At 32.4% G+C, this 125,984-nt stretch overlaps 3 protein-coding genes across 13 annotated transcripts in view; all 3 read right to left on the bottom strand.

The window, feature by feature from the left end:
- Positions 1–7,862: 7,862 nt before the first annotated feature.
- On the bottom strand, positions 7,863–14,172 carry LOC143201542 (uncharacterized). Its single transcript, XM_076412667.1, has 2 exons — positions 13,937–14,172; positions 7,863–7,902 (listed from the first exon to the last, which is right to left on the bottom strand). Exons 1-2 carry the CDS (start codon positions 14,170–14,172, stop codon positions 7,893–7,895), a joined length of 246 nt encoding a protein of 81 aa, XP_076268782.1. The 3' UTR covers positions 7,863–7,892.
- A 21,698-nt stretch (positions 14,173–35,870) lies between these two features.
- On the bottom strand, positions 35,871–115,191 carry enc (R3H domain containing protein encore). 11 transcript variants are annotated; one of them, XR_013006773.1, is made up of 21 exons: positions 67,031–67,172; positions 64,582–64,631; positions 60,755–60,870; positions 53,291–53,520; positions 50,936–51,094; positions 50,673–50,878; positions 50,399–50,540; positions 49,339–49,548; positions 49,135–49,285; positions 48,945–49,073; positions 48,740–48,893; positions 48,447–48,688; positions 45,310–45,474; positions 42,436–42,744; positions 42,170–42,365; positions 41,353–41,556; positions 41,099–41,293; positions 39,293–39,552; positions 37,686–37,830; positions 37,450–37,627; positions 35,871–37,392 (listed from the first exon to the last, which is right to left on the bottom strand). XR_013006773.1 is itself a non-coding variant. In XM_076411223.1 (21 exons), exons 3-21 carry the CDS (start codon positions 60,833–60,835, stop codon positions 37,353–37,355), a joined length of 3,306 nt encoding a protein of 1,101 aa, XP_076267338.1. In that variant the 5' UTR covers positions 60,836–60,870; positions 64,582–64,631; positions 115,050–115,191; the 3' UTR covers positions 35,871–37,352. The 11 variants fall into 11 exon arrangements, 9 of the variants coding, with proteins under 9 accessions (XP_076267338.1, XP_076267339.1, XP_076267340.1 ...); XR_013006774.1 differs by having other exon boundaries at positions 49,348–49,548; XM_076411223.1 differs by lacking the exon at positions 67,031–67,172 and adding an exon at positions 115,050–115,191 and having other exon boundaries at positions 37,540–37,627.
- Positions 115,192–116,007: 816 nt separating this feature from the next.
- Positions 116,008–125,984, bottom strand: part of LOC143200705 (uncharacterized) — a 14,355-nt gene continuing 4,378 nt past the window's right edge. Inside the window, exons 3-4 of the mRNA XM_076411309.1 lie at positions 123,877–124,007; positions 116,008–116,406 (exon numbers count right to left, since the gene is read on the bottom strand). Coding sequence (XP_076267424.1) covers positions 116,115–116,406; positions 123,877–124,007 — 423 coding nt within the window. The 3' untranslated portion in view covers positions 116,008–116,114. The remainder of the gene's footprint in view (positions 116,407–123,876; positions 124,008–125,984) is intronic.

The following is a 125,984-nucleotide window of genomic DNA, read 5'->3' as shown; positions in this document are numbered from 1 at the left end:
TCATAGTACAGTTGGGGAAAAAGTAACTCAGTTTTTTTCATGTTTATCAAAACGAATTTATTTATATTAGTTTCATATAAAAATAAATGTTATATGTTTAATCCTTGCCTTTGGCCACTATTCTGATACAACCGTCATTACAGAACTTAATAGTTATCTGGGGTATTAATTACTGGGGATTTATATCTTTGTAGTGACCTTGAGGCATGTCCAATTTGACATTTTAGAATAACGGCCTACAAAATACCCAGAAGTATTATCACAGATGTTGAACACGTGCGTGTTGCCAGCAGCGCGGACCAACGAATATCTGGCAACCCCGAGATGTGTATCTAGAATATTACTCAAGCGTACTTTCGATCGTTCAGTTACTGACCATCGTTTACTTCAGACGCGCCACCATCGACTGCCCAAGTCCCGCCTTCAGGTAAATCCAGCGCCGCTCCCTATTATCTACTGTATTTTCGATATTTTTATCTACCAATAAATAACGGTCACAAATTGTAAACAACCATAACTGTTTCATTTAGTTTTACCCCCATTCACCGAGGCGCGAGAGGAAGGAAGATCAATAATCTCCTTTTTTCTGACACGTTAATTTTTCCCCAACCACATATTTTCTCATTTACTCTTTTTGATTATTGTTGCTTATCAATATTTCACTTACTGCACTTTCGCTTTTATTATTTGGATTGTATCGTCCTAATATTCTGGATGTTACTGATAATTCTCCTTCGGATGGTGGCTGAAACAACAAAGAACTTATGTTTAAGCTAATTATATATAGAAGATAGACAAAATAATATGAACACCAACATAGTACATAGTACATTGTTGGATGACAATACTGTTCTGTGACAACAAAAGAGTTAAAATAAGTGATCGTTGATGATAAGTGATCGTCCTAACATGAAAGGACTGAGATTTCGAAACCCTTTATAACGGAAACCAACGCTAAGCTGCGAAAGAAATGGTGCAACGATCATAAAATCTGGATATTTGATGAATGAAGAATGTGATGTGGCCGATGAATCATCGTTTACATTGTTTCCTACAAACAGCAGAGTTTATATATGGAGGGCCCCAAAAAAAATCTACAATACTGATTCCACCTTTCTTGCAGTTAAACATGTGTGAGGTTGGGAGGCAATATCGCGGTATTAAGTTGGTTCTCTTATTAACATCACTAGCTGGATTACTGAAAATTAATATCTCAACATCCTTAATGATTAATAAACCTAAATATATCTGCCTAGATATATAGTACCTAGATATCATCAAATATTTTCTCTAGCTAACACAATCGACAGACGTTAATTGAAAACATGCATTTGCGGCACGCATTACTTTTTTTAATTAATCAAAAGAAAAAAGCCAGTGAAAGTCGTCGTTTGCTGGTAGAAACTTACGGTGAGCGTGCTCTAACCTTAAAAACACGTGAGAAACACGTGCTCTAACCTTAAAAACACGCGTGGTTTCGAAAATTCAAAAGTGTTAATTTGGATGTGAAAGACAAAGACCGACAAACTTTGAAGATGCGGAGTAATGGAAGAGTTATTGGATGAAGGCCCATCCCAAACTCAAAAACAATTGGCAAAAGCGTTAAATGTGGCCCAAGAAACGATTACGAGCAATGGGGAAAATCCAAAAGATGGGAAGGGGATAACATCAATTCAATGACAGGCAAATGGAAAATCGAAAAACCGTCTGTGAAATGATGCTTCAAAGATATGATCAAAGTCATTTCCGAATCGAATAGTGACGGGTGATGAATAGTGAATTAATTTTGAAAACTTTAAGCGCAAGAAATCATCATCTAGCAAAGCGCGCTGATCGACCCCAAGGTCAAATCGTTTAGGTCGCAAGACAATGCTTTGTGTTTGCTGGGATCAGAGTGGCGTGAAGCGTGAAACAGTCAATAGTGATCTCTACGGACAATAAAAGATCAATTTGAACCAAGCATTGATCGAAAAACCTCCAGTTATATATCATCCACGTCTAATCATGCAAAACCGGCCAAGAAAGCGTTGAAAGTACTTGAACAGGATTTAATGTCACACCCACGGTACTCTACAAATCTTACCCCTTCCGACTATCAACTTTTCGCATCAATGGAACACGCGCTTGTAGAGCAGCACTTCGCGAATTTCGAAGTTAAAAAATGGGTCGACGAATGATTTTACTCAAAGGACAAACAGTTATTATGGGATGTCATCCATAAATTGCTTGAAAGATGAGCAAGATGTATTGAATCAAATTATTAACCATTTGAATAAATACACTTTCCCATTTTCTTGAAAATCATGTAGAATTTTTTTTGCGAAAAAAAACCGGTAATAACTTTCCGGTACACCTAGTATTTTGTATATGTCAGATGTTCATATTATTTTATCCATCCCCTGTATATCTCCCATAACATTTACTGTTATTTACGAAATAGACAATTATTCAAATATATTAATGTTTAAATTAATAATAATTAAATAATAATTAATAATTAACTAGATATTTAAGAATTATTAATATGACAATATCTGTAATAATGTAGAGAAGAAACAAAAAAATCCCTGGGCTATTAGGTTATTTAAAATGAACCCTTGTTAAGCAGAAAGCTGGATGTGTTACAATAACAATTTTACGGTACCTGATCGCCCATTCCGGTTATAATTGGCGTATTCCAATAAGCTGCTAATCTGGCCACAGGTTCCAAAGCAAACAGACAAGCCGGGCCGACAAAAGCAATCACGTCGGATAGAAAATGCATATCAGCCGCTAATCCTGGCGCAAGGACACCGCTGCAGGAAGGATAACTGAAAATAATATAACGGATAAACGAATGGCAAGGAAATATATATATATATATATATATATATATATATATATATATATATATATATATATAGTCTATTCAAAGTTTATTTGTATATGCGTCATTAATATGTTTAATATATTGGCTGCCGTAATTTTTAGTTTCGTTTTAGAACCAAACAATATTTTGCTTCTCATTTTATTCTATTTAAAAAAAGATACAATGCTGTCTGATTAGTTCGAACACGTAAACGAATGAGTGTGTCAAAGTCGTCCGGTTGTCAGACGTATGTAAAATTATTCAAAATATTACTGTAGGTTATAAACCGGCAAACGTTATTTTAGCGCTCTGATTATTCTGATAAATTTTAAATCGCTCCGTAATATATAATATCACTTAGTTTGAAAATGCCAATAACAAAAGATAATAAGGATCACAAACTGAATGCGGCTTTATCAAATTAATTTGACCATCTTGATATTGGCTCTATTCGAGATCAAATATACGAAATAGATAAGAACAGTGAGTACACAAACTATTTTATCGATATAAACATAATTTAATAAAACTATTTCAGAGAAAATTGTTAGTCTGAAAAGTATACATAAAAGAGTTACATACAGCTTTTTGAAGGATGTAAGACAGGTAAATATAAATTAAATGTTTCATTGCGTTTATTGCAATTAACTTTTTTCAGAAATAAGCCTGAAAAAAGATATACAGTAGATCGATGGCTGAGCAATATGGTCACATAATATTACGACTTCCTCCAGTGACTCGGAAAGTGAAAGTGACTGAGGGAAACTTTCAGGATATGTGATAATGTTGTACAATGCTGGAAATTCCTGACACAGAGAGATGAGAGTGGAAACAACTAAAAGTTTGCACATAATTAATATAATATAACTGTAAAAAATGGTATTGTAAAGAGTGAAAAATTTGTGTGCACATAACGACAAATTACAAACATAATATGATTGTAATTGTTCAGAATATACATGAGCATTTGTTTAAAATGTGTCACGAGATAAAAAATAGAAACTGTTTTAGATATGGTAAATTAATTACATAGAATTCAGTGATTAATTTTATCAAGAATGATGTACACAGATAGTAGCAGAGGAAATAAAAAATACAGTGATATCAAGATGACTTGATAAGTAAACACACCGTCGAAGGAAACAAGAACTAAACGTAAAAAGGTAAATATGCTCTCGAGTGAAAGTAAAATACATTACTTTGACATATAATTTTTAATTAAGTGGATTAGGCCTACAGGGGGATACCACTACTCAAAAATATGTGTCATGTAATAAAACAACTCTAAGCTACAAACTATTATACCTGTATTCTTAATTGTAGTTTTAAGTTCTTCGATAATATATGCATTAGTTGTACTGTAATGTTAAAATAAATTATATTTGATAACAGTATTTTTGTTTCATTATTTTATAAAATATAATATAATATAAAAGTCAAACTGAACTAAAACTCAGAGTTGATGCGGCAACATTGCGACGATTGGACATCACATTTTTCGATATACTACATGTATTTTTAAAATTTTATAATAATGGTTTGTGTAAACTAGTAATTTATAGCATTCCGGCAATTAACTATACTTTTCATGAGTAATAATAATCATTACACTTTTTTTAAATTTGTTCTATTGCATTAGCTGACAACATTACGAAATGTTTTTGATTGGTTTTCAGGCAAAAATAATAGTTTTCTGTAGTGTATTTTGGCCGGCAATGAAAAGTGGATCTACTGCAATAATCACAAGCTCAAAGATCCAAGAGAGCAATCGACATCGAAGCGGAATATTCATAATCAAAGTCTCACTGTGGACATAGTGGGATTAACACTGTATGTGTATTGTGAATGCTAAAACTGTGAAAAAGCACAATTAAGGTACTTATTTATATGTATTGTTAAAATAAACATAAACAATTAATTAAATATATATAAATTACAGATGAAGAGATTGAAAAAGAAAAGAAAAGCTCACAAGCACTTTCGAGATTATCGGTAGTAAACATATAAGACTGACATATAGGGACTGACATCTTCATTATTATGAATTGCTTTTTGTTCTGGCCTAAAACCAGGCTGTGGAATGCATGACGCATTCCTGATTGCGGAGACTTGACCTGGAATGACAAGTTGGACCGGGTTATGTGGGACTGCCTCTGGTCTTACCAATACACTAAACTAGAACCGCAAAGTTGACCCCTGTGTTTGCTACTGCTACTGCAGTAATTTTGCGGATATGACACCCGCTAACCGGGCAGTCGTTATAGGGCACGAGGACCCGGCGAAAGAACACACGACTGGGTGCTGTCGTATGGGGGCAAAAGTTATGACTGCAGCGACGGATGGGGTTCTTGCAGCCAGGCCAAAAAAAGCAGATTGGCGGTGACGTGGTGCTAAGCGCCCAGCATGTCGACCAGCTCACGTGCGCGTTTTTAGAAGAACTTGAGCTGAGTTGTTATTTGTGGAAGAATTGAGATATAATGTGCTTGATGTCTGGAGTGTCGCTTTCTCTATGAATTTGATTATTTCTGACAAACTAGAGAGCGTTTAAAATTCTCCTGGAGAGCTTATTTTGGAAAACTTCAAGCCTTTTCACCTGATTGGGTATAACAAACTTGAAGAAGACATTGAATCCATAGAGGAGAACAGACCGGATTAACATCTAGTAAAATAAGCATTTTACAGATAGTGGAGCATTGCATTACATTTGGCGGAGATGGGTATGATAACCATTATTTCAGCCATTTTAAGACGCTAGAAAAATTATTCATTCGTGTTGTGTTAAATACAAATGCTAGTAATTTTATGTTTTTCTCTGGTAGTTCTTTTAAAAGTTTTCTGGTTATTAAATCATACCTCGGAGCATTTTCACAATTTATTTCTGCCATCATTGTTTGTTTCATTTCTCTAACTCTATTTTTTTATGTTGAAGGTCCATTTGAAATGACGAATTTAGGAAGCTGGTAATTTTATTTTTTTTGGTCTTTGGATAGCTTAGACGGGAAAGGCTAAGATACAGGTTTTATTCAGTGATTTGAGAAGATATTACATTTCTAATTATTGCCTTTAACTCTAATCTTTGTCATTTTTTAATAGATGAGATATGGATATGCTGCTGAGACCTTTTGAGCTCTCTTTTTGTTTTCCATGACGAATCATCTGTAGCTTCAGTTGGCGTCGGATTTTCCAAGTATTATTTAATTCCTTGGTAACTGACAGCAGCTGATAGCTAGAATCTCAGCATTCTATTTATATTTAGAGGATACGGAGTGATAATGAGTAAAAGGAAAATGTAAATCATAAAGATGGAAGCGCTAGAAGATATAAATATTCCAATTGAGAATGTAAAAATAGATTAAGTAAGGCATAATATGGGTATGGAAATCGAATGTAATGGAAGCTGGAAAAAAAGACACAACTTCGTGAGAAGTATAAGAGTTTATCAGGAGATACTGCAGAAAATAAGAAATACCCCGGCTAAAGCAAGAAAACTGAACAGAGACAGAAAAAATGAAAAGAATTACAAACTATGTAGCCTATAACAGATCAATTGAAAAGTCCCCGGCCTACCATAGTAAAACTCATTTTTTGGCAAAATTTTTTTTATTCAACATAATTCCCAACCCTCCAACTTTTCAATACTATTTTCCATGCGCATCCCAAATACAGACACCATAACCTTGCCAGCCGACTGTTGCGCTTTCCCACGCTTTGGAGCGGGTTCATCGTGTGCAGTCGACTCGGATGACTGTCGATTGAATTATCAATTTGTCGTTGTTTTGGTTTAAAGTGAGTTCGCGCGGCACCCACTTTGCACAGAGCTTTCTCACACCCAAATAGTCGTGAATGATATGATATACACGCTCAGTTGATATCTTTAGAGTGTCTGCTATTTCATTCAATTTCAATTTACGGTTATTTAAAATCGTTTTTGTCGGTAACAACCTATTTTAGGCGTCCACTGCGTTCAATCCTTGATGGTTGATTTTCCTGGGGCAGTGTCGGGAAACTCGGCATCAAGCCAAGTTTTTCTTCAAATTACAGTCATGTACATGAACAAAATACAGTCCCTACAAAAAGCAATATTTTATCGCGAAATTTTTTTTATCCATTTTTTTCACAATAACAAAAGTTGCTTCACTCAAAATGCTATAATTCACAAACTATTGGTCCGACAGCTATCAAATTTATATACGCGTCTTTTGAGGGCTAACTAAAAACATATGGACTTAATTCTAGTAGCGCCATCTATGTGACAGGAAGGAGACTTTTCAATTGACCTGTTAACACATATATGGTAATATGAATAATCTTATAATATAAACTAGTGATTGCCTTGTGGTCGAAATTCGACCATTATTCATACCTTATTCTCACAGTATTTTCAATATAAGATCAGAAACGAATTTGATCTAATATTAATTAAATTTATAAATGCCTGTCTGAATATTATACTAGTATATAAGTATTAATAAGCGTAAATTACTATGCCACTAAACATCATATTAAAATACCATAAGATTCTCAGTAACCTCAGAACATACAAATATATGTATACAGGATCGTTCTTTATTCTTTTATGTTATAAACATAAATATGGAATAATAAATGAAGTAATACATATTTGTATATTAAAACAGAAGATATATGACAAAAAAATTGAAATCGATATTTGAGAGTGTATATTAAAACAATAACAAACATAATTAGGTAATTTATTTTTTATAATTTAGAAATATATATTAAAGCAATGTATTTACAATCATTATATTAACTATTAATTTTCTACAACTTAGATCTATAAAGTAAACAATCAAAATAATTGATTTCAAAATTTCAAAGAATTAAATGTCATATCTTATTATATTATTCATTAAACACCTTAATATTTATAAAACCTTTAAAATGTACTGATAATAATTAATAATTTCTTCTATTTGCTCTATGTGTTCCATCTATGTAAATTATGTAGTTAGTGTCCTTTTAAATCCTGCATATTTTCAGTACTTCATTTATATATTCATATAGTCCTTAAGAAATGCATTTACTAATGAAACCTGAAATTAAACAGAAGTAAATACCACTAAATTTACAGTAAAATCTTAACAACCTTTAGAAATACCTTCTGTAGAATGATGTACTATGTCTGTGTATGTATTCTAATGTATGTAAGTCTGTCTAATGTATATAATAATTAATATAAGTATACACATTAATATGTTTTATCAAATATATATATATATATATATATATATATATATATATATATATATATATATATGTTATATGTGACCATGCTAATCTTAATCATTCTTTATCTAAACTTGCCATAACTCCTTAATAATTCTAACAATATGGGAATAACCGAAAATAACATAAAACACTGCTTAAAATTAATTAACTTTATTTAATAATGTTTTTATCACCCACATTCCATTTTAATAAGATTTGACATATAAAAAACCAACATTCATTTAATTTGAACGAACATTATCCTTTATTTTATTTTATAAACTTAAAAAGGTCTTTATCCCCAGCGAGATTCTATGCCAGGAGGGTATTGTCGGCGAACTAAACTCTTAACCCGCATGGCTTCCCACTGAATTTGATTGTATATTTTGTGTCACCGACCTGACGCCTTTTCCAGGTTTCTTGATTTAGGCATTTTATGTTTTAATGGAATATATTTATTTGTAGCGCATATTACACAAAAATATTAGGCCTAAAAGTCATTCTTCCATATAAGCTTTAACCGTGTCAAATTTTACGTCTCAAATCCTCAAAAACGGAGACAACATTTTCGCTAAGCCATTTGATATATAGATAACATACGTCACAAATACCTAATGATAATATAATGTTATATTTATGAACAAGCAAAAGTAAAATAACGTTAGATGACAAAAACTAATTAAAATTATAGAAAAAATCGTAAAGCGATATATTCTTTTTGGTTTATCGTATAGTTGATATTAAAAGAAAATTCATCGCATATAGATTGGGTTTAGGGTCCCCAAACATATTTCTGCTAAAGTATCTGAGTGATATTTCAGTTCCCTGAGGAGTTGTAGAGAATAAATTTCAAAATCAATCCGGTCAGATAACCGCATAGCAATATAATTTCAATGAGCATTCCTTTATTTAAGCATATATCGTGTTTTTGATTTCTCAGGGGATGATACAAGATACGGTTTCCTCGAAAGGTTTTGTTCAATTTGTTTGACGTCTGTCTCCGGCGTTGATATCTTATTATTCTTCAACTATTTCGAAATACGGCGTCGTCGATAAAAAATCCATAGAAATGTATTTTAATAAATATTTTATTTCACCATACATACACGGTTTACTACTGTATGCTAATAGTTAGATTACTCTAAGTCTGTCTAATAATATTGTTTGCGTTTGATTTATTATTGATTTATTTTACTGAATATATATTTTACTTGCTCTAAGCTGACGAAAGACTACCATGTATCCTGAGGTAATAGATAACAATACTGAACAAAACTATAAGAATTAACTTAACATAATATAGTTATAATTAAATTAATTTCGAAATTGACAACGTAACGATAGAACAAGTAAATTTATTAGTATATCCGGGAAGAGAAAAATAAAATAACAGTTTTATCTTACGGAAAGAAGAGACATCTACTCACACTTTTACTATTCAGATAGTTTAAAAAACAGATAGCCGGATAGTCAGGACGGTATTGCATAACATGTCCCTCCTAATGAAATCGTTATTCCATCTGAACAGCTTGTAGTTGTTATAAAAATTATTTTTTAGCATAGACTGCACCTTTGTGCACCAGTTTGCTTTTAAAGGTCGTCCAAATGTAATTTGTTGTAAAACAGTTGTTGGAATGTTACAACCACACAGTCATTATGACAACTATCGCTATGTAACCAACTCTGATGAACTGGCAGAATAAGCAGGTTTATTTCGCTGTTACCTGCGATATTAAAATTATTTGAGAAACTACTGTTAAAAAGTATTAAACCATTTAGAGAGGTACCAGATTTCCAGTTTAGATTTCAAAATCATCACTCGACAATCGACCAAGTGCACAGAGTGACAGTAACGGTTGTTGAAAAAGCACTCGAAGAAAAGAAATACTGCCCTGATATATTCCTGGACGTCTCATAAAATTTTGACCGAGTATGGCATTTGGGATTAATATACGAAATGAGCAAATTGCTACCGCGGAATTATTCTCGACTGCTAGAATCATATATTTTCGAAAGAAAATTTAGAGTTTCGCATGAACAATTGCCGACGATACAGTTATCATCGCTAGAGATGTACTTCTGTCTGACGCTTCAGAAAAAGTAACAACTAGCAGTGAACAAATGGACTTGAGACTGGAAAATACAACTTAATAGCTCCAAATCAGTTCAAGTTAATTTTGTGTTGCGGTGAAATGACAAAAACCTGATTATATAACCTGACAGATACATCGGAAGTAGAAACATCATGTTAGACAAAAAGCAGAGAAGATTAAACTCAAAGTCAAGCAACTGTACTGTTTATTTGGAAGATACTCTCAACTTGACCTAAAATTGAAGAGATTGATTTATTAGTCAATTATAAAGCCAATTTGAACCTATGGGATGCAAATAGGGGGTTTCACTAAGTCATCAAACTAACTAATAATCCAGCGCATCAAAAACAAATTTCTACGGTTAATTACCAATGCTTATCGCTACGTAACCAACGAAGAGCTGCACGATGAACTCGAAATCAAGTGGATACACGAAATGATTCAAGATTTTGCCTTAAAACATTAATTAAATTTGCTAAATCACAGCAACGTGGAAGCAATACAGCTATTGGACAACACGCAGGAAATCAGAATATTGAAACGAACCAAACTACAGAAGCATATTTAGTGTATAAATGTATTCTTAACTTTAGCTTAAGTAGATTAGTTTTATTTTAATTTGGGAAATACATACTGATGTATTAATCTCTTACTCGTCTTGCTTATGCATTAATACAGGTACAACAAAACAATAGTAATAAATTAATTTGTAAATAAAGATTGTTCTAAGCATATTATTATGTAAAAAGTAATTAATTTAAAAAATGTAACCAACCAAGAACTAAACGACGAATTCGATATCACAGCAACGTAGAAGCCACGAGCAGGAAATCCAAAGATTGAAGGGAACCAAACGAAAAATGCCTATTAATGCACACTACACTACGCTCTTCCTACTATTATATTGATGCAAGTACAACAGCAAAATAGTAATCGGTTAATTATAATTGTAAGATAAGTGACTTAAAGAAATCTTAGATTAAGTATGCTTACAATAATCTTAATTTATAAAATAATATATATTACTATACCCTGTTTACTTTACCCTGTTTACAATATCATGTTTATGAACTTAGCGAAAAACTTAATACTATATAATTGAATTTTTGTTATTATTTACTCTGGTATTTTAAACTTTTATATTTTTAAATTTAATCAATATCCTTTTTTCTTTGAATTGGAATATTCAAAATAATGAGAAAACAATCCATTGTCATATTCAGAGTAAACACCTGTTACATCGGTTTTCTCTCACTCTCTCTCTCTCTCTCTCAACCGGCCTGAATGTGAATGGGACCAAAATTGAAAAAGTGAAGCCACGAGAAAATTATACCCTACAAGCTGATGATAAAATAGTCCAATTGATTGTGGACGCCCTTTGAATATTTAGGTTTACACCGAACCACACGTACTGAACGGTTTATGTAGTTATTTGTCGGGGTCATCAGGACACGTTTGTAACTAAATAATTTCGCACTGATTGAAAATTAGACGCCTTTATGATGAATAAGTTTCGACATTTGATAGACCTCTTGCAATGTAATTGGAATATATCTACGGCTTAGACAACCAAATAAACACACCTACTGGTATAAATATTAATTAATTAATTAAAACTGTTTTTATATATGATTTTTTTTTTGTGTTCGGGAAAAATTAATTACGTATTTCACGATATTTTATCTATTTATTTCTTTTATCTATTTATTCATTTGTGTATCAAGATTTGAAATGAATGTTGTAAAGAATATTCGCAATTATAAAATAGTTTGTAGAGTTTTAGTTACTCATTTGATGAACTTTTTCTGCCCATGTGGAATAAAATAGAAAGTAGAAAGCAGTAGAAAAAAAGCCGTAGAATACAAATTTACAGAAAAGTTCATAATAATTAAATTATAAATAAATTTGCTACAATTTTAAAGATTAAATAGTGGAATAAATAAGTAAAGAACGATACAATTTCATTTGAAAATGTAAGTAAAAAATTATTCTTTATCAAACAAAGCCTTTTAGGAACATAAAGAAACTTTCGATTACTGAAGTCATTCCTCACTGACAGACATTTTATTGAGAAACAGGGTGACGAATACGCTGGGATAAATCCAATATATTCGGGTGTTCCGCAGGGCAGTGTTCTTGGCCCATTGTTTGGCCCATCTATTGTATACTGACACATATAGCTACTACAGCACAAACACAACTGTTGTAACACGAGGATACAATATCAGCCACAAGAAACCTCCAACTTCATCTTCACAAAGTCGAATCAGGATTGAAAAAGTGGTGTATCAAAGCAAATGAGATGAAATCTACCCATGTGACATTCACCTTTTGTAGAAGAATTTGTCCATCAGTAAAAATGAATAATTATAAACTCCCGCACGCAGACAACGTTAATTATCTGGGAAATCATTTTGATCGACATTTTATGTGGAAGAAACATATAGTGACAAATTGTAAGCAGCTTGAACTTAAACTAAACCAAATGTATTGGCTGATATGGCGTAACTCTAAACTATCGATAGACAACAAGATGTTGCTGTATAAGTTAATACGTTAAGGCTGTTAGTGCAACCTAATGTACTCGCTAAACAGTTAAATATGAGCGATGACAGTGAAGTCCGTAGGCTCAAACGCAACGAGCATACAAACTGATTAATAGACATCTAGAGTGAAATATAATAATTTCTAGAATAAGTTAAGTTAGAATAGTCAGAAATAGTTAGGTAGTTAAGAATAGTCTTTAGCGTCACTTACTGAAGCGATCTTCCACATGTCAGCATAGTTTTATTATATAACGGAAATCATATAATAATACTTATTGCCCACGGGCAGATTGTTAAAGTTCTAAGAGATTAATAAATAAATAAATAAATAAATAAATAAATATATATATATATATATATATATATATATATATATATATATATATATTAGGTGAAAAATATGTACAAAAGATAAAAATTATATCAATACATAAATTAAATAATGAAGTTATGTACATAAAGTGAAACAACTACATAATTTACCTAGATGAAATACATGGGATAAATAGTCAATATATATATATATATATATATATATATATAGAAATTATGAATTGAAACATTTTAAGTTGCTGGTAAATATTATGTTGGTTAATGAATGGTTAATGAATTAAAAACTGTGACAATTTTTCATTTGAACCTTTCATTAGTTATTTTATTAATAGACCTAAGTTTTGAGAAGCTAATAATTCATTTAATGATTATAAATACATTACTTTAAAATAATTTCTATATTGTTAAAAATAAAGTGCCTAATATTGTTCGTAATTATTTCAAGATATCAATTTAATACTGCATGTTTAAGTTTATAACTTATAACGAAATATTACATAATTTTCCTCATGATACTTTTGTTAGTGTTCAATAATGTACTAAATTAAACTTATTAACATTTTGTTGTTTATTAAAACAATGCAAATATAATTTCCATAATTATATGCCACTTAAAAACGGTTAGTGATTGTTAGTTCTAGAGATAGTTCGCATATATTTTAATATACAACATTTGCTACTGTAATTAGTATTATATATCAAATATATTTCTGATATTATATTGAAAATATTGTCAAAATAAGTTTTAGAATTATTAGAAATATTATTTTTAAATTATATCTGTATTATGAAGTATATAAAATATAACAGGAAGACATAATATATAACAGGAATAAATTTGGGTCGAATGACTAACTAATTAAAAATAATTATTGTAGCTAGCTTACCTTTTCTGTACTTTTAACAGTTTGATCTTGTGCTGAGCCAAGAAACGCTCGTTGATCTCCTCCAAAGCCATATCAACTGCGGGTCCGCATCTTTCTAAGTCGAACGGATAGTTTAAGTTCGACGCCATCAGAACGCCAACGTTATAGTAGCGAAAGTCCTCGTCAAGTTTCAGACCGATTACCGAGGCCCATTGGTATAATGTGCTTAAAACTAGTTGAATTATCAGATACTTCATGCCGGCATAGGTATATCAGATTATCTATAAAGTACAATAAAATTTCCATTAAAATATGGTTTAATAGTAATTCTTAGATCTATTATACAGCATTCAACATATTTTAGCAGTTAAGAATAATTAAAACGGCGAGCTTCGTTGGCTCAGTAGTTAAGGTAACTTCTACTGTTGCAATAGTCGCGGTTTCGAATCCTGTTGGGTCGTTGTATACTTTATGTTTGTAAAGTGGATAATCCGACGAGGAATAAACATAGCAATCACGCCAGTAACTAAGCTGGGTAAGACTGGATCTCTTCTGGTATGGTTTCTAAGTTGGTTAACTGGCCAGTCGGTAGGATTAATTCCGAGGTCCATGGTTCAGAAACCATGTTAAACTGTAATTTCAATTTACGGTCATTAAAAAAATTTTTGTGGATTTTTTAAATGTTTTCGTCGGTAACAACCTCTCTTGGGCATCCACCACGTTGACCGTCTTCGGTGCTCATTTCACTACGTCTGAACTTAGCATACCAATCCTTAATGGACGCGGCATCTGTAATTTTTCCCTTTAAAAAGTAATATTTTTTCAACACGCAAAATTACTTTTTTTCCATTTTTTTCACAATAACCAAAATTGTTTCACACAAAATGCTATAATTCACAAACTAATGATCTGACAGCTGTTAAATTTATACACGCACCTTTTGAGGGATACATATGGATTTAATTCTAGTAGCGCCAACTATACCGGTATTTTCAATATACAAATTAAAGCTCAATTTTATCAGTAATTCATTAAAAGTAGTTGAACAAAACGTTAATTATGTTATATGAATAAATTCGTTTTGAAATCCATGAAAAAAAGACCAAATTACTTTTTCTCTTTTTTTGAATTTTTCATTTTCATTTGAGTTCATGACTTGAACATCTCTCAAAAGTGAATTCATATTTAATTATAAATTATCAATATTATTAATTGATTATATATTATTTTATTCATGATAGTTAATCGGAAATCTGCCATAAAAATGTTTAAATATGAGAAGACAAGTGGAAAACGATTAAGAGCAAACCGCATGGTCGTAGAGATTCGTGTTTAACAGACCATACACAAACTCATTTTGATAGATTTATGGAACTGCCACGTATTTTCTAAGATTTCAATGAAATGATACTGCTGTAGGATGTTCTTGCATTGGTATTTATTAAACTTTATTTCACTTACTACTCTAAATTAATAAATTACTTATTTTCCCTTGCCTTTCTAATATTCAAATATCACGTCATCATTTCAGGCTATTAAAACTTTACTGCTTATTTATATTATTTAACATTTATCGGTAGAAATAACATGCAATGTCCAACAATGAAAATGTTTCAAGCTGCTATAGCCAATAATTCATATTTTCGTTAGCTTTATTCAACACAAGTGACACAAACACAAGTGACATACAGTCTATTCAAAGCTATTTTGTAAATACGTTATCTAAATTTGTGACGTCAAAACCTCGCAATGTTGCCGCATCAACTCAACCGAGTTTTAGTTCAGTTGGGCTTTGTTATTCAATAAAATTCTAATGTAAATAAATTAATTGAACAAAAATGTTAATAAATATAATTTATTTTAACATTATAGTACAAAACAGTTTATGGGTTAGAGTTATAACCTTTTATCACTATTGCTTTCAAGAATTGTGCATACATCTGACAATTAGACGACTTTGACAGGCTCATTCGTTTACGTGTTCGGATTAATCAGACAGCATTGTATCTCTTTTTAACTAGAATAAAATGAGAAGAAAAATATTGTCTGATTCTGTCATTAAACATCTTGATAACGTATATACAAAAGAACTTTGAAGGGACTATATATTGCTATCAGACAATTCATTGCAAATATATTATATTACAAAGATGTTTTCCTATTAATACATTATATGATATATAGTCTGGTGCAATTTCAATAGCACCTTCTGGTAGGGGATAACAAGCTTTGGCGTATCAGCAATACCTCGCTTTTCTTTCACTCTTACTAAAAAGATACGAACATACAAACAAAATCTAACAGATTGCTGATTGGATACTGTCCATTCATTCCCTCCTCCTAATAGATCGAACTGATCGAACAACTTATTAATTATATTAGAGGAAGATATGGTGTTTTCTTCCATTTTCAATAGAAAATCTGTTTAAGTTATTTGATATCCTGCAAAAAATTGGCTTTTATTATATTACACTTTTTATGTCTCTGATTATTAATTACGTTTCAGAATTATTCCTAAAAAGGCTGCTGGAGTGGAAAATATTTCAACTGGATTGATCTGTCACGAAAAGCAATCATCATGTTGACATACATATATAATGCTTGTTTGAGACTGAAGTACGTTCAGAGATATTTCTCAGAAGCTTTTGACCAGGTGACATACTATACTGTATCTGTTCTACATTAATATTCTGCATGTTGTGTAAAAAACAAAAATCTAAGTACATCACTTGTTATGGGGTGCAAATACGATACTAAGACATCAAATCAACAGTAACCCAACGCTGTCCAAGAAAAGTTCTTCAGTTAATTACTAATACTTATTGTTACCTAAAGAATGCAGAATTTCTTGACAATCTCAAAATCAAATGAATCTACGAAGACTACTAAAGCACACCAACGTGGAAGTAACATAGCTGCTGGGCAACGCGCAGAAATTCAGAACATTGAAGCAAACCAAATCACACGAACTTATATCATGTAAAAGTCTTAATCATAGCTTCGGGTGTTAATGCTATTACAGTATGCTTTAAGTAAAATAAACCATCTGTCAGGGCAAATAAATGTATTGCAAATCCAAAGTGCAAAACTTACTAAAATAAACAAAAATGAACCAGTAGATAACTATAACTCAAAAAAACACCGATGAGGAAGAAGAACTAATTTTTAGAGAAACACAATAGTTTCTACCAAAAATAAAAAATAGAAAAAATATAGAAACGTAAAGTTAGCACCTCCCTAGAAGCACTCTTTAACTGCGAAATTACAAAAAAAATTGAAATAAATGAATAAAAACTATTGCCACTAAATATAAGCAATGTCCAAAATTACAACACCATCAAAGAGGCATTAAAAGTTATAAATGGGAAATGCAAATAAACTTTTGTGATTGTTGAGACAACTAATAAACAACACTTAAAATACATCCATAAAAATAAGGCCACCAGACGCATCAAGGTTATGGTTAGAAACTTAGATCCCGCAACAACTGCAGAGGAAATAGTTAAAGAAATTAAAGAAGAAAAATCATAAAATCGAAGATGAAACACAGAAATATAAAAATGCTATGACTGAGGATAAAGTAACTCACATATTTTTACTGTTATATATGTTAACATTCACTAAATCAGAAGACATCAAAATAACAAATGAAATACAACATGAAATTTAAAATAGAAGCATTAAAGAATAACAAACTTATTCCACAATGCAAAAGATGACAAAGATATGGACACACTAAGTCATAACTATTGCAATAGAACCGCAATCCCAAACCATACAAAAAGATATTCAGGTTAAATGTGCAAATTTAGTAACAATAAAGAACAATAGTAATAAATTCATTAATAAATTAATATAGAAATTAAAGTATTTAATATAAGATTTAATTAAAAAATTACTTTCTAATTATACTCACTAATTAATATTCAAAAATATTTTGTAATTTAACACAGTAAATATTAATAAAAATAAGCACAATCCTTTAGATTCAGGACAATAAACACATGGGACTGCATATTTTAGCTACAGTACATTAACCAATCTATTTGCACTATATGCGACAGTAAGCAATAGAAAGATTGCCGATAACATCGAAATTAACGAACTCGAAAATAAAGCATAAAAACTCGCGCATCTCCAGTCATTATTGCCGTATAATTCAATTTAAATAATGATCTCCGAAGAGTCGTTTGCATCCTTCATCGCAATTTGAAACAAGAACCATCTAAATTCATACGACCTGTCTGATTTTTACGAGAAATGACATTCACGAATGCTAAACGAACGTTAACAATCCACGTCTGCTTTTTTATATTCGCGATTATGTTTTAACAATATCCTTATGTTTTGTCTGGAGGCTTTCAGTTGTGAAAGTCCTTCGATTAATTGTCAATTAAATTGCGAGTCTTACTTAATTTCTTATTGTTTTGTTTATTTCCATTTGGTCATCCACATTAATTACAGAATGTAACAAGCCAACAAATAACGGTTTTAAAAAATATTTAAAGAAATTGACCTAAATATTCAGAATGTATGTTACAAGAGATATACATAATATTTACTAATTTTATTCATTCCATGGATTCATAGACTTTCGTTGTTTCCCATTCGGTTTCGTCCCATTCTTGTACCAAAATTTCCAGTAACTGCTTCAATACTGATAATTTTGCTGGCCAAGGAGGAAGAGACGATATTCCGATAATCCTCAGATCAAGAATTATTTTGGCGGTGTATGTGAGCGTTTTATTACCTATGAATAGGGCAGTATTTGGCAGCAATATGCTAGTTATAGCAAGAAATTGATCAGTGCAAATGTCGAGATATTCATTTGTAGTAGTCTGGTCAATGTTATGAATGAGAGCACTAGCTGAGTAGCACAATTCTTCACAGTTTAGTGTTGGATTTCATTACAAAGAGTTTCGCAATTGCAACAATATTACCGCAATTAATTTTATGTTGTCTAACCTCTATCCTTTTCAATATTCATTAGTCTCTGTCAGTTAATAGTCTCTGTCAGCTTTCGCCCACTATTCTTCTTTGCCAATAATATAATGATAAGTATTCAAAAACTGAAGATTGTTTCGCAAGAAGTGTACTTTCTAGTTCGACTTTCTAGTAGACTCATCAAACAATCAAGTGTTTTACATTTTATAGTTATTGTGTTATGATTTATATATGGTTTATATTTAGGGGCTTTAGTCACAATTTCTTGAAATGATATTCAAGCATTCTTTTATTATGTACTCTTCGTTGCTTCGACGTTAATAACAGTTCAGAGAAGAAGTAAGATACATTCAGAAATGGCAGTAACCCTATTTGTGTTATAATATAAATATTCAAAACAATCATCGTATTTTTGGAGCTTAGTAAAATGTTATGCAAAGTATTCTTGTAAAATGTCAAACTTACCTACTTACTTACTTTTTCTTACAGGTCATTAAGTTTTGGATTATTATTGATCAATTGATTGAAACTGTAAATGCCTTGTGTTGACCAGGAAGGGTGATGTGTGTATGACAAAATGTGCCATTACATCAAAAATTTATGACGCCAGTACGTAGCAATTTAACTTTTCGTTTACAAGGTTTGCCGGCTTAAAGCCTTTAATTATTTTAACTAATGTTTTAAAGAATTTTGCAAACATCTGACAACAATGTCGACTAATACCAACATAAATTTAATTTTTTAGACTAATTCGGTTACACGTGTTGATCTGTCAGATATCATTCTGTCTCTTTTTAAGTAGGAGAGCTTAACAAGTAATTTTTTTTATTAATTACATTTTACATCAGATAACCTTAGTACAATATTCATTTACAATTAATTTATTACTACTGTCCTATTTTATTATTGCACTAATATACAAGCAAGGTGAGTACGGGATTAATACATCAGTATGTATTTCCCAAAATTGGTAAAAAAAATTGCTTACAGTTTAAAACTAATTTTGTATTTCTACGAACTGCATTCAGCAGTATATTCGACGTCATTTATGACATACATTGGCTGTTTCCTTTCTGTAGTAGTAATAGGTAACGAAGCATAAGCATTTCCATTTTGTAATAAGGCATTTTCAACAATGTTCTTGACAATGCTTATTAAATAATCTATTAATCAATGGAAAAAAAGCCAAAAATAATAGCGTCTTCTCCTATGTAACAATAAATGTATTAAATAATTAATTAAATTGATTAGAACATATGTATTCGAATAGAAAATAAAATGCATATCATACTGCTATAAATTATGAGCATTAATTTTAAAAAATAAAGTTATCATTATTGAGTTAAAAACCTCTATTTATATAAGAATTTGAAGGATTCAGTGCATCAATATTCCTAGATTGTGATAGTTTTAACAATGATTAAAAACTCCTACTGAAAGAATATAGTTGATCGCAATTATTAAAATTGCATTAAGTTGATATTGAGTGATTTAAAACGTGGCATATCAAAGCAAATGAGACAAAATTTACCCATGTGACATTTACTCGTTGTAGAAGAACATATCCCTCAGTAGAATTGAATAATCATGAACTTCCGTAAGCAGACAACGTTAAATATCTGGGAAAGCATTTCGATAGACTATTGGGATGGAAAATATATATAGTTAGAAAACGCAAAAAGCTTGGGCTTAAACTAAACCATATGTATTGGCTGATAGGGCGTAAATCTAAAATTATCATTAGATGATAAGGTTTTGGTGTATAAGTCAATACTTAAGCCCATTTGAACCTGGTATTGATCTGTGGGGTACTACTAGCAAATCTAACATAGATATCTTCCAGAAGTTCCAGAATAAAGTGTTGCGAGTCATCGTCGATGCCCCATATTACCTGTCCAACAAACTGATTCAGCGTGATATCCTCATAGAACCCATAACGAGTGTTATTCGGAGTATTAGTGCGAAGTGCTCTGAAAGTCTATTAGCATCCTAATGCACTCGCCGTTACAGTTAAACAGCGCAATCAGTTAAATGTGCGCGATAACAGTGAAGTGCGTAGGCTCAAACGCCAACTGCCATTCGAAATGATTAATAGACACATAGAGTGAAATGTAACAATCTCTAGAATAAGCTAGAATAATTTTTAGAATAAGTTAGGATAAACTTTAAAATAAGTTAGAATAGTCTCTAGAATAAGATTTATATTATAAGTTGTACAGTATCTACATGTCAGGATAGTCAGGATATATAGGATAGTATTGCCCACAAGCAGATTGTCGACGTTCTAGGAGATTAATAAAAAAAAGTTGATATTACAAATGAGTTGCAAATATTATTTACTACAAATACTTATAGAATATGTGAAAGCCGGTTAAATTTTAATTAATTATACGACATATTTAATATCAGAAACTCGATTAAGTAATACTAGCTGTCAATTATAACAATTCATCATCACTCTCACGGATTCTAAAAGGAATGGTGGGTTGCTTTTAAAGAGGCCAAAAATAAATTTTTAGACAAACATAATCAAACTTTAGTTTACTTAGAAATTGACGCAAACTGGTTCCATTGAGCTTTTATAAGTATTACTAGAGATGCGCTTTAAAACCATCTATAAATAAAAATTCAAAAACTTTTTCACCAATCTTATATTATATATATTATATCCACTAGCTACCGATTCGAATTCAAATGACTATATTTTATTACAAATGTTAGATTATTATTGCCGTGTTTATTATTATTCATAGCGTGGCTTAACGTCTTATAACCCAAAAAATAACATTTACTACGGATAAGGTATATGTTTTTCTTCGATATTTCGGTAAGCTCCTCCACAAGCGAACGTTTCATGTTTATATGGTCTACCATAAAGCTCTACCAGTTATTTGCTGGCCGTAAACCGTATGGGATATATGTTCGTAAATATATTCTCCCATTTTGTTTGCTGCGGTACACATTTCATTAAATTCATGGTATTTTGTCGTTTGCTTTGCTACTGCAAACACATAATCTAAATTTTACAATACATAAAGAAATAATAAAAATTATTCAAGCATATTCTTATACTATGTTATTATAACATGTATGTGTTCTATATATAGCCTATTCAAAGTTTTCTTTGTATATGCGTCATTAATATATTTAAATATATTGCCTGCTGCAATTTGTAAATTCGTTTCAGAATCAGACAATATATTCCTTCTCATTTTATTCTAGTTAAAAAGAGACATAATAATGTCTGATTAGTTCGAACGTGAGTCTAAACTAGCCTGTCAAAGTGGCCCGGTTGTCAAACGTACGCAAAATTATTCAAAATGTTATAATTACGGCTTATAAACCGGCAAAGGTTGTTTTAATAAATTTAAAATCGCCGCGGTTTTTTTTTAATATTTTTAAATTTTTTTTTAAATATCCAGCTGCACTGGATGTTAATACGGGCACAGTCTGTACTGGATGTTAGTTGAATGAAAAATTTTTATTCCTGGTGCAGAAAGAGTGTTTTCCTTTAAGTCCAGTGGTGAATACCATGGGGAAATGTACCGTAACTTTGATTTTGAAGTGGTTTGAAAATCAACTTTTAAAGAAGTTGGAGGAACCATCAGTTATTGTTATGGACAATTCATCATATCTTATAATTATTAATATGGTCACATAGTATTACGACTTCCTCCTTATCACTGTATGTTCAATCCAATCGAGTTAATATTGAGTGTAGCAAAGACTTTTTATAATAGACGATATTGCATCAAGAACTGCTTGAATATGTGGAAGCATTTTCGACCATTACATCTTCGGTTTGGATGAATCCGTTAAGATATACACAGGAAGTAACTGATAAATGGTGGAATCGTGAACATGTTTTAAACAGATTTGAAAATTAACAGTTTAGTGATTGAATTGGACAGTGATTCGAAAAGTGAAAGTGACTAAAGGAAACTTTTAGGATATGCGATAATGCTGGATATTCCTGAGATAAAGTTTATTGATAAATTATAAAGGGCTTGAGAAGATATAATTTAGACGTTTTATTTTTTAAGCGAATTTATTTATAAACATTTCAAACAATAATCAATGCCTTATGTGCCGTTTTCATCCATGACCTTTTGTCTTTATTCTGGTTAAACCCCTTGTCATTCACAACATGTTGTCATTGTAGAACTTTGGGCAATAAAATTATGCAAGTTATATCCTCAAGCTTCTGTTGAAGTCACTTTTATACTACTGAGAAGCCGAAAGAAATGATAATCTGATGGAGCAATGTCCGAACTATACGGTGGATGCGTTAAACCTCCTGCAAATATTTTTAAATTTTTACTGCGTCACTAAAGATATGTTATAATGCTGCATTAATTAAGATAAGTTTTTTAATTCGCTCTCTTGGTAGATTTTCCAACACCCAGTCCTGTCCAGTTTTTAATTAATAGCCTGGAGCATTCTTTGGGTTGATATTCGTTTTTATAAGGGTTTTTATAAGGTTGTGCTTTGAAGAAATGCTTCTATTTTTGTTCATTGTCATTCTCTCTACATGATATGAACACTCATATCTCTTTAGGAAATAGATTTACACATAAAATACCATCCTAATGCATCGAACAGAGAGACCTCTGTGTCCCAATTGTGAGCAACCAACATCAGTCTCCCATGTTTTAACGAAATGCAGAAACTTATTAATTATCAGTAGAAGTCATGGCTTGTCTGATTTATAGAGATTGATTGAATTCTTGCCTTAACACCTGCCAAAACTTTTTGATTTCATCAGAAAAATCTGTCTTAATTTGAAAATATAGTAATGAACATCCAATAGTATCAATCAATCAATAATTGCCATAATTTTTGTTTTCCTTGTCTTCCATTTCGATGCCATTTTTTTCATAACTTTCGATATTCAGCTACCATTTCCTTAAGTTGTTCGAGTTATTGTGCTCTGAATTTTTGCGATATTATTCCAAGCAGGATATCATTGCTGAACATATATAAGTTTCTCTGCTTCTAAATGGAATTAGTTGATAGTTTTATGTGACACAGTTCAATTCTTCAGAAAATACTTCCCAGTCTGTTCGCTCATTTGTTCATATTGAACTTATTACTGGTGAATAATCCGAGTTTAGGTCAAAAATGTCTTCAATTGTGATATAATCTGATGCTGTTCTTCTTGCTATGAAGAAATCTAATAGCTCTGAGGATATATTTGGATCAGTCGGTCAATAACTTAAGTCATTATCTGTAGTTCACTCTAGACCTCCAATAATGTGTTTAAAATTATTTATGATTACTTAAAATACTTCATATTATATTACGATAATAAATTGGATAATAGCATTAAAATACCATCAAATATTAAACGAACAAAAATTAATGCTTATATTACGTATTATATGGCTAATATATGTCGACATACTCAAAGCCTGAAAACAACATAAGTTGATTTACTTGATTGATGTAGGCTCGTATATAACGCTTGAAAATTATACCCAAAAACGTATTCCCTTAAACTTATCTCCTCTCAGCCCTGTTAATGAATCATCTTATTTAATATTGAGCTTACATTCTATTTATATAGTTAAAATTATGTATTTCATAGGTTTGGTTCTAACTATATTAATGAATTTGATTTAAATGTTTAAAAGGTAATTATAATTAATTTGACGTTGTTAATTTTGATTATTTTCACTGTAAATTATTTATATTTTCCCAATATTATAAATGAATATCTGGTTGAAATTATAGTAGGGCATTTACTATAATGAACGTTTAATTAAGATCTATAAGTTTTGGGGGACTAAGTTTTTTATTTTAAACCTAAATACACGTAATTTCGAGTATAACGCACCTGTTAGCATGAAGAAGGCTTTTAATATTTCAACAACATTTCAACCCAACCTCACCTGTTATCAAAATCGAAATATTGTCCATGAATGTCCTCAATATTTTTACATCTTTCTAGTAATATAGCCACACCATGTATACTTTAATTTATTTAGTTTTAGCAGATTTGTTTAGTAATACAAGACATCTTAGTATATTCACATATCCACATACGCTATAGCATCAGGTCATTTTATTTTTCAGCTACTGTTTCCTTAATTTATTTGGGACAATTAATAATTTTAGTGTGCTCTTAATTTCTGGCGCATTACTGCAAGCAGCTAAGACGCTATTTTCTGTTTCTAAATTTAATTCTTTATTATATTTTCACCCCAGATTGGAATATGATGAGTTAGTTGAAAAGCTGTTTTACCGGCGATAAAAGTTGTTTTAAAACGACTACTAAAAGTAATTATAAATGTGTGCTTCAAATAGATGTAGTTGTTTTAGTTGCGCTGGGCTGTTTACAAATATACAAGCAGGATTTTTACATTATTTTAATATTTTTGTGTTATAATTAGACATTCAAACATTATCTATGTTATCTACTATAACTAAGAGGTCAATTGAAAAATTCCCCGGCTTGATATATAGATGACGCTACTAGAATTAAATCCATATGTTTTTAGTTAGCCCTAACCCTCAAAAGACGCGTGTATAAATTTGACAGCTGTCGGATCATTCGTTTGTGAATTATAGCATTTTGAGTGAAGCAACTTTTGTTATTGTGAAAAAAAATTGATAAAAAAGAAGTTCGCGTGTTGTAAAATATTGCTTTTTGAAGGGAAAAATACAGTTGAAGCAAAAACTTGGCTTGATGCTGAGTTTCTGGACCCTTCCCCAGGAAAATCCACCATCAAGGATTGGTATGCTAAGTTTAGACGTGGTGAAGTGAACACCGAAGACGGTGAACGCAATGAACGCCCAAAACAGGTTGTTACTGACGAAAACATTTAAAAAATCCACAAAATGATTTTGAATGACCGTAAATTGAAATTGAATGAAATAGCAGACACTCTAAAGATATCAACTGAACTTGTACATCATATCATTCACGAATATTTGGGTATGAGAAAGCTGTGTGCAAAATGGGTTCCGCGCCATTTTTGCCACTTTTCACCAAAAACAACGACAAGTTGATGATTCAGAGTAGTGGTTGAAGATGATCAAGCGTAATAAACCGAGTTTTGCGTCGATATGTGACAATGGATGAAACCTGGCTCCACCATTTCACTTGGAAGTCCAAACGACAGTCATCCGAATGGACAGCACACGATGAACCCGCTCCAAAGCGTGAGAAAACACAACTGTCGGCTGGCGAGTTTATGGCGTCTGTATTTTGGGATGCACATGGAATAATTTTCACTGACTACCTTGAAAAAGGAAGGACCATCAACAGCGACTATTACATAACGCTTTTGGACCGTTTGAAGGACGAAATCGCCGATAAACGGTGGCATTTGAAGAAAAAGGAAATGCTGCTTCACCAAGACTATTTCCTATTCTCAGATCTCAAAAGGGTGATCACCGAAACTGAAGCCTACTTTGAAGCAAAGTATCACCCTTGAAGCGAATTATGTTGAATAAAAAAAACTAATTTTGCCAAAAAAAATTATTTAAAAATTATTATTATTAAAAGTATTTTACTATGGTAGGCCGGGGACTATGGTAGGTTTTAGTTTTATGACGTGCATGTAGCTACCTTATATTCCTACAACATTGAAATACTAATTAGACAGAAGGAAATGAACTTTTAACGCTACTAAACCTTCACATATTCTCAAAATACATAGAAAAATATTAACTAAATACAGACCTTCAACAAGTTCAATCAAATCCCATCATCAGTTTACAAGAACGTTTAATATTACGTTCTGGATCCTCATTCAGTTCTTTTAGATTTACTTTTTATATTAATAAATAATGTAAAGTGTAAACTAATCATCGTTTAAGTAAATAAATCATTAATTTATTAACAAATAACTATTACAATAATAAACAAACACAAATTATTTTCCAAATTATATATTCTACAGTTAATAAATGACAAGATATTAATAGTCAGAACAAAACATAAGTTGATTTGCTTGATTCATGTAAATTTCGTAATTTAACGCTCGAGAATTCTTCTTAAAAACTTCCCTTTAACAGGTCTTTCGGCGTCTTAAATAAATCAGTTCAAGATTTATTTCTAACGAGATATATTCTACATATTTATAAAATCGTTATAATTTCACCGAAATCTTACTACCAATTTTTTAAACTAAGCATTAGATTTCATTATTATCGTATATTTTTATAGGGAATAACATATATATTGGATAACTATTAAACTAATAAAAATAATTAAATGTAAATAGGACACTTACTCTCGAAATCAATGTCAATGAAGTCCGTGGATGGGTGAACTGCTGATGAGAGTGAAAACACAACTAACCCTGAAAGGAAACAACCAGTTGCTGCTGCGGGTCCACGTGAAACCCTAGCAAGGCTGCGCCTTAGCTTTATTTCAGGATAATACACGTTTCGTTTTGATTCTCTTTTTGTATATAAACAGAGATATTTCGTGAACTGAATTATTCGCGGACTTAATTGATATTAAAGGAATAATCAATTATGTGTTTAGACTTTTTTACTCTTTCTTAATTAAATTTAAGGTCGTATATCTTTAGTAATATATATATTCAGACGTTATATTAAACTGCGTTTGAAAGATAACAGCTTGTAGGATATTCTAGAGATAAATTAGCGTCATTCAAAAATGAGATTTTAGATGCTCATTTAAATTAATCGGGTCTATAATTTATATCTATAGTCTATTCGAAACAGCAGTGAACCCACCTGATTTCAATTGATGACGTCAAAACGTCTTAATGTTGCCACATCAACTCTTAGTTTTAGTTCAGTTTGACATATAACAAAATTCTAATATAAATGAAGTAATGAAACAAAAATGTTATCTAATATAATTTATTTTAACATTATAGTACATCTAGCGCATATATTATCGAAGAATTTAATAAAAACAATGAATTATACAGCCACAATAATTTATAGGTTAGAGTTGTTTTATTATATTTACATTTAAATGTTTGTCATACCAGTATAGGTAGAGTTCTGGGCGCGTTTTTATGTAGTGGTATCCCGGAAGGCCTAATCCACCTAATTAACAATTGTATATCTGGGTAATGTATGTTATTCTACTTTCATTAGAAAGCATATATTCCTTTTACGTTTAGTTCTTGTTTCATTGGATGCAATATTTATAAAGTCATTCTCCTTAGTTTGCTCTGTTACTACCTGTATACATCTTTCTCGATAAACTACTATATCTGCAAAAATAGTTATATCAAAATTATAGTTATAGCAAAATAGTTAGTATAATTTATCTCCTTATACATTTTAACCAAACGTTCATGTATAACAGGTCAATTGAAAAGTCCGGCCTATCATACCAAACACATTTTTTGGCAAAATTTGGTTTTTTTATTCAACATAATTGCCTTCAAGGGTAATACACTGATTATAGCGACCCTCCAACTTTTTGATACCATTTTTGAAGTACGATTTGTCCTTTGCTTCAAAATAGGCCTCAGTTTCGGCGATCACCTCTTCATTGGACGAAAATGTCTTCCCAGCGAGCATTCTTTTGGGATTTGAGAACAGCAATTAGTCGCTGGGGGCAGATCCGGAGAATACGGTGGACGAGAAAGCAATTCGAAGCTCAATTCATGGATTTTTGCCATCGTTTTCACTGACTTCGGTCCAATAACGCTATGTAATAGTCGCTAATAATTCAATAATAATTCAAGATAGTCAATGAAAATGATTCCATGCGTATTCCTAAATACAGACGCCATAACCTTGACATCCGACTGTTGCGTTTTCCCACGCTTTGGAGAGGGTTCATCGTGTGCAGTCCACTCAGATGACTGTCGATTGGACTTCGGACTGAAATGATGGAGCCATGTTTCATCCATTGTCACATATCACAGTTAGACTTTTAATTTAGGTTGTGTTAGTCATAACATTTATTAATAATTGATTGCAGACATATAGTTCCTCATGCTGGAAACAGAAATGGTTTTATTCCTGCTGCAGAATTAGGGTTTTCGCCCAGGGTGACAACCATGGAGAAATGAACCATAAGTTTTGCAGTAGTTTGAAAATCAGCGTTTAAAGAACTTGGAGAATCCATCAGTTATTGTTATATACAATTCACCATATCAAAGTACACTGGTGGAGAAAATCTCAACAAGTGCATCAATAAAGGCTGTAATTAAGGAATAGTTTAAAGTAGATAAAATAAGTTTCGAAGAAACCATGTTAAAGAATGAACTATTTCAAATTGTTACTCGGTAAATATAAATGAAATATTTAATTCCATTTTATGTAATTTACTTTTTTAGAAATAAGCCTGAGAAAAGTTACATGGTAGATTGGATGGCTGAACAATATGACCAAGGATTATTACGTCTTTCTCCCTATAACAGCATATTCAATCCAATTGAATGGATTAATATGAGGCGTAGCAGAGAATAATTAGAATTGACATACAGGTCGAGAAGGGTATACAAGCAAGAACTGTCTGAATATGTGAAAAGAAACATTGTCTACAATACCACCTTCGGTTTGGATGAACTCGGTCAGAAATACTGAAGAACAAAATGATAAATCGTGAACAAGTGTTAGATAAATTGGAAATTAAAAACTTAGTTATTCACTTGAATAGCGATTCCTAAAGTGACAGTGATTGAATGAAACTTTTTGTGGGATATTGGATTATCATTTAATGTTAACAATTACCCAGACAGTGATGAGAGTGAAAGCAATTAAAGGTAAGCATATTATTAATATAGGATAACTATAGAAAATCATTTTGTAGAGTGTGAAAGATTTATGTGCATAGATATGTGTGTAATTGTTCAGAATATGCATAAGCATTAGGTTACAATGTTATGAGGATAAAAACTATTTGGTTGAGAAGTCGATGATTAAATCTAGTTTTATCAAGAAAGATGTATAGAGGTAGTAATAGAACAAACTAAGGAAAAGTCAAGTGATTATTAATACAAAATCACTCTACAAGGAAACAAGGACTAGACGTAAAAAGGTAAATATGATCTTTAATGAATGTAAAATACATTACTAGGATATACAATTATTAATTAGGTAGATTTGGTTTGGTTTGGTGCCTCTAGGTGATAACACTATATAAAAAACGAACCTAGATCTCAAATGCAGTGTGAAAAAGTTTAATGTATAACTGTAGTTAAAGTGCTTCGATAATATATGCATTAGATGATCTATAAAGTTACAATAAATTGTATTTTATAACTTTATTTTTGTTTCATTAATTTTATTTGAATTAGAATTTTGTTATATATCAAAGCCAAAACGAACTAAAACTCAGAGTTGATGCGGCAACATCGCAATTTTTTGACGTCGTAAATTTATATGACGTGAGTTCACTGTTTTATTCAACGAGATTATATTATACCAATGATTCTTGGTAAATGCTATTTGAAAGTAAAAAAAAATATAATACATGTAACCTTTGTAGCCTTTAAAACTAACTTTAATAAATCAATAATGTTTTTTACTCCTATAGGAACCATTGTTGTTATTATCAGAATGGTTAACATGTTTTTTGACCTGACAAGTACGGCAAGATAAGTGGTGATGTCAAGTGTTTACGTTGTAAGCTTTCTTTTATGTTGTGTATTCTTTCTTGCGAAATAAAATATTTTAACTAAAGTAAAAGTGTGTGTCAACCTCCATACATATCAAGACTTATGTAGTTCTCGAGGGAAGCTTTGTTGCCTCGACGATGTTGACATTCAGCAATATAATTAAGTGTAGTTCCAGATTTATTGGTACAATGTTCATCTTCTATAATATAATAAATATAATATGAAAAACCTTATATAAACATATTTAATTTTAAAAGGAAAAAATAAAATAAAATTAATACAATTAAAGGATAAATATGATTAAATATAATTTATTAATCAATACAATATATAAACACACAAGCACCCATTTATCTTTGAAAATTTTTGAGTAATATTTATAAATAATATCTATTTCTAGGGGGTCTCAGCCAAACAGTATGAAAACTCTTCTCCCAATTCATCCAATACAAGCAAGGAATGCAATTCAAATCCATATGCATTAAGCCCGTTTGTATAATCTACACATATAAAAAAGGAATATATTTCACATTGTCTTTCAATCATTGTGATTAATATACAATTTCTTCCTTTGAAGTGGGGTAGGAATCCAGAAACTGAAACTTGACTGAACAAGAAGCTGTGATTTATATAACAACACATCCTATACTTTTAACCCCATTTACCCAAGCTTCAGCACTTTTAGCGCTACTTTTGCGTTTTTTGTAAGTGATATTTATTTGTACTTTTAAAAGATCAATTGAAAAATCCCAGGCCTGACATATAGATGGCGCTACCAAAATTAAATCCATATATTTTTTAGTTAGGTTATATAACCCTCAAATGCGTGTATAAATTTGACAGCTGTCGGATCATTAGCTTGTGAATTATAGCATTTTGAGTGAAGCAACTTTTATTATTGTGAAAAAAATTAATAAAAAGGAATTTCGCGTGTTGATAAATTATTGCTTTTTGAAGGAAACAAATACAGTTGAAGCAAAAAGTTGGCTTGATGACGAGTTTCCAAACGTCATTACATAGGGTTATTGGGCCGTTTGAAGGACGAAATCGAAAAAGAAAGTGCTGCTTCACCAAGACAATGCACCGTGCCACAAGTCAGTGAAAACGATGACACAAAATCCATGAATTGGGCTTTGAGTTGCTTCCTCAACCATCGTATTCTCCAGATCTACCCCCCAGCGACTATTTCCTATTCTCAGTTCTCAAAAGAATGCTCGCTGGGAAGAAATTTTCGTCAAATGAAGAGGTGATCGCCGAAATTGAGGCCTATTTTGAAGTAAAGGACATATCGTACTACAAAGATGGTATCGAAAAGTTGGAGGGCCGCTATAATTAGTGTATCACCCTTGAAGGGAATTATGTTAAATACAGAAAACTAATTTTGCCAAAAAAACTCTTTTACTATGGTAGGCTGGGGACTTTTCAATTGACATGTTATTTTCGCAGGATGAACTCTGCCTAAAATATAATGAATTTGGTATAAAACTTAATCCAATTTGCAAAATTAAAAGTGTTATAAAAGCTTTTTGTCAATATTCACACATCTGTGATTTATCTTACTGCCTACTATATTTATAATCAAAGTACAAATAGTACAAGAACAAAATTCTTAAGCTTACAAAACAGACCTCTCACCAGCGCCAGAGTGAAGCCCAAAATGATCGCTCGATCCGCAAATGGCAACGTCGTAAAATCAGGCGGAAACTGCCGAAGTTTACCGAATACCGGATATGATTCTCCAAAATTAGCCATACATATGTCAGATTATAACAATGTCTAAGTCCCCGAGCCCTTCAGAAGGATTGGTTAGATGAGCGTTTAGGTCAGCCGCATTTAGTCCCGACTGTAATATTTCTTCTCTTCCGCGCACCATCTATCGATTTATTGCTTCAGCAGTAGATATCACTTTTCCTGTATTAGTGATCTCAAGAACTCGAATTCCTGCACTTTCTCCGACAGGATGCTGCTGATATTTACAACAGCAGGTGATCCGCCAGTTTCAAATCCCTAGCCATATTGCTCTGCCATACAAACTATAATATAAGAACAGGTCGGGTAAGAAGTTTTTACCATCATACTGAATGCCAAGTATGTTGTTAAAAAAGTTTCATATAACAGGTCAATTGAAAAGTTCCCGACCTGACACATAGATGGCACTACTAGAATCAAATCCATATGTTTTTTAGTTAGCCATAACCCTCAAAAGATGCGTGTATAAATTTGACAACTAGTTTGTAAAGTATAGCATTTTGAGTGAAGCAACTTTTGTTATTGTGAAAAAATGAATAAAAAGAATTTCGCATGTTGATAAAATATAGCTTTTTGAAGGAAAAAATACAACTGAAGTAAAAACTTGGCTTGATTCTAAGTTTCCGGATACTGCATCCTGGAAAATCAAATATCAAGAATTGGTATGCTAAGTTTAGATGTGGTGAAACGAGCACCGAAGACTGTGAATGCAGTGGACGTCCAAAAGAGGTTGTTAGAAACATTTAAAAAATCCACAAAATGATTTTGAATTACCATAAATTGAAATTGAATGAAATAGCAGACACTCTAAATATTTCAACTAAACGTGTACTTCATATCATTCACAAATATTTGGGTATGAGAAAGCTCTGTGCAAAGTAGGTGCCGCGCGAGCTCGCTTTTGACCAAAATCAACGAAGAGTTGATGATTCGGAGCAGTGTTTGAAGATGATCTTCAAGTGCAATATACCCGAGTTTTTGCGTCGATAAGTGACAACGGATGAAATATGGCTCCATCATTTCACTCCGAAGTCCAATCGACAGTCATCCGAGTGGACTGCCCACGATGAACCCGCTCCAAAGCGTGGAAAAACAAAATAGCCGGCTGGCAGGGTTATGGCGTCTGTATTTGGGGATGCGCATCGAGTAATTTTAAATGACTACTTTGAAAAAAAGAAGGACGATCAACAGCGACTATTATATAGCGTTATTGGACCGTTTGAAGGATGAAATCGCCGAAAATCGGCCGCATTTGAAGAAAAAGAAAGTGCTGCTTCACCAAGGCAATCTGGCCCCCAGCGACTATTTCCTGTTCTCAGATCTCAAAAGAATGCTCGCTGGGAAGGAATTTTCGTCGAATGAAGAGGTAATCGCCGAAACTGAGGCCTATTTTGAAACAAAGAACAAATTGTATTACAAAAATTGTATCAAAAGTAGTGTATCACCCTTGAAGGGAATTATGTTGAATAAAAAAAAACTAATTTTGGCAAAAAAATTTTTTGTGTTTTACTATGGTAGGCTACTTTTCAATTGACCTGTTAAATTAATTAAAATCACTACGAAAATTAAGCAGTAATTTTCAATTCTAACAGTTTCAATCTCAATTGACAACTAAATTATATAATATATAATAACTCTCCTTAGTCATGTTGACCAAACAATATAAATGTGGTCAAAAATTCATTCTGAGCCCCATCTTTTCCCAAATGGATGAATTAAATGCGAAATTTCCAGGAAATAAACAGGTTATTTGAATAAATAGCCTACCCTGTTGATAGTTACTGCTATTCGACAAGAGATGACGCTAGATAAAATTTAATAAGATTTCGATTTTTAGGCAACCTCGAATAACTCAGTAGCGACAGCACAATAGGCCATAAAAGTACTCTACAGAGTTAACGCTTCAGTACTTAAAATGAATTACCTGTCTAGTAATTGAAATGTATATGAATTTACAGACTGTCTCTATATTTTTCTGAGCCTAATTATGCGTCATAATTTTCCTTTATCTACTGGTTATGAAAATACTACACTGTTTAATATTCAACAATTTATTTTACTTTTTTGTTATATCTTACATTAGATATGCTTAGAACAATCTTGCTTTATTACTATTATTCTATTATACTTACATGAATAGACAAACAAGAAGAGTACGGTATAAATACGTCTGTATGTATTTCCCAAATTAAAATTAAATAAGAGTACATAAGTTAAAGCTAGGGACAACGCTATATACTGTATTCTGCGATTTGTCCAATATCTGTACCGCTTTTAAGTCTACATATGATTTATAGAGTAACCTTATTTCATGTTTTTCAAGGCGAAATCTTATTTATCGAAATCTCTATATATAACTTTCTGATCTTAGGTCAAGTTGAGAGTATCTTCCTACTAATCAGTACAGTTCCTTGATTTTGAATCTGATCTGATTTGCTTTTTGGCTAACGTGTTGTTCCTGACTATTAACTAACTATTTCTATTCACAAGAAGCGTAGCTTAAACTTAGCTATTTGTCTTAAAATACATTGAACGTCCTCCATAGTCTTTCTGGTAGTTGGTATTAGGTTGACTTAAAAAAAAGGAAAATACCACTACTTGTAACTTCAAATAAACTTTATAAAAAATTAGAATAGAACCTGGGCAATCGTTTAATTGTATTTTTTCCTTCAAAAAGCAATATTTTATCAACACGCGAAATTCCTTTTTATCCATTTTTTTCACAATAACAAAAGTTTCTTCACTCAAAATGAATAGCTGTTAAACACGTGTATACATGCATCTTTTGAGTTCTATGTGTCAGGCCGGGGACTTTTCAATTGACCTCTTATGTACGGCCACGTTTCAGTTTTCTTGTTATCTCTTTATAATTTTTTCGCTCCATTCATAATCTTGTAACAAATTATTTATAGGCACCTTTGCGGACCGTAATATTGCTCTGTACATTGATTCAACTCTCACCGCATATCTATTGGCATCACAATAAGCTATGTTTTGTTTGATTTAAATGTAATAGAAATTAATTGCATATATATGCCTACTTGTTCGTTATTAGAGTTGTAAATTTTCACCAAGACTAATTATTATTTGGCGAATATTTTTTTTTTGTTTAGTTCCACCTTACCATACTGAATACTACTTTTACATCTCATTACAGAACAATGTATCTGATCTACTCCGTTCATTGTTATACCCCGTAACATTAACATTTGGTGGAGTAAATAATTTTTCATTCTTTAGAATCTATCTTTGATTACCTACTATCGTAATCACATTTACATTATTAGTAAAATGGTTTAAATAGATTTGAAACCAACTTCACCGTCTTTGGGTCATCACATATAATATTCTATAGAAAACCTATTTCCTCTCTCCTTGCCATAAAGAACCCAGTAAAGCAAGTTCTCACCACCCTTATTGATTATAACATCTGACATCCACTTAATTCTGTCAAGAGTCAAAAGCTCATTGTTTCCTTACTTCAATGTGATAAGTTGGCTTCTATTGTACTTTACAGTTGACGTGTATTCCCTATGTCCATTAGCTTTTTAAAATTTTTCCTGGACCAAATAAATAAACCATCATGGACAGAAAAACAAGGTTCAGGCGACCCTTACCTTTTTTGCTAATAACCATCCAATATAACCAATAGAAATAACATTGTTCTATATTTAAAGGATTGAAATAAAACAAATAGAGCAGTCAAAAAAAACTTTTATATATAAACAAAAAGATCACAGTATTCATTGAAACACTGATTGTTCTTACATCTTTGTACATAACAGTTGCCAGACAAATGATAAGCAATTCAGGTAGTAGATGGTAAGGAATAACAAAAAAAGGTATATACAGCGTAATTACCATATAAATAAACTTTATCAACAATCTACATTTATTTCGTTAGTTTAATACCCTAGGGGGTATCGAGTCGGACTTAAATGTTTTCCTCTCACTTAATAGGGTAAACAGTTTTCGTTACAAGGCTCCAAAAAATATTTTCTGCAACTAGGATTATTTCAGAAAGGATCACAAAATATAATTTACCGTTTCTACATTACTACGAATCCAAAGTGTGTGAAAATAGGAGACAGAACATTAAAGAAACGAAAGATCAGGTAGAACACCCAGTATACGGTGCAAATCTACACACTCACACGATTTTCAAAGCATTACACAAAAATATTTTCAACATATTTTCATATATTTCGTAATATTATTATCAAAAAAGTGGACACTGTTGGAGGATCAAAACGGATCCTCCTGTAAATAATATTGAAAGAAATAAAGGTAAACTTTTGAGGTTTATACGAGAAATTCGCTATTTAATTTTTCCTTTTCGTATGGCAAAATATTGAAATCAAATCCGATTTGTGCTGTTTAACTTGTATTATAAAAAGAACGCAGGAACTATATTGTGGATCTCAAAGAAGCATTTTGTTTAACACTATATATATATTGTCACATTCCCTCATATTATTAGAGCGTTTATTGTCTATATTTTTATAAGATATCTCATTTTATTATAACCGTCCATTATTACGAATTGGTGACATTAATGTTTCATTATTTTCACTTATTCCAGACAAAATGCCTTTGAAATCAACAAAATCATCGCTTGAAATGTTCTAACCCCGCTACAAAATGCTAAAAAAAACCAAATGTGTAAGCGTCATTTTTTTAGAAGAAAGTTGCAAAAAAGTCTATTGTATCTACATTTGCATTCTCATAGATCACAGTGTATTTTTTATTATTAATAATATTATTGGTTACTTAGAGATTTTAATTTTATTCTACACGTGAAAAATCACTCTAACAATTTTGGTAAAGAGAAATGAGAAACGCATCAGAAAAATCGAAATATCAGATGGCAATATATCGTCATAAAATATATAAAAATCATCGTTTCGTACCAATATTAAGTACAAATTACCACCTAACAAACAATATCATACAAAAACGAGGAAGGGTATAACTTAACATTACAATGAACCTGATTGAGACCGACCGAAAGGTAGGCAACCGAACGAGCGACGTATGATTTAATCGTTGAAAATAGAGAAACGCTCCAAATAATAAATGTCACTACACTCCGAGTAGTCCCAACTGAATATTGCACGTAATCACCCATCCTATAACAACGATGAATGCGACTGTGTTTCCTCAGTAGAAAAACGTTTCTTCTATTTACCGCTTGGTGGCAGCGTTGCTGATTTGTTCCCTCTGAAAATTACCAAGGAAAATATTGACGAATTTGACTTTCTACTCGTATACACTAACATAACACGTGTTTAATGAACGTCCACCTCCTGAAGGTATTTCTTAAGAAAAACCTTACAACGGGTCGACATAGATATTGCATGAACTCACTTGGATTTTCGGTTCTTGTGGGGTCTGGGCTCGCTGTTTTGCGTGTTAATGGGTTTATTTTGATTGTAGATGTTGGGCTGTCCTCTACCTATCGGAATAAGACGAGTTTATTGACCCAATGACTAAACGGAAGATGTTGTACTTACAATGAACAATATAGGGCATAGGGACACCCGGATAGAATGTTGGAAACATGTACCTTTGTCTGTCGAAATGCGTTATATCACTGGCCGGGGTCGGTGATCTGCTGCTTTTCGCGGTATTAGGCGTGGTACCCCGTTCGCTGCTCAACTAAAAAAAAAGAGAAATCCTAAAATCCACCACTCATATTTGTCAGACCAAATGAAACAGGTCAATTCAAAAGTCTCCCGGCCTACCATAGTAAAATACATTTTTTTTGCAAAATTAGTTTTTTTTATTCAACATAATTCCCTTCAAAGGTGATACACTGATTATAGCAACCCTCCAACTTTTCGATAACATTTTTGTAGTACTATTTGTCGTTGGCTTCAAAATAGGCCTCAGATTCGTCGATCACCTCTTCATTCGACGAAAATTTCTTACCAGAGAAAATTTTTTTGAGATCTGAGAACATGAAATAGTCGCTGGGGGCCAGGTCTGGAGAATACGGTGGATGAGGAAGCAATTCGAAGCCTAAATCATGGATTTTTGACAAGGTGCATTGTCTGGGTAAAGCAGCACTTTCTTTTTCTTCAAATGCGGCCGTTTTTCGGCGATTTCGTCCATCAAACGGCCCAATAACAATGTCAATGAGAATTATTCCATGTGCGTCCTAAAATACAGACGCCATAACTTTGCCAGGCGACTGTTGCGTTTCCCACGCTTTGGAGCGGGCTCATCGTATACAGTCCACACGGATAACTGTCGATTGGACTTCGGAGTGAAATGATGGAGCCATGTTTCATCCGTTGTCACGTGTCGATGTCAAACTCGGGTTTATTACTCCTGATCATCTTCAAACACTGCTCCGAATCATTAACTCGTCATTGTTTTTGGTTAAAAGTGAGCTCGCGCGGCATCCACTTTGCACAAAGCTTTCTCATACCCAAATATTCGTAAATGATATGATGCACACGTTCAGTTGATATCTTTAGAGTGTCTGCTATTTCATTAAGTTTCAATTTACGGTTAATTTTATCAACACGCGAAATTCCTTTTTATCCATTTTTTTCACAATAACAAAAGTTGCTTCACTCAAAATGCTATAATTCACAAACTAATGATCTGACAGCTCTCAAATTTATACACGCATCTTTTGAGGATTTAATTCTAGTAGCGCCATCTATGTATCAGGCCGGGGACTTTTCAATTGGCCTGTTATTGGCTTATCGAACGCAAATCCAAGGTATTATTAAATAACAAGATATTACTGCATAAATCTATACTCAAGCCTATTTGGTCATATGGAATCCAACTATGGGGAACTGCTATCAAGTCTAATATATCCATCATATAAAGGTTCTAAAATAAAGTATTGAGTGCCATTGTCGATGCTTTGTAATATGTTTCAAATGAAGTGATACAACGCGATACTGATTTAGAACCAATAACGAGTGTAATCATGTCAACATGTAAAGTACTTCGAAAGAGTCTCAGTGCATATCCCAATGTACTCGTTACTCAGCTAAATATGCGAGGTAACAGTGAAATGCGTAGACTAAAACGTCTAACTGGACATAAAAACTCTTTGTCAGAACAAAATAAGCGCTTTTCACCAAACAAACACACTTACCTGTCGAAAAATCCTCGGCGCTATAGGAAAGCCGGGCTGGTGGAATACGAATTGAGGCGTCGGTGGCGTGCTCGGTGGAGGTGTTCGGTATTGTGCCGGGGGACCACCTGACGTTGGACAAAACCCCGCTATCACCGTCGCTGCGGGTGAATTCGTACCGCCGCTACTTTGACCAGAACCGATAAGAAACGGCCTGGGCTGTTTCGCTGGACCTGCGGCCATCTTCGAAATAGAACCGCGTCGTGGATCAAATTGAGTGCCTAAAATCATGTTGTCTAGGAACTATTTTTGAATGATAGGACTTTTTTTCAATAATCGCTTAATCGAGTTCACTTATTGAGAGCATGATTTAAACTTCAAAACATGAGAGGCGTGGTTTCGAAAATTCAAAAGTGGCGATTTCGATGCGCAAGATAAAGAACGTTCTGGTAGACTGAACAAGTTTGAAAGGTGTCAAATTGAACGAGTTATTATAGGATGAAGGGCGAAGAAATGATTAATATTATCGCGATTAACCGATTACGAGCAATGAAGAAAGTCTAAAAAGTGGGAAGATGAGTGCCATACCAATTGAATGACAGGTAAATGGAAAATCGACAAATGGACTGTGAAATGCTGCTTCAAAGATATGATCGTAAGTCGTTTCTTCTTCATCGAATAGTGGCCGGTGATAAAAAGTGGCTTTATTTTGAAAACCCTAAGCGCAATCGTTTTGTTTGCAAGTCAATGCTCTGTGTTTCGTTAGACCTGAGTAGCGTGGTGTATTACGAACTGCTTATTATTAATTACCGAACCGCTAAGATTGATCGCTACTGATAACAAATAATTTCAATCAATTTGAACCATGAATTGATCGAAAAACGTCTAGAATGGGTTCGAAGACACGATAACGCTGCATTTCATAAAGTAAAACTGGCCAAGGAAGCGTTGAAAGCACTTGGATGAGACATATTGTATGCGCCATACTTTCCAGACCTTGGTCTTTGTTCTCATAGGGCAAACAGTTTTTCTGAGATGGCATCCATAAATTGTCTGAAAGATGAGCATTCAATATATAAATTTGTCCATTTGCTTGAAAACCATGTAGTTTTTTCCCGAAAAAAAAAACGGTAATGATTTTAGGTACACCTGGTCAAATGCAACCCTTACTAAAACAGTTGAATAAAAAATAATAATAGTTTGTCTTACTGATGACTTCAAATATATATCACTCGTCTCAAACTTTATAAAATTCTATAAAGATACAGAGTACCAATAACACTTATGCCATAATAAAAGAAGGTGACGTGTGTTAATACTAGCGCTTGAAATAATTTTTTTAAATGTTCAATCCTTTGAAGAGGTACCACTTGAGCATATATTAGTAAAATTACAAAAAAATCATGGTGTTGTTAACTTGAACAGTCTTTAGATGAGTGAAATTTGACAATTGTAGGAACGAGGTGAAAAAATACACAGCAGCTAAAATACGAAATTGTTTCAATAGTCTTTTTCTTATTTTCACCTACATTATAGAAGAAAAATCACTAGCTGGAATGCTGAGGATATTACTGCAGAACACTTAGATGGAGCTAATCAAATACTTTAAATTAAAATCCCCGAATCTATTGAAAAATTAAATATGAAAAAATAAGATTTGAGTGCTGCATTTTCGATAAAAGTCTAATAATAGCAAATCATGCAATCACCTTCATTACTATCTGAATAATAGACCTGATATTCTGAAATTGATTTATTTTACTAACATATAAAACTAAAAGTTTGTCATTTTTATTATTTACAGAAGATTAGAAAATATTTACGTACATTTAACTGGTACAAAAGTGCGTCCATTTGTTGGGGGCGTCCCTAAACTCATTTGATGCATGCCCTGAGTGAGATGGACAAAGTTATCGGGCGGCCTATTATCAGCTGGAAACGGTGTGGATGGCATCGACGAGTTACAGCTGTTCGGTGTAGGCGTCCCTTGAGGATATAACGGCACATTCTGGATGGGATATGCTAAAAAATAAAAGCGGCCGTTTACTAGAACTTAGGGAGAATAAAAGAGAATAACTCACATGCGGCTTGGTAAAGCGGCAGATTCTGTGAATAAACCAACGGTGGATTCTGGTAGATCACAGAGTTATTGTGCTGGCTAGGAGGGTACATCATTTGCATTGCTTGATTTGGGTAGACGGACAACATCTCGGCATTTTGTGCAGGTTGATTTGGTGCTTGTCCCACATAATTTACAGTGGTGACATAACCAGAAGGAACAAAACCTAAAAACAAAGGTTTATAACGTTCGTTTTGCATCATTACAACTTGCGAAGAATTAAATTTATTTGTAAAGTTATTTCAAAAGTTTCAAAAACACTGTAATATGAAACAGTATACAGAAGCACAGTAAAATATGACATTACCATAGTCCTGGTTGCATAACATTCATAGATTTTAAATAATCAAGTTAATCTTATTTAAATGAATACACTATTTTGATACATAGATACATACAGATAGTATTTTAAAACTGACGACAAACGTTTACAACATTCGTTTTGTATGAATACAAATTGTGAAGAATTAAAATTATATCAAATTATACTTATATCAAAAGTTTTAAAAGCACTGCAATATGAAACGGTATACAGAAACAGCTCACTGTAGAACTTGATAAAGCTGTAGTCCAGGTTGCATAACATTTATAGATTTCAAATATTCAAGTTAATAAATAATGTTATTTAAATGAAAAAAAACTATTTTAATACATAAAAAATATATGCAGGTAGTATTTCTAATCTCAAGAACCTTTACTAGTTTCTTTAATAGTATAATCATGTATGTGTTTCAATCAATTATCAATAGAATGTTTTGAGAGTTAGACTATTCCTATACCTGCTTGATTTGGTGCAGAGAATCTTTGTGGCGGCGTCTGACTAGGAGGTTGCGGACTTGTTGGATAAAAACTAACTGGTTGATTCCAAAATGGCCCAGATGGAGCCGGCTGATATGAGACACTCTGGCCTGCAGGGGCGTTGTTTCCTTCCGGTACGAAGTAAGTGGCACTAATTTCCTGTACATTTGTTTGTTCCTGAAAATGTGATTTTTTATTTAGTTCCAATATTGTTTTAATATAATATATTTTCAATAAAAATATTTACCATTCTATTATCAAACTGTTGCTGTACAGGCATACCATAAGGCGTATAGATGATAAAAGGTTGCTGATATACCGGAAGGCTATTTTCACTTGCGGTGCCGGAGAACTGTTGGAAATGACCGGTTGGTTGCATATTCTGGGGTCCCTCACACGGATTAACCACCTGCATGTACGGACAATTTCTACTGGATGACACCCCAACCGACGAAGAAGTCGATAATGGCGGCGAGAAGGGCAGGCTAGGGCTGGTAGCCGTGTTGGTAAAGTTACTTTTAGATTTAGCGGGTGAAGTTTTATCAGGTAACCGTTTCTACAATAATAAAATAATGTTAAAATGATAAAAATAAAAATAATGTCAAGGTAAAACTTAAAAGGCAATGTAAAACAAATAAATCTATAAAATAAAATCCTGAAATAAAAAGTAAGGAACATAATACCAATATTAAAACAAATTTTTTAAAAGAAAATATTAAGAGCAACGATAACTCATATCACTTCACAAAACATTAAGATATGGAATGGGAACTTAAATGGGCACACCTGTAACAATGATCTCAGTGTACTGCCAAGCCGCTAGAGTGCCGTCGATAAAAATATTACAGATTTCTTTCTTTCAATTTGAAGTATCATATTACAGATTTGTTTTGTTTTATTTGAACTATAAGCTTTAAAATTTTAAAATTCTTTTTAAAATTCAATTCAATTTATTACTTCAGTATATTCTCTACTTAAGTTGTTGAAATAGGTACGATTTTTTTAGAAATCCATTTTTTTATCATTAAATTTTCAGAAATTCCTGTAAAAAAATTTGATTTAAATCTGAAAACTAAAAAAAGTCCTGTTCCAGAATGTGAAGGTTCTAACAAATGCACCGTTTTCCTAAAGGTTCTGCTTTAAGCCAGAAGTGGCTTAATAAACAATGATAAACTTAAGGTGTTCTCTCATGAGTATTTATCTATGCGTTGAAGGGTTTGCTCTTTATATTTTAAACCAGTAGACCATAGACCCAAATGCGGTAAACTACTGCTTAACAAAGATGCAGTTTCTAGTTGCAACTTATATAGTGTAAAAATTAAGTACAATTTTTTTCAAGATTGGGATGCTGCTATAGTATGTGTGTATATAAGTTATATCGAAATAGAACAATATGTTTAATTAAATCAAGTCAATTAATTGTTTAACTTCAGTCAAGCAGGAGCCAGAACATACAACACCAAGGAGAACAAGTGTGTGTAATATCTTTCTATTATTTTGAAACTTTTTATAATTCTTATTTTATAGAATCTAGATGTCAAATACTGTCTGCAGTTAATGTTACTCGACAACTTATGGTACCTCCAGAGGCCCGGCAATTATACAAACAAGTAATTTCTATTTCTAAAGAAGTTAATAGAATACATAGACAAAAAATAGAACTGAGGAAGTAACTCGCCAGTATCACAAACGTTATCGGTACCTGGAATTTATTTTAATTTATATGTATTTGAAGTCATCTCTAGACTTGTTTTATGTATTGCCAAAAGTATGTGCCAAAGCAAATTTAAAGAAAATTCTGGATAATATGTTATGCCAGAAAATTTCACTATTTTTCAAAACTATTACTTGTGTTTAACATCTGGATGAGGGAAATATTAATAAGAAAAGTGATAATTTGGTGTAGTATGTTCTGGCGAATGAAAAAAGTTAATAAGATTGCAAAGGGAAAAAATGAAAAATTTTGCATGACTACATATTATATCGATAGGGTCCAATTAAGTACCTATAAAAAAATAACATAACATAAAAAAGAAAACGAAGTTTCGTAATCAAAATTGCAAAACATAATTACTATTCAATACCACTAAATATTCTATTTTCAAGTATATTTTGGACAAATTATTTTTTAATTTATAGCCTTATATTTTATAATATTTATGGCAATAGTAATGTACAGAAAATAAGTTATAAGTTGTCATATTAGATTTTTTTTTCATGTATTTAGAATAGTATATTATACCACAAGGGCCGAAAGATGAATTTTCAACGAGAGATTTCAACTTTTGGCCCGTGTGGTGTATACGATTTTTTTTTATAGCCGGTCAAAAGTACGTTATTAATTTAACTTTAAATTTTGATGAGCATGTTTTTGATGTCTGTCCCCGACATCAATACACTTCTTCGGCAACGTATCTATTTATTATCAATCGCGCTTCTGCATCAAAATTTCGTACATCTTCCTCGTCAGCTTCATTAGACGATAACGCATTGTTATTTTTTTCTGGATTATTGAATCGAGTGACGAAAAAATAACATTGATGATTATTTTTAAGGTTAGAGGTAGCAACGTTAACGACAGCGGTAAACAATTTGTTGTAGCGACACTATAAATAGTCCCTAGTTACGAGTATAAATACGCATAAGAAATTCTTTCCTCTCGCCGTTATAGAGGGCGCGGGTGAACTTCTCACAGGGAGTAAATGTTTAACTTTCTTCCCTGTTATTAGGAACGGAAGTACGTACTTTCGACCGAGGCATGAAAAATATTTTAAACAAATTTTAACCAGTATTTAAATAAAATAGTTTATTAATTCTAATAATAATAATGTTTTAATTTCCCCCTATAATATTAAATTTCATTATTTATTCGTACTAAATAAACACGCTTTGCGCGACCTCTGGTGACTTGGCAGAGCATAATTTGGTTACAATTTTATACATGGGAGTTCACACTCTTCAGTCTTCAGTCTTCACTTTCACTTCAGCGAAAACATAAAACAAACTATTGTTATTGCTGAAAAATTACTTAAACTTCAGGGTGCTGCTATAGATCCCTTAATATGATTTTTGCTGCTATATGAACTTATAATAAAGCCATAGGTATAATAAATCTACCAACCTCATGTTTCGGTGAAGTTGTAGGCGTTTTCTCCCTATCAGGGCTGCAAGGGCGAGGAGGCCTCTCTGAATTTCGAAACGTTAATTCACAGAGAAATTTGGGATGCGGCTTGTTAGGATCATAGTGGTAGATGGAACCATCGTCGTTTTTGAACGGCTTTCCATTCTGGAAACAGCCAGCACATTATACACAATATTCAGCTCCAAAACATTTTTGGTTATATATTTTACTTCTGTCTCCCTTTCACCAATTATAGTTAATCTAACATAGACTAGATTTTTGCTGTTTAATGTGGATTTCAAACCACGGTTCACGCCGTGCCTAAATGAACATCAGACTCACGATGGGTTTGCTCGCTTTCGTTTCGGAAAATTCAATATTAAAGATGAACCTCGCCCAGGCAGGCCAATTTCTAACTATCTACATAGGACTGGATACCAAAAAAGGCTTGATAGTGGGGTTCCTCATGAATTAATAGTGAAAAATGTAATGCACCAAGTTTTTGTTTTTTTACATATATTAAAGCCTCCTTTTACCAACTATGGGTTTATCTGGACTGGACCTACTATGTAACGTGGGCTCCGAACCCCGGTCTTCGGCATTTAGCCCACAGACTGGCAAGTGACTAACTTAGAAATCATCCCAGAAGACTTCCTCTCTTACTCAGCCTGGTTACTAACGTGACTGGGATCATTTTCCTTGTCGGATTTTACACTCTTGCCTAGGACAATCACAAGCATTAAACAATCACAACATAAATCTAAGACCATGGATTCCCAGTAGGATTCGAACTCGCGGCTATCGCAACAGTAGAAGGACCGTCCTGTTGCCTTTACCACTGCGCCACCAAGCCGACAGTTTTTGTTTTTGAATCGCTGTTAGGACGAAATGACATCTAGTCATTTTAAACCAATGTGTACGAGCGATGAAATGTGGATCACATACAATAACGCTCGAAAAAGATCGTGATGGAATGTCACAAATAGCTGTAAAGCTCGCACTGATGCCGAGGAAGAAGAAGAAGAAGACATTGGCTGATGAATTTTAATGCATTCACCGAATAAACCAGACCTTGCTCCGTGCGACCACCGAACTATTATTTATTCCGTCTCCGCAAAACTGTCTTCAAGGTGTAAAACCGACTTTAAAAGAGGCTTGCGAAAATCACTCGGCAAGTTCTACAACGCCGACATTATAGATTTACCAGAAAAGTGGGCACAATGTCATCAGTCAAAACAGCACATATATTAACAGTTAGTTTTACATGCCTTTAAAAACTATTAAAATAATGGAAATAGTAACCCATTGCTTTCATACACTAGGCAACTAGAGTCAAACAAACCAATTCACGGTTGCCAAATGTCCACAATATTCATCCAAACATTACTAATAAATATAAGTTATAAACCGTAAAGGTTATTTTGGTGCTTTGTTTGTTTTGATAAGTTTTAAATCGCTGCTTATTATTACTATGAATGAAAATGCCAAAGCCCTAGATAGTCAGAGGCAGAAACAGATTAAGGGCGCAAAATCAGTTACTTCGAACATAGTGTACAGGAGGATTGAGAGTGTTAACTACTAAGTTGCTGCGGTTTTTATTAGAAATATTTTCTCTTGGAAGATCCCCTCAAACATTGTTGGGAGTAAAGGATTTAAATGATGTAAAAATAACTTGCGAAGAGATCTAATAGAACTTCCAGATATTCGTTTTCAAAAATCAGAATTTTTAAAAGCCTATAATAATATCAAGGAAGTATTATTGTTTCAATTTGCGTATTACACAAGACATAAATATTCAAAATGGAACATTGGGCCTCTCAAGGTAAGATGAAAAAAATAAATAAATAGCATAATAACACAACTTGGCAGAAAAAGGAAATTGTTAAAATAGCCTTTGATTAGGTTTTGTTAGCCATAATATCTATTAATAATTCATTGTAGATATATTGTTATTCCTGCTGGAAACAGGACGATCATGGAGGAATAAAGGACTAGGATGAACCATCAGTTTTTGCTACAGACAATGTACCATAGTATTCTGATGGAAAATATCATAATAAGTGAATTAACAAAGACTGGCAATACAATGGAATGGCATGCAATACATTTACAAATTAAGTATTGAAGAAATCATCCTATCAAATACCTCATTGCATTTTACATACTTTACTTTTGTAGAAATAGTTCTAAAAAAAGATGCATGGTAGATCAGATGTCTGAACAATATGGCCGCAGGAAATGAGGAAAGAAGCATTGTCTACAATAACACCTTTGCTTGGACAAACTCCATCACACATACAGAACAAAAAATTTATAAATTTTGCAATCATGTTACAAAGATTGGAAATTAATTGCTTAGTTATTACTAATTAATTACTTATTAATTAATTATTATTAACTTGAATAGCGATTCAGAAAGTGACAGTGATATTATGATCAAGTGCTGACAATTACTGAGACAGAGTAATGAGAGTGAAAACAATTAAAGGTAACTATATATGATTAATATAGGATAACTCTGTGCAGAGCTATGTAATTGTTCAGAAAATATATGAGTTTTTGATTAAAATGTATGAAGAGAAAAGGAATATATGGCAAATGATTAGGGAGCATTAAATCTAGTTTAATCAAGAAATATGTCCACAGGTAGTAACAGAAGAAACTAACGAAAAATACAGTGATATCAAAATGACTTGACAAGAAAACACTGGAGCGAAAGAAAACAAGAACTAAGATAAATAAATGGCAATAAAAGTGAAAGGCATTACTTTAGATATACAATTCTGATTAGGTGGATTAGATCCACGAGAAATGATACGTGGCGGGGAAAAAAATTTAATGCAAATATAATAAAACAGAACCCTAACCTACAAACTATTGTGGCTGTATTATTAACTAAGTAGTAAAAGGAGTTTAAGTTCTTCAAAAATATACGCATTATTTTTATTTCATTATTTTATTTAGATTACAATTTTGTTATACGTTAAAGCCAAAATGAACTAAAACTCAAAATTGATTCGGCAACATTTTGACGTCACATATTTAGATGACGTGAGTTCACTGTTTTATTAAACAGGTTATATATATCTAATCATAATAAACAAGTTAATACCTTTGTTGTATGGTATTGATCTCACCTCAGGATTAATGATGATGCTGCCGCGTGGAACGTTGGACATATCGGTTACCGCCCAGACCACAGCGTTACCTCCTCTAGTGCATCGATTTAGACGGTCGTGTTCTTCCTCGATGATGGCGTCTCCGGGCGGATGGGGAGTGGACGTTGGGCTAGGCGTCACCGACTCCGACAGTTGCGACTGAGATTTGTATCCCGAACTAGAGGGACTCAGTCTCCACGACACCGAACTCGCTCCAGAATCTAACGAAACCATCGTTGAGCGGCTGGAGTTCATATCTACTTCAGAAGTACCTTGTTTGGTCAATAGTCTAGCACCCGGGGCGCTGTGAGTGGACATAATACTGTCTCCTCTGGTCAGTATGGACACGTTTCCACCATAGCCGCCGAAACTATAACTCTTAGCTACACAGGGACGCGAGGACTGCTCGGTCTCTTCCGAATGAACCTGAAAGTTTGTCATAATTTTTGTAACAATTTTAGATAAGCCGCATAATACCTTCAAAAGCCTCCGAAGTTGCTTATTCTGGAAATCAGGCGGGTGAAGCCTGTATCTAGGATAATCACTATCGGTGCTCGACCATTGTACGTCAGACCAACCAAATTCATCCGAAGAAACATCATGCATCTAACAGTATAGATAACGCTGATGAACTTCTACATCTCCTTAAACAATATAAAAAACTAACCTCTTGCCTAAATATCCTCCTCCTCGCCTTCTCGTATTCTTCTTCTCTTTCCTCGAAACTTTTACTTCTCCTGCTTTCCAAGCTGTATCCACGCTCGGGACTCTTGAAGCAGTAATCCTCAACACTGCTGGAATCTCTCTTCAGAATCGACCTGCGAACACTTTTGATTTCAGGATCGAGCAGAAATCGAATAGAAAAACGTACAGTTCGTACCTTCGTGGGGGATCATCGTTAAATATTTCTTTTATATGGTGTTTAAATTTGATGTCTGGTATGCGAGTATTCTTCGTTTTGTTAACTATAACGCATTTACCCGACTGTTCTATATTATGATCCATGCCGAAGTAAGCTGCACATCTATGGACCAACATGCGATGATAACTCGACATCGGCGGAAATTTGTAGTGGGTTTGGCTGGAAGATACCGAGAATTAACGGTGTCTTGTTGATGATTAATGATGACTATGAATAGACACCAGAATATTATAACAGGTCAATTGAAAAGTCCCCGGCCTACTATAGTAAAACACATTTTTTGGCAAAATTAGTTTTTTTTATTCAGCATAATTCCCTTCAAGGGTGATACACTAATTATAGCGACCCTCCAACTTTTCGATACCATTTTTGTAGTACGATTTGTTGTTTGCTTCAAATTATGCTGTCTAATACGTCCGAGCACGTAACCGAATTACATTACAAAACTCGTCCAGTTGTCAAAAGTCTGCAAAATTCTTCAAAACATTGGTGAATATGATTACAGGTTATAAACCGGTAAACGTTATTTTGGCGCTTTGCCGAAGTCAATAAATAGTCAGTCAGAAACAGACTACGTCAAAAATTTCGAACAGGAACGAGGTAATGGGGGCCCCTTTTTACCAGTAGAAGTCATTAGAGAGGTAAGTATTGATACTATTAAATATTAAGTTACTGGAGTTTTTTTTGGGAATGTTCAAAAAATATTTATATAATCAAGAAATATTCATTCAATGGCATCATAAATTTGAGTGACGTGAGTTCAGTACTATTTTCAAAATAATATATATTATTTGAATTTGAATATTATTTGAAGTATATGAGTAAAACGATTGTAAAGAAAGAGCCTGTAAACTTTCTAAAGCTATGTATTGTAGTATAATTACTAAAATGATACAGGGGCTCTATTTTGTCAACAAAAATTGTTTAATCTGCTTTCATTAGGTATTAACGCAGTTAAATTATATTTAAAACACCTCAAATTTATAGTTTGTAATTTATGGATACTTACAACTTATCATTAGCAAGATTAACTAGTTCCTCCTCAATTCTCAGCATGAGGGCTCGGTCCTTGGGATTTCTGTTTAGGGTTTCTGGAATAAATTGCTCCAGGTCTACACCAGTAGTGTCTGTGTAACAATCTGAACTACTTTCTGAAATCGAGAAACATTAAGAAGATTATAACATTGTTAGATAAGTCCAGTGTAACTGTTGAGAAAAGTGTTTATATATTATAAGCCTCATTTTAAATATATAAAATGGTATCTAATAATATGGTTATTCACCTCTAGATAAGCAAGAACTATTTCCAGTGCAGCTTTCGAAACTAAGACTACTTTGCGAGGAACTTTGCTGTTTCAGTTTCCCCCTAGATTTGTTAACAAACAACATATTTGGGCTCGTTCTATTATTGTTATTATGGTTGCTGCTAGCTGATTTTTCCTTCAGGCATTTGATGCAGTTCTGATTTTGACATTCGCAGTACTTCTTCCTGTAATCGTTACTTATTAGAAAAATATATTTATAGATATGAGTACAAGTTTATTACCCTCTCGAACTCACGCGTTCACCTGCTTGACTAGATTTATGATTAGGCGACCTGTCACTAGAACCATTCTTCGAGTGGAATTTTGGACTAGGCGGTTGGTCAAGGTCCGTGGGGTGTAATCGCTCGCATGGACTGCTGTTCTCATAATGTGACGAACATCTAGAACCACCAAAATTTAAAATGTTGATTTAATAGATATTGTAGTTAGCTAGTACTAAGCTTACTAGGGTTTTTAATTAAATATTGTTAATGATCTAATATTTATTTTATTTTAACCATAAAGATTGGAATTTCAACTCCCATTAACTGTAATTACATGTTATATATTTATAATTATTTACAATTTGAAGACGTTTTTAAATGCTAGTTGATTTTGTATGGTCTCTGAAATCGATTTCAAATAGTCTTGATCTTGTTTCCTCCTTATTTTTTCTTATTGTTATTCATCATGTGATGGCCTAATCACTTTATGCCATTTAATTTTTCTTAGTCTTCTATTTCTACTTCTTTCTTTTGTTTATAGTTCATTATTATTTCGCACTAAGTTCCTGTTACTTTTGTTTGTTTTAATGTGGTTCTTATTTTTTCTTCTATTCTTAGCCTTTTTTGTCATGGTTTCTGTACATTATTATTGGCCTTGTTAGAGTCTTATAGATTGATATACATATTCTTATTTTTGTTTTTTGATAGAGTTTACTTTCAATAATCACCCTCACCTTCATCTTTATTGTTGCTAATCTATTTTAGTCTTGTAGTCTTCTATTTCTACTTCTTTCTTTTGTTTATAGTTCATTATTATTTCGCACTAAGTTCCTGTTACTTTTGTTTGTTTTAATGTGGTTCTTATTTTTTCTTCTATTCTTAGCCTTTTTTGTCATGGTTTCTGTACATTATTATTGGCCTTGTTAGAGTCTTATAGATTGATATACATATATATATATATATATATATATATATATATATATATATATATATATATATATATATATATATATATCTTGATTGACCACTGTCTTGATATTTTTCCATTTTTTAAAAATATTTCTTGCATGTATCGTTTTTTTATCGCCCTATCTGTAAATTTTATAACTTGAATAAACATCCCTTATAACTTATCAAATACCACATGTCACACGATTCTTACTAATTATCTAAACAACCAGACTGAACTGTTGCATTCGAGTTTATCAATGTTATTAAAATATTATCGCTTATTTGAGGACTACCTAAACGATTGTAGTTTTACGTTCACGTTTGGTCATCATTAGTTATTGATGTAAATATTACATTTATGCACAGGGCGTTTAGATCCCATACCCATAATTTTTGCATTTTTGATTCTCCTGTATAATTTTTGATCAGGCTTTGGTAGTACTTGGAAATATTATATTTTTAAACGTATTTAAGTGCTTATATAAGCTCGAATTTTTGTATTACTTTAATTAATGTATTAAATATAGTAAGAGTGTATCCAAGTGCTGTTATAGGAACAAATCGACAAATAAGTTCTACAGCTTATTTTCTCAAAGCATTTACTGTACATAAGTATACAAAGCTCTAGTGATATGTTCATTCGGATTACAAATTCCTTATACCATTTGAAAATACACTGAGTTGAAGAATAAGTGATTTCTCTTCAAATTACGCTGCCCAACAAAAAAAAATAATGTTAAGTTTTTAGATTCTGTTCTTCGTTTTGTTTTCTGTTGGTGAAATAATTAACGTTTTTTATGATGATTTTTGAGGTACGTTTAAAGCCGAAATATTTTTATTGTTGGGCAGTGTAATCTGAAGGATTCTGCAATTGGTATGAAAATTACAACATCCAAATGCTGGTGCATCCTAGGCGTGGTTTGATGGTTAATATAAATTGAATTTGGATTATCGAGTCACATGAACTAAACACTACCTGATAGAATTTTTCTAACATAAATAAGAATACGTGTTTAGAATTCCATATTCCATTCCAGGAAGATGAAATGCTAAAATGTTAGCAGATTCACAAGGGGAAAAGTTAGTATTTCGTCATTTTAATTCATAATATATGGCTTATTTTTTCTATGGACCACTTAAACCTGAGCTATTTTGATTCATTGTCTATTTGTAAATATATATATTTTTTTTAAATAAAATTAATAACATTAAAATAAATAAATATAATTTAGAATTTTCATATTGTCTTCATTCGTTTATAGTACTTTAATTTATCATAACTTTAAAATGGTACGTGTTACAAAAAAACCGTTCAAGTTTTTATGGTCAGCAGGTACAATTTGACAAAAAACAGTTTTATTCAATGTCATAGAACAACAGAAAATCGTCACACAGTGTAATTAGTTTGACAAATTTTCTTACCTGTTGTTTGGAGAAGATATTTCAGGAGGCGAATCGTCGTTATCCACCCGATCCAGTCCTGCCTCCTCGTCTTCCGCAGGCGACGGGCTCAATACCAACGTTGGAGGTGAGTGTAGATGTCCTCCCGGACTGTGCTGATCGACACTTGACGCATCCGTGGGTTCTCTTGGGGGCGATTGCTCTTCGCGCATAGCATGACTGCGACCAAGCACTTTCAACTTGGAGGTAGACTGTAAAAAACAAACAACTTTATAGATGGCTATATTATGGAAGTCATTTTTGATTTTTTCGTTGCTTTCGACGATTTCTTCGTAATTTCGCGACTATAATCTTATTATAATTAAAAAGGGATACAATGTTGTCTCATATGTTAGAACATGTAACCTAACTATAAAAATGAAATATATACCTAATCATAGAAAAAAAAAATTCATGATATAATTAAAAATTATCGCACAATAACTACTAGAGGTTTTTTAAATAAAGCAAATGCTTTATTTATTACCGAACGGAAATATTTTTTAACAAAAATCGAGAGAGTAATTGAAATATTACTTATTATTTCCATAAAATCAGTGAAAAGTATTTTACTATATATCATTCACAATTTTAATCTTTTTACCCTATTACATTAACAAACTTGAAAAATGTCGTTCCAAAATACTGCTATATTAATATAAAATATATTGTTATTTACATTTACAAATCTACGTAAGTATAAATTGGGTACATTTTTGTCGGACCGAAAATAGCGACTGAAACAGTCGATAGTAAAAAGTAGTCAATTACTAAACAGTCGATAGTCGGTTTCAGTCGATAGTTCCCAACACTAATTAGTATGAACGCTGTGAATAAAATATCTCAAAAAATGATAAATATAAACTCGAATTCACCGAAAAAAAAAACTGCCCTCACCTGCTTCGTGGTGATGAATCAAGATCACCTTGATATCAGTTCTAATCTAAATTGAATTTATGAAATGTATAAAAACAGTAAATCATATCCTGTTAGGATACAGGGTATAAATAGTGTAAAAAATAGCCAAGATAAGAATAGATAAGAATAGGTCTACGGAAATTTTATGCATTGCTTTTTAAAAATCCAATTTTTAAAATCTTGTAATTACGAAATATTTGTTATTTGAATTTGCGTATAAACATAGATATTTCTAAATAGAACATTAGACCACCCTTAGCAAGATGCCAATAAAAATAATATAGACAACAAACACGAAACGCTTTGGTTTGAAAATCAGCTGGTAAAGAACTAGGAGGAACAATCAATTACTGTTATTGACTTCTTACTACTTGACTATTGACATACCATAGGGGAAAATATTGTCTTAATTCTTACACATCTTAATTGATTGACTGACTGATACGATCTCGGAGCAAAACTGAAACGAATTTTCCTAAAACGTCGCATTTAAAGCTTACAGATTAACAGTTTCCAACCCCTCGGAGTCATTAAGAGCGATTGGTAATATAACGAACACTAATTTAAGTAAAAATACTTTGAGAAATTAAAATTCTTTCCTTATAAGTCAAGAAAATATACTGTTTACTTAGCAGACATTTTTATACATATTTCTAGTGTCTTTCTTTTCTTTTTTTCATCGATTCAATGGTTTGGAAATATATGTATATGAATATATAGCATACAGTTGCAACCACTAGGTTAAGCGATTTAAGCGAATGGCTTATTATAACATACTTGAGATTTTATACATGGCTTGAGTGTGACAATTTTTAAGGTTGCTAAATCACAACAACGTGGAAGCAGGATAGCTGGGCAATACGCAGAAAACCAGAAGATTGAAGCGAACCAAACCATACAAACTTGTATAATGTATAAGTGTATTCTTAACTTTAACTTCAGTAGTTTAGTTTTAACTATCTAACTATTATTACTATCCCTTATTATTAATATATCCCGTATTAATCCCTCACTGGCCTTGTGTATTAATGCAAGTACAACAGAACAGTAATAATACATTAATTTGTAAATTAAGATTGTACTAAGTATATCTAATGCAAGATGTAATTGGTAAAAAAAAGTAAGGGCGTTTCACTTTTACAAAAGAAAGTTCTATGTAAGTATAAATTGGGTGCATTTTTGTCGGACCGAAAATAGCGACTGAAACAGTCGATAGTAAAAAGTAGTCAATTACTAAACAGTCGATAGTCGGTTTCAGTCGATAGTTCCCAACACTAATTAGTATGAACGCTGTGAATAAAATATCTCAAAAAATGATAAATATAATTTTTTTATTGATTATTAGTCCAAACCTTTACGACAATTTTAAGCTCGATTTTTAGACCTATCACTGTTGGAAAAATCGATACACAAATAGCCATACCTAAAGAGAATGGACCCGTAAAACGCAACGTTTAATATCCACAATAAAAAACCATTCGGAAATATTGGTAGGCGTTAAAAGACTATTTTCGGAGCTTATTTACCTTTCTGCCCAATCGCTAGAAAGTTTACTTCTAATCCTGGGATAATGTCGAGGTATAATACTGAATCATCCGCGAAAATCTAGTGAATGGTTCGTCTGTATCTAAATATTTTGCTTGGCAAAAAGCGCCTTCGGTTTTACACGCTGGAAAGGTTTCTGGTGGTGTACGAATTTTTTTCCGTGTGACAAATTATAATTAGCTTTTCAAAATAAGTTTTAGTATGCGTTCACGCAATTAATTACTTATATGATAATTAAAATAATTGATTTTGTTTTTAATTTTCTCGATATTTATTTTTTTTAAACACCATCATAAATCGTTCGGAATAGAATTTAGACCTTTTAATTTTGGTTCGTTTATGTTTTTTTAAAGAAGGTTTGAACGGTAATGTAAAGGATAAAGGACTAGGCGGGATTACCTCTTCTTTTTAATTGCGAAATTGGTCGACTTTGCGAATACTTGCAACACAAATAAATATCACGAATGGCAACATTGTTGATGTCTTTTCGTGGGCTGTATTTGGCAGATGCGATATCTTGACATGTCCAAGAGACGTTGGAACTTCATAAGATTTCATTTGTGAAGATGCGACACTCAAAGTGATTACGTTTTTCATGTTCAGTTTTTTTACTGTGTTTTGTGCCGTCGAACCTGAGAGAGTATTCATAGAGTATTCTATTTTTTTATTTTTAATTTCTATTTATTATTTATTAAATCTCCATTTATTATTTTCTATTTGTTGTTCTTTATTTATTTATCTGTCCATTTATTTATTTTATTCTTCTCAATTTTATTATTTCTTCATATCATTGAATTTTTCTCATAATTCTTAAATTACGGTAAATTAAAAATAATACTTTTGTGGTTGCAACTGTAAATATATAATAATATAATCCAGAAACTGACGGCAAAGTGGCCAAGGTAACCGATGTGTAGTTATGATCTATGGATAATTTGAAGCATAAACGCCACTGAAAGTGACTTTTGCTGGCTCTTGGTGGCAGCGTATATAGCGTGTGGCCTTTGACTTGTTCCCTTGTGCACATTGTACGTTCATTATAGCTGGAGCTGGAGAAGTGTGTGCACAATAGCAATATAGTATTGCTTATTTATTTAATTGAAATTTTGGCTTTATTCTAGCGAGAAGTACTAACATCAGTGGCATCTTGCACGTTTGCTTCCCTTAATCTCATTGCACACGCATTATTGTTAGTGTTGGGGTATCAGTTATCGTTATTGTCCGTCATTGTTATTGACTACTATGGACTAACATGATTACCATTGTTAATGATATTATCAATACCATCCATTATAAGTATTAGTCGGTGTATTTATTCATCGATATTATTTATTATTACTATGATCCGCAAGCATAATTAATTACCCGTACTTTAACTGTCCGAATATAACTGTTAGTAGTGTTATATTTAAATATTATCTGATATTAGAAGTATCTGTCGTGATTATCACCGATTGCTGTTATATTTCAAGTATATTTTTTGGTTTTAGTTATTTCTGAAAATTGGTTACTAAAGTATGTTTTAATTATGTTTTGAGAACACTCGACACCTAAACATCAAGATCTCGCACGCTTAGAATTTGATTTATTTATTTTGCCATTTCTTGTGTAAGAAGTTGTTATATCATTTACTTTCATCTCTGTGCTTATTTATTTAAGATATTCAATTATTTTATACTGTTTAATTGAATATTATTGTTATTTTACGTCCTGGGTTTGAAATTGGCCCTATATTTATTTAAAAAGTACATGACATATTACAAATAAGTGTACACTATCGTATAATTCACATAAATCTTATCTAAGCTGGTTTTTGTCTTTTCAATCTCCGGGTAAGTAAGTCCACTGTTGGCGAGCAATCTCACTTGATGTTTTTCACAAACTGTTTAATGTTTTCGCTGACCATTGGTGCCCTTAAGTCTTCTTAACAATTCTCCGAGGAGCTTTGTTTTAATGACAATTTTATATTTAAAGAGAAATTTCGATCATATTGATATTGGCAGGGTAAAGTGGTATGAAAAAGTGTCAGTGTATGTGAATTCACTTGCCAACCAATTAAATATATGTGATACCAGTGAAGTGTGTATGCTAAAATGTTTATAGCAATTAAATTAATTTTATTGAAATATAGTTTATAAGTTTGTACAAGAGATCACTTACTGAAGTGATCTTATACATGTCATTATATAATGTAAATAATTTTTTTTATTAATCTCTTAGAACGTCAACAATCTGCCCGTGGGCAATAAGTATTATTATATGATTTTCGTTATATAATATAACCATCCTGACATATAGAAGATCACTTCAATAAGTGATCTGCTGTACAACCTATAATCTAGATCATATTCTAGATATTATTCTAACTTATTTTAAAGTCCACCGTAACTTATTCTAAAAATTATTCTAACTTATTCTAATGATTACTAAAGCTCACTCTATGTGTCTATTAATCAGTTCGTATGGTAGTTTGAGTTTGAGCCTATGCACTTCACTGTCATCGCGCACATTTAACTATTTGCCGAGTGCATTGGGATGCACTAAATAGTCTTTCAAAGTACTTCGCGCTAACATTCAGAATTATACTCGTTATGGGTCCTAAAGAGATCTGAATCAGTTTGTTCGAATGCAAATATTTTGGAGAGGTCATACCATGTTCCAACCATCGACTAATCATGTTCATCAGTAATATTACTCAACAGTTCGAAAATAAAGCCTTGCACGATATACTATCAGATAGGTTTTTAACATCAGAAGGAAGGTATAAAACAAGAATAAAAGTACAAAACCCAAAAAAGAATTTCATTGCAGATGTGTTGAAAATTCTGCGACTAAAGCTCCGCAAACAAGGTGAAATATAATAAAAAATGCATGATATAGCCATCCACTAGAAAAAAGTCTTTTATAAGTAAGGTGTATAAAAGAAAACGTTTGTCTTTTATACCAGATAGACCGAATAATCATTTTAGTTAATATTTAAATACGAATAAAATTTTTATTTGTTTTCGTCTGATGGGAAAGTTGAATGGGTAAGAGAATTAGAAGATAGAATCAGGATATAAGGTGGTAGAACTAATAATTAATGCTATTATTGATTAAAAGTATTAATATACATATTAAAAGAAAAATTTCCCTATAATAAACTAATCAATAGCTTAATAGTAGTTTTGTATAGTAAAATAATAGTTTTTTGTATTTTAAATCCCTTACATTTCATAATTGGTACAGTCGGTAGAATTCCGGGGAGATCATAAGAATGTTCTCTTTTAAATTCACTCAGTTAACCGGAATAAAATTAATTATCAAGAAAAGACAGAATGACGTTGGAATGGCAATTTTTCCGCACTTACTCGCGGCATCGCTTGATTTAGTCAAGTGGAGCTCGGGCAAAACTATAACAGGTGAGGGTGGGGTCACAAAAAGTCGTTTGAATGTACCCAATGCTTTGAAAAATACTCTTAGTTTGTGAATTCCTGGTACAAGCATCGTAATTTATGGTATAAGGGTACCAAAGGCGGATTGAAGTTGCTGTGAACTAACATATTGTATTGGAACTAAATTGTCCAAAAAGAAGCTAGTACGACCACCAAGGCAGATTGCTAATTTCTCAGCCGTGTGGGAATCTGGAGTCACCAAGACATGGGAAATCATTCCATACAATATGTACCATGAAAATTATCCATATATATTTGGGTAAATGCAGTGCTATTCAGAAGATTATCCAAAAGAAATAATTTTAGTACATCCATAAACAGCCCAGACGGGACAACGACCACGTACATCCCTTTGGTTGTTCTTTAGGAGGGAAGTGTTATATCGCGCGACGTTAGTCCGAAGGAACAAGGTCACGTGTTTGTGTTAGACTGAATGATGTGATGAGTTAGACGCCTAGAGCCTTTTAAACCCTCAGAATCGTTTTGTACTCGCCGTTTAACAGTCGCTATTTTCCGTATAAAATACAATAAAATTAATTTTTTAAAGTATTTTACTTTAAAACATTTTTGTTTTATGTATTTATATAACACGTGTGCTGAAAGAATACGCGTTTCTTTGTTGTTCAAATTTAGCTTTATTTATCAATGTAATCTCCATCAAGAGCCACGCAATCATTCCAGCTCGCTCTAACAAAAAGTGTTATTACTTTTGTAGAACAGTTGTCGTCCATGACGATCGTTTTGATTCCGGAGTGAACTGATGGATCCATGTTTCATCCATCATCTCATATCGACGTAAAACATTCCGGTTTGTTACGTTTAAACCAAACCAAACACTGGTCATAATCAACACGTTCTTGTTTTTGTTCAACAGTGAGCAAATGTGACACACACTTTGAACAGAGCCTTCTCATAGTCAAATGCTCATGCAATACAAAACCAAAACACTCTTGTGATATCTTTACGATGTTAGCTAACTCACGCATCTTCACTTTTCGATCATCCAAAACAATTTTGTGGATTTTTTTAGCGTTTTCTGGTCTTACCACCTCATTAGGACGTCCTCTGCGTTCTGCATCATTGGTCAACAAATAGCAAACGTTCATTTAACACTTTTCAAGTCATTACATTACTTGAACGGTATTTTATCTCACCAACAAGCAGTATATTAAAGCACAAAATTGTTTTTGATCCATTGTTTTGAAAATAACAAAAGTACTTCCACTATTAGCACCATAACTCACAAACTTATGAGTAGAATATCATAACATTTTAACAGTTTTTTTTTAATGATACTAACTGAAAAAAGCAGTGAAAGCAATAAAAATAGCGCCACCTATCCGTTAGGCCCGAGACTTCTCAGGCCATATGTTATAAAGCCTAGCAATTCAATTATAAATCTTTTTTGCGTTTTTAGTCTCTTTATTTTATGGCCATATCTTATAAATCATCAGTAATAAAGGCTTCTTTTCAGTTCGATGAATAATTTATTCAATTATCTTTTCCAATTACGTAAAAGTTGAAAAAGGACCGAGTTTGATACACTTACCCTTCCTCTGGATGGAAGAACTGGACCCTGTTCAATATCATCAGCGTCCATTGTAGTTTTGGACGGAGTACACTGCGGCATGTCCCTGTTAACTCGCTGTATTACTGACGAAAAGCCTGGAATACAAAAAGAAAAGAATTGTAGCACTTAAGAATTACTCAAAAGTCCGTTGACAGAAGAAGAGAGTTTATTGAAAGATGAAGAAGATTAATATATAGAACTATGTAATCGACTGAAAATAGTTGGAACAGTTGATAGTCGCAAAATAGTCGATAGTAAAAAAACTAGCGACTGAAAATAATAATTATTGTTAAAGTAAAATACAGACAGATGTGCGAATTCTTTACTGTACTAATTTTGAGAGAGAAAAGGAGGAAGATAATTCTTTAACTACTTTTATTTAATTTATTAATTTATTTTTCTATTTTTTTACTTTATAAATCGTTCCGAATATTTATGGTACTCAGTAATGGTGATTCCATCTGGTAGATCGATACGAGATCTTTTAATTTTGTGCCGTTTATATTTATTTAAAAAAGGTTTGAACATCAATGTAAATGAACTAGCAGGGATTGCCAATTCTTTTTTTGATTGTAGAATTTGTGACCTTTGCGAATACGTAGCAACATAAATAATTATCATTAACGACAACATTGTTGATGTTTCTTCGGGAATTGTATTTGCCAGATGTGATATCGTAACACGTCCAAAGGACGTTAGAATTTTATAAGAGTTCGTTTGTGAAGACGCCATTTGTAATATCCAGAGTCACTATCTTCTTATTCAGCTCATTTTACTCTATTTTGTATCGCCCAACCTGAGTTTCACCAAATAGTGAGTTTGTTCACAGAGTATTCCAGTTTTCTATTTTTAATTCCATTCAATTTATTATGTTCTGTTTATCTTTTATATTTATTACTCTTCATTTATTGTTATCTATTTATTATTCTCTATTCTTTATCCCCTACATATTTATTTATCCATCCATTTATCGTTCTCTATTTTATTATTTAATTCGAATCGTCGTATATTACCCATGACTTTTAAATTATCGTAAATCAAAGATAATAATTTTACGGTTACAACTGCAAATATAAATTATAACTATTTTTTGTAAATCTCTGAAACGCCAAAGTGGTGAGACAGATTACTGACGTGTAGCTATGATCTATGGATAACTTGAAGCATATATAAACGAATAGAAAGTGGTTTCTGCTGGCTCTTGGTGGCAGCGTATCTAGCGTGTGGTCTTTGGTTTTTCCCTTGTACGCATTGCACGTTCATCACAGCTGGAGCTGGAGAAGTAAATGCACAATAGCAATAGAGTATTGTTTATTTATTTGAGATTTTATCTTGGCCCTAGCGATGCCTACTAACCTTAGTGGCAGGATCTCGCGCGCTATCTCTATTGACCTCATTGCATGTCCATTATTGTTACCGTTATGGCGTAAGCTAGTACCGTGTGCACATGTCATACTTGATCATAGCACAGTTTATCATCTCTATTATCCATTATATGTTGTTTGTTGGTTATATGTGGTAAATAAGGTTTATTGACAATCCGAAGTATACATAAACGCTACCAAAAGGTGGTTCCTGTCGGCTCCTACTTCCTTCTTGTCATCGGAGTCGGGGTTAGGGGAAGTGAGTGCACAAATCCAACTTAGATTTTAGCTTTACCCTAGTAAGTACCACTGACCGTAATAGCAGGATCTCGCGCATCTTTTACCTTGATCTCACATTATTGTTAGTGTTCAGATATAAGCTGGTATGTCGTGCGTTACTTTCCCTTCGTACCGTGTGCACATGTCATACGGTTGTTTGTTGTATGTCAATGATTGTCCGTCAATGTTATTAACTATTGAGGACTAATATTATTATTAACCATCCCGGTTATTGCCTATCATTATCAGTGTTTGTCATTGAGACTTATACTATCCATTATCAGTATTTGTCGGTACATCTATTTATCGATACAATCATTCACCAAAATTATAGTACACCAGCATAATTAATTACTCGTACTGTTAGCTGCCAGTATATAACTGTTAGTGCCTTTATATTTCAATATGACCAAGAATTAGATGTATCCATGGTAATAATAACCAATCTCTGTTATGTTTCAAGTATATTTTTAATTTCACCCTTGTCATTGTAAATTGGTTGCACAGGTACGTATTAATCTCGTTTTCAGTACTGTCGCTCGACCACCTCGACATCAAGATCTGGCTGGTGGTTATATCGTTTATTTTGATCCCTGGTTTATATTTATTTAAGATGTTAAATTGATTTATATTGTTTTATTACATATATAATTTTTATTTTACGCCCTGGGTTTAGAATAAGCGCTACAAGTATTAAATATTAAATAATTTATATAGAGAAATATCAAAACCAATGAATTTAATAATTATGCTAGGTTGTTTACATCGATATTTTTGCATTTTCATCAACAGATATTGCTGATCAAAATACATGAAATAACTTAATATTTATTTTACCTTATAGATGGCACAAAGTCATAAAAGAACTATCGGAAATGCAAAAGATGTCCATACAATTTCAACCAGTAAGTCTCTAAATTTGAGTCATTTTAGTTATTGAAATGTAATATAACGTGGGGCAAAAGTCCCGCTACCATTTAGATTGTCTGTTACTTTGCTCAAAGAAAATATTAGTAAGTTCGGTTTTCATAAAAAGTTTATTTGGTCTTATATTAAGTTTATTTTTCGTCATGATTGAAAAATTATATCGGCTGAATGGTGACCGCGATTCACTATGCAGCTTTCAGCTGTTTTTAAGGCGTTTTTTATAACATCCTGCAACGACTGAGGCTGAATATCTTCAATTTCGTGATGAATATTGTCTTTAAAATGTTGAATCGTTTGCGGCTTATTCACATAAACTTTTGATTTTAAAAAACTCCATAAGAAAAAGTCTGGTGCTGTTAAATCCGGAGATCTGGTTGGGCATTCTAATTCGCCAATGGTGAAATTAGTCGTGGAAAAACGTCATTCAATAATTGAATTGTTGAAAGAGCTGTATGTGCTGTGGTCCCATCTTGCTGAAACCACATGTCGTCTAGTCCTTGCTCTTTCATTTCAGGCACAAGAAAATTTCGAATCATGTCTTTTTAGCGTATAGTAAAGTTTCAGCAGTAATAGTAACTGCAACACCTTGGTCATTTTCAAAAAAATAAGGACCAATGATGTTTCCAGCATAAATAGGACACCATACAGTTGTTTTTAGTGAATGCAATGATGTTTCATGAATTAATTGAGGATTCCCAAAACCCACTGTTCTGTTTATTGGCTAGCCACTAAGAAGAAAATGAGTGGCAATAATAGAACGATTATTTTCAGTAAATATTGTCACTATTTCTGCTCGTTCTTGTGGCGTATATGTATGCATAATAAAATTTGGACGTCTACTCAACACAATGTTTAAACCGAAACTGAGCTAAACGTCACATAACCAAGATGGCGCAAAATCAAAATGGTAGCAGGACTTCTGCCTCAAGCTGCTTGAAATCGAACGAAATTTTGGCATATAAAAAAAACCGCTGCATAACCAGTGACATACCGTATGCACCGGTTATTTTAAGCATCCAAGATACGGAGAAAAAGTTCCGATACCGCATGATTCACCGGTTTGTTGCCGTATGATTTGTTTATGAACGCATTTTATTACCGAAATTATTGTCTGCGTTGGCAAGGAGCTCAAAACGGAACGTTTCGGAGCCAATAGATTTATTAATTCATCAACAACACGTCCGTGCCAGTGGAAATCCCAAACAGTTCGTGTAGCTCTCGGTGAAAAAAACTTACCGATAACGTATCCGAAAGGTCATTTCACTGCGAGCCAGACCGGGTAGGATCTGAAAAAACAACATACCGATAGAGCACGTCCTATTTGCAAATAAATATCGGCAAAATAACGTCGATATCGACGATCTCAAGGGCCGCACGGTCAATTTTTCAGTATATGATAACAGTTCACTTAACAAGTTAAATCAATATAATATTACGCTAATTAGTCTGAGAATACGGCCAACAGAACGGTGTAAATTTAGTTTTAAATTAACCTTGATATCGGCTAATTTTAATCTCCGAACTGTAACAGTTAACTGAGTAGGCTGTGAAAATATTCTGAAGCTATAAAAAAAAACAAAAGATAACAAAATGATTCTAGCTGGAAAATTTGAAAAATATTGATACTTTCACATACTTAAAGCATATACCTTTAACAATATGCTTAAATTAGCTTGAAAATTGGTGTGAGCCTTATCCGAACACTCGTATATCGTACAAGGTAAAACTATAATAGTATGGATATATATATATACCATTTAAAATAAAATGTAAAAAAAAATATTTTTAACAAAAAAAATATGAAATGACTTCAAAAAATAAATAAATACAACCCAAACAGTAATATTAATTTAAATGTTTTGTTGGTAATTTAATTTTTTGTATGCCACAAAATTATATTATTATTTTTGTATTTTTGGCACCGGGTTCAAAGTGATCAGTTGTAGTAGTAAAAATAATATTGTAAAAAGATAAATAGGTTCCGGTAGGTATTAAGCTAAATTGTATGTATATAGTAGAATATAAAATACGTGTAGTAGATAGGTTAAATAAGGTTTTTGTTTAATTTTATTTATTTATTACAACGGTTATTACGTACATTATTCTAAATGTTTCTCTTGTGTCAAAAATTCTAAGTTTGATTATCTTTAAATTTTTAGTGAGTTCCTTATTTATTTCTTGAAGTCGGTTCAATTTTTTGTTACTTTGTTTTTCTCTTTTTAGTGTTAGATATTTACTCAATAAATTACGTACTAGGCCAAATAAATATGCAGCCTGTATGAGGAAAAACAGGAATAAAGAGACAATGATTGAAAATAAGGAGCGCTTCAGGCCCCGGTGTTAGCAACCTAGTCTAGATGATTTAACAAATATTTTAACTGAACAATAACAAAAAGTTATCGTCCCCACGACCTCTATTTGGAAGCTAAACGCTGTAACCATTATACCATAGAATCAGTTGTCTACAATATTTTGACGAGGTCTAATATTTAACGGTAGTTTAGTAAAAAGTATTAGTAAAAAATAAAATAAAATAAAAATAAAATGATAAGTCTTATTTAATTTTTTAAGTTTTTAATCGTAAATTCATCAACAGATATTGCTACATAAATTGCTTGATAAAATTCATACCATCAGTATTAACGACAAAGACGAGTTCAAATAATTAATAATTATAAGTTGAACTGTAGTTTTAATTGCGTTTATGTAAATCCTTTGATCTTTACTTAGAGTAATTATAATTAATTCACTTTAAAAGATTCATTAATTAGTTTAATTCTGATATGAATTAAAATGATTCTGAAGTGAATTTAAATGTAGTTTAATTACGTATATCTCAGTTTGTACCGAACTGATTTATTGGAAATTTGGTGTAAGTCTTAACTGAAGGTTCTTCTATCGTACAAAGTAAAACTATAACAAATTTAGTTTCTACTATTTAAAGAAAATCGAAAATGTAAAAAACAATTGCTGTAATTTGATGAAGAAAAAAAGTAAATCGGTCGAGATATCATGAAAAATGTAGTTTCAAGAAAAATGCGCTTGAAGTTTCGTCTTTAGATATATATATATATATATATATATATATATATATATATATATATATATATATATATATATATTTATATAATAGCTATATATACGAGAATAATTTCAATTTTGAAAAATATTTTTAAAAGCACAGTCTTAAAGAGTTAAGCTTTGAAAATAGTGAAAAAAAATCTCAAATTTCTAGATTAGAATATTCCCTTAAAACACACTTCAAACATCACAAATTATCAAATATCATTTTATACTGTTTTAAGATTAAAAGATAACAGCTTTTAATATCAAAAACATCAATAAATATAAAGAAAATTGGAACCATCAGCATAAATGACAAAGACGAATCAAAATAATTAGTAATTATAAGTTCAGTTTTAGTTTTAATTGCGCTTATGTAATTTCTTTTAACTTTGCTTCTACCAATTAATTGAGTCACTGTAAAAACTTCATTAACTACCTTTAATTGATCCTGAATTGTATTACGAAGTAGTTTAATTATGTATATATATATATATATATATATATATATATATATATATAAGATTTAAAAGATGAACATATAATGTTTATTTAAGAAAAAATAGGGACATAATAACGAAATTATATCAGACGTATAAAACTGAGTGGGTGTCCTACTAACAATACACTGGCGTCATTATTTATTTCGTGTGTTTTTCCTATGGGGACAATGACATTGTCGTGTTATATAATCGTTCCCATGCGTATTACCACCATAACAAACGACGAGACACTTGAAATTATGCGAAGAGCGAACGGGGACGATCTTTTTCCGCGAAGGGCGCGATATTTCCGGTTGATTTTATAAGGAAATCTTGCCTTCGACGCGGATTTACACGTACTGAAACCGATCACTAAAACACGTGACGCCACAATCTGGATGTGGAGAAACGAGCGGGAATTTGCGAAATATACCGCTGCCGCTTTCATTCAATTGGCAAGTGCATGGCCTGTGATAACACCGTTGCCAAATATCCAGCCATTTTGTACGACTAACGTACACACATTCTTGATCGTCCGATAAGTTCGCGAAAATCATGCACTCAGAATTCAATTAGAGGGAACTAAATCAGGATAATTAGCTGGATGAACCTGGCGAAGAATCGGTCTAATTCATTGAATTTAACGATTCTTTTATTGAGCTGTCTGAGTAAGTACGTTATCTTGACAGAATTGTTTTATGTTTCGAATGTGTTTTTGTTTCATTGTTTTCGAAAATATTCTTACGAAAGATGGCGTCGAATTTTTTGTATTACTGTTGACGAGTTGGGAGGTACTTCTGGATTTTATTGAACAATACAGTACACTTCATATTTTTAAAGTGAATTTATTCACATGAATTTCAAACAGTAATCAATAATACCGATGTTCCGTTTTAATCGATTACTCTTTGTTACTTTTCTGGTAAAATCAAACCAAGTAATTCTAAGACTAACTTGAAGCCCGATTTACATTAAGAGAATTTGGCAAAGACTAGAAGAAATACTGGCAGATCTGCTTCAATCAGCATCAACGTGTTAATGTTAGTTTCACTACAATTTGTGAGGTTTCTCTGGGATTTGGCCACGATTTTTGTTCTTTTCACACACTACTGTTATCTTGATATTCTTATCGGCCATAATCATTCAAAAATGGCTCGACTTCACCTCATTTCAGCAGCTATTCACAAATAGAAACTCGACCCATCAAATATATATTGTGTAACCAATGTATTAGCTTGGTTTGTTTATTTTGGTGTCCTTATTTAAATACGAAACAATGAATAAAAAATATTTGAAATATGTAACAAAAAATATTCCCTCAAGATAATATACCTATATTTATACTTATGGAGCACAACTAGCCCAAGGGGCTGATGCGTCTTTAATAATTCAATAAATATATATTTTGGCGTCCAATATTATGTTAATGGTTTAGAATTGATATGTTGGTTTAGCTCTATATTTTTAGGATTTCCGACGATTTTTTCAACGATGGTGGTCGACCACTAGAACGGAGTTCTTTAATATTGAAATAAACAAAAACATTACCGTAACTATAAACCCACCTATACAATTTTTAAGTATATTTTGTATTGCTTCCTTTTCAGAAGTAAAATTCGATTGTGTAAACAAATGATAATATATGATTACAGCTTTCTTCAAAAACTATTACTAGAGATATGCCACTTTAGAGATGTGTTAGAAAAAAACGAGATTGCTTTTTTTCCAGTCCTACATATTTATTCAGGCTATCACTATTTTGTATAACATCTAATTCTGATACATTATTGTTCAATTATTTTGCTTTAGGAACGATTAAAGGTAGATACACTCATAAAAATACACCAACGGTACTGTAGTCTTTTTTAGAGTGATATAATTTTGGATAATTTTAATTAAAACTCATATCGGGTCGACTGATTAAAAATATTAAAGAAAGCATATACTACAGCAAAATTTGAAACTAAAACAAACAAACTTTGACAATAATTACTGAACAAAACTGTAGAAGTCCAATAGCTTCCAATCATCAGTCAAATAAATACATCCTAACAGCCTAACTAACAAAACTATTATCCCAATGTTGTGTCATACTATCCTATTTTGTCAACTATTAATGGATAAAATCAACTCCTCCTACTGCTATCACTATTGCTATGACATCATTAACAGTCTCTCTCAGTTTATTAATTTAATTATTTTTTATAATCACAATACACAATGGGTTCTTCTGCCCAAAATATCGGTATTCATCACAAAATCTATTAAGGTTCTACTGTCATCGTATATGTCCAAGCTACTATAATTTGGACTTAGAGCTCCCTCTCATAATTCTTTCTTAAAATTTTACAACGAAAAAAATATGAATCAATTTTGCGTAAAAATTTATATATTTGTTTAGTTCTATACTTTTTAAAATATTTGTTTGTTGTAGATATTTTTGACAATTATATTATATGAAAAAATCAACATATATGCTGTAATCGTGATGACTGTTTTGCGAGCTATTTGCTTTGCGACTGTCGTAGTTTGTTTACTACCGGCATTTGTTGACGGGTAGGCATTTTATTAAGGTGTTATCGTGTTCTAAGGTTCCTATGGAGAACCTCACCCTGAGCATGTTTATGAAATTTTTCACAAACTGCGTCACCGATCCTCACCTGAAAGGGCCTACCATCCATGTAGGAATCTATCAGGGATATTAGGTCATTCGGTAGACCTAGTTGTTTTGTTTTAAATATTAGACCGTGGTGCCATACTTGGTCGAAAACTTTGGAGACATTTAAGAAGATGGCTCCTGTTTTTCGACCTTTTATCATTGCCTGGTGGATAGTTGCTGCGACGCGGGCAGCTTGATGGAGGAATTCAAACACTTCAAACTATCAAGAACAACATCAGACGTGAAATATAACATTTTTTTGATGCCACTTAACATAACTAAACAAGATTTACATGGTTTCAATTAAAACATACACCCAACAAGTGGTAAGTGTGGATATCCTTCTCAAGGCTTAAGACTTGGAGAATACCACCGAAGCAGAGAGATTGAGAGGGTTCACTGTTGTTAATATCGTCCAGGATCAAATTGATCACCTACCCTAGTGAAAAACAATTGTAGACAGCGTTGTAGATAGTAGAGTAAGCTTTGACTTAACGATGAAGTAAATTATTTAATGCTTTCCATTCGATATGATATCTCTAATAAAATGATACAATTGAAAGTGTTAGTATCAATTTAATAAGTGTCACTAAGCTCCAATGTACTTGTCAGCCAGTTAAATGTAAGTGATAATAATAAAATGCGTAAATAACGTTTAACTACCATTCTGTAATTAATGTACATATATAGCCACAGAACACAATTTTATGTAGATCTGATCGGAGTTGCCACCAAACAAGGGCTGAATTATTTGAAATAATCAGTATTTAGTAGATTTGAAAAGTACAGTAGCTGAAGTTTTATGCCAAAATAAAACAAAAACAAGTGGCAAATGTGGAAACCTCTCGTAAGACCTGGAGAATAATGCTACTGAAACGAAAAAAATCAGAGTTGCTGAGCTACCGAGGGTGAAAATCAGAGAGATATTATACTAATGGAAACAAGACAGTGTCGTAGGTGGTAGAATAAGTTTTGCCTTGACCATTTCTAGCCTTCTATTCGATGTGATATCTTTAACGAAATGATATAGCGCCACATTCCTCTAAGTCTATAACGAGTATAAGTCAAAGTGTTACTGTTAAGTCATTCGAATGAGTGTACACTAACACGTTTATTTAATGGACAGAGATAGATACCTGAGATCACTTAAGTAATCTACATGTAATAAAAAGACGATGCCTTTTATTTTAATTACTATGTGAGATAGATTACAATACAGTAAATAATAAGATTACAATCTTTTTTGCTACATAAGACACAAAGAGGAAATTTGTATACGAAAAATGACGTATATCAACAAAAGAAAAAAAACGTATTAAGGAGTTTAATTTGAATATTGTCGAAATCAACAGCACATAGAGGTTTAGAATAATTACAGAGACAGCATTCATGAGTGATACTAAAATAATAAGGTTTAATAAAATTTAAAAAATTCAAATAATTTGAACCAGTCCAACATCCAGTGCAGTTAACAAATTATAAAAAATAATAACATCAACTGGCAGCAACTGGTTATTCTGAGTTTGTTACAATCAAAATCCTGGATTCGCCTTGTTGTCGTGAACGTATGACAACAGTGCGGCCTGGCTGGATGGATGCCAACGATCGTTTCGGTGACGTAAGAGCGTCGAGACGGACGCTCGAAAAACGACGACGGCAGCAGCGTCAACGCAAATTCCAGTCCAGGTTTCGTTCAGGACGGGTCGCCCACCAATAACGACGCTTACGATCTACGACCGATGACCTGAGTTCTGGGGAACGATTTGTTTTTCGCACCATACTGAATGTCTTCATCGACGTTGTGCAGTAACTGAATGCAGGAATTATATATAAATTCATGAGATGTATTAACATATCTGTAGCGACCGCTACGACCCTTTAGGCCACCACGCATTCATGACCATCATGACGACGAAGTCTCGCTCTCTTTTCTTTGTAACAGTACCACTTCCACAGCGCTACCGTACATCCTCTACCGAACTTAATATCCTGTCATTCTCCCGTCGACCACATGTATCATTTAATTTCGCAATAAACAAGTTTTTATTCAATCAGTGTATTCAACAAACAATCGTATCGACAGACACACATTCAGACCGACCCAGACGAACATTCTTACAATTGGTGACCCCGATGTAATTGAAGTGCCTAGCAGGTAAACCAGCTCAACATAAGCCACTCGACAGGTGATTGACATGTTCATTAAAATAGAGCACGAGGAATGGAACCTAATATCACATAATCGACGTTATCCCACGATACTAGCCTGATGGACGAAAACCACAGAAGCTTGCATCACGAAACGGACATGTAACAAATCGGAACGCCCCAAGAGGAACGACGTCCTGCTACAATTTCGATGGCAGCTGATCCCATAAAACTCCTCGCTCAGGTTGGGATCCCCCGCTCATAGGCAGTCCCTAGGCGATTCATTGCGTAATTGCGGGTGCACTTCAGAGCCTGCACCGCCTAAAAGTACATTCCATGGCAGCTCCACTGGGAGGGGAGTGATGTAGCGACCGCTACGTCCCTTTAGGCCAGTGCTGCCACTTCACACGCAGTGGATGTCCAAATAGGTGGTAACACCAGAAAACATCAAAAAATTCATAAAATCTTCCTGAATTATCGAAAAGTGAAGTTATGTGAGTTAGCTAACATCGTAAAAATATTAAAAGAACATGTTGGTATTATACTGCATGAGCATTCGCCTATGAGAAAGCTTTGTTAAATGTGGTTCGACTCAAAGTGGTTTGTTCATTGCTGACCAAAAACGTGTTGATGGTTCTCTGCATAACCAAATTATGCTTAAATATAACAAACCTGAATTTTTGTATCGATGTGTGACAATGGATGAAACATGGATCTATCACTTCACTCTGGAATCAAAACGATTGTCATCTGAGTAGACCGCAACTGCGACAGGCCTATTTTGAAAGATAAATCGTTCTACAAAAGTGGTATTGAAATATTACAGCGGCGATGGAATGATTGTGTGACTCCTGATAGAGATTACGTTGATGAATAAAGCTAATTTTTTACAAAAAAAAACGAGTTTTCTTTGTCATATCCGGTACTTTTCAGCCCACGTGTTAGCACAGTATAAATATCCTGAAGTATCATCAATGTAGAAGCCAGTTCCACATAAAAGAGTAACCGAATGCCAATTTGTTCAGGTATAAGCCTAAAAATCTTCTTCACCGCCGGGTAATGAAAACAATGTAATAATATGAAAGTGAAACTGAAATTTCGTTATGGAAGAAAATCATTTAATTTATAAAGGAATATTTATTATTGATTTATTAATGACCGAACCAAAGTTTATAAAATCTTTAACGCCTGATGAAGCAGCAGCATGTGTATCCTTTCAAAGTGTTGTTCACGATTTTCTCGGTAATCAAAAATCGCAATTGTTACAAAATTACCAGAAGATTGGAGCCCGAATGCTTCTCAAAATATATTTTTGCCATTCACATCTTGTTCTTTTTCCTACAAAATTGGGACGACCCGAGTGCCGAGCATGGAGAGGATACACAAGGATTTTGGAACTAAGGCATGATGTGCGATTACTGTCGACAATTTGTTACAGAATTACCAGAAGGTTGGAGCCCGAATGCTTCTCAAAATATATTTTTGGCATTAATTTCTTTTTTTCCTACAAAACTTGGGCGACCCGAGCGCCGAGCTTGGAGAGGATACAATAACATACACAAAGATTTTGGAACTAAGGCATGATGTGCGATTACTGTTTGACCCTAATATATCAAACAGATCCAAAGCAGTATAAAAGACCCAGTCAACCTCTGTTCATACCTGTTTTATACTTCTTAATTCAATAAATGGCAGTTAATGGCTAAAAATAGTAAAATACATTTATTGAGTATTTCGAAAAATTGAGCCAATTTTAAAAACGGGCTGCTTATTTAGATTCAGCCCCCTAATTTACCTTATAAACAGTTTTTGGTTGTTCAGGTACAACAGAAAGAACGAACAACACTGTCATATAGCAACAACGCCAAGTACCTGGTGATGAACTTTGATGCATAAGTAGCGTTGGAAGAAGCACATTAAAAATAAAAGAAAATAACTAGAATTGAAATACAGACAAATGTATTGGTTCATTGGAAGAAAATCTCAATTATTCGTATATAATGTTGATGAATGAAAACATAAAAAAAAAATATAAAAAAAGTATCACATAATAACTCCCTTTTTGATATTTTATAAATAATAATTATATGTAGTTGAAAACTCTTAATTAAATTATTAAAATATTAATTGAAAATAATATAGAAAAATGTATATCATTTTATTTTAAAACAGTTCTTTAGTAATATATACTTGATGAACAAAAACACAATACAAACCAGAAAGGTTCATGAGAAAAGAGATTGTTATAACCCAACGGGACGACAGTACCTCGTCAGATGATGTTCGATTGAGCAGACTGTTGAATACATAATATATTAAAGTCATTAATCGACAAATGATAAATTAGATACAAAAAGGTAACATTGATGGAGTTATAAATATAAATATATGTTGAAAAAAGCTACTACACCTGATTCTATTTAAAAAATCATACAAATATATTATTAAAAATATCACACAGTAACTTAATTTTTGATATATTATGAAAAATAATTATATGTAGTTAAAAATTCTAATTAAATCACTAAAAAAATTAATAGAAACTAATACAGAAACATATATATGGTTTTATTTTAAAACAGTTCTTTAGTAATATGGGCTTTATGAATAAAAATCCAATACAAACCAGAAAGGTTCACGAGAAAAGAGACTGTGATAACCCAACGCGCAACAGTGCCCCGTCAGATGATATTTACTCCTGCATCAACTATAAAACTTTCTTAATGAGTAAACTGGCGAATAACTAATACCTAATACGGAAAATAGTACCTCGTCAGATGATGGTTCGTTCAGCAGACTGTTGAATAAATAATATATTAATTTTATTAATCAACAAATGATAAATTAAATACAGAAAGGTAACACTGATGGAGCTACAAAAGTAAATATATGTCGAAAAAAGCTACTACAGCTGATACTATTTAAAAAATCATACAAATATATTATTAAAAGTATCACATCATAACTTAATTTTTGATACATTATGAAAAGTAATTATATGTAGTTAAAAATTCTACAACATATATATCGTTTTAATTAAAAACAGTTCTTTAGTAATATGGACTTTATAAATAAAAACCCAATACAAAACAGGAAGGTTCACGAGAAAAGAGACTGTTATAACTCAACGGACAACAGCACTTCGTCAGATGATGGTCCGTTGAGCAGACTGTTGAATAAATAATATATTAAAATCATTAGTCAACAAATGATAAATTAAATACAAAAAGGTGACACTGATGGAGCTATAAATGTAAATATATGTCGAAAAAAGCTTCTACAGCTGATACTATTTAAAAAATCGTACAAATATATTATTAAAAGTATCATATAATAACTTAATTTTTGATATTTTATAAAAAATTATTATATATAGCTGAAAGTTCTAATTAAATTATTAAAACATTAATTGAAAATAATATAGAAACATATATATCTAACATATATTATTTTAAAACAGTTCTTTAGTAATATGGACTTGATGGACAAAAACGCTATACAAAGCAAAAAGGTACATGAGAAAAGAGATTGTTATAACCCAACGGATCACAGTACCTTGTCAGATGATGCTCGGTTGAGCAGACTTTCGAATAAATAATATATTAAACTCATTAATCAACAATTGATAAATTCGAGTTATAAATGTAAAAATATGTTGAAAAAAAGCTGCTACAGCTGATTCTATTTTAAAAATCATACAAATATATTATTAAAAGTATAACATAACTTAATTTTTGATATATTATGAAAAATAATTATATGTAGTTAAAAATTCTAATTAAATCACTAAAAAATTAATCGAAATTAATATAGAAATATATATATATATCGTTTCATTATAAAATAGATCTTTAGTAATATGGACTTCATGAATAAAAATCCAATACAAACCAGAAACGTTCACGAGAAAAGAGACTGTGATAACCCAACGGGCAACAGTGCCCTGTCAGGTGATATTTACTCCTACATCAACTATAAAACTTTCTTAATGAGTAAACTGATGAATAACTAATACCTTACAATTATCAATTAACAATTGATAAATTAAATAGAAAGGTGACATTGATAAATGTAAATATATGTCGAAAAAGTTATTACAGCTGCTACTAATTAAAAAAACATACAAATATATTATCAAAAGTATCACATAACAACTTAATTTTTGGTATATTATGAAAAGTAATAATATGCACTTAAAAATTCTATAACATATATATCGTTTTATTTTAAAACAGTTCTTTAGTAATATGGACTTTATGAATAAAAACCCAATACAAAACAGAAAGATTCACGAGAAAAGAGACTGTAATAACCCAACGGACAACAGTACTTCGTCAGATGATGGTTCGTTGAGCAGACTGTCGAATAAATAGTATATTAAAATCATTAATCAACAAATGATAAATTAAATACAAAAAGGTTACACTGATGGAGCTATAAATGTAAATATATGTCGAAAAAAGCTATTACAGTTGATACTATTTAAAAAATCATACAAATATATTATTAAAAGTATCATATAATAACTTAATTTTTGATATTTTATACAAAATTATTATATATAGCTGAAAGTTCTAATTAAATTATTAAAACATTAATTGAAAATAATATAGAGACATATATATCTAACATATATTATTTTAAAACAGTTCTTTAGTAATATGGACTTGATGAACAAAAACGCAATACAAAGCAAAAAGGTACATGGGAAAAAAGATTGTTATAATCCAACGGACGACAGTACCTTGTCAGATGATGCTCGGTTGAGCAGACTTTCGAATAAATAATATATTAAACTTATTAATCAACAATTGATAAATTCGAGTTATAAATTTAAAAATATGTTGAAAAAAGCTGTTACAGCTGATTCTATATTAAAAATCATACAAATATATTATTAAAAGTATAACATAACAACTTAATTTTTGATATATTATGAAAAATAATTATATGTAGTTAAAATTTCTAACTAAATCACTAAAAAATTAATCGAAATTAATATAGAAACATATATATCGTTTCATTATAAAATAGATCTTTAGTAATATGGACTTTATGAATAAAAACCCAATGCAAACCAGAAAGGTTCACGAGAAAAGAGACTGTTATAACCCAACGGACAACAGTACCCCGTCAGATGATGTTTACCCATACATCAACTTACCGGAGTGCGGAAAACTGTTGACAGGCGTAGCGCGTAAACCGCCACGAGTTGTCGCTGGTGTCGCGTTGCCCGGACCGGCCGGACTGACCCAGTACAATATCGTGGACCCACTGAACCAATTTCGGCTTGGGATCCGTCGACGGTCGTGGGGAATCGATCGTCGGTGGCGCTGCTATCGCTCCGCGCCGAAGGCATCGATTGCGAATACCGCGAAAATATCAACGTCGATTTCGAGGAAGGCGACGAAACCGATGGCCGTCGGAGAAATCTGCACGTGTCGCACAGAACGAGGTGCGCGCCAAAGAAACGTTCGTCGTACCTCGCCGAATTATGAACACGATCGGTGGGAAGGTCATGGAACCGATTTCGTGAGATACGCAGTCCTGCAGTTGGTACGGTTCCAATTTTTGTATTTCTTCAACCAAAAATATTTACGCACTTTCCGTGAGTTAATTTTCATCAATTTTTCAACAATTTCACTATTTTTTTATAAAATGTCTTTTAAGTGAATTTATTAATACAACTTCCAGACCCTACGGACAGTGATCCACTGCTAATTTGTCTAGGTACAAGTGCAAAAATGCCTTAAAAAATCGTCATCACCAGCATGCAATGAAAGCGATTTCGTTATGGAAGAAAAACATTTAATTTATTGAGAAATATTGGTCTAACCGGATATTTTAAAACTAACGGTTGATGCAAAGTTTAAAAAATATGTAACGCCTGATTAAGCAGCAGCATGAACATATTTTCAAAGGGTAACAGAAAATCATTGGATTACAGGCTCGTAATCAACAATTTGTTGCAAAATTGCAGTACAGCCGATTGTCGAAGTCAAAGCTTATTTTCAAAAAAAAGGCAAATTGTTCTACTAAGAAGCTCTGCACTGTACTTTTAGACTCTACGATTCATGTAAACATTACAAAGAGGGAGCTATTGTTTGCTTATCGAGTCTTTAAACGGAACCTATTAGTAAACAATATATTTGCCGCTCGAATGAAATGACCAAAATGATTGAAGAGCAAAGTTTGATAATATTTTTACGATAACCTTACTATTTTTTCAAATCAAATCAATCATAATTTCTTTATAACTGAAGAATATTCATCATATCATCGATTTAAATACCCTTCCCTATTGAAATGTTTTTTTAGTATTATTCTGAAGATGTTTTGGTTCGTTTTACTTTCTCTACAACTATTTCACTGATGGTCACAAAACATGGTCCATCGCATCTTGTTGAATTATGAACATAATCGGTGGGAAGGTCACCGAACCGATTTCGTAAGAAACGATGTGCTATAGTTTTTATGGTTCCAATTTTTGTAATTCTTTAGTCAAAAATATTTACGCACTTTTTGTGAGTTAATTCTGATAGGTTTTTCAACAACAATTCACAATTTCACTATTTTTATGTTTTTTAAAGTGAATTTATTCATACGACTTCTCAACGCAAATACGCTGCAGTTGGTTTTCTAATACCATTTTTACAGAACTATTTGTCTTTGATCTCAAACTAATCCATTTGAGCCAAATTCCTTGAGGTCCTCAAAAATCCAGTAGTCGCTAGGGAGCAGATATTGAAAGCACAGTGAGCCAGGAAGCCATTCGAAGCCCAATTAGTTCAACTTAACGATTGTTTTGATGAAACATATTTTTCTGTTTTCTGTGTGAGGATATTTGTTATTTTTGTACACATTCGATTCAATAACAATACATAACATTCTTGTTTATAATAACTTTATTTATATAGTCCTTCCAATAAAACAACTAAAGCACCTCGTAGATGACATCGAATATAGTGCCAGATGCAGTTTGTAAAAATGTAAAACAAGATTTAAACTCGGAGTGGATTTTTCCTTTTCCTTTTACCCTAGTTAAAAAGAGACAGAATTCTGTCTCATTCGTCGGGACATGCAACTAAAGCAGTCTATAAAATTCGATTTCTGTTGGTTCTGATCGACAATGTTGTCAAATGTCTACAAAATTCCTTAAAACATTAGTGATAATAATTACTTATTTTAGGTTACTAGGTTTGAGGTTAGAACTTGGCAAACGTTGTAAACTAAAATTCTAAGTCAATACGGCAACACTTCGACGTGTTGTCGTCATATATAATATTATCAAGCCAGCTTTAACTTTACAATTCAGTTTCAGTTCAATTTAGTTTTAATTTGGGAAAAATACTCTGATGTATTCTAATATAAGATCTAACTTAAAAAAAAAACAAGAGCTAATAGGCTTAATATGGCCTGAAGCCCATGTTAATTAAGCAATAGGTCCAGGTCCGAAAATTTATAAAATTGGGATTTTAAAATATAATTTAATTTTTTTTCATATTTTATTATAGAAATTAAAAAAATATGATATATAACAATGAAGAATAATTTTCATATAGGGATTAAATAGAAACGCTAATACATTATTGTTTTAACGTTTACTGATTTTTCTACACTGTAAACAAATGACTACTTTGTTTTATTATGACGTATAACTATGAGGTCATTCAAGAATATTTTTGTCGATGATAAACGATGGCGTAAAAAGGCAACGAAACTCCAAAACACCTCATCGATGGTAATCTTAAGGTCAGAGTTGAACCCCTAATTATTGGCGATTTTTCGGAGAATTTTCCAATACATTTCCGGACAAAAGGCAACGAATATTATAGGCATTCATATTCATAGTAAATTAAATTTATTTAGTTTTGTTGAGGTACAATATAATGGGTTGGAGAATAAATAATTTCGTATTTTTAATATTTCAAAACGAATTTCTTAGGCTAATATGTTATATACGGTTCAAAACAGTTTTATGACCGATGTTTAGCTAGTGACATCGCAAGATCTCTACCTAAATGTATGGTCATGTAGCACACTTTTCATTGAATAAATATTACTTTTCTTAAATCTAGTACATGAATAATTGAAATATATAATTATTCATTTGAATTATTTGATATTTATTTATAGTTCTTTAAATAATTGTTTTCATAATTCTTAAATTATTTCATAGTTATTTTGTATAATTATTTAACATAATGCCATATAAAAATATAGAGTAAGTCATTGTTATTTTTTTGTTATTTCGTCTCAAAATAGTAACCCAATTATTTTATTACTTATTCATTAACATTTCCATTTCTGTACTTACTAATATGGATTTCATACTAAAATATTTATTAGCCGTCATTAATGAAAAACCACTATTTAACTTCAATTAACAAAATAAATTGCAGATATTTTAACCAAAAATAATGTCTTTTTTAGGTCGTATCGTTATTTTTGGGTCAAATTGTTGCATGTTCTTGTCTCTGTATTATAGGCGAAAAGATAATGAGAAAACGTGGTGATCGCAAGTGCTTAATTAAAAAGAAATTCGTTTCTACGTAAATTTTTGTGAATTTGAAACAAAATAACTTTTTGAAACACCTTACATCAAACGCAGAAGGAAATGTGTTCTTATCTTATATACCTAAATAGTATTCCCAGGCCAAAATCAGTATACGTTTTAAATAGTTTACCTTCAGCGATTAATTTAACGCCTTATCGATCATCTACATATTAACGAGCGAAGCTAAACCTTTTTAAGAATATTAAGGGACTGAAGGAGTGCGATGTTTGGCACAGTTGAAGTTTCTATGAAGAATAATTATATGAAGTAGCGATTTTATTTTGTTCTGTCTATCGATCTGTTTATGATAGATGCATGATGCAGAAAATATTATTCTTGTTATTAAATGATGGTAGATGAACGAGGCACCAAGTAAACACTGCAGTAAATATACAGAAGTTTCATTCCTTTTTTTGGTAAAGCAGGCGTAAGCAAAGTAGTATTCATATTGTTGAAACACATGTGTGATATGAAGGAAAATATTACAAAATAATGACTTAAAACCACTAAATTTACTAATAGGAATGAACTTGATTGGTTTAAAATAATGTTAGTTATATAAATTATTGTTCACATTAGTCCAACAAGATTGAAATATTCTATAACTACACATCAGACATATTCATTTAGATATATTTTAATAATGTCTGGTCTTCCAACAAAAGGAAAGGTACATTATAGAGAATTCAAGATTTTAATAGAATTTTATCAAAGTATTGTCCGTCGATAGCTGCTACTATTTCCCATCTTACACCAGTTCACGAATTCATCTCGAAGGAACCGGGTGTCTTTTGAAGCTTTTCAGAAGAAATGAGGTACAGTTCAGGCAGGTCACGACTCATTTATTGGAACAAATAGTAATCCGAAGGATCAAGGTCTAGAGAATATGGCAGGTGGGTCAGTGACAATGCGCACTAATTGCATAAAGGTGGCTCTCTCTTCAGAAGAAATTCATGAGTACACCTACCTAAAACTGTCCAATTCAAAGACGTGTATATACAGTTTACGTGTGCAAATATTAAGAGTATTAAGGTCTTGGTAGACCTCTCTCCACCTCCCATAATTTATTGTTCTCCATCAGGTCCTACCCCAGCTCATCCAGTTGCCTAAAGAGCAGAGCTTCAAAAGACCTTAAACATCTGCCCCAGAAAAGGAGGTTTTCCTGTGTCTCTTCCCCGCCAGATAATTTACCCTCCCATTGCCCTCGATTTCAGTATGAAAGGGAAGTTTCAAATAGGTGTGATGGGTTTGTACTGAATTAAGGCTTTCCAGGGACAATGATGTAAAAGCAGTGTCCTCATAATCCGTTGTTCTTGGATTTATCAGTATCTATCAGTTTTAATTTGGTTAAAGTGGGAACCAATACGTGGGGCTATAATTTCTTGTCTCTTAGGAAGTTTCCTCATAGAGAGCTCGACAATTATAGGCGATTGTTGCCAGTGAGGTTATCTATCACCTGTCGCCGAGGATATATGAGGACGATAGGTGGAAATTCCAGAGATAGACGGTCACAAACTGCATGAAACTTATGATATGAATCTTTGTGCTGCATTCATCATTGATTATTGTTTATCATCAATATTTGTTTATTTTGTGATTAAACTGATTTGTTTAAATTGTTTTTTTAGTTTAAATTAAATACTGCGAGTGTTAAAGGAAGAAGAGATCGTGTAAGATCACAATATCACAAGTGAGTTTTAAGGTTTATTTTAACTAGTCTTGGTTTACTTGATTATTTGAGAACATAGTAAGGTTTTCTATTAGGTTCTGGTAATATGGTGCCGGGTTATTTGCTTTAGCCTTTCCATGAACTCAACTATCAATAAAGCTCAAGACGAAAAGAAAAAGTTGAACCAGTAGTAATACAATCGAAACTGTAAAAACTGCGAGAGGAAAGAAAATAGTGAAATAGTGAATCCGGGTAAATCGAGGGAAACCCTCAAATTTCAAAGACACGTACATTGTCTCACATATTTTTTTATGTTAAATAAGTAGATATTTGTGTATAATGTTATTGCTAAGCTGATGCGACAGAAGAAACAATTCCTCAACGGTTAGGTATTAGTGCATATTTCTTTAAATATTATGAGGAGGTACATACAACTAATTGTATACTTTGAAGTTATTTAGGTAAGCTGATGATGAAAGCAGCGACCGCTAGACAATTCAGGTGACTTTGAGTTTTTAGTAAGGATTTGCTTCCCAAGGTCTTTGCTTTTTAAGCACTAACAATATCATATGAGAAGACATAAAAATATATCAGGCAACAGCCTCTATGGTGTGGTGGTTAAAGCATTCATCTCCCACGCGGAGGTCACGGGTTCGATTTTCAGCGGGGGCAACGACTTTTTGTTGTAGTTCTAGTTTGGTTAGAATATTTGTCAAACTATCTAGGCTAGGTAACGGACCCCGAGGTCTGAAGCGTTCCTTATTTTTAATTATTGTTTCTTTATTCTTATTTTACCTCATACGCACATTCAATTTGGCTCACCCATTGCAATATTTAATAAAATAACAGCATAATTTCCTGAGTAAGTATCTAACACTAAAAATAGACAAATAAGATATAAAAAAAATTAAATATATAAATTTAAAGTATATAAATCCACTTTTTGGGTTGTGAAAATACTCAAAAAAACAAAGTAGGGTTCCAAATTATCACCCTTAAGTTATTTTGAGATGGGGGCAAGTTTTAGTACACCAACAGACGTTTGTCCAATTTACTTAGACTATGTATCAGCAAGTAATTTGAATGAATTGAAGAACATTAATTATTGTATAAACTGTGCCCGCTTAAGCTTATTATTTTCTTCAAATGTAAGATCCAAAAGTGGCTTTTTACCAGCGGATTACCATACCAGCTTAAACACAGTAATTAGAGAGATAATTAAGGAAGCAAAAACAGCACGACCGGTAACAATTTGGGGGTTTTGTGTGTCACGTGGCTCTCCTGACCCCGATTCCAACGGGGTGAATCATCACCCTCTGAATATTTTATTTCCAACTGATGTCGGATACGGTAAAACGATTACGTCGCGCGAATTCCTAAGAATCCGTGGGCAGAACAAAATGGTATAAAAGAATCGAAACAATTGATACGCTGGTTGTTATGTCGTTTATTTAGTAGACAATACTCAGAAGACTATTTAAGGTTTTTTGTTCTATGGAAGATAAACCGGCACGAAAAGAAGTAATAAAAAAATAAACGATTATTTATCGATGAACATCAAGATTACTTATTGGTATTAGTCTTTTGATAGAGTGTTAAGCGTAATAAATTAGATGTTTGGATTAAATTTTCCGTAATCATTAATTATTGCTATGTTTCTTGTATTAATTTTTGAAAAATACAAGATATATACATAATTCAAGTAAAGTGAAAATACCATAAGCTGTAATTACGAATATTTACAAGCCATTCTGTATTTGTATATTAGGAATATAAATTAGTTGTAAAGGATTTTTCAAATACGAAAAATCCATAGAATGTTTTTTATTCAAAATATTGTCTTGCACTCGCCAAACAGTTAACGATGACAGTGGAGTGCGTAGGCTCAAACGCAAACTGCCATACGAACTAATTAATAGACACATAGAGCGAGATTTAATAGTATCCAGAATAAGCTACAATAGTTTTTAGAATAAGTTAGGATAGACTTTAAAATAAGTTATAATAGTATCTAAAATAAGATTTAAATAATAAGTTTGTACAGCAGATCACTTACTGAAGTGATCTTCTACGTATCAAGATGGTTATATTATATAACTGAAATAATACAATAATAGCGATAGCCGCTACTTTTTCCCATCTTTCAGGCAATTTATGGATTTCATTTCGAAAGATCGATGTATCTTTTCAGGCTATCTACGAATCGACCCATTTTTTTGGTACTTTCCTAAGAACTGAAGTGCCGCTCAGAGAGATCACGACTCATATGTCGGAACAAGTAGTAATCACAAGGGGCAAGGTCTGGAGGATACGGCGGGTGGTCTAGCGCTTAATATTTTAATGTTTGCATCGGTTTTGCCAATGTGGCCGAGCGTCGTCATACGACTAATGATAAAAGGTTAACACCATCTGTTATAAATGATTTAAAATTCATTTATAGGCCTGATATTTTTAACCGACTTCGAAAAAGGCGAAGGCTCGATGCTCGGCTGTATATATATATATTTTTTAAATGTACGTTCGTCGATTTCTCCGTCAATTGTGGGTCGATTTTCAGAGTACTTTTTTTAATCGAAATAATGCACTTTCGAGGTGGTCAAATTGGAACCAAATCAGGATCTGTTGGGGGGAAGGGAGGGAAATTGAAGGAAACTCTCAAATTTCAAAGGCACGTGCAAAGCTTTCACATATTTTTTGTCCAGAATAATTAGATATTTGTGTATAAATTTATTGCCGACCTGATGCGAGAGAAAATCGGTAGTCGTTCAGTGCAAAAGCCATTCAATTTCCTTTTTAAGCACTTACTAAAGCATATAAGACCTCGTAAAAATATTGAAGACAACTGTTTCTAAGGTGTAATGGTTAAAGCGTTTAGCTCCCAAACGGAGATCGCGGGTTCGATTCTCGGAGGAGACAATAACACTTTGTTGTTGTTTAGTTAGAACATTTGTCAAATTACCTAGTCTAGATAGTGGACCTCGGGGCCTAAAGCACTCTTTATTTTCAATCATTGTTTCTTTATTTAAAATTTTCCTCATACAGGCTGCACCTTAACCATTGAAATATTATATAAAATAACTGCGTAATTTATTGAGTAAATATCTAACACTAAAAGCAGAAAATTTTAAAATATTGTAAATAGATAAATAGGTTTAAGTAGGTATTAAGCTAAATTGTGTGTATATAGTAGAATATAAAATACGTGTAGTAGATGAATGTGTAGTAGTCGGTTCAAGTTTTTTTGTTACAAATATTTTATAGATATTTTCTTTGATATTGGCGTACTTTTGGGAATGATATTTCATAAATGACACTGTAAAATTAACAAGACAGGGTTGCCACTTTTTACTTTTTTGGTGGATTCTTCCATTGTTGTATCATTCTTGAACCATGTATCTGAATCTTCATTGTCAAATGTAAGATATGGTATGTTCAAGAGTTAGCAAAGTTTAGTGACACTTCAAAATTGAAACCACAACGTGTAGTTGAGTGACTAGAAGTGTATTGAGTTTTATTCTGTTCAACTTAGTAAGTTTCCATTAATATGGTGAGTTTATCCACAGACTACACCAGTTTCCTGTTTATTATTTTCATTTTTATAATTTTTAGCAGATTGAATATTATAATCCAAAAACTGATTCACTTTATCATCGAAATGCGAAAATCAAAACGACCAAACCAATTGTGACGCTGACGATAAAAACAACTTTGGATGGGCCTGAGCTGCATTTTCTCCCTTCCAGGAAGTAAAAAAAGCTAAAACATGACGAAAATAACCTTCAAGAATCCCCATTTTTAAAATATTTCATGGGGTGATTCGATTGATATACAGAATGTTCTGTAGACTGTTACCTTAAATGCGCTATAAAAAGGCCTCATTGAATAAGTATGACCAGAGATATGAGACTTTAGAGTGCTGACTATTTTCAGTGACGCATGGTTAGGACTCGATTATCTTCGGCAGCTTTCACTGTATTAAGTTGCCATTTTCCAGAGGTAAAATCCAACTAGTGATATCTCCATTATCACTGGCTTGTTTATATCTGATATAAACAGATTATTCATATTCTGTTCTTTCTGTGTTGTCTGTTGTTCTCAATGTATCGTTATTTTATATAAAGGCTTATATTCTCTGAGTTTATTAATTCATTTTACATTTTATAAGTAGAGTTAAGAAGTCAATTGGTTTGCATATACCGTTATATAATTTTTATTCGTTTATACTTATTTGTTCCTATACCGTTATTATATCATCCTGTACAGATTTTAGTTTCAAATAGTAGGCAATAATGGATACGTCACGTAGTTGTGAATGTTGTCAAACCCCGTAGAAGACATTTGTAAATATGTACATATTATAAATCATAATTTTTGCAAATTTGCTATCTTTTACGCTAATATAAATTGAAGTCAATAAACGTTAAAATCTATTTGATTCGAAAGCAGCTGATAGATTTTTTATATCTACAAATAACTCGCTATATACACTCATGCTTTGATGTAGTTCAATTTGATTACATGCAAAGAGAAGGAAACAAGAAGCACCGAGATTAGAAAAAACCTTATCGATTATTATACTAATATTATTTTGCTTACAAAAGTGCACTATTCTTAGTCCGATATTTTATCTATTCTATTAAAAGAGTTAATTAATAGCGTGCCAGATAGGTTAATTGGAGTTATTAAAAGAAAAGGTAAATGGGCGAAATGTTACTAATAATAGGCGATATAATGTCACTATGTTTATTTCACTATTTATAGTTTAAACATTTGTTATTAGATATGTTCTAGAAATTGTTAGGCAACACGTGATAAAATTTCATGACAGTATAGCGTTGGATTTCAAATTTACAGTGGTTTTTAATGAAACAACTTGTGTTATTTTCCAAATGATGGATATGAAAGAATTTTGTGTGTTAATTAACACTATTATCAAAAAAAATATTGTTCAAGCAAATCTGACTACTGCTTTTAAACCTAGTTGCGTAGACAAATGACTCTGAACTAAGTAGTTTTTTCCGAAAACAAAAAAAAAGTTCATAGAGAATCACACCTTAATAAATTACAGCCGTGACTGACAACTTGATGTATTAAAACTAATTAATCAAAATCTACCCATAGAAAATATTTTCCTTCTCATTTTATTCTAGCTAAAAAGAGACACAATGCTGTCTGATTAGTTCAAACACATGAAGTAATGAGCCTGTCAAAGTCATCCAGTTGTCAGACGTATGCAAAATTCTTGAAAGCAATAGTGATAAGAGGTTATAATTCTAACCTATAAACTATTGTGGCTGTACAATTAACTGTAGTTTTTAGATGTACTATAATGTTAAAATAAATTATATTTGTTAACATTTTTGTTTAATTATTTTATTTAGATTAGAATTTTGTTGTATGTTAAAGCCAAACTGAACAAAAACTCCAGTTGATGCTGTGATATTGCGACGTTTTGATATCACAAATTCAGATAATGTATGTACAAAATAACTAATAATATTGACCGCCCCAGGCTGCTCTCACATCATTATCGCTACATGATAATGTTGCTGAGATTTTTGTTTTCTCTTGAGCTTACACACATACATCCATGATTTGTCACCTGTGTAAATGTTATGCCATATATTACAGACTCTGAGCGTACTTTACATGTCCTTGCATCAATTAATTCAAGCAATTTAATGAGTATTTGTCGGATTGTGTGTCTTACTGATCATGCAATATGTAATGAATACTTGCCATACTAATTCCCACGCTGTCACATGACGCTCTGGCTTTTTAAGATCTCCCATCGCATCGATATCTTCTGACACCACAACTGGACCACCATAGAATGGTGCTTTATCGCTGTATAAAGAACTAAGTTCTTCGATATACTTCTCTATAAAAAATCGCATGAAATTGTTCACGAGTTATGTTCGTTGTCGAGATACATTGTGCAAGTTACTGTAAACAACACAAACAGCGCTCAAACTATGGAACATTTCGAAGGTGGTTGTTTAACAATGCCAAGTTTTCAATGAAAACATCATAAGACATCTGACAAGACTCCAGACAAATGTAGCCAAAGCCAGAAACATAAATAAAATAGCATCCCTTATATGTTAAAGTAACTGTAAATTTTAATAGAAATATATATTTCATGTCCTCTTCTTTATATGTCATTCGACCTCATGTCTCAATGTCGAGGGCAGGTACCGAACATACAACCCTTGTACAAAATTCCATGACCATTACTGCCAATTGAAACAGAAACTAGAGAATCGATCTACAGTCCACATATTTTCGATATGAATCATGCTGGAAACTAAGTGTGTGAGTAAAATCGAAACATAACCCGTAATTTTGTTTCGGTATTTCATGGTGTAAATATTTACACATAATAAAAACTATGACGAAGATGAAACAATTTTATTTTGGGCTTTTAACTGTTTTAAATATCAAAAAAATAGTTTTTGATTTCTTAGAAATTATTTAATTAATTATTTACGACAAAAATGTATATTTTTGGATGAACTTGCTTCTTTTGTGTAGTATAAAGAAAATGATTACTAAAAGTCACAGGGCGCTTTTCGAAAGTGATATTTTGGGTGGTAATATTTAATGACAATCACTATAAAGTTTAGTTCTTTTTCTTGCGCGTTGTCCAGTAGCTTAATTACTTCTACGTTCGTGTGATTTAACACGTTTTAATAGCAGTTTTCCAAATAATTTAAGCGCAATTATTTGTGATGTCTGAACATATCCTGGAATATGTTTAAGTCACCAACAAATCAATATAATGATTGCTTTTTGTGAGCTTTTTTAGGATTGCTGTTGTCAATTTCCGTGGCAACTACTACTAGAGACGTCAGATTTATAGCTCTTGGACTAATAAACAGGTTTGGTATCTATAACAGACTGTATATCGTTCAGTTGAAATACATTGGTAAGATGTGCGATAATTGAGCTTTTATATCGTTTCATCTAATTATTTTTTATGAATCAATAATTGGTTTAAATCTTCGAGTTGTTTTCCATAATGAATAATCTTTTCTAACATATTTTTCGAATTCTGTTTATATTCGTTAATCTCTTGAGTCGTATAATCGTTGAACTCTAGTATTTTACTTCACAATAATGCATCATGTTATAAAGTGTACACACCCATACTTTCACATCATTGTGAATGGGTTTCCGGTCAAAAACTTAACGGATACCATCGAACAACTACCATATTCCCCTGATATGATTCCGGTCAAACTTATTCCTCTCCCTAGAACACTAATTATCACTCCAAGATATCCATTTCCAGGTTATAGGAGATACAGAAGAGAACTCACAGAAGAGTTTCACAAATTCAAATAAAACTCATCTACTTAAGCTAAAGTTAAATATCCACTTTTACCTTAAACAAGTTCGTGTGGTTTGGTTCGCTTCAATCTTCCGATTTCCTGCGTGTTGTTCATTGCTTAAACGTTACTGTGATTTAGCAACCTTATTTCATGTTTTAATGCGAAATCTTGGATCACTTCGTGTATCCATTTGATTCCGAGGTTATCATGCAGCTTTTCGTTGGTTAGGTAGCGATAAGCATTGGTAATTAATCCTAGAACTTTGATTTGGATGCGTTGGATTACTAGTTAGTTTGATGTTTCAGTGCAACCCCATATTTGCATATCATAGCCCAAATAGCCTTTATGATTGACTGATAAACCAATCTGTTTGATTTTAAGTCAAGTTGAGAGTATCTTCCGACTAACCAGTACGGTTATTTGTCTTTGAGACTAATCTGCTCTGCTTTTTGTCTAACATGATGTTTCCAATTTAACCTACCATCAAGATATATTCCGAAGTATTTAGTTGATTCTGCTTGACGAATCGGGCTTTCCTCAAGTGATATAATTAGGTTTTTGTCATTTGACCGCAACACAAAATTAACATGAACAGATTTAGAGTTATTAAGCTGTATTTTTCAGTTTCTAATACGTCTGTGAATCTTTTTGGCCGCTTCTTGTACTTTTTCTATAGCCTTAAACAGAGATACATCTTTTGCCATTATAACTGTGTCGTCAGAAAATGTTCCAAGTACTGTTTCTTTTGTTGGTGGGCTATCAGCAATGTAGAGCAGATATAGGAGAGGATGTAGAAGTTCTTTCGAAAAAATATGATTCCAACTGTCAACTCTGTCCGCGGTAGCAATTTGTATGTACCTATATTTTTAAATGTATCCTCAAATTGTGCAACTATACGTTTAGACATTGGCCAAATCAGTCTAGTGTGTTAATTATGCTTTTTTAAAGTGATACGAAATCTCTGGATAAGTAAATTTTGACAGAATGTTTAATTACAAGGTTAGTATTAAAAAATAATTCGGTACATATAAAAAAAATTAAGACAAACGATAAAAAAATCATCGGAACTTAAAGAAACATGCCACTGGTGACAAGGTCACTTTAAATAGACGGGGTTGAAGGCCAAGGTAAAATTTGGGGAATGGTAATGGCCGCCCTTTCCTCATGTATCGATTATACAATTACCAGTGGGTTCGGGATTTAGAATGCAAATTATGACGATGAAAGTTGTTATTGAGGCATGAGTCATCGACTAGTTTACATTAATCATCTTCAAGAGATGCTTCGAAATACAATCAAAGCACAAGCACACTATTTGCTTTAATTGTTTTGATGTCAAGTTTTTTATGCACATAACATCGAATATGCATTGCGGAATTTTAAAATAAAATTTTTGTATTGTTATTTTGGCTTTTGTAACAATGTAAACTATTATCTACCTACCGATACGATATTGTAAAATGTAATAGTTGACAGTTGCTAATGCATAGTTACTAAATAAATTGTTATAATGTATACAGTGCTGTAAGTAATATACAGTCTGATATACACATTTCAAGATTTATGTAGCAGGTCAATTGAAAAGTCCCCGGCCTACCATAGTAAAACAAACTTTTTGGCAAAATTATTTTTTTTTATTCAACATAATTCCCTTCAAGGGTGATACACGGATTATAGCGACCCTCCAACTTTTCGATACCATTTTTGTAGTACGATTTGTCCTTTGCTTCAAATCGCTTCCCAGCGAGCATTCTTTTGAGATCTGAGAACAGGAAATAGTCGCTGGGGGCAGATTTGGAGAAAAAAGTTATATATATGAGGAAGCAATTCCAAGCCCAATTCATGGATTTTCGCCATCGTTTTCACTGACGTGCCATTTCGTCCTTCAAACGGTCCAATAACGCTATGTAATAATCGCTGTTGATGATTCCTTTTTTCAAGGTAGTCAATGAAAATTATTCCATGAGTATCTCAAAATTCTGACGCCATAACCTTGCCAGCCGACTGTTGCGTTTTCTCACGCTTTAGCGCGGGTTCATCGTGTGCAGTCCACTCAGATGACTATCGATTGCATTTCTACGAATCATCAACTCGCTGTTTTTGGTCAAAAGTGAGCTCGCGCGGCACCTGCCTTGCACGGAGCTTCTTCATACCCAAATATTCGTGAATATGATGTACACGTTCAGTTGATATTTTTAGAGTGTCTGCTATTTTATTCAGTTTCAATTTACGATCATTCAAAATCATTTCTCAATTTTTTCAATTTCGTATCGAATATTGTATTTAATATGTTGAATCTTTTAGGGTTTATTCACATAAACTTTTGATTTTAAAAAACCCCATAAGAAAAAGTCTAGTGCTGTTAAATCCGGAGTTCTGGTTGGTCATGCTAAATCGCCACTTCGCAAAATTAGTCTTCGTGGAAAAACGTCATTCAATAATGGAATTGTTGGACGAGATGTGTGTGCTGTAGCCATCTTGCTAAAACCACTTGTCCTCTAGTCCTAGCTCTTCCATTTCAGGTACAAGAAAATTTCAAATCATGTCTTGGTACCGCTCAGCAGTAACAGTAACAGCAACACCTTGGTCATTTTCAAAAAAATAGGGACCAATGATGTTTCCAGGATGAATACCATACCATACAGTGATTTTTAGTGGATCAAATGATGTTTCATGTATTAATTGAGGATTATGTGTTCCCCAAGACCGACTGTTCTGTTTATTGACGTGGCCACTGAGAAGAAAATGGGCTTCATCACACTAACGCGCACCAGAGTCCCATTTTCAGCGTTACGAGGTGTCCATTGTCTTCCAGAACGAGGCCTGTCTGCTGTCGTACCGTACTGTCAAAAATTCGCATGTAAACGATAAATTGTAGTTTTATGAGGCACTAGACGATTAGGATAATTTTGACGCAATTTCGGCTGAGTGGCAATAATGTTGTGATTATTTTCATTAAAATTGTCACTATTTCACTGCTCGTTCTTGTGACGTATATTTATCCATAATAAAATTCGAAGGTCTACACAACACAATGGTTAAAGCAAAACTGAGCTAAACATTACATAACGAAGATGGCGCACAATCAAAATGGCAGCGGGACTTTTGCCCCACTTGTTGGAAAAAATTATATTTTGAGTAAAAATAATAAGTACTGTTGAGAAACCTCACAAAAGAATAAGATATCAGTTTTGAAATTTCATTTGATACAAGTAATTGGCCTCAAAACCGTAGCAATCTGTATTTGTCTTTGTTACAGGCTTGTTATTAAATTTGAGTCGTGACACACACACACACACACACAATGTGACCTTTTTCACACAATCCGACGATCCAAATCCACCCTCCTTCTCCTCCACCTCCCGGCCCTCACGCTTCGTCGCCATCAGACTCGAGGGCATTTCTTTTTTTAAATCGTCCCCTCCTGCCCGCTAAAACGGAAATTTATCGGCCAAAACTGAAGCCATACCGGTGCTGTTTGGCTATCATTAAGGGCGCTTACGTCAGCGATGGCCTTCGCGTGGCCGATTCGCCCTTAGACCCTACGAAAGTGCATTCAGACAGCTTCGGTCGGCGTGCCCTTAGCGATTTATGGGTCAGACAATGGCGCGAAACGGAATGGGCGATCTTTCGATTACCGCCGCTCGCTGCTGACACACGCAGATCGGAATGGGCCAGATGACGATTTTCGAAAAGTGCTTTAGGACAATTACGTGTATTTATCTAACCCGGAATAAACGTTATTTATGCAAAAAAAATCACGTATCATGTATAGATACACATCTTATTTATACCTCATTCTAATGTGTATTAATAGTGCGAGGATCCCTAAAGTTAAAATTATACATCAATAAAAACTATAAACAAGTTCTGCATTTTAGATCCAAGGCAGAAACATATTGCAAGACGGAAACCAGTACAGTTTAATAGGGTAATAATAATGGCAGGCAATAATATTATTCTAATTTATGTATTTACTAGTAAGTACCTTTAATTTTGTCTAAAATGCAATTAACGTAATATCGAGGTAAATAACCCTGTTGATAACATTTGAGGTTAGGTCTCATTTGTCTTGTTTATTATGTATATGAGTCCCTAATAATTTTGTTCTTTTTTTTTTCAGTTACCAAATCATGTAGAAAATTATATTTAGAAGCATTGGGAACTATCGACTGGAAACAATCGAAACAGTCGATAGTCAAAAAACTAGCGCAGTAGTAGTAGTAAGAAGTAGCGCGGTTCGACTGTTTTTTTCAATTCGTGATCTCAGACGAAGATGTACGAATTCTTTCCTGTAAAAATTGTGAGAGAGGAAAGGACGGAGATAATTACTTGGAGCAGTTAATTTTATATGTGCTTATATTTACCAACGGTAGTATAAGCGAGACGGAGATGTACATATTCTTTCACGTACTAACTTTAAAAAAAGAAAAGAAAAAAAAATTACTGAATACTATTAACATGCAATTTATAATTTCATTTTAAAGGAAGTAGAATTACTTATATATTTGAATGTTGTGTGGGTTAGTAAAAAGGATAGAATTTTTCTTGTTGAATGTATAATGAACATGTATAATGAATATAGACTAATATATAAACACCATAAACCATAAATAATAACCTTAAATAATAACCATAAATACTAAATAAAAATTAAACATATACCTAATCATAGAAAAAAAAACGAATTCATGACATAATTTAAAATAATCGCCCAATAACTACTAGAGCTTTTTTAAATAAAGTAAATGCTTTATTAATAATTAAACGGACATATTTTTAACAAAAATCGAGAGAGTAATCGAAATATTACCTATTATTCTCATAAAAACAGTCAAAAGTATTTTACTATTTATCATTCGTAATCTTAATCTTTTTACCCTATTATATTAACAATCTTGAAAAATATCGTTCCAGAATGATGCTATATTAATATACAATATATTGTTACTTACAAGCAAACTATAAAAAAAATCATAAAACTATTTATATTACATATAAATCTATGTAAGTATAAATGGGGTACATTTTTGTCAAAGTCGCGTCAAGGACGACGACAGAATGTTAAAAATCAGTCGATTGAGACTAGTAGAACCAAAAATAGTACACAGTAAAGTACCCAACTGAAACAGTCGATAGTAAATAGTAGTCAATTACTAAACAGTCGATAGTCAATTTCAGTTGAAAGTTCAAAACGTTAACAATTAGCATAATGTGATGGGTTTAGCCGTACAAGTGTATACAAAGTCAGTGTATATTTTTACAAGATTTGAACGCCAACCAGACAGAAGAAAATATGCTTCTTATTGATTTTACAGAGCATTCACAACTAAACAACCTCATATTCTCAAAATACAAAGAAAAATATTAATTAACTTCAAGATGTTAACAAGTTTCACTCAAATCCCGCCATAATTAGATTACAAAAAGCAAATATCAAATATCTGGTTTCTTGCATATTAAATAGGTCGATGGGCTATATTTAGGGTAAGGGGTAAGAAAATGTTTGATTGACCAGTGTGATTTAATCAAGATTTCACAGCCTGATATATGTGTGCTATGGCAAACAGATGTTTCAGACATTTTCGACGTAACAATTGGACCAAACATGGAGAATCAGCTTGAATCAGACTAAATCTGCCCGTGTTAATTTTACACCTCCCAATCAGACTAAATAATATAAAAGTATCATATGCCAATACAGAAAATGCTTAGAAATGACACTGAATGCGAAGATGAGCAGGAGGACTCATAGAAAGAAGAATATCAAAATTAAAAGAATTCATTGTTTATTTCGAAGATGTATATGTCATGTGTGAAGTATAGATGTGAATAATACCTCCCTGGGCCGTTCCAGGTAGTTTTTTTCAGTTAGTCCTTTAAAACAGGTCCATCAAAAAAATCCCCGGCCTGACACATAGATGGCGCTACTGGAATCAAATCCATATGTTTTTTAGTTGGCCCTAACCATTAAAAGATGCGTATATAAATCTGACAGCTGTCGGATCATTAGTTTGTGAATTATAGCATTTTCAGTGAAGCAACTTTTGTAATTGTGAAAAAAATTAATAAAAAAAATTTTCGCGTGATAAAATATGGCTTTTTGAAGAGTAAAATACAGTTAAAGCAAAAATTTGCTTGATGCCGAGTTTCCGGACAATGTCCCAGGAGAATCAACCATCAAGGATTGGTATGCTAAGTTTAGAAGTGCTGAAATGAGCACCGAAGACGGTGAACGCGGTGGACGCCCAAAAGAGGTTGTTACTGAATAACCGTAAATTGAAATTAAATAAAATAGCAGACACTCTAAAGATATCAACTGAACATGTACATCATATCATTCACGAATATTTGGGTATGAGAAAGCTCTGTGCCAAGTGGATGCGGCGCGAGCCTACTTTTGACCAAAAACAACGACGAGTTGTTGATTCCGAGCAATGTTTGAAGATGATCAAAGCGTAATAAACCCGAGTTTTTGCGTCAATATGTGACAATGGACGAAACATAGCTTCATCATTTCACTCCGAAGTCCAATTGACAGTCATCCGAGTGAACTGCACACGATGAACCCGCTCCAAAGCGTGAGAAAACGCAACAGTCGACTGGCAAGGAAGGACCATCAACAATGATTATTAAGTAGCGTTATTGGACCGTTGGAAGGACGAAATCGCCGAAAAACTACCGCATTTAAAGAAAAAGAAAGTGCTGCTTCACCAAGACAATGCACCGTGTAAAAAATCCATGTATTTGGGCTTCGAAATGCTTCCTCATCCACCGTATTCTCGAGATCTGACCCCCATTTCGTGTTCTCAGATCTCAAAATAATGCTAGCTGGGAAGAAATTTTCGTCGAATGAAGAGGTGATCGACGAAACTGAGGCCTATTTTGAAGAAAAGGACAAATCGTACTACAAAAATGGTATCGAACAGTTGCAGGGTCGCTATAATCAGTGTATTACCCTTGAGGGGAATGATGTTGAATAAAAAAAAATTGCCAAAAAATGTGTTTTACTATGGTAGGCCGGGGAATTTTCAATTGACCTGTTATTCTCATAATGGTAGAATTGCAATAATTTTTTTGAAATAATTGCTAAGTGATCAATAATCATATTAGAAAAATAATTTAACCCAAAAACACATGTTTTATGTAGTATTATCATTTTGTCATTAATATATATTATGTAATTAAAACGTTTATTATTAATATTTTCATAATAATAAATAGCTAATAATTTCCATCCGTTTTATACACTTATCTGTGAATCAATTAAAACGTAATCTGGCGGCGTAAATTGTTAATTATTGAATTTAAGTGCTGTTTTATGCGAGCCGGTTAAAACTCCCAAAAAAAAAGGAAAAAAAAGTTCGCGATTTTGCGTGATGAAAACATATTTCTGTATTTGCCGGGGTTAATCGTTGTTCAGGCTTGCACGCTACAAGTCAAATTATTTTCTTATTTAGATGGAAGGGCAACCACGAAGGGCAACGGCGTTCCATGAAACAAATCGGCTGAAAATTCTCCCATTAGTGTCCTTAAAGTACTTAAATTTACAGCATTGTTTCGGGTTTTCATGCGTGTTGAAAAAAAAAGAACCTTTGATGTCTTGATGGCTGATTTAAAGAACCAAACACGAACGAAAGTTCTGAATATTGCTGCAGCATGTAACACACGCTTTTTTCTTGTTCAAGGATGACCATCTAGAACCAAATGGTCTTTTGCTGATGTAGCTTTAGGTTCGGGATAGTGCGGATAGTTATGCCGGCGACAGAGACCATAGGTTACGAATGGGATTGTTGTAGTTAATTATCTACCGGGGATTATGGATGGGTAGGGACCTTATCAAGTTGTCATCGTGTTCTAAGGCGCCTAGGGAGAACCTTACACTGAAACTTTTCACGAACCGGATGCCTGATTCGAGATGAGGGCTGACGTTTCTCATAAACCATGAGGCATAGAGTAACGCGCGGACTTTCTTGGGTTGGAACACTTGGTGTAATGCACGACGTACCTGTACCACACCTGTGCTCCGTAAAGGCAGATTGGACGGCCTAGGGAGTTTAACTTTTCTGCAGAGGAAGCCTAGAAGCAGTAGTTTTCCCTAGAAGCTGCTTGTACCTTCTATATATTAATTGGCTTAGCGAACACTTTGGCTCCCTTTTTGAGGAAAATGGGGCACCGAGGAGGGTGAAATTTGGCACAGTTACAGATTATATCGAGGAAGAATTTTTAGTCCTTAAAATATGTGTGTAATATGCGCTATAAATACATAACTTCCAATTGTAAATCAAGCAATCGGAAATAGCGTTAGTGAGTTAGTGAGTGTTAATTAGTTAGTGGGCCTACCCAGCAAAATATTTTCTTTACAGAGTTTAAACTGGCGAATCAAAATACTTGAATGGGCGATTACAACCGCAACTAAATATTGGACGTAGCGAAACTTTTCTCCAGAGATCCCTATTCAGTTTTCTCTCTATTACTCTATGATTAGAATGTCTGGTCAATAATACGGAAAATTGATGTGAAAAAAATGTGTATGAGCTTGCTTAGCAATGAAATTTACTTGAAATTTTAGTTCCGGATTTTTATATAGATTATCCGTAAGTATAAGAAGTTCCTAGGGTTTTTTACGATTGAGTATATTCCTCAAACCAGATTCGTTTAGGTTGCCCTCTAGGCTATCTTTTTTCCGTCCTCTTTGATTAACATATGTTGTACCGTTTTCCTAAATAAACGTTTTTTTTTCGTGAAAAATGCATATACTAAGCGTACAAGTATCGATATGCTGTTCTTTTTATTATACAAATTATGCCAGACCATTTTTATATTTTCTTTTTCAGCACTTTTGATAGTCCATGTTATTTTCCATATATTGTGGAAAATCGTTGAGGTTTACTTTGAATATTATAACTTTAACTCGAAGATATCTAATCTGATCACTTACTTCGCCTGCTAAATTCCTTTTATAGTAAGACTATTACTAATTAGGATGCCTTAAATTCTTATCTATCTCAGTTTTTGAACTAAATCTCACGTTATTCATTCATTAGTTTCATAGCAAACTCTCGCTTACAAGTGATACAATGCCTTAATATTTGATAATAAATTAGGATGACGACTAATATGGAAAAACATTTTATCTATTCATATATTTTATCATATTATATATATTTAATATTATTGTTATTATTACTTTATCTTTCAATCATTTATCTAATGTATTTACCATTTATTAGAAATATGTTTGTAGGACATAAAGTCTTACAGGAAAAACATGTTTTTAGATATTGTAATATTTAAATTAGGGCCAAAACGCTCACCAATCATATGACGCCACGTCAGTAAATAATGAAGTATTCTATTGCAAATTTCCATAATAGCAGTATTAAGGTAACAGAGAAATCAACCCTAAAAATAAGTACCAATCTTAATAATGCCTGTAAAATCTTTTATAATGTTCAAAAAATTAATGACATTTTTTTTTAATATTGAAAAATATCGACTGAAAAAAATATCGATATATAGATATATCGATCAAAAAAATATAGGTATTCTTTCGGCATCTTTATTCAATACCTTATTGCATTATTTTTTAAAATAATGCTTTAAAGTTGCATAAATAATTATGCTCAAAAAACTTGACAAACCTGCAGAACAAGTCGAATCTTACAGGCCTATTTCGCTACTACCTGCAATATCAAAGCTATTTGAGAAACTGATATTTAAACGTGTTAAACATTTGGTAACAATACCAGATTTCCAGTTTGGTTTTCGAAATCACCATTCAACAATCGATCAAGTGCACAGAGTAACTGCGGCTATTGAAAGAGCGTTTGAAGAAAAGAAATACTGCCCTGCAATATTCCTGGATGTCTCACAAGCTTTTGATCGGGTTTGGCATTTGGGATTAATCTGTAAGATGAGCAAATTGTTACCGCGTAACTATTGTCAATTGCTGGAGTCATATTTATTCGGAAGAAAATTTAGAGTATCGCACAAAATGGCGTTCTCGACATTTAAAAATATCTCGGCTGGAGTTCCACAAGGTAGCGTCTTAGGACCTCTCCTGTATCTGCTCTACACTGCTGACATTCCAACAACAAAAGAAACACTTCTTGGAACCTTTGCTGACGACACAGTTATTATGGCAAAAGATATATCTCAGTCCTAGGGCAATAGAAAAAGTGCAAGTGGCAGTCAACAAAATCTACAAATGGACGAAAGACTGAAAAATTCAACTTAATAGCTCCAAATCTGTCTACATTAATTTTGTATTAAGGCGAAATAATAAAAACTTAATTATATAACACAATGGATGCCCGATTCCTCAAGCAGAATCAGCAAAATACCTTGGAATCTATCTTGACGGTAGATTAAATTGGAAGCATCATGATAGACAAAAAGCAAAACACATTAGAACCAAAATAAAACAACTATACTGGTTAGTCGGAAGATACTCTCAACTTGATCTAAGATCAAAAAGGTTGATCTATAATACGATTATAAAGCCAATTTGGAATGGGGTGCAAATATGGGGTTGCGCTAAAAATTCAAATCAGTTAGTCATACAGCGCTGTCAAAACAAGGTTCTTCGATTGATTACCAATGCTTATCGCTATGTAACCAATGAAGAACTGCACGATGACCTGGAAATCAAATGGTTTTGAGAAGTTGTGCAGGATTTCGCCTTAAAACACGAAAGAAGACTAAAGACTAAATCATATTAACGTGGAAGCAATACATCTGCTGGACAGCGCGCAGGATGTCAGGAGATTGAAACGAACAAAACCATACGAATTTGTGTGAACATTTAGTGTGTAATATTAGTGTAAACTATAGCTATAAGTTAATAATTAACAAATAATTATAATTTTATAATTGAGGAATACATACTGATGTATTTTCTCGCACTCGTCTTGCTTGTTAATTAATCCAAGTACATAGGAAAAGTAGTAATAAATTAATTGTAAATTAAGATTGTACTAAGCGCATCTAATAAAGATGTTATAAAAAAATATTTTTTAAAATCTCTGATACTATTTTATGTAAATTTTGCTGTCGCATTCCGTCTGTTTTAACCTCAAATTTTAAATCATTCGTGTAGTCACTTTCGCTCACCAGTTATTAAGATTACTGCTTTAATGTAACTAAAGTCTAAAGTAGATATACAACAATACAGTCATTGTATACAATTTGGATATTTTTCATACCACCATACACTCCAAACCCGAACCGCTACTAACCGTTGATAACTATTCCTTAACAAAGTTAAGAAAATTTTCAAGACATCAGAGTATCAGAGAATAAGACAAAGAAACAATGATAGAACGAAAACAAGAGAATAAGTAATTAAACATCATTAACGAAAATCGATAATATCCAATCCTGGAAGAATACACATACGCTCCCTCGTACCGACGAGCTTGCTGGGAAATATACATCTGCCCGGAAATAAATCAGCGACCATGGCACAGCCTCCGCAGCAGGGTTATCCACCTTCCGAGCCTATGACCCATTGACCTACTTCCGAGATTGCACAGTTTGCGGGACCGTGCAGTGTCGGTTGAGGAAAATATCATGGAAATGTTACTCTGGAAAACAGCTGGCAGCATCGAAAAAGGCGAAGAAATTTACCTTAGGAATTATTGAAAAGAAAATAATTTTGATGGCAAATTATCAAAGTTATGTCAGAATTCAAAAGCCCTAATTTTCATTCACTACGAGGGTCACTATTTATATTTCGAGAATTGACATGGACTCACATCACTGTTGTCATGTGAGTCCATCTGTATACGTACTCAGAACATTTTGTCGCACGGACGCTATTTGTTTATTTTATATTTAATTGAGAGTTTCGTCTCGGCAAAAAAAATGGAACTGAATCGTGAACATTTTCGTGTGACGATTTTTTACGATTTTCGACGTGGATTATCACAACAAGTGTGCATCAGTCGACTTAATTTGACTTTTGGTGATGAAGCTCCATCAAAAACCACCGTGTATCGCTGGTTTAGTGAATTTAATCGTAGTCGTAGTTGGCTATTCGACGAGTTTCGTGAAGGTCGTTCAAAATCGGCTTTTGTGCCAGAAAACATCGATACTATGTGCGAAATGATTAAGAAAGATCGCCATGTCACCTATTGTGAGATTGACGCATCCCTAAGCATTCGTTCCACCAGCATATATGCGATTTTACATGAACACTTAGCTGTGCGAAAGTTATGTTTGCGTTGGATGCCACACAATTTGATAATTGCTCAAAAAAAGGCTCGTGTCGATTGGTGCAAAGAAAGTAAGCAGCAGTCGACTGTATGGGTGTTCCAAGATGAACAAAATCCAACAAAAGTTGTTCGCACACGAAGCACTTCAAAGAAAATGGTAGCCTGTTTCTTCGGGAAAATTGATTATATTGCAACAGTGCCTCTAGAGGATCGTAGAACAGTAAATTCTGATTGGTACACAATCATTTGTTTGCCAGAAGTCTTCGGTGAAATAAGGAAAACAAGAGACGCCGGATTGTTCTTTATCATAACAATGCGATAATTTATGGGTCATCCGCCGTACAGCACTGATTTGGCACCCAATGACTTTTTTTGTTCCCATCCGTGAAGAATAAACTGCGTGGTCAACGATTTTCATCGCCCGAAGAAGCTATTGAAGCGTTCAAAAATCATGTTTTGAAGATACCTCATTCAGAATGGAATAAATGCTTTGAAAATTGGTTTAAGCGTGTGCAAAAGTGTATCGATCATCGTGGCGAGTACTTTGAAAAACAATAAAAATATATTCGCAGCTTAACTATTTGTTTTTTCTTCCTATTCCCCAAATATAAATAGTGACCCTCGTATTCACTATTTCATTATTTTTCTTAAGTTATAGTGGCTCTTGAAAACATAACTGATTATAATTTAAATATATTAATGTCCTAAATCTGTATTATGTAAATAAAAAATCTATATATTCACAAAAAATAGAACAGAGATACTGTAAATTAAGAACGATTGTGAAATTAAAAATATTAAAGTTATTTAGGTTTCTTCGTTCAGCTATTCATTGATTTAGCAACAATAGTACAACACTGTCCAGGTAAAGTTAGAAATAATTATAGAAGATATTAAAGAGAAAGTAATTTTTAGGTTTTGGGCAAATTATCAAATATCAATAAAAGTCAAAATATCATAAACCTTATTATTTTCATTATAGTAGCTCTTGAACATACAATTGATTACAATTTACATAGAACAATGTTCGAAATCCCTGTAGATTCCTATTACATAAAAAATAGAGGAGCAAAACTATTGTAAATTCACAAACATTGTGAAACTAAACATATTAAGATAATGTGTTTCTTATAGTAATTCATTTATTTTGTTTGAAACAGCAACACGACAATACTGCCCAGACAAAGTTATAATCAACTTAAGTTAAAATTCAAAAACCATCACTGATTTTTTAGTTGTAGTTTAGTAAATTACATAGAATAATGTTTAATATATGTATATATATGTATATATATATAAAAATATCTATATAGTAAATCGACAAGTATTCTGAAACCAAACATATTAAAATTATATTCTTCTTTAGTTATTAATTCATTTATTTTACAACAGCAATAGTCAGTACAACACTGGCCAGGTAAGGTTACAAATTATTAATGAATATATTAAAAAGAAAGTAATTTTTATATCGTTTTATACAAAACTGTCAAGTTAAAGTCAAAATAACTGTTTTTGATTTAGTTATAGTGACTTCTGAATATACAATTAATTACAATTTACATAGAATAGTGTTCTAAATCTATTTAGATTCCTAGTGTTCATTAAGTAAATAAAAATATTTATATTTGCATAAAAGATACAGGAACAAAAACGCAGTAAATCCAAAAGCGTTTTGAAACTAAACATTGCAGCATTATAGATAAAATTAGTATTGTTATAATAAACGATAAAACATTAATTAAAAAAATAACAATGTGTAGTCCTGGTTTAAACGAAACAACATAATTTGAAAATATAATAATTTAAATATAACAGTTTAACTTGTTTAAAAATCCAAATCAAATTAATGTATTGCAAAGGATATTGAAATTATATCATGCTAATCCTACTTGTGATATCCTGATACTTATAACTTTTATACTACATTTACAAAATCCTACTTAACGTAATGTTAATGTTTAAATGAATTAGATATAGTTAATATAACGTTACTAATTTACAATTAGGATTAGATAGTTTAACGAATGCTAGGTTTAACTAAGTTCTATTTCACACTAGCATGTGAAGTGAAAATAATTTTTATCAATAAATTATAACCGTTATAGCATGACATTGTAAAAACAACAAATATACTTTGTAAATAAAACTGTAGTATTATTATAACCTACAAAGACTTAAAAATGACTTACCGATTATGAAGTGCTACCACCGTTGAAATAGTTGTGTTAAGGTTTTAAATTTTTCATTTAACAACACCACCAGTATACAGTCAGTCACTATTGAAATATACTAAAAAAACCTTACTGTCAATAAATATGAGTCCACCTTCACGATACATCAAACATTAATGACTAAGAAGCAAATAATTTTTGGTAGTTGTAATGAAGTAACCTTAGGCACTACGTTACCTCGAGATGAAAGCACAAACTAACAGGTACTTCCCTTGAAGTCATTAAATAAAAGGAAACACTATTACCCCCCTACCAACTGTAGATCAATTTAGGACTACTATAATATTTTAACATAAAACAAACATTGTGCAATTTTTTTTTTAAATTATTATGGCAGTAGGTAATATAATAATAAAATATAATTTAAAAATGTTAGTCCCGAGTTTTAACCGTTATATAAAAATTCCAATAATAGTTTTTAAAAAATATATTCGGCAGTCATCAAAGCGTTTTTGTAAGTATGGTAATATAATAATAAAACCTATTTGGTTCTGGAAAATGTCCACAGTAACTCAAACAAATAAATGACCCGTAATATTAAAAAGATATACCGTTAACCAACAAAATATCGTACTATACAGTTTTATCATTATAATACAATAAACAAAAAATAATTAAAAATGTTAAACAAAAATATAAAAAATATTAAATTATTAAAGAAAAAAAGTAAATAATAATATATAAACGAAATAGCATAATATAATAATTCAAAAATAATAGTTTTATTTGATTATTAACGTTTCGCTCAAATCAAATGAATGTATAGTAAGTGATACTGAAATTATATCATGATAACTAGCGTTGGGAACTATCGACTGAAAAAAGTCGAAACAGTTGATAGTCAAAAAAACTAGTAATTACTAGCAATGAAATAGTAATTACTATTTTCAGTCAAATGCACGCTTCGACTGTTTTTTCAGAGGAAGATGTACGAACGCTGTCCTGTATAAATAGTGAGAGAGGAAAGGACGGAGATAATTGCTTGGGGTAGTTAATTTTATATGTGCTTATATTTTCCAACGGTAGTATAAGCGAGATGGAGATGTACAAATTCCTTCACGTACTAACTTTAAAAAAGAAAAGGAAAAAAATAATTACTGAATTATATAAATTACTATATAAATATACTAATATGCAATTTATAACTTCATTTTAAACGAAGTAGAACTGCTTTTATATATATTTTTTTAAATTGAATTTGAATTTTTTTATGGAATGGAATAATACCACACAAATGTTTTATCGTATTTTAGTATGTTAATTGCTATTTATAAATCATATACTATAATAAATATAGACAGTACAATAGAACTAAAACAAAACCTAAAAACTAAAGATGTACAATAACCATAAATACTAAATAAAAATTAAACATATAACTAATCATAGAAAAAAACTAATCCATCACATAACTAAAATGATCGCATAATAACTACCACAGCTTCTTCAAATAAAGTAAAGGCTCTATTTATTATGGAACGGAAATATTTTTTAACAAAAATCCAGAGTCGTAATAAAATCAGTCGGACCAAAAATAGCGACTGAAAACAGTCGACTGAAACAATAGTCGAAAGTCAATTTCAGTCTATAGTTCCCAACACTAGTAAAAAGGAATGGAATTTTTCTATGGAATGGAATAATAACCCAAAAATATTTTATCGTATTTTAATATGTTAATTGCTATTTTGAAATAAGATACTATAATAAATATTGACAATACAATAGAAATTAAACAAAACCGAAAAACTAAAGATATACAATAACCATAAATACTAAATAAAAATCAAACATATAATATACCTAATCATAGAAAATACTAATTCATGTCATAATTAAAAATGATCGCACAATAACAACTAGAGCTTTTTTAAATAAAGCAAATGCTTTATTTATTATTGAACGGAAATATTTTTTAACAAAAATCGAGAGAGTAATCGAAATATTACCTATTATTGCCATAAAAACATTGAAAAGTATTTTACTATTTATCATTCACAATTTTAATCTTTTGGCGCAATTACATTAACACTCTTGAAAAATATCGTTCCAAAATGCTGCTATATTAATACACAATGTTTTGTTATTTATAAGGAAACTACCAAAAAAATCATAAAACTATATATATTACATATAAATCTATGTAAGCCTAATTTCGGCATATTTTTGTCAAGGTCGCGACTAGGACGACAGAGCCAGAACGTAAAAAATCAGTCGAATGAAACTAGTAGAATACAAAATAGTAACTAAAAGTACACCACTGAAACAGTCGATAGTAAATAGTAACAAAATCAGTCGGACCGAAAATAGCGACTGAAACAGTCGATAGTAAAAAGTAGTCAATTACTAAACAGTCGATAATCGATTTTAGTCGATAGTTCCCAACGCTAATGATAACCCTACTTGTGATACCCTGATACTTAACATATGGTATCCTGATAGCTGCTAGCTGCAAATATAATTTTAATCCAACATATTCATTGCCTACTCAATAAAATCAAATTTGTATTAATATCAATATAGACAAATCAAATAAGTTCTGATCCAAAATAGCAGTGAATCAAGATGTATATCGTATTGCCTATTGTAATTTGAAAAATCGTTTTTATACCTGAAAATATTTTCGTTCTCATTTTAATAATTAAAATACATGTTGTCTGGTACGTTCGAATAGGGAACCATTAAAAATTAACCAAAACATTAGTGATAATAATAGGTTATAAACTGACAAAAGTTGTTTCGGCGCTTTGTTGTTTTGATAAATTTTAAATCGCGTCGCTCAATCGCGAGGTCAAATAAATAATCAACCCGAAACAGATTAGATTAAATATACTAAAACACGTAAAATGTTACAGGTAGTTAAATGCGACAATATTGAGACGTTTTGACGTCATAAAGAGAAATGACGTGAGTGAATTGCCACTTTGGTTAGATTATATATTGAAATTGTATTCTGATAACCATATTCCTGATATCTATGATATCCTGATAGCTACCACTATCAGATTCAAAAAAAATAAGAAGAGAAAATTGAATTTGACGCCCGACAAAAATCAGAGAAATCTCGACACAGAAAATCAGGAAAAAATAATTTAAAAAAAAGGCCCGTCACCTATAAGATACATTTCACAAATGCGTATTTTACAAGATGTTAATTCGGTCCGTACTCCTCTACGGATCTAATGTCTACTTCAAGTTTGTTACACCCAACCAGGTCGAACGGCTTCAAGTTTTCCAGAATAAGCTTCTCAGGAGAATATTAAACGCTCCATGGTTTGTCAGAAATAATCAAATTCATAGGGAAAGTGACACTCCAGAAATCAAGCACATCATATCTCAATCATTTCACAAATAACAACTCAGCTCAAGTTCTTCTGAAAACGCGCTTGTTCACATGCTGGTCGACATGCTGGGTGCTTAGCACCGCGTCACCGCTAAGCTCCCCCCCTTTTCCAGGCTAAAACGGCTTCATCCGTCGCTACAGTCATAACTTTTGCACCCATACAACAGTACCCAGTTGTGTGTTAACTCAGGTTCGCGAATCAATAGAATCGCCGGGCCCTCGTGCCCAATAACGGCTGCCCGATCAGCGGGTGCCATATACCCAAATTTAATGCAGTAGCAGTAGCGACCCACAGGGGTCAACTGTGAGGCGGTTTCGGTTTAGTGTATTGGTAAGCCACATAACCCGGTCCAATTTGTCACTCCAGGGCAAGTCTCCGCGACCAGGTATGCGTCATGCATTCCACCGCCTGGTTTTTAGGCCAGAACCAAAAAAAAATTACATTTCAAAAATTGGAGAAGTTCCAAATAAAACTCACAATAGCAAAAACTAATTATATCAGCCCTGAATTATATAGAAGAAGTGATAAAACTACAAGAAATATTACAGAAATAAAGTTAAATATGAAATATAAAATTTAGAGAGATATAAAATTAAAAATTAGAGAACTAAGTTTTATTGGTCTGGTTATAGGGTTATGGTAAAAACAATAAAATATCGTGGAAAGTAAATAACATGTTTAATGTTAACATTTGCTAATGATAAGACACTGAGAAAATCTTCAAGATAAGGTAAATAATATTGGGCAGTATGGTAGAAATGGTTCCTATTAAGGAGTCAAGATTAATTCCACAATGCAAAATGTGTCAAGCATTTGGGCACACACTGAAGTATTGTGCTAGAAAGCCGAGATGTGTTAAGTGTGCTGGCAGAGATATCACATCCAATTGTTAAAAATCGGAAAATCAAAAACCAGGTGTTAACTGCGGAGAGGAGCATCCTGTCCAGGTTGTGTTCTTTCGAAAGAATTACAAAAACTACGAAACGAAAATGCTTATATGGCTAAATCTAAAAAATGAGATCTTATAAAAAGATACACCAAATGTACAAAAGGAAAACACAATCAATAAAAAAAAAAATATCCCTATAGAACTGCGATAGACAAATAAAAAAAACAGGAAGGCAACGATAGTAAAACACTACAACTTATACTAAACAAAATTACACAAATTCTTTAAATTAGATAATTCTTTATTGAGTATGGACAAGACAAATCAAAAACATTGAAAAAGGAATTAAGAAAAAAAGCCCCTCAAAACTACAGTACAAAAAAGTACAAAAAAAAATTAAACGAAACGATTTTTTTTGGCAAAATTAGTTTTTTTATTCAACATAGTTCCCTTTAAGGGTGATACACTGATTATAGCGACCCTTCAACTTTTCTATACCATTTTTGTAGTAGGATTTGTCCTTCAAAAAAGGAGTGGCTTCAAAATAGGCCTTAGTTTCGATGGTCACCGTTTTCATTCGACGAACATTTCTTCTCAGCGAGAATTTTTTTGAGATCTGAGAACAGGAAGTAGTCGCTAAGGGCCAGATCTGGAGAATGTGGTGGACGAGGAAGCAATACGAAGCCCAATTCATGGATTTTTGCCATAGTTTTCACTTACTTGTGACACGGTGCATTGTCTTGGTGACGCACTTTCCTTTTCTTCAAATGCGACTGTTTTTCGGCGATTTCGTCTTTGAAACGGTCCTATAACGCTATCTAATAATCGCTGTCGACGGTCCTTCCTTTTTCAAGGTTGTTAATGAAAATTATTCCATGCGCATCCCAAAATACAAATGCCATAATCTTGCCAGCCGACAGTTGCGTTTTCCCACGCTTTGGAGCTTGTTCATCGTGTGCAGTCCACTCGGATGACTGTCGATGGGATGATATACACATTCAGTTGATACTTCAGAGTGTCTGCTATTTCATTCAATTGCAATATATGATCATTCAAAATCATTTTGTGGATTTTTTAATGTTTTCCTCGGTAACAACGTCTTTTGGGCATCCACTGCGTTCACTGTCTTCGGTGCTCATTTCACCATGTCTAAACTTAGCATACCAATCATTGATGGTTGATTTTCCTGGGGCAATATCCGGAAACTCGCCATCAAGCCAAGTTTTTACTTCAATTGTATTTTTCCCTTTAAAATGCAATATTTTATCAACACGCGAAATTCCTATTTATCTATTTTTTTACAATAACGAAAGTTGCTAAAATGCTATAATTCACAAACTAATGATCCGAGAGCTGTCCAATTTATATACGCATCTTTTGAGTGTTAGGGCTAACTAAAAAACATATGGATTTAATTCTATTAGCGCCATGCATATGTCAGGTCGGGGACTTTTCAATTGACCTGTTAGAATGCGAATGGATTGCTCAACCATCAGCAAGCGCTCCAAGCAATGCTTGACATAAATAAGACAGATGTATACCAATTCTTTATTAAATTCATAAACTACAAAACACAACGCACAAATGAGCCAGAGAACCAGTAGCAAAAGGATCATAAAAGAAAATATTCGACAAATTAATAAGAATAAGTCCAGGCAAGAGCTGTGAATATTATATCTAAGAACGGCACCATTAAAGTAATCAGTTTAAATAGCTCATTAAAACACAGTATCAGGCAAACATATGCAAGTTGAAAAATATCTAGAACTAAACTCAGTTACCGGGTACAGACTGTGGAAAAACCGGATTTTGTGGTATGAAATTGATCAAGAATATTCAGCACTCAGCGTGGCAAGATACTCCATAAATCAGACGGAAATTAAAATGTAATAACTACCTTAAATAAATCCTAGAAGTAAAAAATATATCACAAAAAAGAAGTAAGATGAAGAAATGTGATTATTCCAGGACTCAGCAAGATAAAACTAGACCGAATACTAAATATCCCAAGTGAGACATGAAATGAAACAACTAAAAAATGACACTATGAGTGAATTTCTGCATAGACTTGTAAACAATGTTAGTGCTGAGTCTTCGCAGTGGAGAGCTAACAGAAACTTAAAAGGATCTCGTGAACACCTACGATAAAAACGAATATAACTACAAGATTTGCAGATTACCTCTAGAGATTGTTTCAACTCCATGCAGTGGCATTTTGACCGACATTAGGAAAGAAATGAAAAATGTTATTAGCGCAAAAAAGGCTCCTGAATTTGACCGAATTACCGGGAAAATATTAAGGGTACTCCCAAGAAAAGCTCTAATTAAGTTCATTAATCTAATAAATGCTTCGCTCAGACTACAATATGTACCACAACTCTGAAAGGTGGCCCAAGGAATTATTATTTCTAAACCAGGAAATTCACCTCATGAAACAGCATTATGCCGCTCAATATCACTATTGCCGACTAATGACGTTCAAATTATTTATGAAGTTTAATTGAAAAGGATAAAACCAATCATTGAGGAAACGCGTCTTATTCTGTATCATCAATTTGGTTTCAGGAAACAAATTTCCAGGAATGATCTGATTCACAGCATCACCAATGTCATAGAAAAATCACTAGAAGAAAATACGGTTTGTTTTGCAATATGTTTGGCAGCTTTCGGTAAAATCTAGCATGGGTGTTTAAATACAAGATTAAAATGCTTCTCTGAGACCAATATTGAAAAATTTTAGCGTCACATAGTATATCGGAAAATACAAGCAAGTGTGGCACAGGGAAGTCCATTGGGTCTAGTCCTTATTCGTATTAGTACATTCAGTGAAAATATTGTTGCCACATTTGCAGATGGCACTGTAATCCTACCCATTGGTTTACAACAATAAAAATAAAATATTTTTAACAAAAAAATTTAACCGACTTCAAAAAGTAAATAAGGAACTAACTAAAAATTAAAAAATAAACGTTAAAACGTTTTAAAATAAAATATGTATATAATAATCGTTGGACAACTAAATAAAATAAACACAATTTAACCTATCTACTATACGTATTTTATATTCTACTATTTACACTCAATTTAGCTTAATACCTACTTGAACCTATTTATCTATTTACAATTTTATTAGTGCCGAAACAGTTACATTAATTTATATTTGTTTTGTTGGTAATTTAATTTTTTATATACGTCACAAAATTATATTATAAAGTGATTAGTTGGTAGTAGTAAAAATAACATTTTTAACAGATAAATAGGTTTGTTTAGGTAGGTATTAAGCTAAATTGTGTGTATATATTACCCCCCCCCCCTGACCCCATTAGATCCTGACTTAGTTCCAATGGGACCACCTCGGAAGTGCATTATTTCGAATGAAAGTAGGATTTTAAAAACCGGTCCACAATTGACATTGATATATATATATATATATATATATATATATTAATTTCACTAACAAAACAATCAAGTTACAGGCCAGTATATATAAATCAGCAAGTAGTTCCGTACGGAAATAACCAAATATCCTGGCATCACCCTTGCATAGCATAGCATAAATTATAAATTAAATCATAAATTATAATAGTCTCAGAAATCTTAAAAAAATGTGTCCAAAAACCAGAGAATAATTTAAATGTAATATGGGATAATATGAGCAATAATAATTTTGCAGCAAACGAAATATATTAAACGAAATAAGTGAAGTTTTCATACGTCAATGACACAAGATCATTGATTAAAATGCTAAATAATCGATCAAATTACGATTAGTTTATATATCGCCGATATTTTTTCAGAGAAGTATCGATATCGAACTTTTAATGGCAAAATAAAATAGCGATATTAAAACCTAGGATTTTAGAAGCAAATCTGTTGTGTATCCAGTGTATGAGTAGGAACAAAAAAACGAGACGTACTTTTCCCTGGAAGAAATTTCTAGCTCTATTTCAAAAATACATTAAGTATCTGTGTGTGATTTAGCATTGTTTTTAGCATACAATTAATTATATAAAGTATTTGTGTTCATAGATAAAACATATGTATATTGTTTTTTATACAAACATATAAGACGAATAACAGAACATAGCAAAATTAAATTGAAGGTAAACTTGATTAAACTACATGTAAAGTTTTAGAACAAAGCTATTCAATATAGTGCCAAGTTTTATTGCCCTTTAGAAAGATGTTTGTAAACTGCCATCAATTAAAAACTTCATTATTTTGAAGGTCAATATTTTGGCTTAAGGCTACTTAAGCGAGATAGATGGGATTTTTTTGATGTATGTTTAAAATTAAATAAACATAATTCTTTTTTTGTTTGCATTCAATTATACAATAATATAAGATACAATACAATTCGACTGATTTTAGAGACAAGAAAATAGTTCATGATACATTTTCAGACAATCAGACAATATTTTCCTTCCCATTTTATTCTAGTTAAAAAGAGACACAATTCTGGCTGATTAATTCGAACACGTAAACGAATGAACCTGTCAAAGTCGTCTGATTGTCAGACGTATGCAAAATTCGTGAAGGCAATAGTGTTACGAGGTTATAATTCTAACCTATAAAGTATTGTGGCTGTATAACTAACTGTAGTTTTTAAATAGTACTATAATATCAAATAAATTGTAAAGTGTAATAAATATAAATATAATTTGTTAACATTTTTGTTCAATTAATTTATTTATATTAGAATTTTGTTGTATGTTAATGCCAAACTGAACTAAAACTCCAGTTGGTACGGCAACAATTTTGATGTCACAAATTTAGATGACGTATATACAAAATAACTGTGAATAGACTATATATCATATATTTTAATTTTTGTTGTTCTTTAAAGTATTACTTTCTGGTATGCTTCCTCCATCTTTGAAGTATATCACATATTTTGCCAGTATTAATGAAACGATTCACAATTTTGTAAAATTTTAAAAATAGTTATAAGTTGCCTAAATATATTTTATGTTGAACAAGAAAATTAAATATTAACAGACACGAAAGTATAGAAAGACGGCTTGGTGGCGCAGTGGTAAAGGCGATGGGACGGTCTTCCTACTGTTGCGATAGCCGCGGGTCCGAATCCTGTTGAGAATGGTCGTAAATGTATGTTTGTGATTGTTTGAAATTTGTGAATGTTCTAGGCAAGAGTGTAAAATCCGACAAAGGGAATGATCCCAGTCATGCTAGTAACCAGGCTGGGTAAGACCTGACGTTTTCTGGGATGATTTCTAAAGTTGGTCACTCGCCAGTCGGTAGGCTTAATGCCGAGGACCGTGGTTCGGAGCCCACGTTAAACTTTAGGCCCAGTCCAGATAAACCCATAGTTGGTAAAAGGAGACTTTAAAATATATTAAGAAAAAAAGTATAGGAACTTTAATATATCTTATTTAAATAAATATGTTTATAATTTTTAATTAAATTTTAGTATATTTATGTTTATATATACTTATATTTTAAAAAATATCGAAAGTTTTTTGCAATAATAGCCATATTTTTAATAATCCTTTAAAATTAAGTCCCGATTTTAAAATGTTTAAGAATATATTATCTTTATTTATTTATTGTAATATATTGTAATATAATATCTTTTTTTTAATACCGAATAATGTCGGCTGAAAAAAACATCGATATATCGGTCAAAAAAATATAGGAAAAAAAAATTCAATATTTTTTTGAGTATATGGTCTGTAGTACCATCAACAGCCGAATAATATTATTGTTTGAATAAAATTTATGAAATCAACAATTGAACAATTTAATTTCGACCCCATGAACACAATCTCGATAATACGAGCAATATATTTTGCATAATAATAATATTGATCGCATTCATCTACCTGGAATCAAAAAAGGAATGCTATAAAATTAATACAGAGAATCAGATCGGATTGCGCAACAGGACGATATGGACCAGATGCATAGAACCTAATCCGGATTTCAGAGAAACCTAATCCACCAAAACCGATCTTGTTCCAAGAAATAACCAAATTATGAGGGTATAATGCTCGGGAACGAATTCCACGAACTGCCAGTTTAAATTGAACAACACAGGATCGAAATAAACGAATTATTTTATGTTTCTAGGTGCTTTAAAAGCAAATAATAAATACAAATAAAAATATGCAAACACTTTTCGCGCTGATGACAAGAATAAATAATTGAGCTGTAAAATACAGGTCATTCACGTGTTATTAACCCAAATTTTGGCGCGACCTATCGCCAACCTCCCGAGGTGAAACAATGAATCTCTTTCGAAGTACCCAAAGCGCCACCTATGATCGAAGTTATAAATATTATATAATATTGATTATTTAAAAAATAGCACGTTTTTGTCTTAATAAATGCCTATTGCATTGAAACATGGTGAAGTTTAGACAAATAACAATTAAACTTTGAACAAATTGTATAAAATGCCAAAACCGTTTTATGTTATTTGACAAAAAAATTACAAATTGGCGAAGGTAAAGACTCTTTTAAAGTAATAAGTAAAATATAGCATAAAAAACAAGCAATCTTTATTTGAAAGTAAACAGAAAAAAATACAAATCAAAATACGTACATGCAACAGCCTTTGATTCAAATAATTTAAGAATAAAATGATAATAAAGAATGAAGCATATTATCAGGATCACTAGTTCAAACTTTGTGGGGCCAACATTTTAAGAAACAGAAATACTGAAGCATAAAAATTACATACAGCACTAACCCTTTCACTTTTTGTTCTTGCCTAAAACACAATTAATTAATAAATAATGTAATCATACTCGAGCATATCCCCATATACCAATTTGATTAACATTCTATTTTACATTAACAAAATCATTTTTAACATAATGTCAGTGTTTGTATAAATAAAATATTAAGTATGTCATAAATAAAGTTATAAAATATATTATATTATAGGTGAGTTTAGACTATTCAGTTGAATTTAAGTTTTACTATTTTATTGTAATGTATGAAGTGTTTCATTAATATATTATAACCGTCATAGAATAAAATTATATATTATACATAAAATTCTGTGACAATACTGTATATTAATATTACAAACCGTGTAGTAGATAAAACTATAGTATTATAACCTATAAAGATTAAAAAATTACTTACCAATTTTGGAACGCTACAACCACCAGTTGCATTAATTGTTGTATTAATATTTTGAGTTAACTGTTATCAACAGATAAAAATTGCATTCCTGTGGTATCCAGGTCCTTATAGATAGATCTATAGTCTTTAAAATACATTTTAGTCAACAACACCATCAGTCCACACTCAGTACTGAAAAAATATTAATAAATATCACTGTCAATAAATACGAGTCCACCTGCACAACACACCAAACACCCACAAAATCCTTTTTATTAAAATTTTGTTTTGATTTTGTAACATTGTTAAGAATCAAAGAATTTTTGACAGCTGCAGTAATCCAACAGTGCGCCACCACTCGACTACAAGACTAACTTGCAATTTAGAATAGATTCTTTGAAGATATATAGTCACATTTTTTATAGCAATTTTTTTTTTCAGTACTTCAAGATCAACTCAATATTTAACATAAAATATAAGAATTAATTTTTCATTAAAATAATATATTATCTTTAATAAAAATATTCATGTCTTTATAATTTACAGATAGCATTTAACAGATGGCGCACAGCTATGGTTCTGTATATCTGGTCGCATAATCTTATAAAAATAAACTAATAAATTACTATAATAATTAATAAACGAATTACGTGGAAATAAAAATGGAAATGAGAAAATAATTGTTACATATGATGGAACCGATGTCTTCTAATCGCCATATAATCCATATATCAACATAGAACTCTGATATCGCTATTTTACGACAAGGTAATGTAAATATTTGGATCAGTGTTGATGGCAGTTTGGCAATTAGATAAAATATTTCCATCTATGACGATTTGGGGGATATTATTCCCTTATTATATTGGGTAATTATGGAAACTATGGAACTTATTGGGATTATCAAAAAATAGTTTGAAATAAATACCTAATAAAGGTTTTTTTTTATTTTAATTTTATTAATTTATTATTACTACAATGTTAATTTCAGATGAGTTTAGGGATAGAACAGTTTTGTTGAACAGGTAAAAACATATAAAAATTGGCCGATTTTATGCTTCTTCACATTGTTTTAGGGTTTTTTTACTACACATCCACAGTTCTACTACAACAATGGCATACATTATTTAATATAAGTTTTTCATTTAACTTCACCAAAGTATCAATAGGAAAATTTAAGGATAATTTTAAAGATCCTCTTGATAACGATATTCGATGTGGATTTTGGAATGACTTGGACGAAGCTTCTTTTTTAATTTGTACTATTTTCTTGACGTTTTGCTCAGTTTTCGATTTATTTATGACAGGGTCCGCTCTAGCAGGGGCTGATTTTAATTTTGTTGGCATCTGGGATCTGGAAAACCTTGGCGGTACGGATCTAAAACATATATCACGTTAACATGTTATATATCCACAATATTTCGTGTGTGTTATTTTTTATTCTGTCAAAATAAGATATGTTAAATAATTAGAGCTATAAATTAGTTTTAAAAATTTTTTTCATGCTTGAAGCTTTATTAGCACCGATAGCCAATATATTTTTTGAGGTTATCCATGAATATGTCGAAGGAGCAAGGACTGGATAATTTGGCGGGTGATGAATCAGTTCTTATTTTAATCTTTCTGTGTGTTAATTTCATTTATTAATTTTTTAAAAATATATCAGTTGTTATTGTTAGTGGTTGTTTAGTAAATTTCCCAATTTATCGCCTACAAAATTAATAATTAAATATTGTGTATATATCAGATGTTCTACTATTTCATCTTATATATAATGTAGTAAATTAAGTCAGAAAACAGTAATTCATTAATTAAAATATTCGCATAAAACCCAACATATAATAATACTTATATGTAATAATTGATATGAGTGGAAAACGGGAATAACGGCTATACAACAGCAGGCGTGGGCGAAACAAAAGACATACGGTAGTGTTTTTTTATAAATTAACATTTAGACGGGAATAATATACGATTTTATTTATTCTGCTCGGTTATTATCTATCCAGTTTCATAACCCGTGCGACGATAACATGGAGTAATATCATCAGTCGGCAGAAGATAAATAAACATTGCCGTATTTTTTAATGATCTTGGATCATAAAATAACACTTGTTCCGGGTAACATATTGCAAATGTCACGTCAACAGCGACTACTAGATAAATTGTAAATAAATTATTTATCCATAACGATATAACTAATTGCTAATCGATATTAATCCGAAGAATCCAGACAACCGAACCAATTATAGGATCAGGATGTATATATTGTTATTCATAGATGAAAATTAGTCAATGGTTTAATGAAATAATGACTGGATCTACAAAATTCTGAGGATTTAAAGCCTTTTTATCAAAAACTAGCTGACCCGACAGACGTTGGTCTCTCTGATTTATGAATATTCAAGTTGAACTGGAATAAATAATTTTTAAAAATATATTTCAAAAACTATAATAAATTAATTATAATAAATAATATTTTTTGATGCACAATATAGTTTTTGAGTCCTTTTTACCCACTAGGGTTTGTCTGGACTAGACCTACGGTTTAAAGTGGGCTCCAAACCACAGTCCTCGGCATTGAGACTACTGACTGGAGAGTGACCAACTTTGCAGGACATCACATAAGACATACGGTATTACCCAACCTGCCTACTGAGGTGACTGGGATTATTTTCGTTATAGGATCTTGCACACAGGTCTAAAAGGCAATCACAAATGTTAAACGATTACAAGCATACATTTATGACCATGCCCCAACAGGATTCGAACCTCCGACCATCACAGTAGTGGACCAGATACCTTTATCATTGCGTCAACCAAGTCGGCAATAAATGTTATTGATAGTTTTCTACGAACGAAAAACATCACAATAAAGTATTAATTTTAATTGAGGACATATTTACCTGCAAAGACTTAATAAAAGGTTAATTGAAAAGTTCCCGGCATACCATAGAAAAACACATTTTAAAAAATAATATATTTTTTAATTTTTATTTAAAATTTTGTAAAATTATTTTTTTTTCATTAAACATAATTCCCTTCAAGGGTGATACACTGATTATAGCGACCCTCCAACTTTTCTGCGATAACATTTTTGTAGTACGATTAGTCTTTTGCTTCAAAATAGGCTTCAGTTTCGGCGATGTCCTCTTTATTCGATGAAAATTTCTTCCCAACGAGCATTATTTTGAGAACTGAGAACCGGAAATAGTCGCTAGGGGTCAGATCTGGAGAACACGGTGGATGAGGAAACAATTCGAAGCTCAATTCATGGATTTTTGCCATCGTTTTCACTCACTTGTGACACGGTGCATTGTCTTGTTGAAGCAGCACTTTCTTTTTCTTCAAATGCGGCCGTTCTTTGGCGATTTCGGCCTTCAAACGGTTCAATAACGCTATGTAATAGTCGCCGTTGATGGTCCTTCCTTTTTCAAGATAGTCATTGATTTTGTGAGTCATTTCAAATTATTCCATGCGTATTACAAGATACAGACGCCATAACTTTGCTAGCCGACTGTTGCGTTTTCCGACGCTTTGGAGTGGGTTCATCGTGTGAAATGATGGATCCATGTTTCATCCATTGTCATATATCTACACAAAAATTCGGGTTTATTACGCTTTATAATCTTCAAACACTGCTCCGAATCATCAACTCGCCGTTAATTTTGGTCAAAAGTGAGCTCGCGCGGCACCCACTTTGCACAGAGCTTTCTCATACCCAAATATTCGTGAATATGATGTACACGTTCAGTTGATATCTTTAGAGTGTCTGCTATTTCATTCAGTTTCAATTTATGGTCATTCAAAATCATTTTGTGGATTTTTTAAAAGTTTTCGTCGGTAACAACCTTTTTTGGGCGTCCACGTGCTTCAAATGTATTTTTTACCTTCAAAAAGCAATATTTTATCCACACGCGAAATTCCTTTTTTTCCATTTTTTTCACAATAACGAAAGTTGCTTCACTCAAAATGCTATAATTCACAAACTAATGATACGACAGCTGTCAAATTTATACACGCATCTTTTGAGGGTTAGGGCTATCTAAAAAACATCGCGCCATCTATGTATCAATTGACCTGTTACAGTTAGGAATGATAAAAACCAACGCACAACGCATTTTATCAAGAGTTGAGACCCGAAATCCAATACTATTCCTAGGTATTGAGGAAGAAACGTACCCCTTTTAAATCAGCTATAAAAAATATTGAATTATTTCTTAGATGGTCCTGGTATAACTGGAAAAACGTTTTTAATATCAATGTTTTTGGCAGAAATTCGACCGCAAAATGAAATTGCATTTACACTTGCTACATCAGGTATTACAGCTACGCTGTTAGAATGACGTTGTTGAGTTTACAAGCAGTCAAGGAATTGTATGATAGCCGAAGTGTTACAAGTAACTTGATCGCAAATTGATGAATGGACGATATTAAAAGTTTTTGGAGGCACAGACAACGTCGATGAAGACGTTTTAATATTGAAATTCTAACAATAGTATATTATAGATATAGAACAATAAAATAATAAAAAAGCAATTTCTGGAAACCAATTAATGTAATTGCCCTGCTGGTTGAAGCAGTAGCGCCAATTCCATTTACCAGGTGTACCAGAAAGTCATTAACGGTTTTTCTACAATAGTCGCTAGGATTAAGTTCGCAATGTTATGGTTTGACACATATGTCATTTTATTCTACTGCAATCAAACTTTAAAGTATATATGTTACATGTTATATTTTGAGAAAGTAATGTCATAGATGTATACCTCTTTGAAAATGTCAAGTTTCGTGCCTGAAAACGTGCATTTGTGACATGTATTTCTTTTCTTATTTATTCAAAGGCAAAAAGTCGTTGAGAGTCAACGTTGAAACTTATGGTGAACATGCTCTAACCTTAAAAACATGTTTAGCACAAAGAACATTCTGGTAGACTGAAAAAGTTTGTAGATGTGAAACTGCAAGGGTTATTAAGATGAAAACACAGGCAACCGGAAAATCAAATAACCGTGTGTGAAATTTTGTTGCAAAGGTATGATCGGAAGTCATTTCTGCATCGAATAGTGATGGATGATGAAAAGTGGATTTATTTTGAGAATCCCAAGCACAAAAAGTCATGGTTATCACTTGTCGAAGCTGTCCGATCGACTCCAAGTTCAAATCGCTTTGGTCGCAAGGCAATGCTCTGTGTCTGGTAGGTCCAGAGTGGCGCGGTGTATTAAGAATAGTTAAAACCGAATACAACTATTAAAAGTGATTGCTGTGGATAACAAATGATTAATTTGAACCACGCATCGATCGAAAACCGAACAGAATTGGATCTCCTTGAAATTTACAATAGCCATACGATTCTACAGTGTGAACTATATCATAAAGAACGTTAGAAGAATTCACAACTATGCCGGAAAGCAGTGAAGAGACGACATCCAGCGAACACCACGTTAAATTTCAAATCAATTCGACACATGGCAGCTAACCATCGTAAAATGCCTGAAGAAGTTTAGCATGTTCAGCTTCCAAAGATGAATAAATTGAAGACCAATGGATAAAATTGAAAGTAGAATGAAAATCTTTACATTATTAATTCACATTCAAATCATATCTATGAATGTAAATGAAGCACTTTATTGTGTTTTGACTGCTCCTTCGTATCTGAAAAATAGTAGTTCATCTTGTTAAATATATGACTTGTCTCGATACAAGAGCCAGTATAGAAAAGAGGAAGGAAAGTTAATAGAGGACGCTGCGACCTGTATCGAGTGGGTATAATTACCAGGGATCAAAATAAAGTTCCTCTTTTGTTTCAAGGCCATAAGTGGTGTATTAATTCCGTCCCGTCCCGAATCATAAGTGGTTCGTAAAAGGTTATGGGCCCAGAATTCTCGGTGTAAATGAGAAGTAGTAGGGCGACGAGGGAGAGTGCAGGGGAATGGAGATTAGGTAAATTTTTAGTTCGGTATAGTATATACACGATATATACGGTATAGATATATACACGAAGGAAAGTGGAAGTAACAAGATGGCTATATGCAACAGACGGAAATTAAATTCGGAGCACTAGAGCACTAAAAGATCAATGACCATCAGAAGGAACACCAGAAAACTAGAAACATGTGATCTTGAGTTACCAGTAAGTTAATTTCGGAGCACTAGCGCACTCCAAGATCAATGACCATCAGAAGGAACACTCGAAAACTAGAAACATGTGATCTTGAGTTATCAGTAAGTTAATTTCGGACCACTAGAGCACTCAAAGATCAATGACCATCAGAAGGAACACCAGAAAACTAGAAACATGTGATCTTGAGTTATCTGTAAGAAGGAAGAAAACATTGTAATCAATGTAGTAAATAGTAATGGAGTAATTAATACTTTAGAAAATCAATCAAGTGTATAATATTGAAGGATCAATGAAGCACTAGTAAACTAGTAACATGGGATCCAACAGAATTATCAGTAGGATAAAGAAACATTGTAATCAATGTAGCAATTAGTAATGGAGAAGAGTTCAGATAATCAACCATGTGTAAGTTGCAAGAACCAGAGAAGTATTGAAAACTAGAAACAAGGGGTCGAACAGAATTACAGGTAGAATGAAAAGCTATTGAACCCAATAAAGAAGAGTTTAGTTAGAAAGCATTAGAATTTAATATAAATATCAAAACAACTGGATCCAAAGTGGAAGAAAAATCAAATTTTCAACAATTAAATCAAAAACGTTTGGTCATATTATAAATGGAACAATAGATCTAGATATTTATATCAGGAAACAAGACACTATAAATTAAAATGAGCATTGTATGGATTGAGAAATTCACCTAAAGGTTGGAACACGAAATAAGATAATGTTCATGTCGTTATGTTCATTGATGACTCATTATTAAAAGGACACGAAGAACAAATAGTGGATTTAATGGAAAGTCTTTATGAAGTTAAACAATTTATTAGAATAGAAAAAGCAGCGATAGAAGAGATTAAGATTCATCAAAAACACATAATTTACTGACTGCTTGAGGAATTCTACGTAGAAGTTTGTTACACAAATTGAAATTAATATTAACACCAGCAAAAGTGGAAAATAATTTAGTTATAATTTAAAGGGTAATATATGGAAGATTAAAAGGCAGTTTTATATAAGTTTCGTTAGTTACAAGATCGCATCTCAACAGACCAATTTGGTAAGCCAATGGAAGTCAACTTCAAAATGGATAATAGTGATTAAATAATTAAAGATAGAATACCGTTTAGAAAATATATAGAAAGACTGATATAAGGCGAGATTAGAAAATTCCAAAGAAGAATCTGTGAGTAAACCGATGCAGATAGTTTTGCAACAGGAAGAAGAAAACAAGAATGTGAGTGATGATGAAGAAAAAAGCATTCAAGAACATATAACAGACAGTGATGATGAACCTGATGAAAATGAACCTGTCTTGTATAAATTGGAGGAAACCAATTTAGTATGATACCTCAGTGATGCCAGAAGACCATGGTATGACCATGGACCTTATGAAGACTGGTATGGTAACCAACTAGGAAGTTTTAATGGATTCATACCATTTGATAAAGACAACCCCAGAGACGTGGAAGGAATTCATTCGAAAAGAAATACATGTGATGTTTGGCAGCCCAAGAACAAACTATATAATCGATATTAAATTGGACAGTGTTTTGGTGACTATTTCTATGATTGTTCAAAGTTTTTTTTTGTTCAAAGAGAGAATTGTTTTCAAGTAGAAAACTGACTGTTACCTTTATTTATCACATAATTGTGTAGATTTATTTGATTAAATTATTAATTAAAATTAAATTCTGACCATGTTAAAATAGAATAGTCCTAAGTTAAAACAAATTTTTATGTACAACGTAATAGTTTTGTTCTGGCAATAAAAATGTACTTTTGTAATTTTTGTTTACAATCTTACTTAGGTTAAGTTATTTAGTACATTGAAATTGAAGGATAGTGTTAAATATATGACTTATCTCGATACAAGAGCCAGTATAGAAAAGAGGAAGAAAAGTTAATAGAGGGCGCTGTGACTTGTATCGAGTGGGTGTAACTTACCAGGGATCAAAATAAAGTTTCTCTTTTGTTCCAAGGCCATAAGTGGTGTATTAATTCCGTCTCGTCCCGAATCATGAATGATTCGTAAAACATCTTTGTTTTATTATTCAGTTAGTAATTACGACAAAAAACACCACAGATATTTTCTATTGATGGTAAATGCTGCACCATGTTACAATGATCTTGTTTATTTCAATTTTTTCTTGAAAAATGGAAAATAAATTTAGTCTGTGGGCTCAATTATTTCGAAAATTCAAATTTTAATTATTTTCTGAATGTAAGGTTATGTTTAGACTTACTGCTGCTGTAACTGTGACTTTCAATTAAATATTATAAAAATATGTTTGTTATTTTCTATCTGTTGAAAATAACTAGTCGCAATGCAACACGTATAATAGACACAACTATTAGCAATGCAGTCAGTTAGAATTTGTATTAATTAAATACCACACCCAATATACATTTCACTTTACACTTTTCAAGTTAATTAAACGTACTAATTTCGTTTCTCTTATACGATTTTTAAAAATTCTAAACCTTTATGTAAATGATTAACTACTAAATAATCAATTGTCCAATTAAGTTTAAGTTTAGTACAATGTATCCAAAAAGAAGGTTTAGCTACTGGAGTGCCATCAATCCAAAATTCAATTATGGGGAACCCTATCATACGATAAAAATCATCGTATAAATCGGATTGAATTATCTTTGAATTCACTAAATATAACTTTTATATTTTAACATAATATAAAGTTTTTTTTGAGACACCTCATATTATTTACGTACCTACTACGATACATGGGCTTCTTTATTGGTTCCCAAGGCATCCTTTCCTCTATTAACTCAATAGGTTCATATTTGATTGGGCTACAAGCGATGCATCTCAATTTTCTACTGCTACCCTCTGTTTGTTCAGTCTAAAAATCAAATGAAGAACAAAAGGTTTAATAATAATGTATTTCTTCAATATATTAGATTCAATATATCTATTGGTGGTACACAGATGCTAATTATGAAACGATAAAAATTACATTTTGAATATTTTTGTCGTTTGATTCGAAGGAATCTGCTGTCGAAACTCATCAAACGTCGCCTGTAATGTACTTGGAATAAAATATATTTCTCAAAAAAATTGAACTGACTTCTAAAAATAAATAAGGAAATCATTAAAAATAAAAAATAATCAAGATTAGATTTTTAACACAAAACAATTTTAAAATAAAATATGTACGAAGTAATCATTGTAATAGTTAAAACAAATTAAACAATAACCTTTTAACAGGTCAATTGAGAAGTCCCCGTTCCTACACATAGATGGCGTTACTAGAATTAAATCCATATGTTTTTAGTTAGCCCTAACCCCCATAGCTATCGGATCAATAGTTTGTCAATTATAGCATTTTGATTGAAGCAACTTTTGTTATTTTAAAAAATGGATAAAAAGGAATTTCCGGTGTTGATAAAATATTGCTTTTTGAAGGGAAAAAATACCGTTGAAGCAAAAACTTGGCTTGATACCGTTTTTACCGTAGTTTACGCACACTGTCCCAGGAAAGTCAACCATCAAGGATTGGTATGCTAAGTTTAGACATAGTGAAATGAGCACCGAAGACGATGAATGCACTGGACGCCCAAAAGAGGTTGTTACCGACGAAAACATTTTAAAAATCCATAAAATGACTTTGAATGACCGTAAATTGAAATTGAATGAAATAGCAGACGCTCTAAAGATATCAACTGAACGTGTACATCATATCATTGACGAATGTTTGGGTATGAGAAAGATCTGTGCAAAGTGGATGCCGCGCGAGCTCACTTTTGACCAAAAACAACGACGAGTTGATGATTTTGAGCAGTGTTTGAAGATGATCAAGCGTAATAAACCCGAGTTTTTTCATCGAAATGTGACAATGGATGAAACATGGCTCCATCATTTAACTCCGAAGTCCAATCGACGGTCATCTGAATGGATTGCACACGATGAACCGGCTCCAAATCGTTGGAGAACGCAACAGTCGACTGGCAAGGTCATGGCGTCTGTATTTTGGGAGGTGCATGCAATAATTTTCATTGACTACCTTGTAAAAGGAAGGACCATCGACGGCGACAATTACATAGCGTCATTGGATCGTTTGAAGGACGAAATCGCCTAAAAACGACCTCATTTGAACAAAAAAGGAAGGCAATGAACCGTGTCACAAGTCAGTGAAAACGATGGCCAAAATCCATGAACTGGCGTTCGAATTGCTTTCTCGTCCACCGTATTCTCTAGACCTGGCTCCCATCGACTATTTCCTGTTCTCAGATCTCAAAAGAATGCTTGCTGGGAATAAATTTTCGTCGAATGAAGAGGTGATCGCCGAAATTGAGCACCGAAATTTTGAAGCAAAGGACAAATCGTACTACAAAAAAGGTATCAAAAAGTTGGAGGGTCGCTATAATCAATACTCTTGAAGGGAATTATGTTGAATAACAATGACTAATTTTGCCAAAAAAATGTGTTTTACTATGGTAGGCTGGGGACTTTTCAATTGACTCGTTAATTAACCTATCTAATACACTATTTTATATTTTACTATATACACAGTCCTTTCTTGCATGGTCTATTTCAGTGTACCATATACTGAACGACTTGCCACAGCTCATCCAGATTAGAGCTAAGTATAGGTTACAAAATTTTAGAAAGGTCTTAACACGAGAAAATATAGACAGACTCCTCGGATTTCTACTAGAAATCGATTTTCTCCATATAATCTAGCCTAAGTTAAGTATTACTGACCACTTCGGTATGGGTGCTAATGTGTGCTGTCTGGATAGAACCTTTTACTTCATTATGGTTGGGTTCGTAGTCCTGTATTTGAGTCCAATTTTAATTTGCATAAACATTATATATA

This window comes from Rhynchophorus ferrugineus, unplaced genomic scaffold, assembly GCF_030347505.1.
Source record: "Rhynchophorus ferrugineus isolate W39M unplaced genomic scaffold, kcgeb_rfMv2 rfM8, whole genome shotgun sequence".
NCBI lineage: Eukaryota > Metazoa > Arthropoda > Insecta > Coleoptera > Curculionidae > Rhynchophorus > Rhynchophorus ferrugineus.
Note: the sequence above shows the minus strand (reverse complement) of the source record. Positions and strands in the feature narration are given on the sequence as shown.

Coding starts and splice junctions, on each gene's coding strand:
- LOC143201542 (XM_076412667.1), bottom strand. CDS start 14,172: ATGAAGTATCTGATAATTCAACTAGTTTTAAGCACATTATACCAATGG.
- enc (XM_076411223.1), bottom strand. CDS start 60,835: ATGCCGCAGTGTACTCCGTCCAAAACTACAATGGACGCTGATGATATT. Junction 50,879..50,935: donor GAACGCGTGAGTTCGAGAGG/GTAATAAACTTG, acceptor TAACGATTACAG/GAAGAAGTACTGCGAATGTC. Junction 49,286..49,338: donor CCCCCACGAAGGTACGAACT/GTACGTTTTTCT, acceptor AAGTGTTCGCAG/GTCGATTCTGAAGAGAGATT.